This window comes from Macrosteles quadrilineatus, unplaced genomic scaffold, assembly GCF_028750875.1.
Source record: "Macrosteles quadrilineatus isolate MER2022 unplaced genomic scaffold, UCM_ALF_1.0 Scaffold_3__2_contigs__length_128488019, whole genome shotgun sequence".
Taxonomy (NCBI): Eukaryota; Metazoa; Arthropoda; class Insecta; order Hemiptera; family Cicadellidae; genus Macrosteles; species Macrosteles quadrilineatus.
Genome location: NW_026542596.1, coordinates 80,062,675 through 80,206,853, shown reverse-complemented (window position 1 = coordinate 80,206,853; position 144,179 = coordinate 80,062,675). Strand labels below are relative to the sequence as shown.

General features: G+C 32.3%; 1 protein-coding gene across 2 annotated transcripts; it reads left to right on the top strand.

Moving 5' to 3' along the window:
* The first annotated feature begins 51,180 nt into the window (after window positions 1–51,180).
* On the top strand, window positions 51,181–130,751 carry LOC128989747 (serine/threonine-protein phosphatase rdgC-like). Of its 2 annotated transcripts, XM_054411780.1 has the most exons (17): window positions 51,181–51,338; window positions 102,686–102,849; window positions 103,501–103,676; window positions 105,613–105,740; window positions 110,040–110,139; window positions 113,502–113,659; window positions 114,635–114,691; window positions 115,881–116,048; window positions 119,569–119,735; window positions 120,909–120,945; window positions 121,354–121,503; window positions 122,265–122,351; window positions 122,763–122,948; window positions 123,832–124,087; window positions 124,908–125,071; window positions 125,945–126,029; window positions 127,463–130,751. In XM_054411780.1, the coding sequence occupies exons 2-17, from the start codon at window positions 102,788–102,790 to the stop codon at window positions 127,684–127,686; spliced, it is 2,205 nt and encodes a 734-aa protein (XP_054267755.1). In that variant the 5' UTR covers window positions 51,181–51,338; window positions 102,686–102,787; the 3' UTR covers window positions 127,687–130,751. The 2 variants fall into 2 exon arrangements, with proteins under 2 accessions (XP_054267755.1, XP_054267756.1); XM_054411781.1 differs by lacking the exon at window positions 114,635–114,691.
* Window positions 130,752–144,179: the final 13,428 nt, after the last annotated feature.

Below are 144,179 nucleotides of genomic sequence, written 5' to 3'. Positions count from 1 at the left end.
AAATTGTTGAAATGAAGAATGGTTTGTTTAGAATTGCTACCAAGTGTTCAATATGTAAAACAAATTTTCATAAAGATTACTATGTGACGCAAAATTCTAGGGGGGGAATAAACTAGTATTCACCTAAGTCAGGCTAGGCCTACCCTAGAATCGGCCACACTCAAATTTCTTCCCCGGAGTGCTCAGAAGGAGCCGAGAAAAATCCAGGGGTCGATACGAAGTTGTCACGGCTTTGACTGATCAATTTATTTAAATTTAATCGAAGGCTCAGAGCTCTAGAAGCGCTCAGGAAATCCTGCAGACGCCCAGTTGGAGCTATATCATCCCAGCCTTCGTTAACGTGTTGTGGAGAATTTTGCCTAACTTTTGGAATGACTCTGTAGGGTCGACGAGTATTCAATCTTAGCCAATGTGATGTAAATACTCGTATTAAACTGCAACTAATTAGTTAAAGACGTTGATAATTGATATAATATCGAATAAAAGGTAAAACAATTCCTACAGAGTCGTCGGGGCCTAATGAATATAATTGGACGGATAATTTAACGTGAGTGGTTTAAAATAAATTTAATATTTAATTTACGTAGCTGATTGTTCAAATCAGCCTGCTCCCAAGACTTGATTCTTTCACCCGCCAAAGACGGGGTTTAGAACTTAGACGACAAGTCTCGGGGTATTAAAACGGTGAAAACGAGATATAATTTAGACGTGATAATTATTTGTTAAGCGAACGGAGAAATCGTATTTCGAAACTAATTAATTAAAATAAAATAAACGATCGCCACCGCTAGTCACTGGCAGGCAGGAACTGGCGGGTCAAGACTCGAGCTAAGATATTAAATTTAGATAATTCGAAATGGAATTTTAAGAAAACGAAAAGGTATAATAAGTAAAGTATGCGTAAGATAAAACAGAAATAACGTAAAACGTAAAAAGGGGCCTAACTAGTATGGTAGCTAACCTTCGTGATAATCGTAGTGTCGTTGTATTCGTAACCCGTGCGAGCTAGTCGGTGGTCAAACAGCGAATAATTCTTGTCCGGCTCAAATCCCGATTTCCTCGGCCGCGGCTCAAGCGCTGCGGTGGCGATTTCGGAAACTAGCCAACAGCTGATCGGGGATTCGCCTGTTGAGCCGGTCTAGTTGTCGTCTGTCGTTGGTCAACAAACAAACACCAGTTTGGGGTTATGTCGTTGGCGGCGTTAAATATCTGTAAAATCGGCCGGTTTAACTTTATTATGTGAAACGAAGTGCTATTATGAATAAATATGTAGTTGTGGATGTGTTTGTGTACTTCACTGTGAATAAAAATAGGCCTACGTTCTTTGGCCCATAGCCCAAGCTATGGCCAACACATAGGCCTCGGAGTAGGCTATTGTGGTTAAAAATCGGGTAAGTTCTGATGTTCATTTATTCGTAGTACGTTTTTACCCCCCTTAAAATTTGGTACCTTACACCCCTTACCAACTTCAGCAAAAAAAAAAGATCTAAAACGTAGGGTTTCGGACGGGGTCGGAATGGTCTCGAAGAAGGGGTGCCTGTAGAAGTCGTCGTTTAGTCGTAATCGTTCGTAACGTATCAACCAACGGGAGGGATATCACCAGCTCCGTCGGGGCGTGCGTCGGAGTTCGTTGCGTTGTTCGATCGGCTGTTCGGTTTTGAAGAATCTACGTCGTGTCGGGCGTCGTCCACGAGGCACGTCGGCCACCTCCGATGTGAGGTGACTCACCACGACATGGCCCGATTGGCCGTCGTTCGTCGCGGTAGCCTCGATGCGTCGTCTTTCCGGTCTCGGCGAATTCGTTCGTTGGGACGTTCACGAGGCACGTTGGCCACCTCCGATGTGAGGTGACTCACCGTGGCCAGGCCCGTTTGGCCCTCGTTTGCCACGGGTTGCCTCGGGAAAGCGTCCTTTGCGATAAATTGCGTTACAGGATTTCTGGGATACCTCTGTTTGACAGGGGTTGCAATTGCCCTGAGCCACTGCGTCTGCTCAGTCAACGCCGACTACCCCTAATCGTTGTCAAACAGCGGTATTTCGCGTTCCAGAAATTCTGCAAATTTCGTGTTTGTTTTTCGTGTAATTTTGAAAATTTTGATTTCGTGGTTGATGTTTTTGACCGGAAAGGGCGGGGAGACATCGTCGTTGTGGAGGTTTCGTACTACGGTGTGTACTCTGACTAGAGCGAGGTCAGCAGTACACCGAATGCCGAGTACCACCTCCACACTTAGGCCCGGGACGTGGATATCCCGCGAATAAGGTTGGCCAGCAATCGTCGTCTACTCGGTATCGATCCGAAACACACGCTGCGTTGTCCATTCGTTGGTTGACGTCAGTCTGGTCGGGTACGACGCCGCACGTCCGAAAGTGACGTACGATCTCCAATCAGACTGACTGACGAGCCGGTATCGACGAGGGCGCTGAACGTCTCACCTGAGATGACCACGTCGACGAAGGGTCGGTCATCTCTGGGGGGGCGCGTTCGCGGCTGACGGTTCCCGTTAATTGCGTTATGAAATGGAGCCAACGGCTCCACTCGGAGGTCGTACGGCGTCGGGTAAATCGTTACGTCTATCGAACGTTACGTGGTGATCGTGTTCCGTCGTTGGACCGAAAAACGTGATGCGCGATGGAATATCTTGCCAGGGCGACGGGATGTTGGCTGGCAGCTTTACCAACACTTTGAGGGTTCGTCGAACGGGTGAAGAACGTTCGGTGGGAGTCCGAGTATATCTCGCATGCTGGCCGTCTCCTGGTGCGTTGGAGGTTTCAGCAACTGCGGTCCAATTCGGATATCATGGGCCGCATAAGCGGTAGTCCACGATATCGTAGTCACCGTCGGGTTCATCGGCTGACCGATGCTTCCCAACGGGTTTCTCAAAGACTAGCAAAAGCGTTTGCGAAGCCCGGCGACGCTACTCCCAGTTCCCAGCTGATGCTTCGTCATCTCAGCTATTACCGTCCGCTCAAAGCGTGGATCCAACCGACGCGCGGATCGTCTATCGGCGTCCTCGCTAAGCTCTCCATCGTCGAAGGCATTATTTCGGAAATTTCGTCGTAGTTGTAGTCGTCAACGTTTGAATTTCCACCGTGTCTATCGTTACGTGGCTAATCGATAACGTTCGGGTCGAGTAATGGTCGTCGTAGTAGTCGAAGTCGTCGTAGATTTCGTTTCTCCAGTCATTTCGTCTAAATTTCAAAGTCCAAAACCGTGTTTTTCGAGTCCCTGTTCGGGCGCCAGAGATGTGACGCAAAATTCTACAAAACGACAGTACAAGGACGTGAGACCGAGGAAGCTCAGTCCCTGTTCGGGCGCCAGAGATGTGACGAAAAAAATCCAGGGGTCGATACGAAGTTGTCACGGCTTTGACTGATCAATTTATTTAAATTTAATCGAAGGCTCAGAGCTCTAGAAGCGCTCAGGAAATCCTGCAGACGCCCAGTTGGAGCTATATCATCCCAGCCTTCGTTAACGTGTTGTGGAGAATTTTGCCTAACTTTTGGAATGACTCTGTAGGGTCGACGAGTATTCAATCTTAGCCAATGTGATGTAAATACTCGTATTAAACTGCAACTAATTAGTTAAAGACGTTGATAATTGATATAATATCGAATAAAAGGTAAAACAATTCCTACAGAGTCGTCGGGGCCTAATGAATATAATTGGACGGATAATTTAACGTGAGTGGTTTAAAATAAATTTAATATTTAATTTACGTAGCTGATTGTTCAAATCAGCCTGCTCCCAAGACTTGATTCTTTCACCCGCCAAAGACGGGGTTTAGAACTTAGACGACAAGTCTCGGGGTATTAAAACGGTGAAAACGAGATATAATTTAGACGTGATAATTATTTGTTAAGCGAACGGAGAAATCGTATTTCGAAACTAATTAATTAAAATAAAATAAACGATCGCCACCGCTAGTCACTGGCAGGCAGGAACTGGCGGGTCAAGACTCGAGCTAAGATATTAAATTTAGATAATTCGAAATGGAATTTTAAGAAAACGAAAAGGTATAATAAGTAAAGTATGCGTAAGATAAAACAGAAATAACGTAAAACGTAAAAAGGGGCCTAACTAGTATGGTAGCTAACCTTCGTGATAATCGTAGTGTCGTTGTATTCGTAACCCGTGCGAGCTAGTCGGTGGTCAAACAGCGAATAATTCTTGTCCGGCTCAAATCCCGATTTCCTCGGCCGCGGCTCAAGCGCTGCGGTGGCGATTTCGGAAACTAGCCAACAGCTGATCGGGGATTCGCCTGTTGAGCCGGTCTAGTTGTCGTCTGTCGTTGGTCAACAAACAAACACCAGTTTGGGGTTATGTCGTTGGCGGCGTTAAATATCTGTAAAATCGGCCGGTTTAACTTTATTATGTGAAACGAAGTGCTATTATGAATAAATATGTAGTTGTGGATGTGTTTGTGTACTTCACTGTGAATAAAAATAGGCCTACGTTCTTTGGCCCATAGCCCAAGCTATGGCCAACACATAGGCCTCGGAGTAGGCTATTGTGGTTAAAAATCGGGTAAGTTCTGATGTTCATTTATTCGTAGTACGTTTTTACCCCCCTTAAAATTTGGTACCTTACACCCCTTACCAACTTCAGCAAAAAAAAAAAAGATCTAAAACGTAGGGTTTCGGACGGGGTCGGAATGGTCTCGAAGAAGGGGTGCCTGTAGAAGTCGTCGTTTAGTCGTAATCGTTCGTAACGTATCAACCAACGGGAGGGATATCACCAGCTCCGTCGGGGCGTGCGTCGGAGTTCGTTGCGTTGTTCGATCGGCTGTTCGGTTTTGAAGAATCTACGTCGTGTCGGGCGTCGTCCACGAGGCACGTCGGCCACCTCCGATGTGAGGTGACTCACCACGACATGGCCCGATTGGCCGTCGTTCGTCGCGGTAGCCTCGATGCGTCGTCTTTCCGGTCTCGGCGAATTCGTTCGTTGGGACGTTCACGAGGCACGTTGGCCACCTCCGATGTGAGGTGACTCACCGTGGCCAGGCCCGTTTGGCCCTCGTTTGCCACGGGTTGCCTCGGGAAAGCGTCCTTTGCGATAAATTGCGTTACAGGATTTCTGGGATACCTCTGTTTGACAGGGGTTGCAATTGCCCTGAGCCACTGCGTCTGCTCAGTCAACGCCGACTACCCCTAATCGTTGTCAAACAGCGGTATTTCGCGTTCCAGAAATTCTGCAAATTTCGTGTTTGTTTTTCGTGTAATTTTGAAAATTTTGATTTCGTGGTTGATGTTTTTGACCGGAAAGGGCGGGGAGACATCGTCGTTGTGGAGGTTTCGTACTACGGTGTGTACTCTGACTAGAGCGAGGTCAGCAGTACACCGAATGCCGAGTACCACCTCCACACTTAGGCCCGGGACGTGGATATCCCGCGAATAAGGTTGGCCAGCAATCGTCGTCTACTCGGTATCGATCCGAAACACACGCTGCGTTGTCCATTCGTTGGTTGACGTCAGTCTGGTCGGGTACGACGCCGCACGTCCGAAAGTGACGTACGATCTCCAATCAGACTGACTGACGAGCCGGTATCGACGAGGGCGCTGAACGTCTCACCTGAGATGACCACGTCGACGAAGGGTCGGTCATCTCTGGGGGGGCGCGTTCGCGGCTGACGGTTCCCGTTAATTGCGTTATGAAATGGAGCCAACGGCTCCACTCGGAGGTCGTACGGCGTCGGGTAAATCGTTACGTCTATCGAACGTTACGTGGTGATCGTGTTCCGTCGTTGGACCGAAAAACGTGATGCGCGATGGAATATCTTGCCAGGGCGACGGGATGTTGGCTGGCAGCTTTACCAACACTTTGAGGGTTCGTCGAACGGGTGAAGAACGTTCGGTGGGAGTCCGAGTATATCTCGCATGCTGGCCGTCTCCTGGTGCGTTGGAGGTTTCAGCAACTGCGGTCCAATTCGGATATCATGGGCCGCATAAGCGGTAGTCCACGATATCGTAGTCACCGTCGGGTTCATCGGCTGACCGATGCTTCCCAACGGGTTTCTCAAAGACTAGCAAAAGCGTTTGCGAAGCCCGGCGACGCTACTCCCAGTTCCCAGCTGATGCTTCGTCATCTCAGCTATTACCGTCCGCTCAAAGCGTGGATCCAACCGACGCGCGGATCGTCTATCGGCGTCCTCGCTAAGCTCTCCATCGTCGAAGGCATTATTTCGGAAATTTCGTCATAGTTGTAGTCGTCAACGTTTGAATTTCCACCGTGTCTATCGTTACGTGGCTAATCGATAACGTTCGGGTCGAGTAATGGTCGTCGTAGTAGTCGAAGTCGTCGTAGATTTCGTTTCTCCAGTCATTTCGTCTAAATTTCAAAGTCCAAAACCGTGTTTTTCGAGTCCCTGTTCGGGCGCCAGAGATGTGACGCAAAATTCTACAAAACGACAGTACAAGGACGTGAGACCGAGGAAGCTCAGTCCCTGTTCGGGCGCCAGAGATGTGACGAAAAAAATCCAGGGGTCGATACGAAGTTGTCACGGCTTTGACTGATCAATTTATTTAAATTTAATCGAAGGCTCAGAGCTCTAGAAGCGCTCAGGAAATCCTGCAGACGCCCAGTTGGAGCTATATCATCCCAGCCTTCGTTAACGTGTTGTGGAGAATTTTGCCTAACTTTTGGAATGACTCTGTAGGGTCGACGAGTATTCAATCTTAGCCAATGTGATGTAAATACTCGTATTAAACTGCAACTAATTAGTTAAAGACGTTGATAATTGATATAATATCGAATAAAAGGTAAAACAATTCCTACAGAGTCGTCGGGGCCTAATGAATATAATTGGACGGATAATTTAACGTGAGTGGTTTAAAATAAATTTAATATTTAATTTACGTAGCTGATTGTTCAAATCAGCCTGCTCCCAAGACTTGATTCTTTCACCCGCCAAAGACGGGGTTTAGAACTTAGACGACAAGTCTCGGGGTATTAAAACGGTGAAAACGAGATATAATTTAGACGTGATAATTATTTGTTAAGCGAACGGAGAAATCGTATTTCGAAACTAATTAATTAAAATAAAATAAACGATCGCCACCGCTAGTCACTGGCAGGCAGGAACTGGCGGGTCAAGACTCGAGCTAAGATATTAAATTTAGATAATTCGAAATGGAATTTTAAGAAAACGAAAAGGTATAATAAGTAAAGTATGCGTAAGATAAAACAGAAATAACGTAAAACGTAAAAAGGGGCCTAACTAGTATGGTAGCTAACCTTCGTGATAATCGTAGTGTCGTTGTATTCGTAACCCGTGCGAGCTAGTCGGTGGTCAAACAGCGAATAATTCTTGTCCGGCTCAAATCCCGATTTCCTCGGCCGCGGCTCAAGCGCTGCGGTGGCGATTTCGGAAACTAGCCAACAGCTGATCGGGGATTCGCCTGTTGAGCCGGTCTAGTTGTCGTCTGTCGTTGGTCAACAAACAAACACCAGTTTGGGGTTATGTCGTTGGCGGCGTTAAATATCTGTAAAATCGGCCGGTTTAACTTTATTATGTGAAACGAAGTGCTATTATGAATAAATATGTAGTTGTGGATGTGTTTGTGTACTTCACTGTGAATAAAAATAGGCCTACGTTCTTTGGCCCATAGCCCAAGCTATGGCCAACACATAGGCCTCGGAGTAGGCTATTGTGGTTAAAAATCGGGTAAGTTCTGATGTTCATTTATTCGTAGTACGTTTTTACCCCCCTTAAAATTTGGTACCTTACAACTATAGTAAAGATAAAAAGTTGGCAATTTGTATTGAATGTATTAGACATATGTTTTTAAAACCACAAATGTGTGAATGTGGAAGAAGTATTAAATGGGTCAATAACTATTCAAAACATTTAGAAACAAAAATTCATAAAGAAAATATAACAAATAAGATGAATTAATAAACTAGTTTATAAAAGTTTTATTGAAAACAAATACTCTAGAAAATATAAATTGACTAGTTGATTACTAATTTTATAAAAAAAATACTCTAGAAAAAATAAATTAATCATTAATTTGGGTATATTACTTATATTTTATAAAAACATATTTTCTAAGTAAAAATTATTTTTATTAAATAAAGGAATTTTTTCTCATCTAAATGGAAAGACGAAATGAAAATATATTATGTCCTTATTGTATTAAAAACATATATTCTAAAAACTATGCAAGACATTACAACTCAAAGAAACATTTAGAAAATAAAATAAAATATGAAAATGAAGTTAATAATTTAAAAATATGGTGTAAACAAAATTATATTAATGATTATAAAAACAAAAATCTAGATCAATTAAAAGAAATAAAAAAGTCATATGATCCAACAAACTATTCTTTATTTAAAGAAGAAAAATTAAAGGAAATTGCTAACAAACGATCTGTTAGAAACTATACAAATTTAGTAAGAAATGAACTGATTAAAAGACTAAATAAAATTAAACAAAATCCTAATAATTTAAAATATAGATCATTGAAATTTATTCAAGATTTAGCTGTTAAAAATAATATTAAAATTGTAAATAAAACTAGAAAGGAATTGACTGAATTATTGACTGATCATCTTAAAAATAAACCAATTCTAAAAGAAAATATAATAAATATTTAAGAAGCTTCTTCATTAAAAGGTTATTTTCAAGAATATATTCTAACAAATTCAAATGATGGTTTGGATATATCTGATTATTTAGAATCACAAAGAAGTGAAATTCAAAAATTAATTGAAAAACAAAAATTTAAAAATATAAAAGGACAATTAGCTTTAACATGTGAATATCAAAGAAAATTGGTTAGTGGTGAAAATCAAACCAGTACAATGTATTTTGCTCTTAGGAGTTCAGATATCTTAAATATTAATGAATTTATAAATGATCAGTTTAAAAAATTAATATTAAGAGAAAATTTGAATCAACCATCAAATGGTAGTGGTTGGTCATTAAGTAGATGTTTAGAATTAAATCTCAAATTGTATAAAGTTAATTCATTAAATGCTGGTTCATATATTGAACTACCAAATAAAATCAAAAACAAGAAGAGTTGTATAAATTTTAAAAATAAAGATGAATATTGCTTTATTTATGCAATTAGATGTGCGATTGATAAATATAAAAATAGAAAATTAGATCATCCAGATAGGGTTAAACAGTATCAGAGTTATATAAATGATGAAATTTTTAAAGGTTTTGATTATCCAATAACATTAAAAGACATAAAATTGTTTGAAAAAAGATCATTTGATCCTAAATATAACTATCCATCCATGTCAATTAATGTTTATAGAATTGATGAAGATGAAAAGATTGTTCCATTACAAATATCTGAAAATTATGATGCAAAATTAGACATTGATTTGTTGTATTATAAAGATGGTGACAACTCACATTACATATTAATAACTGATTTAAGTAAATTAGTTTCTAACCAAGTTTCAAAAGATGGTCATAAACTATATATTTGTAGACGATGTTTGACACATTTTTATAAAAATAGTGATTTGAATAATCATTTAATAATTTGTAAATCTCTTGAACCTTGTCGACCAATTATGCCATTTTCTGGTGAAACTGTTAAATTTGAAAATTATTATAAAAAACTTGAACATCCTTTTGTAATTTATATGGATTTTGAAAGCATTCTGAAAAAGATTAATACTTGTGAAAATAATCCAAATAACTCATATACAAATAAAATTCAGAAACATATACCTTATGGATTCACAATTTATTTAGTTTCTAGAGTGACTAATAAAATATATAAACCAATTTGTTATAGAGCAAAAACAGATGAAGAGTTGAAAAATGTACCAAATAAATTATTTTAATACTTAGATGAGATTTCAAAGTATATAGCTAAAAAATATAATTCGAAAAACAAAAAGCCTATGAGTTTAACTAAAAATGAAGAAATTGAATATCATAAAGCAAGTGTTTGTCATATTTGTGAAACTATTGGTTTTGATAATGACACAAGACGAAAGGTAAGAGATCACTGTCATTTAACAGGAAAATTTAGAGGTGCAGCACATTCAAGTTGTAATTTAAATCTAAAATTTCCACAAAATATACCTGTGTTTTGTCATAATAGTTCAAACTATGATACACATTTGTTTATTAAAGAATTAGCTAAAAAATATGGTAAAATTGATTTAATAGCAAATACTGATGAAAAATATATAAATTATTCAGTTAATTCAGGATATGGTTATGAATTTGAAGATGATAAACCTAGAAAATTTGTAAAATTCTCATTTGTAGATACGTTTAGATTTATGGCCTCATCAATTGATAAGTTAGCTAAAAATCTGAAAGAATTTAAACACTTGACTAAATTTATAAAAAACATTGATATAATTGAAAAAGATGATGAAACATTTGAAATATTATCTTCTAAAGGTATATTTCCTTATGAGTTTATAGATGATATTGAAAAATTAAATTACGATAAAATATTAGATAAAGCACAGTTTTATAGTTCTTTAACTGATGAAAATATTAGTGATGATGATTATAAATACTATCTAAAAGTTTGGAATAAATTAAAAGTTAAAACATTAGGAAATTATTCTGATTTGTACAATATTCAAGATGTGATGTTATTAGCTGATATATTTGAAAATTTTAGATCAGTTTGTTTAAAGAACTATCAATTAGATCCTGCACATTATTTAACATCACCATCATTAGCATGGGACTCTATGTTAAAATTAACAAAAATAGAATTAGAATTGATAAGCGATTATGATATGTATTTGATGATTGAAAAAGGTATAAGAGGTGGAATTTCTCAATGTGTTACAAGGTATTGTAAAGCAAATAACAAATATACCAAAAATTATGATCCTAATAAACCTGAAAATTACATGTTATATGTAGATGCAAACAATTTATATGGATGGGCCTTAAGTCAAAAACTACCATATAAAGATATTAAATGGATGAATCCAAATGTATATACAACTAATGAATGGAAAGAAACTATATTAGAATTAGATGAAAATGCTGATTATGGCTATATATTAGATGTTGATTTAGAATATCCAAAGGAATTACATGATAATCACAAGGATTTACCATTAGCTCCTGAACATTATAATAATAAGCTTTGTACTACATTATTTGATAAAAAAGACTATGTGGTTCATTCAAGAAACTTAAAATATTACCTAAAACAAGGTCTAGAATTAAAAAGAGTAAATCGAGTAATAGCATTTGATCAAGATAACTATATGGAAAAATATATAAAACTGAACACAAAATTAAGAGCTCAATCAAAATCAGACTTTGAAAAAGACTTCTTTAAGTTAATGAATAATTCTGTATTTGGTAAAACAATGGAAAATGTAAGGAATAGATGTAATATAAAATTAGGTGATGAAGAATATTCATTAAAACAAGCTAAAAAACCAAACTTTAAAACGTTTAGTATATTTGATAAAAATTGTATTGCTTCACATTTGATTAAAGAAAAAGTTAAATTTGATAAACCAATATATGTGGGATTTTCAGTTTTAGAATTATCAAAATTATTAATGTATGAATTTTACTACGATAAGCTAAAGAAATATGATCCAAATGTAAAATTATTATATATGGACACTGATAGTTATTTTGTGGAATTAAAGAAAGATCCTTATAAAATTATTAAAGAAAATATAAATGAGTTTGATACAAGTGATTATAAAAAAGATCATGAGTGTTCACACTGAAAAAAATAAAAAAGTAATTGGTAAATTTAAAGATGAGCTAAATGGTGAAATACTAGAAGAATATTGTGGATTAAGATCAAAATTATATAGTTATGAATTTAACAATAAAAATCCTGTAAAATGTAAAGGTATCAAGAAAAGTGTTGTAAATAAGACAATTAATATGAGTGATTTTAAGAAATGCTTGTTTGATGATATAGAACAATATAGAACAATGACATGTATTAGAAGTTATAAACATGAATTGTATACTATTAGAATAAACAAATTAGCTTTGAGTAATAAGGATGATAAAAGATTTGTATGTGAAAATAGAATTGATACATTACCTTGGGGACATAAAAATATAATTTAAACATAAATAAATGGAAATAATAATCATACCAAAAGAATTAATAGACAGTGAATATGATCAAAAATTGTTTTTGTTTAAAACTAAATTATCAAATAAATATTTAATTTATCTTTTTAAATATAAAGGATATTATGTTTATCACAATGCCTTTAATTTTAATATAAAACCATTCTTATATAAAGTAATACAATATGTTAAAGAAAGTTTTAAGGAAAATGATCAAAATGTAATTAATTTAAGATTTTAAAATTATTGAATATAAACCTGATTCATGAATTAATATATTTTAATTTTTAAATATAAAATTATTATTAAATAAATCAATAGTTGTCATTATTTATATAGAAAAAAATTTAAGTTAGAAATTTTGTTTTAATCTTAAATACACAATATTCTTAACATTTTTATTATTTATCAAATTTCCTTCATTATCTTGAATAGATATTACAATATTTTGAATTTTATTAATATTTTTAAAGGAACATAGTCTATTTGATTTGGTTTTTCACTTATTTTTGAACCATATTTAACATTTGGATAAAAAGTATATAGAATTTCTGATTCTTTATGTAAATGCGAGTGATCATTATGATTTTCAAAGCTAGGTTCAACCAAATTACAATGGATTTCTAAAACATCAAAAGATCTTAATTTAGGTAACTTAATTCCTTTAATTAAAGTGTCTGGTTCAATCATTTCATCCTTTAAACCTAATAAATCAGTTATAATAGCTGTTACTATAATTTTAACAGGTGATTTTATCACAATAAGAGAACCCTCATTTTCTAATAAAAACTCATTTTCATCAAAATTATCTGCTTTCTTTTTAAATTCTTTTAAGCTATTTTTAAAGTTTTCTTTTATAGTGTCTAATGTGTGATATCCTTTGTTTAAATTAAAATATTGATTTATTTCTTTTTCACCATTCTTAATAGTAAAACCATATACATTTTTATAATCATTTGGTACATTTAATACAAAATTATCTGAATAAAATCCACAAAGACCAATACTATAATTTCCATCCAAATGAATTGGATGTTCTAATCTTAGTTCAATCTTTGAAGAATTGCCTGTAATTTTAAATAATTTCATCTTATTTAAATGGAAAATTTTTTAAAGGAAAAAAAAAGATAAAATTTGATACATATGATGAAAAAATCAAGAATAATCAACCAATTAGATTGTTAATAATAGGATCAAGTGGTTCTGGTAAAACAACATTACTATTAAATTTCATCTATAAAAGATTGATACCATACACAAATTTATATGTTTTTAGTAAATCACTAGAGCAGCCTGCATATATAAAATTACAACATAGATTTAAAAATATTGAAATGAACATTAACAAAAAAGTTGCAAATTTCTTTGGTTCATGTGAAGATATAATTTCATTAAATGATTGTAAACCAAATTCATTAATTGTTTTTGATGATTGTATTTTAGAAAATCAAGATAAAATAAAAGAGTATTTTGTAATGGGTAGACATAAAAACATATCATGTATTTATCTTTCACAATGTTATTCAAAAGTTGACATTAAATTAATAAGGAATAATTTAAATATGTTATGTATTTTTAAGCAAAATAATCATTATGTAAAACAAATTTTTGATCATTTTGTAGGTTCTGATATATCATTTAATGAATTTAAGGATATTTGTAATGATTGTTGGAAAGAAAATTATGGATTTTTAACCATGAATTTGATATTAAAAACAAATGAAGGAAAATATATGAATAAGTTTTCTAATATAACATTTTCTTCTAAATAAATGTGGTGTATGCTTGATTTAATTGTTGATAAAATATTTGTTATAATAATATTTGCCTTATCTTTAGTGTTTATTTTTTTATTAAATTTACAGAAAATAAAAAATGATGTGTTTGTGTTTATTTTTAGATTTACTTATTATTTTTGTTTTATTTATATTAATCATTAGTGTAGTGTTGATTGTGCTTAATCGACATAGTTTATGTTTATGTTAACATGGTTTATGTTTATGTTAACATCATTTATGTTTATGTTAACATATTTTTTCTTTTAATAAATGGATAACATAACTGTCGACAAGGCTAAAAAGTTAGATGAAATTGAAAAAAAATTAATAAAAGAATTTAAAAATCAAAATAAAATTGATGAAAATTATGAGCAAATTAAACAAAAAGCATATGAACCAATAACATCTGCAATTGGTAAAGTAGAAAATAAAATTGGTGATGTTTTAAATGAAAATAAAAATTTAATGGATTTAGTACCTATTGTTAATCAATTTGCTAATATGTCAATACCACAATCTGAAGAAGAATTTATGTTACCTTCAAGTACTCCATTTAGACCAATAAGAGAACAAATTATTGAAGAAGAATCAACATTTATAGATCCAAATATTGTTTCACCTCAAATATTAAATAAAATCATTGGTCCAATTGCACAAAAATATTTACCTAGAGCAAAAGATGATAAATTTGGTTTGTATTGGGATAAACATAAAAAATCATTTATGATTGGTGATAAAATAACAGTAATTGATAATGATGATTTACTTGTTAATGGTAAAACATATACTGGCACTCAAGGTTTATGGAGATTATTGACATATAAAGACAAACCAGATGATAATTTATATAGTCAAGATGATTTAAATAATTACTCAAAAATTTTATGGGAAACAGATTCAATTTATAAAAATAATGATCCAAGTACTAGAAAACCAAAATCAAGTAAAGGTAATAAATATATGAATTTGATTAAATTTATTTGGGATTCTAAAGGAAATATTGAAGGATCTGGTATTAGAAAATATACAGAAAATAAAATTGAATACAGATATATTGATGATTTAAACAAATTGGAAAGTATAATCAATTATATATATGCTCAAGAAAAAGCTGGAAATAATAACTTTATCAATGAAAAAAGGGCTATTAAGGATTTTATTTCAAACAAATTAGATGAATTAATTGAAAAACCTGATGGTATAAAATATTTAAAAAGAATATTACCAACTATAACATCACCAATTATAGGTTCAGGATTATTAAATGATTTTATAAATAATTTACCATTTGAATTGCATGTACCTGGTTTTCAATATCTAGGACCTGGAACTAAGCTACAAAAAAGATTAAAAAGAGGTGATCCTGGAATAAATGATTTAGATAAAGCTGCTAAAGAACATGATATATTTTATAGAGATCATAAAGATACAGAATCTAGAAATGATATTGCTGATAAAATATTACAAGATAAAGCATGGGATATAGCAACATCTAGTGATCATGATATAGGTGAAAGATTAGTTGCTTTACCAACATCAGGTGCTATGTGGTTAAAAAGAAAATTTGGAATGGGATTAGAAATAGGATTAAAATTTTAACCTATATAAATGGAGAAAGTTAAGGTAAATTTAACTGATTATCAAAAATCTAAAATTAAATCTGCTTTTAAGAAAAATAAAAATTTGACTATACAATTTGAAATAGATCAATTTAAAAATGGTAATGATATATTATTATTAACTAAAAGACAATTGAATAAATTAGAAAACATAAAAAATTAAATACTGGATTAAGACTTGAATTTTCTTATAATCAACTTAAACAAATAAAAGATGGTGGTTTATTAAATGAAATATTAAATGTTGCTGATTATATTCCTGGCATAAATAGTTTAACACCAAAAGTTAGAAGAGGAGCTAAAGTAGTAAAAGACAATGTTATTCCAAAATTTAGAGAATTTATAAATTGGTTAGATCAAGAATTAGCTAATGTAAAAGGATCTGGATTAGATGAAAAAACATTAAAATATGTTAAGAAAAAAATTTCAACCCATTGACTTTAGCTGATTTAGAAAAATTATGTCAAAATATTAAGAATTTTAGAGGTGTTTTTATGAGAGATATGCTTCCAAAAACTGTTAATAAATTTGAATGTGGTGTAGTCAATTTAGATTCTTTTTCTGGTAATGGAACTCATTGGATATGTTATTATAAAAAAGATAAAATTAAATATTACTTTGATTCTTATGGAAAAATTGTTAATAAACCTTTTAAGGAAATTGTTAAATATTTAGGAAAAGACAATATATTTTTTAATGATTCACAAATTCAAAATTATAATGATCCACCTATATGTGGTCATTTGTGTGTTTTTGTATTAAATGAGTTGAATAAAAATATAAGATTTGATAACATAATCAATAAATTAATTCTTAATAAATATGGATTCATTAAATATATTTGATCTATTTGGTAGACAGAAAAAAGATTTAATTGAAGTAAAAAATGATTATATTAATTCAAAATTAAATTCCATTTTTAATGATATTAATAAGGATTTAAAAAACCATATTAAGAAAACTAATAATTTGGTTAATGCTATTAGTCTATCCAAAAATTATTTAAGTATTAATTCTAGAAGGATTGTTAATGTAAAACCAAGCATTAACGACTATGATGTTGTCATAAAATCTGAGTTAAATGAAGTTTTAAATTCTATTATTAAGGTTGGTAATGATCATTCAAAAACTAAACAGGATTTAAATGAATTGGTTAATTCATTATTTAATCTAAAAATGTATGTTGAAGATTTAGAAAAACAACTTGAAGATAAACTTGCTGAAAAAATAAGATTAGTAACTGCTGGATTAGCACAAATATTAGAAGATAAACTTAATACAGAAAACCAAGAAGATCAATAATTTTTACTATATAAATGGAGTTTATTTACTGTCTTAAATGTAAACAAAAAACCAATTCTAAAGACATTCAAACAATAAAATTAAAAAATAAAAATATGGTTAAAGCAAAATGTTGTATATGTAATTCAAAGAAAAGTTTATTTTGCAAAAAATTCTTCCTAATAAATGGCAAACTATAACTCATTTGATCTTTTTATTATCAGAAACCAATTTATGTTGACCAATGAAGATTGGAATATTATTTCAGAAAAATATGAATTGAATGAAGATATGATCAGATTGTTTCAAAATAAACTAAATTGGGAAAAAATTGCACAATATCAAACATTAAGTATACAATTTATTGATGAGTTTATTAATTATCAACCTAATGCTTATATTAATTTGGTTTGTAAGTATCAAAATTTAGATGAAGATTTTATTGATAAATATAAAAATGATTTGGATTGGGAAATAGTGTTACAATATCAAAATATATCAGCAAAATTCATCATAGATCATGCACTGAATATTGAACAGTTTAAAGAAAAAATGGATTATGACGAGATTGATTAAATTATTCCAAAAAGATTTATAAAACTATTCTTTATTACAAAAATCTTACTGGTTTTAAAAAAACCTTTTTCTTTCCATATTTTTTTCATAAATTTCTCCTTAATAAATGGCTAATACTTATGAAATTGAAAGAGCTGAATATAAAAATTTTTATCCTTTATCTAAACTACATTTGAATGAACCAAACAAAAAAACTGAATTTAATATTGATTTTGGAGATGGTTTTTGTACATCTAAATTTCAATTTTATATTTCAGGAACACTAAAAAAATCTGATGATAGAGACTATGGTGCTACAGATAATGTAAAGTTGATTAATAATTTTGTACCATTCTTATTTTCAAAAATTGAAATTAGAAAACATAATAAATTAATTGAGGAAATTGAATATCCTGGACAATTAAGTACAATAAAAGGTACTGTTACTTATTCAAAAACAGAAGCAGTATCCAACATTTGTAATGGATTTCAATCAGATTTCAAAAAAACATTTGAAGCTGTGGGTAATCTATCACATTTTGGATTAGGTTTCTTTGAAAATGTTAATGTTCCAATATACAAAGGAGGATTCAATATATGTTTTGTTAGATCTGAAGATAATGATGCCATTTTTAGATGGAAAACTAAAAAAGTTGATGGAACTTTTGATGATACTACATTACCAAGTGCTGGAAAAATAATTATTGATGACTTTTTTATTAGAGTTCCAATAATTGAGTATAAAACTACAAGTAAAATTCAATATATTAATGAAATAACTAAAAAAGAAAAAAATACTATTTCACTTTAATCATTGGCAATGTATTGAACAAAAGACAATAACTGGAAAAACAGTTAGTTTTGATATAACAAATATTTATCGAAACATCTATAATCCAAAATTTATAATAATTGGTTTTCAAAAAGGTAGAACTAATGATCAATTATATGACACTTCAAAATTTGATAGTATGTATATTAAAAATATTAGAGTAAAATTAAATGGTCACTATTATCCTGATGAATTAATGAATCTAGATATAAATAATGGAAAATTTAGAATTTTATATCAAATGTATCAAGATTATAAAAAGGTTTATTATAACAATAGTAAAATGTATTATGATCCAACAGAATTCATTGAAAATAGACCATTGTATGTGATTGATACTACAAAAACTACTGTAAATATTTCAGGATCAAAAAATGATATAATAATAAATATGGATTTTGATTATGATATAACTGTTGCTAGTAAAACTAATTGCTATGTAGTTGTTGTGTCTGAAAGATTATTAGAGTATAATGTAATTAAAAATGATATAACTGAAATCAAATAAAATTATTATAAAACCACCATTTATTTACTACTTTTTGACATATTTTTCAAAATATTATTATATTTTATGAATAATGAGACTACTATTGTTAATTTAAAATTTGTTTCATTAAAAAATATTAATAAATACAAATTTTTGATTTTCAAGGTCACAGGATGTGAATATTTTTGGTTTCATTATTTAATAAATTTGTACTTATCATATAGATATACCATACCAAATTTCATGTAAATATCTTAAAAAACAAAAAAGTTATTAAAGTTTTTAGTTTAAGGGTAGTTCACCCTAAATTTTAAAATTTTACTAAAAACATTGATAATTTTTTATAATTTTTTAGTTTCAGAGTTATTCAATCATTTTTAGAATTTTTATAAATAAAATAAAAAAATAGGGGATGAAACTACCCTTAACATAAGTCAAAAAATTATTTAATATTCAATATATCTGTATACCAAAATTGATCAAAATTGGTTGAAAAACACATGAAATATAACACTTATAAGTTTTAATACCATATTTTTACCATAGCAACATTTTAATTCAAAGAAATAATAGAGAAATCTCATTTTATGGTGTTGGCTAACTTGCTTGCGTTTGACACTAGCGAACCTAGCGGGATAACCTTGCGTAATGCGACGATCATAGTACCATTTATCTGATCTTTTATATTGCCATCTAACTTAGTAGACTTGACACTTTGTAGCTCAATCCATTTGTTTGTTTCATTCTATTTCTATTTAGACTTAGCATTGATTATATATTTTAAGCATATATTATAAAACATTTTTCAATTAGTTAAAATAAATCAAAACAATCATATAAATCCACACTGCATTTTACTAACATTCTATTAGTTATTATTTTATTCAATCACTTATTTTCATCAAAAGATCAACCAAACAAATTAGGCCATAGACTAATATTCCTTCAATAACATTATATTTACAACGCAACTTGTTTTTGTTGATTTTTACATTATCTTTAATCGTACAGAAATGTATATGAAATAGCATTAATTTTTAACAAGCTTTTTATTGGTGATATTTATTTTCAATTTAAATCAATACTTATCTTTTTATCTTAAGATTATCATTTTGTTAACATTTTTATGATTTCACAATTGAAATATATAAAAAGATATTTTTGATAATTAAACCTTAAATAAACCTTTATAAACTTATTTTTTTAATCAATTAAACTACATCATGATTTTTATGATATAAAAAACTTTAATAATTTTAATAAATTTCATGTTTTTTAATAGTTTATTTGATAATTAAACCTTTATAAACTCATTTTTATCATTTATTAACGCGTCGCGATTTTTGCGACGCGTTAAATATTTAATAAATTCCATAAATTTAATAATTTATTTAATAATTAAACCTTAAATAAACCTTTACAAACTTGTTTTTTCAATCAATTAATCTACTCTAAGATTTTTATGGTATAAAAAAACTTTAATAATTCTAATAAATTTCATGTTTTTTAATAGTTTATTTAATAATTAAACCTTTATAAACTCATTTTTAATCATTTATTAACGCGTAGCGATTTTTGCGACGCGTTAAATATTTAATAAATTCCATAAATTCAATAATTTATTTAATAATTAAACCTTAAATAAACCTTTACAAACTTGTTTTTTCAATCAATTAATCTACTCTAAGATTTTTATGGTATAAAAAAACTTTAATAATTCTAATAAATTTCGCGACGCGTTAATAAATGATTAAAAATGAGTTTATAAAGGTTTAATTATTAAATAAACTATTAAAAAACATGAAATTTATTAAAATTATTAAAGGTTTTTATACCATAAAAATCTTAGAGTAGATTAATTGATTGAAAAAACAAGTTTGTAAAGGTTTATTTAAGGTTTAATTATTAAATAAATTATTAAATTTATGGAATTTGTTAAATATTTAACGCGTCGCAAAAATCGCGACGCGTTAATAAATGATTAAAAATGAGTTTATAAAGGTTTAATTATTAAACAAACTATTAAAAAACATGAAATTTATTAGAATTATTAAAGTTTTTTTATACCATAAAAATCTTAGAGTAGATTAATTGATTGAAAAAACAAGTTTGTAAAGGTTTATTTAAGGTTTAATTATTAAATAAACTATTAGATTTTATAGAATTTATTATTTAAAATTCTTTTCATATATTTCAATTATTAACTGTTTAAAATTTTTATAATTATTTTTGTAATAAATGGATCTACTAGAAGAGATTAATAATATTGGAGAATTTAAATTCAAAGAATATAAACCAATAAAAAGTTTAGAATTGAATACAAAATATAAAATAGAAAAATTTGAAAAAGTTAAAGATAAATATGGACCAACAGTTATTGTTGAATTAGAAAAATGTAAAGTTCATTTGCCTCATAGATTTATTAATATATTTGATGAAAAAACAATTAAAGAATTAAATAAAAAAGATTTAAACTTAATTATTACTGAAATTAAAACATTCAAAGATAAAGAAACTGTTTTAGTTAAATTTGTATAAAAACTACTCATTAAATTTTAAAATTTTACTTGTTTTTAAAAACATTTTGTTTTGTAGTCAATTTTATGGAAAATATAGACATATTCATGAAAATTTCATCAAAATTATATACTTTTTCTAGAAAAATATGAAAATGTTAGAAATTGGCCTAAAAGAGGCAAAAATTTAACATATTAGTATTGAAAAACAACAAATTTCATTAAATTATTAAAGTCTTCCTTTTTTGGTCTAGGATTGGTACATTACTATCTACTGTGAGATATTTACTTAGGGTTTGCGTCATTATGTTTCTTTTGACAAGCCCTTCAAAATGAGGGGTCACTCAATAGGGGTTGCTATTTGAAAAAAATCCCCCTACCCTGTTAAAGGGGTGAAAAGTTTTGTTTGTAAAATATTGCGGAACCTTTGTTAAAAATCAATGCCACAAGCAGAATATTTCTATCTATTTCGGTTTAAAAAATACAGATTTGTTTCAATACTTAATTTACACACTGTATGGTTACAGTAGTAAGATTTATGGTTTTTGAGACGTGTTTGTATTTTTTTATATTGTTCAATTACAATAAAATTATGTACAACTTCAGTGTAAGACAATGTATTGTATTAACTTGAATTTAAAAGAAAAAAAATAATTTTTTAAAGGAAAAATGCATGAGATTTGTTTGATATTATGTCACTAACACTGAATATTCAATCGTATATATCGAATAGTAATAACATTATAGAATAACAATTAAGCCACTATTAAACATATTTTTTCAACGAAAGAACCTCACTTTTAATTATGAAATATAGTCGAGTCAATTTTTTAATCATATTACTGGCATCAAGAAACAAACATAGTTTGGTAACAAGCAAATAATTTGTTTCCAGATTATTAAAGGTTTTAACTACAAAAATATTTTATAAATCGTCTCATAGAATGTTTATTTTAACTTGGCCTAAATCAATATTTTAATCTTAATAATTCATCGATATGCAAATAGGTTGTTTTATTCTCTGTTTATTATTTAAATATACTGAAAGCTAACTAAGGATACGATAAGAGTAATGTTAACTGATTATAAGTAAAAAAATGCTTTTGTAGGGTTATCATAACATTTTTTAAAGGACTTGATAATGTTTAATGTACGAAAGATTATATTTCATACAAACCAGGTTTTAGACAGCGCACTTTCATTTTAGCATGCTTAAAACAATTCATCTTCATTTTTTCAGCATCATTACTTAAGACTAACGATCTCCATTCTCCGACAAAACATTATCCCTAAAAACCTCATGTATCTTACACGTAGGGGTGGTTTTTACTTTAAGGTATTTGCAATCATCACTCGTATACTTACTCATATACTAATAGTTATTCCATGTGAAAAAGACTTTCACGTTCACTCACACACTTTTGAAACTCGTCAAATTTTAACTCTTCAATGGCCTCCTTCATCAAATTAAGTTGTCAGATACAAGAAGCTTTTAATAGAACTTCAAGTTTACTCTCGAAAGTGCCACTACAGTGCACGTCCCCACCCACTGCCAAATAGTAAATATGAAGTTTAATTTCATTGATAATATTTAATTGGTTGGCTGCCCATTAGAGCTTGGTAAGTTTTTAATCGTTTATAAAACGTACATGGGCAATTTGCATGGATTAGTAATTTGGTCAATTTAGTTATCACGATGTTAAGCTTTCTGTTGTATTAAAAAAAAAATATATATATATATAAAATCAATTTTGAAAAATATCCTTCGTTTATAAAAAAAAATAACACGAAAGATATTTGATCGTGGTAAACCAATCAAATATGGGAAATTTATGGGGGTAATATCTCTAGAATTATACGCAATTTTTATACAGAACTCAACCCCAGGCCAATAGAAACGGATAATTAAATCTGAAGTAGTCACTATTGTAAAGCTAACTTGGTGCCAACGTAACTACTGGAGACTGAATACTCAACAGACTTGAATGAGTTTGAATACAATGAGACTTGACTACATTACAGGGTGGGAATGAGGTAGAGTTAGTTCATTGTTACAACTCTACAATAGCCTATTCTACATTTAAATAGAAGTAGTGTATACTATTTTTCCAAACTTTTAACACATAATAATGTTAAGACTTCAAATTACTCTAACGACTATTATCTACGACTGTTTTTTAAACTAGCCGTTTCAGTTCGGTTTTCAGAACTGAAAAGATTCACAAAACAGCGTTATTTACTTACTTAACAACACGGGTCACGGACCATTGAGGTTAAAGGATTGAGAGAGAAGAAGTAAAATTGTAATGCTTCCAACTTCAACTAATCAGCTATTCAGGCCAATTGTTGAGTGGTGCAATTAGTGGTTGGTACAACGAGTAGTTGCATCATTGTCAGTGGCAATTACAGGTTTTAAACGAAAAATAACCTCTCTTGGAAGTTATGAGTAGTGAATTTTAGAAATTAGAAAACTGTCGTAGGTAAAGTAGTGCACGCAACTCGCGTAAATAGTCTTAACCACACTTGTGACTTTTTTCGGGCTATATCTTTATTTGAGCGGCAAGTACCATAAAAGATCCCGCAATATGCCAATGGGGAATATCAGATAACAAGAGTAGCTCTGTGGTCAATTCCCAAATCCGGTCTATCATATGTCCCGGGGCAATTTCTATCTGGCGTCAGGGCAGCAGCTCCTTCAATTGATAACGCTCGACTGCCCTCCCCCCCCCCATATAGAATGTTATATTATACTTTAGAAAATATGTGCCCTTTTTCTAGTTTTTAAAACATATAATTGATAACTAATAAGCCTAGTTACGGAACCTAAAAATCGTAAGAGGAATAAAAAAGTTTAATAAATTATAAAGGAGAAGTGAGCTTCTAACAATTATGCACATATTTTAAGCTTCTTATAAAATGAATCTCCTAAACGTGATAGGAAAGAAAAATTACTATCTCAAGATTCTGTTTGTTCCCTCTAGTGTTTTCCAATATGAAATGCATTTGTAGAATTGCGAGTTTAGCCAACATAATCTCCCTGATGGCATCTTGAAACCGCACTTAAGACAACACGTTTTATTTAAGTGAGATGACTACCACTTTGCTCCCATCTAGTGTGATGCAGCCTTTACAGGAACCCATCTGCTTTTGTGAAGTTTCATCTTGTAACGTTAAGCTACTCGTTGATTATTTAACGAAAAACATATTAACAATTAAGTTTTTTTCATGGTACTATCCACGATCAAAATTTGACTATATACGTCTTTTCGTTCCAAAATATAATAGTTATCAAAGTTATTTTTTGGAATAATTTTGTATAACATAAAAATATATGTGCTTAGTTTTGACTTTGTTTACATTTGGTACAAAATATTATGTTACAAACATTATGTTACCGGACAAACGCGATTTTTAGGACAAACTAGTTTGGACTAGGATAATTTAGTTTTTCCTGATGGCCTTAGAATAAACTAGTTTGTCCTTATATATTACAGGCTAAACTGTTTTGGCCGGGTTGCATTAGGATAAACCAAATTTATATTGTGTTCAAATCTTTACTAGAGTATTATACAAGTTTAAGGGTAATGAATAGTTGTTAACATCTTGATATTCTGAGGGACAAAACTGAACGTATCTATTGTTTACTTATTGTTACATTACAATCTCGAATGACATTTAGAATTACACAGGTAATTTTTCTTTTTTCAAAGGCATCTATTTTTTTCGCAGCCTAGTTTTTCCCTAACCTAACTTAACTTAACCTAACCTAACCTTACTTAACCTAACTTAACCTAACATAACCTTACCTAACCCAACGTAACCTAACCCAACGTAACGTAACCTAACCTAACCTGACCTAACTAGTTTGACAAAAAAATTCAACAAGATAGTTGAACGCCCAGGTCCTAACGCTATTAGGCCTAAATAGACCTGTGAAAAGGAAGGCTAAACTAGTTTATACTAGGATGATAAGGAAAAACTAGATCATCCTAAACCAAACTAGTTTGTCCTAAAATCGGTGTTGTCCAGTAATATATGTATATGTGTATAGATACATATGTATAGATACATTTTATAATTGAATATTACAACGCAGCTTCAGATGATTTAAGGTTACCAAAGGGACATTGATATGATACAATGGTATTCGACTAACGAGTAGATAGGTGATACGAGTATCTTACTATGGTGTCACTTGAGTTAAATTATTAGCTATTTTATCTCAGTATTTTCATTAATATATTTGTGCTACGTATATTATAGCTTCGCAAAAATTGCTTACTCTGGACACTAATTAAGATGACTAACCTTTATATATTTTATGATCATTATCCATACCTTGAGTCCTCATTATTTTACTCATGGCCATCATTATACGTTCATCAATACTTCGACCACGCAAAAGTAATTATTTATTACATGTATGCAAATTATAATCAACGTGTTTTAAAAGGGACAAAATTGGTTTTATTATGTAGGGTATTCGAAGATTGCTAAACAGCTATGCAACAAAATCTTATCCAAACATTTTTGCCATTCGTGTTTCATTCATACTGTAAAAAAGCCGAAATTATTTATTGGATTATAAATGCATTCAATTAACAAAAAAGTTAGCTAGCATTCGTTTCTAATGGTGATATTATTTGTTTTTTTAATCATCAAATGAATGTATTGTTTTCTTTTTTAACACAACAATGTTTTTGGTGGAATGCTTGTTTGGAGAACAGTTAAAATAAAACATTCAGTTAAAATACAATAGAAATTTCATGTAATTTTGTTTGTAATTTTTTGTAAAACGTAAATTTTTTGATTCCCTTATTCGTACTAAACTCTTTTGAAAAACAATTTAAAGCGACAGAAATTAAGATAGTTGAACTTTTATGGACACACAACTATTCTTTTGACGTGAATTGTAATTACCAGTCCGAAAATTGGAGGTTGTCTTTATCCACCAACATGATTGAAGGTGAAGGGAGATTTGTAGTAATCCTAGTAAATTACTACTTGATTGGCTCGCGGTAGGATATCTCACGTAGTGTATTATCTCTCACCGGAATAAAATGTAATCTATACGTGTATTGCAGACAGACACTGATAAGACTACAGCTTTCTATATTTTCAATATTCCTATCAAGTACAACAATCTCCCTTACTATCAATGTCTCGAGGGGAAACATTAGGATCTCTAAGGCATTTGAACTGATTTATGTTTATACGTATATGTATATGGGAATGCCCCAAAAATGTATTTAGACACAGCATAACATTTATCTTGTCTCGATTCACCAAAACAATAATTTTAAAAATCCAGGTTTACGAGGAATAATAATTTAAGTAGTATTTTAAGTAGTATTTTATTTCTGTCTACTATGAGAATGAAACAGTTCCTACTATAGTTACATAAGGAGCAAGATATACTATACCCGCAGCACATGGCTGCATTAGAATCACCGCCAACGCCGTTGTAATTCCGTCTGAACCACATTGTAAATTTACTTCTAACATATTTCATACCAAATTAACACGCCAAGTTCAAGCTATTTTTTTAATAATTTTGTTGTGTCTATTTTTATCAGTGTTTCTGGGAGTATGTTTGTATGTGTGTCTGTCTGACTGTGGGGGTCTATATATATTTATCCGTTTGTAAAGGGGTTGGTTTTGAACTCTAAGATACGGAACCAATTAGGCCGTAATTAAAAAAATGCAGGTCAAGAACCCGGCCTACTCATGCCCTTAAAATCCTTGACAAAAGATGTGTGGGAAGCTTTTGGAGGTTGTCTTTTAAAATAACAATTTCAATTACCCTTAGCAACATATTTTACACTCCTCTATACTATGTGATCTTGGCTGTCTCTTCACATTGTCAGACATTCCTCTTTAATTCATTTTTCGCAGTATTTTAGCCTCCCAGAGGATTTTTTTTGTACTGTTACGTCTTTTCATACCTCTTACTATAATTATACACAAACAAACAATTACACATCAATCTAATGTCAAATCACACACGACGCGACGGACAAGTTGATTTCTGAGACATCCAATTTCCGCTTCGTTGCCAAGTTGATGTGAGCTGTTGTGACATGAGCACATTGTACAGGTAATTTAGATTGTAAAATACGTTTGGATGTAAAATATAATGTTATATTTAGTCAACAATGAAGCGTTAATTATATGGTAATTTAAAACATACTGGAAATAGACATAGGCACCGACTAGTTTGAACGTTTTTATCAGTAAAATATAAATATATCATTCATACGGAAATTTAAAATGAGAATAAGTAAAAACGTGTTTTCAACTAAACATTTACCATGCATCAGCGATTTTAAGTCTTAAAAGCTTTTAACAACGCAGTAACATGTTACTTCATAAGCAGTGTGACGCTTCCAAATATGTCAGGTGATTTAAAGAGGCAAATATTCTGAGTAGTGTGATGGTGGAGTACATGAGTCGAAGTTTGTGATCATTTATACCAAAGCTATAAAAGATTATTGATTTTTTAGCAGATAAAATATTATAATTATAATATTTTTCCGAATTAAACATATTACCAAGATTATTAAAAAGCACCCGTATGTTCAAAACCCATCACGATATTCAAACCGACACAAAACCAATTGAAACTTAATCTGATTTGTATCAGTTCCCTAATAAGTTAAGTATGGCACCTTTGTATAACAGGATTGCTCTAATTTGAAAGTGGTTATAGTGGTGGTAAAACAATCTTGATTTGGGACATTCAAAATTTGCAATAACCTTAAGGAATGTAAACGATTCGCAGAAATCAATTTCGCAGTGCTTAAATGAGGAATTCCAGATTGACTAAATAGGTTCAGTCTTTCGAGGGTAGAGTCTGAAACCATGGAACAATTAGTCAATGTTGGCTGTCTGTCAATCTTCCCTGGAGGGTTGAAAGACACAAATATGGAGGCAATTTTCAGCTCACCTCCTAGGGTTTAACTTTACCTAGTAACTTTCAACTACTCCCTCTTGGAGATAGTATACTGTACGGTTTGTATTAATTAAAAATACTATGTGGCTATCCATAAAAGCATGACTATTTCTTATATAAGTGTGCATGAGAAACTATTTTATAAGAATACTAATAAAATAGTATTCTCCTTACCAAGAGGTTAGGAGATCGGCAAATAACGACATGTTTAAGATTAGTAGAAAAGTACGGAAAAGAGTATCTTCGAATTAAGTGTTTACATGACTCTAAAGACACAGCGCTGTGGGAGTTGATAGTGGCTAAACAAGGAGATCTGTCATAGGTCTTTAACAATGTAAGGGCAAATTAGATTTTTTAGAAGAACCTTAAGACTTACATATTTCTCTACCACATTAGCATATCGACACGTTTGCTTAGTGCTAAAGATAGACGTTTTGAAACAACTCTTATTTATTGGCTAGAGCTTGAGGCTTAATTGTAGTTATAACTCTACAAAAAAACGCGGTTCTACTAAAAACGGTTCAGGGTAGTATAGTGATTAAGTTCAAGATACAACTATATTTTTAAACATGGACCATTACTGTTTTATAGAACTTACTCCTCGACAATCCATACGATATTACGTGCACAAGGATACAGCGACAATATAATCATGTATAATCTGACGTGTTGTATCAGAGATGGGCATTTTAGGCCAGGCAGGAAAGAAAGAGAAACGGTAACAAATGTTAGAAATTGTTCACATAACTCAAAACAAATAACACAGGGGGGTTGATTATAGCCAATATAGAGTCGTTACCGATGTGTCCCGGTTGGATACAAATGTTTGTAAGTTGTTTCAGTTGGTTGGTTACGTAAAACGTGATGGTTATCACAGAGGTTCGTAGCCAGTTTATTCCCTAGATTAGGACGAAATATTAACTTATAATAGAAGTTGTGTAATAAGATGGATTTTTAATGTTTTTAATTTTATATTTTTTGTGTATTTTGCCATTGGCATATTTTACATTTTGTAAGGGGACGGTCCAAACCCTGGTCTTGTTATTATCTACGTTGGCCTTTTTTGTTAGCATCATTAATTCATATCCCGATGACAAATGGCATCTGGGTCTGGACACGATCTCGTTGGGAATCGAACTAGCTACCATCAGATTAGAAGTAAGCGCTGTAACCACTCAACTACCCAGACATTTGTTATAATTGTTTTAACATCATATTATAGCTTAAACAGAATACAGGGTGACAAAAAAGTCTGGAAACGGCTTGATATCTTTTAAACTAAATTCGTTAGAAAATTCAAACCTTTTTACATCAACTTATATGAATGTAAACTACTTTTTGCAAGCATTACCATTTTTTTACCTTCACCAGGGGACGGCCCATGAGGAGTAGGTACCTAATCTTTAAAGTAAGCATAGGTTGATATGCACATCATTTTAAAGGTCTGGCCAAGTGGAGTTCATTGCCGGAAACTGCGTCAAAAAAGGTTCATCCGTTACAAAATGGCGGCAGTCCAAAGTTCTTGCGGGAAATACCTTCAAAGGCCTTAGTATTGGTAAATACTCTTATTAAACATTACCTTGAGAGATGAAACTGTATTTTAAAGTAAAATAGCTCACAGACTAAGTTTATTCAATCTTCAAAACAAATTTAACCGGTTTTCAGATTTCCCGGCTTATGTTTACTATGAGTATTTTACCTGTGCAGGTATATTCCGCAAGAACTTTGGACTGCCGCCATTTCGTAACGGATGAACCTTTTTTGACGCGGTTTCCGGCAATGAACTCCACTTAATCAGACCTTTAAAATGATGTGCATATCAACCTATGCTTACATTAAATATTATGTACTTCTCCTCATGGGCCGTCCCCTGTGAAGTTAAACAAATGGTAATGCTTGCAAAAAGTAGTTTTCATTCATATAAGTTGATGTAAAAAGGTTTGAATTTTCTAACGAATTTAGTTAAAAAGATATCAAGCCGTTTCCAGACTTTTTTGTCACCCTGTATAATTTGTAAATGTGGATAAAAGGAAATACAATTAATTAATGTTAAAATATGTTTCATACTCTCATTAGATACTTGATATATTGTCTCTGTATTTATTAATGACTCGTGTAGATGACCTGATTAAACCACATTTTAATTTTTATTTGCAATTCCTCAATATATACTATCGATATTAATTAAGGGCCTAATAACTTCCTTCTCTCAAAACAAAAAATGTATTCGATTGTGGTTTAATGATTGTGTGCTTTATACAACTACATCCTTTTACAATAAAATATTGTTGTAATTCATTATATTTTATTGCAAAATCATTCATTATAACCATTAAACTATACCTAATATTGGTAAAAAAAATGTAAGGGACTATATTTACTGCCCTCATAAGGATCCTAATGCAAAGGTGTTCACATTATCAAACAGCCCCGGGTTCAATGTTATTTCTCGCATTCTATGTGTACATACAACGCAATATCAGACACTTCATGCAGAACTTTGAACTTTCGAAAACTCTTACGAGAATGTAATACTTCAAAACCGATTCCACCAAGTTATACTGTAGATAGCATGTGTTTCTATTCCAAGTTTTATATTAATTTAATACTGATATGCAAACAGAAATATCACAGCGAGTAGGGGTTTAAATTTGACTAACCTTTTTCATAGTTATGTTTTGCATTTCAATTTTTTTTTGGTTTAGTCACAAGGAGTTTTAGGATTTGGTCTTTGTGTAAAAGTTTATTCGTGAAATTGTAAAACTTCCAAAAACTTATTAATTCATAGATTGACTACACACGAAAGCCTGGCAAAAGATATTCTACTCAACGTTTTTTTTACTAAGGATTCAAAAGTTAGTGTAAACAAAATGAAATGTTTGTTAAAGTATGATAAGTATTGGATAAAACTATGCCAAGTTAAAGAACTGGTCCTGCAGAATTGGAAATTGTGTAAAATAGCTTGCCCGAATACAGAAGAAGTACCAGGGTAGTAAACCTTGTTATCGTAAGTTATAATCTTAGATTTACTTGCGTCATTTGAAACTTTCAGTAATAGAATTCTTTCCATACCTGATATAGAGACATAATAGAATCTCTAGAAAGCTTTGAAGGGTGTTCTCAGCTTTCGCTTTAAAGAACATAGCTTTAAGTTATTTCCAATTGATAAAATCTTACAAATTGGTAATGTACTTTTACAATGCTCCGCTATCCTATGAAGTGCTAAATAAGTGGCTTTGTATCGCAATTGGTTGTATGTTTTTTTCGATTAAGATAATTAAAATTGAAAGACCTTGCATAATAGCTCTCAAAGTATTATACTTTTTTGTACACAATTACTTTTAACTGAAATAATTTAAGGCGTTGAATAACACATACAACTCCCCTAAAAAGTAGACGACTTAAATCAATCGACTTCAAATCTTATTAAGGTGAACTACGAAATAGAATAGCTTGACGCCACAACCAATATCAAGCAGTGCTAACGTGGACTAGATAGGCACATTTCCTATGTAAAAACAGGAACACAATTTATGAACATAGTTTTAAGGTTTCTTATTACATTTTAGGGAATTGGTACATATCACTTTGTCAGGTATATTTTAAATTGAATGTTGTTGTTAATTCGTATCATAAACTTAAAAGAAATGTTGGACACGTATTGATTTCAAACATAAATAATTTCGGAGCTTTGTAAACACAGTTTCACACACAAGCCTTATTAATTCCTCACCAATCAAGTTGTAAGAGTACAGTTATTAACTGCAGCAACATAAGTTTCTATGCTAATAAAGTGAAACTCTAAAACTCTTAGCACGTCACAGAGTCATTTGTTATGGTTGGTTGGCAACACTTGGAAACTTGTGACATCTGAGTGTCCTGTTAGTAAACAGAAGACACTTTAGTTAATGTTGAAACTAACAACTCAATACTCGTTAAACGTTGAAAGCCAAATAAAAACAAGTTCTGACTGTTTATTTTGTTTTACTGTTTCAGGTATTGATTGAGGCAGTCCATTTGAAAAATATATTTTTCAATGAAGCAGTTTTTTGATGGTTCTAAACATGAGCAGGTAATCTATGTCCTGGCAACGGAGCCAATAATATGTTATGTGTCTAATGACATATTGGCTATCTTATGTGTCTAATGTTGGGGGGAAATAATTCTATGATAGCAAGGACCCAGATGTTTATGTCCACTATACTTTTCAAATTTGTATAGTCAAAGAAACATCTGGGCTATGAGAATTGCAACGGTAGTCAGGATATATATATATCACCGTGCATTAACATCCAACATAAATAACACCTAATGATGCTTCACTGAGTTATTAAAGTGATATATTTAAATTATCTAATGTTATACACTCCGAAGTATTAAGAGCAAACAAACCAAACTAATGGAGTTTTAGTTTAGCTACAAAAAGTATATGCAAAATACGTTACACTATCTTTTTAAAATAATTTGTTACATGTGTTCAACTTATCTGGCACTATATGTTCCGTCGATTACTAGGTATTAGGTTTTCTTTTTTGTCACAAACTAGTTAGGATAATTTGACCGATAACTTTAAATCGAGTTTTAAACAAAACCTCCGCTTTACACCTAACAAGTACACAATCACGCCACTTATTCACGTGTGACGTGGTCACGAAGTTCACACGTGGTCACGTTAATGTGTTACTGGTTTGATTATTGTCGACAATAAAGTTCAAGGTCACCTTATCTTCTTATAAGCTGACATAGCTTAGCTGCCAATGGTGGTCTGCTTTGCAGTTATAAACGAATGCCAACTTCTAAGGTTTTTGCGGATAGAGAAAGAAGAAAATAGAAAAGTGGGAGGAAATGCATAAGAAAAGCTTAAGATATATTAAAGGTAGCAATGGTTAAGTATCTTAAGTCAAGTTTATTTTAAGGTATCGCATTCAGTAGAACATCAACTTAAGTGACCTATTGATTTTCTGAAATAAAATTTTGGGACAAAAATATTGATTTACAACCATTTGAAAAATTATAAAACTTACATAACAATTGAGGTAACCTTGGTTATACATATTTCTACTCATAACTTCAGTACAGTTATACTAATAATTAGTGATGTTCTGTATGTAAAATATGTTCTCTTAACTTTGGTTCGAATAACATTATAATAACAGTAAATGCATATAAAAATAAATTTCACATTCGTAATAGCTGTTATATTAATGATCACAAAAACATAGTATTAGTTTTATTTAATTATAATCTTTAATTGAACGTCGATAAAATGTGATTTGCAAATATATTTTTTGTGTAGGTAAAGTTCTGTGATTTCCCTAGCTTAATCTTGCCTCTCGATGAAGTCTCAAGTCAGGGTGGTCATCAAGGAAGTGTTATACTTGTACCGCCACTGTCTATTTTATTTTATTAGACCTTCATTATTGGAAATCAAAATTTCTTAGCCTGTAAATTTGTCTTTTAAAAGCATAATGATTTCAAGAGCTCACTCGTAGTGAAGTGACGTTAGGTATCACCAACACAAGTAAGTAAGGGAGCATGTTTTATCAATGGTATTACCTAAAAGAAATAGATAATTTAGTGTATAATCACGTTACATAGAATAGACTTTTTCCCAAAAAATGCTACGGGTAATTACGGTTTTGAATTTACAACAAAAAATATAACCAATACAAAGAGTGTAACTAACATTATAACATAATCATCCTCAAAATGATGAGGATGAAGGACTTTGGTGAGTCGATGGCTCAGTTGGTGTCGTCGCGGACTTCGGGCCCAAGGCAGTAGTGTCGTGGGTTCGGATCCTAGTCACTGCCACTAACTTTTATCAGTACAGTTCACCTTTGTACTGTACCGGCTCACCCCTTGCTTTGCTGGATACGTTCCACGCACAGATCTGTAGTCTATGTGGACGGGCAAATGCAAGGTTAAAAGAGGCCGCCAACCTCTTAAAAAAAAAAATATATATATAAGACCTCTGAAGGAAAGCCTTTATAGAGGTTCCATCATTTAAAATTAACATCGTTATGAAGAGTCAGAGCAAAAGTACTAACATATTAATAAACATGAAACACAGTACCAATAAAAATATTTATAAATGGAATGCCACGGCACAATAACACAAATTCAATGTTTATTTCAATAACACAATTTCTGTCCATATTATAGCTATATTGAAAAACTAAAATATTATGCTTGGATTTTTATAAGAAAATCTACCTAGATTTTCATTGAACAAAAGCCATATTTTCAATAGTTTGATACCAAAAACTTAAACTTATACGTTTTGTTTATGCTTCAGGAATAAAATTATACATTTTTGAACCTAAAAAATTGTAAACACAATTTCTGTCCATATTATAGCTATATTGAAAAACTAAAATATTATGCTTGGATTTTTATAAGAAAATCTACCTAGATTTTCATTGAACAAAAGCCATATTTTCAATCGTTTGATACCAAAAACTTAAACTTATACGTTTTGTTTATGCTTCAGGAATAAAATTATACATTTTTGAACTTAAAAAATTTTAACAATTTGTAAAAATACTGTATTAGGTTTGGGTACTAATACTTTTGCTTACTTTTTAATTTTTCCTTGTACAATTTATGTATTATATGTTCAGTTCAACTTATAACATAGAAAATTCTTTAAAATAGTCACCTGTATGGCGGGGTAAATAAGTTTAACAACTGATAATAATGAAACAGGTTCCATAAAAAAACTTGATTTTACAGAGGATCCACTTAGTTATACGTTATTATGATACACGACAACTCACGCAGCACGATGTAGCCTTATATCTTGCCACAGTTGGCTGCACTGCGTCACCAGCTGTTTGACTAAAACTTTTAATATTTTCTATATTATTTACCTGCATCAATATTTTGACAACCAAATAGGATTCACGTGTTTAGGCCCATAAATGTTATAAAGCTACGAATGCAATGTTTGGTTTATTTTCATAAAAACCTTTGATATTTTGTCTTTGAGTAGTTTGTATTTTAATAATGACCAGCTTTCGTGGTCTACGAAATTTTCACATTTCATTGCACTATTAAGTGCATTGAATTAAAAAAAAAGTTAATTATGTTTACGGTAAATAACTTAAGAAGTTATCTAAGTTAAGATTTACAATTGATTCAGTGAACCGCTATAATGCAATAAATACTTAACACCCCCCAATGTCATGGTCAAGCATTACTTATGTATGTAGAAAGATGTACCTTTACAAAATTTGAGGACTTTTAAACTTAAAAAAAAAAAACCAGGAAACTTACAATTAGAAATATAAATCTTCCTGAGCCGTTGTTTTAAATGTAAGGTCCTACATTTTGATTTCATACATTTAAAAGCTTTTAAACAATTCATAAGCCTTGCGATTGCGAACAATTCAAAAATTTATGTTTTAATATTAATGTTATTAGTTTCACGTGCACTGGTATGTGTCAAGCAATCATAATAGCTAGAAACAATAAAAGCGAATTTTAAATATTCAAGGTATCGTGACAACGGAAAAATCCATCATTAATTTCCCCTGAGTATGATCACGCAATGTGGGAATTCGATCTGATAATTAACTGAATCCATAGGAGATTTTTATTTGATTCTAACTTTACAAGTAGTTTTGGAATAATTCAGTAAAGATAGTTTAGATAATAGTGTCTCACACTACTTTAGACTATTACTTTAGAAATGCGTCGAAGAAATTATGAAACTCAGTTAGAAGAATTGTCTCCGTTTTTTAAAACTCCCTCACATAAAAGTGTTTTCAATGTTTTAATTCAATAGACATAGTCCAGTCAAGGAATGAGGTGTAGAGTGCGTGAGCAGGTAACTAAGCGATTCCTTCAGAAACTTGTTCAGGGGGCTTAGGGTGTTAACATACCAAAAGTCCTGCCTCCTAGGTGGTGAGCCAGGGGGTGGAGAGGGGAAAAAGGGGGGGGAGAAAGGTACGCATTTTGGGTTTTTTGATTATATCTCGAAAACTATCAACTTTTTGTATACTATAGTAAATTATAAAATTGAAGAAGATTAAATTTTCTACAAGAAAAGTATATAATGTGTTTATTTTGGTTCAACAGATTACGAGTTATAACTTATTTAATTGATATCTTATTAAAATCTTCTTCCATAAGAAATACAAGTAAATTAGTATGCGAAATTGGGCGAATCCTATCCGCCCAAAGGAAATATAAATGATATTCTGGAAATCTTGACAAAATTTCCAGTAATTTGACACTTTAATCATTAAAATTGATCCAAAATTAAGGCGAGGGCGAGGTAACAAAATTTCGAGTTTTGGTGGTTTTTTATTGGAAATATAAAAAAAAACCTTAAATCATCCCATTTTTAAACGCTCACCCTCGCTTTAATTTTTGACAAAATGTAATGATTAAAGTGTCAAATTACTGGAAATTTTGTCAATATTTCCAGAATATCAGTTATATTTCCTTTGGGCGAATAGGATTCGCCCCATTTCGCATACTAATTTACATGTATTTCTTATGGAAGGAGTATTTTAATAAGATATCAATTAAATAAGTTATAACTCGTAATCTGTTGAACCAAAATAAACACATTATATACTTTTCTTGTAGAAAATTTAATCTTCTTCAATTTTATAATTTACTATAGTATACAAAAAGTTGATAGTTTTCGAGATATAATCAAAAAACCCAAAATGCGTACCTTTTTCCCCCCCTTTTCCCCCCCTCCACCCCTTGGCTCACCACCTAGGAGTCAGGACTTTTGGTATGTTAACACCCTAAGCCCCCTGAACAAGTTTCTGAAGGAATCGCTTAGTTGCCTGCTCACGCACTCTACACCTACTTTTGGATCATTCATTGACTGGACTAACAACCAAACAAGATAACGAAAAACATATAAAAAATTATCACTAATTGAGTATTTGATTATCTATATTAACATACAACTGATAAATCTAACAAGTAATACACAAGAATATGTATTGTTTGAACATGTATCATTTCCGTTTCACTGTTGTGTGGGTTTAGCATAATGGTTTCAGCTAATAATAGAGTGAACCATTTGGTCTCATTAGTGCTTTATCGAGACGAACATTACATTTGCCTCAATGATTGAAACTCATCATACAAAATTGATCTATAACCTTTAATAGGGTAATAAACTTCACTCTTTATTGTGCCGTTTCTGCAAAAATTATCTATACAATGGTAAAACTCTTAGCTTACAAGTGCCCTTGAGATTTAAAACTAATTGATTGCAGGTGTAGTTGGTTTATTGGTAAAAAATGCGGAAAATAAGTAGTACAGGTCTCAGTTGTAATCCTGTCAAACACGAAAACTAAATAAGCTACACAGATTTTGCACATTATCAGGGCTTTATTTGGATTTTTCGCCCTGCGGCTTGATTTTTACAAAGATTTGTTCATTTTAAGAAAGTATTTAAATGTATCAACTAGAAGTAATTTTAAAAATTGTTAGCTCCAAAAATATCGATAGTATTCAATACACTGCTTTTCATACTCTAAAAAGCAAAGTTGCGTTTTAGAGGAGAAAAAATTATACAGTACAAATTATTTATGTAGAGTTTACAATAAATTAATTGACTATAACCATAAATAAAACATACTCTTTCCATCCTTGTGGATCAGCTTAAAACAATTTTATTGTTAGTTCTGTCCGGTACACTGTAGAGGTCGTGTTTTATATACAATTTTTTTGTTAATTCAGTAATTTAAGACCTCGTTTAACCAAATTAAACGATCTAATCATAAACAATAACTCGTCTCCTAGTTATATAACCAAACAGTAAAACACAAATCATGAAGTTAACCCTAAAATAATGGAAACAACACTAGCAATCAGTGTCACCAACATAAAATATACACGAAAAGCGAGCTTTAAAATTTATAATGGGATGAGAGATCTATTTGTGTTGGTTATTCTATGCTATAACTATTTTCACTATTAACATTATAAAATGAAGTAACCAAATAACTAGCCATTGAGTCATCAATTGCAAAGTCAATAATAATACACAGTTTTTCTATTTTAGATTGTAGTATGACTCTCCATTCGAAAACAAGCAGAAAATTATAACTAATATGCATATTACCATTAATTAAGATCTGAAAAGTACTAAATAGAGACACTTAGCAATATATAATTACCAATGGGCAACATATGTATAATTTATTACCTCCATTACAGCAACATGCTACATTACAGTACAATATTGAGATCTAGGTTATCAGAAGATGAAGCTAATAACCTAAATTCTTTCAAAATTAATCTAACAAACCTTTACTAATTAGGTAATTTATGGAATGTCTAATATTTAGAAGTTACAGACTATACATACACAGTTCACTACAAGAGCGCATAAAAGTAATGTAAAGTAAGTAGTGGCTTCATCAGGCTTATAAATATGTATGTTGGTGTGCCCTAACGAACTCATACCTCGAATAAAATTTGTTTTAACCCATTTATTACTCTTTTGCTTGATTACTTTGTATATTATTATTGATGAAACATTTAGTGTATCGTATTCTTTTTAAGTTTTAACGTTACTGTGTGTTGATGTTTTACAATACTTATCAGTTCGTATATAAATTAAATGTTAAGTATCAAGTTTATTTTTAATTGCTAAACTATTTACATGAGACTAAACATTTTAGTATGACAATTGAATTGTTGATAATTATACTTCTGCCTGAAGTTTGTTCAAAACACCTAAAATATTATCATAAGTTGCTTTCTGTTTTAACAGCAGAAAAACTGTGTCGATCATCTACTTTAGCTATTGAACCAACCTATAGATATAGAACTATTTGATAAACAAGCAAATGATCATCACAGGCCAATATCCAGCTCTCTATTGTTTGAGGATATGACCAGTGTTTGCAATCTCCAGCACACAGGGACATCAATAACTGCTTGTTATGTGGATGGCCTAGATAACTGCAGAATAGTTGATGCTTCAGTAATGTGACGTCATTTGTGAAATCGCCACCGGAATTTTCTATCGCGATTATGAAACATTTTTGTCTACCTCGTCTTTGATACTCTTCTCATTTTAGAAGTTATACAAGTTTTTTTGTTTGTGAAATGGGGTAGAATAAGGCAGAAGCAGGTCAGGTTTGCCCCATTTCACAACTAAAAATCATAATATTTCAGCTATTTCTTTTTCGATCTTTTTGAACTTGATATCGTTCGATAGGAAATTAAAAATAGTAATTAACAGTGTTCATGGCGTTTTTTTTTCGTAAAATCAGCCGTTTTTGAGTAATTTAAGTTTAAAAAAGGGGGGATGTTGAATATTGCAACCCAACTCATCTAGTCTGGATTAGTGGTGGACCATCATGTGTTTTTACATTTTACATATGCTGTTGTTTACTAAATATATTTTCTGTGTTGTGTTTGTAAGAAAATAAAAGAGTTTATAACAATTTATTCTTTCATTAACTTTAATTTCACCAACAGAATCAATTAAGATGATTTTTTTCTAACATGGGTCTCTTCTACCTTAACATACATACCAAGTTTTATAAAGATCGGTTGAAAAAGTTTAAAGATAAAAAAATTTATGTTAAGATTTTGTAGTGGTTGTAAAATGGGGTAAACCTGACTAGCTTCTGCCTTATTCAACCCCATTTTACAACTAAAAATCGTAATATTTCAGCATTTTATTATTTGATCTTTTTGAACATGGTATCGTTTGATAGATAATTAACAATGCTAAGTAAAAGTGTACGTGAAATTCTTTTCATAAACCCAACTATTTTCGAGTAATTTAGGTTTAAAGACTTTTAATGGCCGTAATTTTAAAATTTTAGTTTGAATCGAGATGAACTTTTTTTCTAACACGGGTCTCTCCTTCCTTAACATACATACCTAGTTTCATAAAGATCGGTTGAAAATATTAAAAGATATAAAAATGTTTATTTAATAAATACAAAATGATGGATATCTGGTTAACAAAGTGATTTTGGAAATAACGTTATTCCTGATTTTATCTTTATTTTGACCCAAGGAATTACTAGGTAAAATATGTCCCCACATTTTTTGAACACCCTGTATTGTCTTATCGATTAAAAATAGTTGCGTCATTTAGTATTAAATTTCATCACTAGGGCGAAAAGACACCTGTGACCTATGCCCATGTGATGATCTATATTTTTCGTCATATTGTACACTTATTAGGGCAAACGAAGTTAAAAATACGAAAATACTTTTCATATAAAGAAAACCTCTCAAACCGACTTCCTTGTTTTAAATTTTGATAATGCAAACAAGCAGCTGTTTTGTAAGTGATTCAATCATTTCGAATATTTCGATTGTGTTGGTGTACTTTATACTATCGATATGTCGAACTATTAAAAAGAATGCAACAATTATAATAGCTTTAAATTAACCGATACATGCAATTGAATTGACTAGTAAACACGTTGCTCGAAATCGAGCAATTGCAAAGAAGTAAAGGAGTTATTTAAAAACAAATAAAAGTCATCACAATTTCCGATGAGTTTAAAAGACTTTGAAATGAAAAATAACAGCAATTAAAATATACAGCTGATCAAAATGTAAACAATCATGTTCTTCATAAGGATAACATGGGAACTTTAACAGCCACTGGGGCAGAGCCCAAGGGACTTTTTCAAAAATGTAAGGTCAGTTTGCAAATCTACGTGACACGCTCTTTCCAATGAGACATCAATGGATAAAATCGGTTAAGAAATGGCGGAGGAGTTCAACGGACAAAGTTTCATGTAGCGTATTAATTATATAGATTACAATCGAAGCTTACAACTTGAGTTTACACAAGGCTACACTAAAAAAACTTTTTTTAGTGTGGCCTTGGTTTACAAAAGCTGACTTTTACTCCCTAGGGACTAAAAAGGGGGTTTACTCCCTAGGGAGTAGAGGAGCCACTTAAGACCCACCCGCAAAGCATGTATTGAAATGGCTGTTATTGCTGCAGTATGACGAAAAATTATTTTATGTTTTAAGTGTCGTGTTGTATGTTTCTATACATCGACTTTGACGTAAATAATTTTGGTAGATGATTTATAAAGGTAAAAATGTAGCCTGTGTTATTATCATTTTGTTTATTAGCTTAGACAACGGTGCATTATGATGTTACAATTCTTTTTACACGGGCCAGAAGTGACTCTTCGACTCTTGCTCATTTTCCAGCGTCGGATTTTATTCGTGAAGAAATAGTGTTCTCTTTCGTGTCTTGAAATTGGTCAGTATTGTGAATGAAAGTTGTAGGGTTAATATTACATCAGGTCTATGTGATGATATCTGACAAGGTCAACATAAGATCCATGATTGTCGAATTTCAGAATCACCGTTGACTGGAAATAATATAACACTTCACAACTTTGCCCAATGTCATAAAATATTACTCAAATATTTTCGCGTGCTATGGGTTAACATGACGTGTGGTTTTCATGTAATTTATTATTAATAGAACGTGACGTTTACACACAAGTCGAAATTACAGTTAATTTATAATGTGTTACCAATGAACTTCAACCGTTCTAATCGCACATTTGCATGACTCTAGGTAGTCTCTATGATCAGATAAAGCTCTTAGAGAAACACATTTTTTTTGGTTAACTCTGCACTATGGCGATAGTATGTTGCAATGGAATACAATTATTATTTAAATGTCTCAATAATAAATTCAAGCCAGAATACTTCCAAAGCTCATAGTAAAATCTGAAAAAAAAATCGCAACACTACATATGTTTATTACCTGCGAAAGTTCATCATAACATTGTTTTCTTACACAAAAATGAATGTTCAATATGCAAAATCAGTGTTCACTATCTTTTGGATCTTTCCGACATTAACAAAAAATATTTGTTATTGTCAAATTAATTTTCTTTTCAACAAAAACTTTTCAATCAATGTAAATTTGGGCTTAAAATAGATGGTCTCACATAAAAAAGCTTAAGTTTTGAAATATTCCTAAATGAAATCTAGGAAAGAAATATTCCAATATCTATTTTTAACAAGGACATAAAATTAGTCTTTGTAGTGAAGCTAAAGGTAACGTTCAAAACATGAGTGAAAAGGGGTGATTACATAATATACTCGACCATTTGTAAAATTCTTGATGCCTCGGACATGTAATGCCCACATTCTCCTCTTGTCATGAAATAGTTCTGTTCTTAGGTAAAAAACTTTCAAAATAGAATCATTCAACATTAAGTTCACAACTTTGTTATTTTTACTTCCCTGTATTCTTGATCTTTTTATCTTTATGAAGCTTAACAGTAATAGTTAAAAATGTTAACATTTTTGCTATGTAGCAAATTTTGTGGATAACTCTTACATTCATTTTTTCTTTTATGTTAGCGAATTTCCCATATAGGGAATAAGCTATTTAGTTATGTTTTAGAAAGACAGTAGTGATAATTAAAAGTGAATTGGATTACAATTTAACTTTAATGACCTAAACTGTGTATCTTGACCTTTAAGTAGTCAACAAGATTTAACTTACAAATATCGTAAGAAATAGTTAAAGAATCTAAAGAGCCTGCTTAGATATACTCTGATCCTGATACATGATCAACAGTAAGGTGAACCAATGAATCTTCCATGAGAGAAAATCGGGACTGTTTTGAATTTCCACTACCTTGGAACTAAGTAGCTCGAAAGTTCCTATTCACTTAGAACTATAAAATAAACATTGCAGTATAGACAATTCAACTTTGAGTTCCTTTGAGTAATCCTAAAGAAGGCTTGTTTACAAATAAAGTGGACTGTATAAGAAGGGATGATTAATTAAATTTCGGTTACAAAAAAATTATGTTTTGGACTTTTGATTTCAATTTATATACAGTTAAGTAGTTAAGTTACCACACATGATGTTCTGGAAGGCCTGGTAGAGGATGTACGACTATGTTTCTTCTGGAGAAATGACATATTCTTCAAATAAAAATTTTAGAGTTTAGATTTTATCACATACACAACTTAAATTCAAAATAAAGTGGTTAATTTGTTAAACAAAGAAAAGTGAATTGAATGAAACAATATAAGAGGAGAAAATAATAAAATAGCTACACAAAAAGGTATGAAGAAGGTAAAAAGCACAGTTTTTAAAGAAGGGGATGTTTACATTATTTTTAAATTTGTATTATTGTATTGTTGCGGCCATGAGGGGATTTTGCAATATGCTCTATATCTCTCTCACAATGATCAGCTGGCCTGCTAATGAATATTGAACAGTTATAGTCAACAGAACTTAAGTTATTTTATTAACCTATTCTTGTTTTGTGTTATTTATCTTTCCATCTTATAAAACCTAGATTTATTTTGAGAAGAAGGTAAAAAACACTTGTTCAAGACCCATGCTTTTAGCAAAGTTAATTATTGTTAAAACACACACATTAAAAATTATTTCGTAAAATATGTTTTATAGTATGGTTTATGCATAGGCATTTTTAAATGTTTTGCAATAAAAACAATAAAAAAACCAGTTGCAAAAGAGTAAGGTGCCTTGTTTTTGTACAAAGATTGAAATTGTTATTTCATAATCACCTTAATTCGGAATCTTAATTTACGAGGCCATACAAATATATTTTATTTTCATTGACTTAAAAAGTTTTACCAAAATGAGGGGAATGTGAGATATACATGCTCCTTGGTTTTGACATATACCTAATATATCTTACTACATTACAAATATTTAATCGCACTTTTCTTCACCATTAAAACTTAACTAATAATCAATGAGAAAATATATTTTAGATTGTGTGCATGGTATTGAATTACTTATCACATTGGAGTTATCTGTACTTGAATAAGTGCAAATTTAAGAGTGGTATGTAACATAGTAGGTCTTTACGCTATTGTAAAGTGGATTTTATTCTTTGATAACCCCATTTCATAACATAAAAATATTTCATAAACTGTGAAGTGTATAATGAAACGTAATTAATTATAGAAAATCGAGTATTAACTGGTACGATACACGATATTTTACCATGTTTAATAAATCTGCACGATGTTTTAAATATTCAGGATAAGAATTATTTATCAAATTCAAAGAGAGAAGAGACGAGTGCATTCAGAAGGAAAATTAAATTTGTCGAGGCAGCCTTAGGCAAGAATGTGATTGGTCGGCGAGATTTTTGTACGAGAGGGTTCTCTTAGCGGCGTTCTCCCCCCTCTGTAGGATTTCACAACTTTAATCATTTTAACGAATTTAAAATTATCTATTCATTCATAGCTATATTGATTTTGCGTAAAATTAACACAGGGTTCAATCATTTCAAATACACTGTTGATTCATATTGTTGAAGTAAATTTACTTCAGAGATATTAAAAAGGGGAAAAAATTAGTTACCAATAATTTAAGAAATATATACAGTGGTAAAAGTAATGTTAAGTGGTACATAGTGCACAAGAGAGACGTTTTGGTCAATGAATTTTGTATGAAACAAGAAATAATAAACAAATATTTGGTAGGTATCAAGCTTCCGCTTAGGTTCATAGATTGCGCCTAAGTTTGTTAAGTTTTCAATCCCAAAAATAAAATATCCACAAAAAGTTGTTCTTGGTTGCTTCTGAATTTGGAAATATGTTACTAATAACTAAATTTGTTTTATGTTTATGTGTAAATGCGATTTTTATTGTTGTTTATGTTGTAATTGTGTTTATTTTTTGTTATTTTTAATAAGGACCTTTGGTAATTCTTGAATTATGGAAATACCAACAATTTTTAATAAATACCTGTTCGTCTAGAAGCGGCTGGTACGTCTAACGCCCAAGTTAGATATGGAGCACATATGTCTAATAATATATAATTTGGAGTTAGCTGCTTTGTATTGTTCCAGGTTAGTCTATTTTGTCAGAAGCGTCTATCGCGGACCACTGCTCCTATTTTTGGGTAAATAATACAGTTTTCAAAATCATAGATGTGTTCTTGAACACATAACAGATTAGAATTTGGACTGAAAGGTTAGTGAATAGCTTCTATCAGCATCGCACATCTTATTATTAATAAATAAATACATTTTAATACACTTTACTTTCACATGATATCACTTGCAGGGTAAATTTACTTGAAGATAAAAGATTACCGCAGAAAATATATTTATAGGACTTTTATTAGTTCTTCAGCAAAGTCCATTAAGTCAGTCGTTTTCCTTCACCGAAGCTGCCTCGCCTAAGGCTGTGTTTGCTGAGACGGATTTACTTTTACTACTGACAAACTTACTTTCGCTTATCTTATTCTGAACATTTGAACGCTGAACATTCTGAACGTTGAATTTTATATCTTTTGGAAATAAACGTTATCGTTATAGAGTACAGGCATACTTTGTGTGTAACTACAAGTTAATAGTAGGTATATGTGTACAATGTATTGAGTCACTTTTTTACAGAAGAATTGTAAAGTTAATTTAGAAATTTTATCATGGAAAGTGGTATATAAATATCTTATTTTGTTAATACCAATGGGGGAGCGAGCTGGCGTAGGGGTTAGAGCGCGGGACTTCAGTCCCTGAGGTCCCGGGTTCGATTCCCGCCAAGTCACCAATTGATTTTATATAAGTGATAATGCCGCAACCCCTAGGTCTAGCTTAATGTGAAAAACAATCCCAGGCTCCTGCCTAGCGTCCTAGGAAAAAAAATACCAATGAACATTTTAGGAGGAAACATGAAGCAAGGTTAGCTCTTTGGCTACGATAGCTATTTCACGATTTATTGGTCTATTTATTTAATACTGTATAATAGAACATCTTTTTCATAATTGATTTCAACCTACAAGTATAATAAAAAATATTGAAATTGTATTATATGACTTGAATGACAAAATTTACACTCGTAATTAAGTTATAGCTAGAATCTATATATTAATAGGCAAGCATGCCCCTTCAAAACCTTTTTTCTCAGCTCGTCTGCATTGCAGGGAAAATCTATGCATACTGTTTGAAAGATATTTTCCTGTGGATGTACAGAATCCCTTTATAAATTAAAATAGGCTCAAAATAACACAACAGTTTAATTCGAAAATTAAAAAAATATACATGGATCTTATGGGTTGCTATCCTGGTGACAAAATAACAACAAAATATAAACAGAAAATTAAAACAAATGGAAGAAATTACAATCACATGTTTTATTTACAGCGAAATCATAGAAGCCTGTACATAACATATTATTTTTGTTGAGTTTTCAGTCGAATGTTAAATACATGTAACACTACAAAGTATAAATACAATAATCAAAGAATAACAAGAAGCATACCGGTAATAGAATAAGTTACTTACAACTGCATGTAGTATCAAACCAATAATTGCAAATACAAATTAATGTGAATGATAATAAACGGTCAAATATTAAAATAACAATTTTATAAGCGTATTGTGAAAATGTAAATTAACAAAAGTAAAGAATTATTAACAGTAATGTTTTAAAAAATAAAACACCAGAGAACAATTAATTAAATTTATGGTAAGATATAAGACGTCCAAAAAATATATCTGAAACTACAAGATTGTTAAGACTAATAACTGTTGATATACTACTAGGCCAGTCAATAACAGCATTCAACATCGCAAACGCGCATGTATCTACGATTTTTTTATATGTTGTTAGGTCCCCTAAGAGTAGTTTATACCCAAGTTTGCAACCCTGAAAACCCTGTGCTACTCCCATGATACTTGAAAAACTGTAAAATTCTGGATCTTTTTTGTTTTATTGAAAAAAACTAAGCAAATGAAGCGTTTATCAGGTATATGTGTCCTATACTTTTTTAAAGTTAACTAAATTTGCAACAATTGGAACCCATTTTGAGCCCTTTAAGCCCATTTCTTTCGGATATACAGTTAGTAAAAAATAGGAATATTTTTTCAAACATTGAAAGATTATCAGTAGGCTCATATACAGAGATGCGTACCGGCTGAAGTAATGGTCATAGAGAAAAGTCTTTAAGCAAGATTTTGTAGAAAATTTAATACGCTTTAATTTAATTCCAAAGTGGTGTGTCTAGGCCTTACAGTTTCACAAAAATTTTAAAATATAAAAATACCATATTTTTCGTATATGTTGTATTTTGGGTTGTATTTCTTAAAAAGATTTGGACTCTACCTTCAATACATGCTTGGCCTAAAAAGCACATGAAGTCAGACGAGTATCGCACATTCAGGGGGATCCTTCACTATACGTCGGTCTGATAAGTTCTGGTCTGGTTTGTGGACAGATTTGACCACGGAACAGTTGCGAGAGACACTGCAGACACCAAAAAATAAAGATCTGGTTCAAAACCCACCCTCCATTCCCAGTCAGTGATCGCCTCTTTTTCATCCACAGTGGTATCGTCAGAAGTCCTGATATCAACTGCCACTTAGCTTAAGAACTGGGAGTAGGAGGAGTGAAACAAAATGTTGGTAACAACTTTGGTAAAGTGACTTTTAAACGAAAGGACAAGGTGAAGACCTTGACGTCAGGCACCACGTCTGTAAATGTATTCATCAAGAGAGTTGATGTTGATCTCCTTACCATGTCCCAGAGGGTCTGCGTCACAAAACAATCAGATGAACAATTGAAGCAGCATTTAGCGTATGAGCTAACACCGAATCCACTGTCCTTATTCACTGGAGAAGGAATGCGCAAGTGCACAAAATCTTCCTTCTATTCAGCATTTACACCGCTCACTGAAAACATCATCCCAGAAAACGAAGCGTTCATAGTAACCACTTTAAACCACTTTGGTAAAAACGTTGCTGTGGTATTTGATGGATACCTTCAAGATGCAGCTATGAAGAGCACTTAATCAGCTGAACGCCTGTGACGCTCTACTTCTCTCTCATGCGGTGATATTTTGTTTGATGCAACACCCATCAAAGTGTCCCAAAAAGCAAAAATGCTCTCAAATGAATCTGACAAACACCGACTGATCACCATGTAGTGTACTGAATTTGAGATGAATGGTATTTAAATACATCAATCTCAAGAGGATGCCGATGCTGATATATTGAGGACTGCCCTCTCCAAGAGTTCTTCGTGCGATCAGGTTTTTATCATTGGGGGGGATGTCGTCTTGTCTTACTGGTGCCCCTCAACGGATTAAGCTCTGGACAGACGAACGTGTACTTCAGAAATTGGGAGAGGTGGATCAAAGTGTAAATTCTTTCACATGTGGAGAAATGCATGTTCCACGGGAGATGGTTTTGTTCCTGCATGCTATTTGTAGGTGTGACACCACATCTGCCCTTTTCTGGCAAAGCAAGATGAAGGGGTGTAACGTCCTAAAAAACCCCCCGAATGGATAGACCTTGACAGCATTTTCTTTGGCCAAAACACCAACCAGGAAGAAGTAGAAAATGCTGGGAAGAAGATTTTAACGAACCTCTATGGAGAGTACAAGGGAACGCTGAACACTCGATATACAGCATTTGTAAAATCGGCAGCAACGGCAAAAGTCAACCTTGCCCACCTCACCCCCCCCCCCCCCCCACACAGAGGCTGCAAGATATCATTCTTTGAGGACCTACCATCAGGTGAAAAAATGGTTATGGGTTGATAAAAAACCGCGTGACTGGGAATGGGCCACCACCATTGAGCAAGGTTTAATGCCCGTCACAATGTGCGTAGAGCCCGTTCCTCACATCCTGCTTTGAAATGGTAGCTAGCAAATGCAAAAAAGGCTGCGTAGGGTCGTGCACTTGCAGAAAGGCTGGGCTCAAGTGTTCTATTATATGCCTCTTTTGCCAAGGACAAAATTGCAACAACATCACTCCTATCGTACTAGATGAGGATGTAGACCACCCAACACCATTTGACAACCCAACCTCAAACTGTGTTAAATCTTTAAAATGTCAATTTCACATTCTTGCACTCTTTAAAAAAATAAATAACAACAGTAGTCAGTACCTACATTGATGACATCATTAAAGCAAAGTCTATTTTAATATTTATTAATTTTTTTAGGAAGCTATAGGGCCTAGACACACCAATTTGGAATTAAATTAAAGCTTATTAAATTCTCTACAAAATCTTGCCTAAAGACTTTTCTCTATGACCATTACTTCAGCCGGTACGCATCTTGGTAAATTAGCCTACCGATAATCTTTCAATGTTTAAAAAAATATTCCTATTGTTTACTAACTATATATCCGCAAGAAATGGACTTAAAGGGCTCAAACTGGGTTCCAATTGTTGCAAATTTAGTTAACTTTAAAAAAGTATAGGGCACATATACCTGATAAACTCTTCCTTCACTTAGTTTTTATCAATAAAACAAAAAAAGAGCCGGAATTTTACAGTTTTTCAAGTATCATGGGAGTAGCACAGGGTTTTCAGGGTTGCAAACTTGGGTATAAACTACTCTTAGGGGACCTAACAACATATACAAAAATCGTAGATACATGCGCGTTTGCGATGTTTGCCTTTTTTCATGTAGATATTGACTGGCCTATACAACAAAACAGTAAAAATAGTCACTTACGAAAATTACTCGTACAAGCAATGAATACCTGCTTATTATTGAAATAATACCTGAACTATAGCAGTACACTCAACTTAGTTTTAGTAGAATATAATTTAACGTGATACATATTTAAAACAGTTAAAATAATTCTTTATCACGAAATGATTTAGTTTATTATTATATAATATTGCACATTGGATACATAGAATATCACCTTATATCACGTAATATATAGGAGATCACGTTTTTTACGTAAATAAATCTTAACTTTGATACATCGTCCAAAGATAAATCGATGGTTTAAACCCCAACTGAAGATAAAAGACCAACTATAAAAAAAAAATAAAACTATTCTCAAATTGAAGGAAATCGTCTTTTGTAACAAAGGATATTGTCTACACTTAATCATACAATACCTAGAGGGGAAAATAATAAACCCACTACACTACACTGTTTACATCATTACGATATTTTTTCATGAGCTCTCAAAATAAAATTGGTGTTGGATCTTGGGAAACAAATATTGGAGTTTATAGTGTTACTCAGTTTCATGAAGTAAAAATCATTTAGCAACCTTTTTACTTTCTCCCCCTCCACAATAATTATGGAAAAAGTATTGTTTTCGTCAATATTTTCGAGTTTGAGTTCTGGGTCACCATTAACAAAAAACATTGTTTTCGAAGAGATTTCTGTCTGTGTGTATGTGTGTCTGTCTGTTTTTGTGGATGTGCAGAGAGCTACAGACCCCACATGGGGTCCGATTTTGATTTTGAGGTCACTAATCCATAGCATCTCCAGGAGTTTTTTTTAACTTTTTTATTTGATTTTTATTATGGTTTTCTAAAAATCCGCAAAATAACAAAGAATCAAATGTTTTTAAAAATTGTTCTGAACGATTTTGATTAGATCTTTTATATACTACTTTTGACCATAACAAGTTGGTATAACCCCAATAGCTCCAAAAATTACTGCTAAAAGTTTATTGCAACTTTTGTCATTATCCCCATAAAAATCTATTCATTTTCAAAATAACCAGTTGACCAATTATTCAAATTTTGTGTATGTTATAGCCCTTTTAAATCCAAAAGGGTTGATACAACCTTTATTGCGGGGCTTACAAGTTCTTAAAACTTTTCTCAATTAAAGATTTTCTCAATAAATTATCAAAGTTTCTCTCACTGATTACCCATGTGCCATGATGGGTTTGACAAGCTTACGGGAGAAAGTATGTTTCAGATAGCTGATACCATTTATTATAATCTTTTGTTGCCATATTGTTCTTAATATTGTATGTTTTAGTCACCGACGCGCATTTCACCTCATTAAGGCATCTTAAATTCATACATACTCTGCCTCATTATAGACACTCTTAAAATACCTCAATGAGACAAAATACGCATCAGTGACCAAAACAAAATCAAGGCCCACATCAAAAGGTATCTTAAATATTGGTGCAAATTAACGCAAAAATCTCTTTATGTGACGCATCTACGTGCAACGCTCGTTCAACAGTATTTAATGATTCGGTCAAACGTCCAGTTTATTTGTTTCATAAATTGTGTCCTCAATAATGTCTCAACAGTAGCAAATCCTCTACACAAGTGCTGTGGACATGCGCATGGCGGGGGCGGCCAGTCGTAGGCGTCGCGGCGACAGTATCGCGTCGTCTGTACGACCGACCGGACGTGACATAACGTGTACGTGCCGTGTACACGACGTACTGTACATGTGCGACTGTGACGTGCAACTACGTGGTTCAACCTGCGCTGACAAGTTTGTGATCAACTGAATTTACATTTTGGACTTCCCTCATTAAAGAAGGCTACAAGGTAATGTTGTTTACATTTTATGTGGTATATTCTATAAAACACTATATTTGGTCGTTAGACTCTTTGAGCTCTCTTTTCACTCATATATACGCTTAAAGTATGAAAAATAATTATAAGTAGCATTGACTACTGTATACCGTTTCGTAGCAAGGAGCTGTGCTTCAATTTAGAAGAAAATGTTCTTTAAGAGGCTATTTAATATTTGAACGATGGTTATTATTTATTTTGGCGATTTCACTCGTGCTTTTTATAATGTGGCTATCTACGCAATTGCCGTAGCCATGATCTTGTTACCATCAAACATCAATCTGTTGTTACAAAGCATCATTAAAATTTCAGTAAAAAAATGTTAATCTGGGAAAACAAACTTCAAAATAGCTGGATTAAAAAAAAACTTGATATTTGCCAAATTTATTATCTGTGGACCAGTCATTAGTAATGAGGGTGGAATTCATGGATCTATTTTTAATCCACTATATCTACCATGGATTCTATCGTATACAGAATCATGAGTTTATAATATGTTAAAAATTTATGAAACTATCAACAATCATTGAACAAAACTGTACATTAAAACAGTTGACACATTTTAGAATACAAATAATCAGTTTTGTTTACAACAAGTTTTTTCAACCAATAGTTGTTATTTTGATGAATTAGTATGCGCATTACCGTCGCGGATTAAACAAAATCCCGACCCATCCCAACATGAAGCCGTTGAGACCCTATCTATCCGTGGTGAGATGTTTTATGCTCCAGTGACAGATTGGTTTCTTTGTCAATCTAGCTTTATGCCTCTCTCCACTCACAAAAACAGCCTCCACTTTCATGAATGTTTGAATATTTGATCACAACATGTTGATGAGATATTAAGGCAGTTTCAGTTTATTCAAGAGAAAAATTTCTACGTTACTTTAAATCATCACCTAACAATTGAGCAATAAAATTAATCCAATTTAAACTACCCTTGGTAAAGGAGTCTGTGTTAACAGTCTATCTTCCCTATCTGTTTTTTATGCCCTTCACGTTCTAGGACGCTAGGCTCTTGGCCTGAAATATTTTACACAATAGGTTACTTTAGGCTAGTAATAAGGTAGTGTCATTATCACATATATAAAATCCACCTCTGATTGACGGAATTTTAACCTGGGACAAAATGCCCGCCCTCTACCACTATATCAGTGCGGATTATCTTTAGAATATATTTCGTTGTGATACTTCAAAGCCAAATCTAGCTTCCAATTTCAAGGATTTAGACTGAAGCTAACACAAATGATAATACTTGTATACAAGATTGTTCACTATGTGACTCATACCAGAGTTCCAGCCCTCAGTAGCTTTACAGCTTCATTCACCTATCCTTACAAAAATGTTCAATAGATGTCATTAACGCTTGGGAAAGTGAGAGGTAGGAAATTTAATCCTAGGGGAAAACAACCCCTCCATAAAATAGTGTACGCTTAAAAATAATCTGTGACAGCAAACTGACACATACTTTCTCCCACTAGTCTGACGGAAAAACTGAACTCACTACTACTTTTATAAAGAAAATCAATTACAAAGTAGAAGCGGTGGGAGTAACTACTTGTATGAGGTTTTTATGGGAAAATCACAAAACATTCTATAACTTACAGAGCGTTGGGGGGTACCCATTTTGTTTCAAGTACGATAGACTCTAACATACCAAGTTTAATCAAAATCGGTCCTAAGCTGGAGTCTGTAGCTCTCAACACACACACAACATCACTTTGAAAATCCCCTTTTTTATCAGGGGGTCCTAAACGACAATTTCCATTTAAAACCGAAAGTCGTAATTGTTAACGAAAATAATACCGTATTAAAATAGTGATTTGTATTTATTATACTGACAACTATAGTAATTAGTAAGGTAAATGGCTACTCTGATTGTAAAACATATGATTCCTCAAAAAGTATAAATACAGAAAATTTGTCTAAGTAAGCACATCTGCCAAGTGCAAATCTAACATCAAACCCACACTGAGAGTATATCATGTTGACATTGGGGATTGGTTTATACATCTGTCACATAACATCTAGATATACATCATTGTTAGTGTAGCATTGTTGGTCTAAACTATTCTGGTCGTGCTAAGGATTTACACCTTTAGACAAGGAGGGGGTTTTATAAGTATATTTGGCTGGTTATGTTAAGTATTATAACGATCTAAATTAGGTAAAAACATTAATCAAGGAAATTGCTCCAAAACTTCTCAGTGAAAATTCTACAACTGGTTAGGTTTTATACATTAGCATTTATATTAAAAGGTAGAAAATGGAAAACTTATAAAAATCAAAAATATAGTAACATGGACAAGAAAACGTATAGTTAAAGTTTTACGGGGCAACAATGCAAAAAATTTGATTATAAGAGATGTTGTGTATACGATATTGGATACAATACTACTAAAAAAATACTATTATTTAAATATGAATTATTCCTTCAATACAAGAAAAGCATCATTAAAATTTTAGTAAAAAAATGTTAATCTGGGAAAACAAACTTCAAAATAGCTGGATTAAACAAACTTGATATTTGCCAAATTTATTATCTCTGGAACAGTCATGATACAGTTATGAACAGTTATGGTCTGGTCGCGGTTGTCAATGATAGGATTTAATATTATGCTGTATCATGTATAAGCTTGGTCATGTATTAAATTAAATTTGTTTATTACTCCAGGAGATAATGGATTAAATAATTAATTTAACTTTGGGTTTAAATTAATTATATTTTTCCCCAACAAGGGATGACATATAATTAATTTAGGGAACAATAGGGATTAATATAATTATAATTAATTTAGGGATAATTAATCAAGGGGGAACAAAGCCTATCTTATGAGTAGGGCCTACACATAATCTTGGATTTCTCACTTATATTTAATTTTTTTGTTTTAAAATAGCATAGACAAATGACAGCATAACCTGGATTAATAATATTTTCCTTCTTCACAGAACAAAGCTAATCGTTTATGACCATGTACATTTCAAAGCACTTAGCTTAATCAGATCTGAGTACAAATCTTCATCCGTTTTGTAGCATGACCTTTAAGGATAAATTTAAATGCTTGCATATTTTCATAGTCATAAGCGATTACATGTTTATATGTGTAGACGGACGAGTTTAGTAAAGAGGATTCTGCCAATAACACTTCAGGAAGCAATAAGGAAAAAAATAAGTTAATATCATCAACCATACATTGATTAGTTAAATATGTATTCAGTAAATAACAGAATTGAATCATAAAACATATTAATATTGTAAAAATTGAAGAGACATAGTAATATGTTTGTAAATATACGAACATATTGGTTTCTTGCGTGTTTTATAGCTTCTACCATTGATCTCGTAGGACCATTAAATATTACAGGAGGCCACACCTACCATATATATCTGCGACCTATTTACTCGGTGATGTTATTAGTAATAAATTAGAACGAATTATCCGCTGTGGTGAAAAAGCCCTTACTGCATTGACGAGACTCATCTAGCTTTTGGAATATCATTTCATTTTACATATTTATTTATTTTAATAATACTACAATTACGATCATAGACAACAACTAAACTATTTAAACCGCCATCCTCTTGCTTTATGTAAATTTTAGTAACTTTTATGTGCAGTACAAAATATCTGGTATCGATACATTAATTGATGTAACTGGTTGCCGATTCGGGTAGAAAAATACTGATGATAAAAATTACCAAAGCCATGTGCTTAGTTTAGTTATTTATATTTTTTATATAAAACATTTTCTTAACAATAAAGAAGTATAATATTTCAAAGCCAACTTGAAGAGTTAGTGTAATCAATGTGTTAAATGAAAAGATTACTTGGAACAAGTAATTACACCCGTTTTTTCAAAAGGTATGTTACAGAGTGAGATTTTTGTTTGTGGAAAGGTAAATCTAATTAAGTTTGTCCATTATATGGGATAATTATTCTTCCTCTAACAGTGGTGACAGTGTGAATAAATGAACAGTGTCGTTAGTGGTTGTCACTTCCCGTGATTAAGACTTGTTTTAGCTTAATTGGTAGTTTCTGTAGTCAATGTATTATTGCACCTTGCAATTCTAATTTCTTGTTTGATTATATAAACATGCAGAGTTCATAATATAAGGGGGTTTTCGTAATTATTATTATCACCTATCAAGATTATTAAGCCACCAAAGTGCACATTTTACCCCAAATATGAGTGAAGGAAGAGTGTAGAATGGCGTGATGCCTTGTGTTGCTTTGTTACTCACTAAGAACATGTTTCATTAGCCAGGACCGTTATAAAAAGTCCAATTATCAAGGAGAGCTAAATCTAGTTTCGTACAATCAAAAAGCTACACTTGCTATTCTTATTTTTTGCTTCATTTATTGTAGTTTCACTGGAGTAAAAATATTTGAACCAAATTCCAATCCATACAAGCTCTTGTTTACCTTCTCTTATTATTAGAAGTATTATTTATTATTAGAAGTTTGTGTACCTTCTCTTATTGTTGTCAAAGAATAAAGCACATATTGTAATATCAACTGTAAAATAATTGATAAAACACTTGAGTCAACATTAGTTCACCAACAATGAAATGTAAAGCAAACATCAAAACAGGCTTTAGATTTCACAGTAGGATGAGAAGCATGTTTGCAGCATCCAACCAATGTCACTCATTTTTAATAATATAACATATATGATATGTATGATATATGATATGATATATAAGATAACAGTTTTGAACAACAAATACAACCATTAGTTTCTTATTCTGTTTAATATTAAGAATACAATACACAGGCTTAGAATAGTTCAAACAATTGAACCATGTGCTGTATTGGGTACAAGCTAACTCGGCAGCCACATCTGTAATGAGAATAAAATGAATAATTATTTGTGTTGTGGCACAAATTCATACAATACAAATGTTCTAATAATAATTAATTTAAGAAATTTCTAACCGAAATTGCAATAAAAGGATGCAGTAATATGTGGATGTGATCTGTGATATGGGAGTGTTTTAAAATATGTGAATAGAACTTCTCCCTGAAGATGCCCCACGCCGTGGCGAAATATATTAGAGGAAACTACAATAATCATGCATAAACAAAGGCTAGCAAATAAGGTAACGAATAATTCAATTAAAATTCTTCAATAGTTTTGTCGTTCACAACTACAACAGCTTACACATACGCCACTCAATTAAGCGATAAAGCCACCTTTATTATAGTTAAATTTGCAAACGATAATGCTCATAATTTACATAAAAAAATAGATAAAGGCTATTTTTTATATCCTCTACCCATTATGCAAACCCATTATGGTATGACAAAAAGTGTATGGAGGGATCTACAGGCCATTATTTACCCATCAGTCCTGATGACAGAGGTGTATTTTGGCGGGAGAAAGCTCTTCCCCACCTGGATGTTCTGGATGTTTGTTGTTTTATGTGTATCGATCCTTGGTATACATCGGCCACATCATCAATCTCGCCTGTCGTGTAGGATGGACAGCACTCTATCATATTGAAGGCCTGTTTGTTACTTAAGCCTGAGGTGTCAGTAACCACCGCTTGTCATCATTTATGTTTAGAAAACAATCCCTAGATGAACACAGTTGAAAGGGATGCTGTGTTTACAATGGATGTGACAATACATCTGTATTTATTTATGAGTCTTATGTTAATCTCAATTTTAGTGATATAAAAACGCGTAAATGATGTTTGTGTGATGGTTCCTAAAACTAGAAAAATTGTAAAAAACTTAGAAAAAATTGGTCCAAAAATTTTGTCCGATATTTAATTTGTGGTACTCATAACCTAACTCTGAAACATAAGCTTAAACGTTTTGATAAACACTTTAAGTTAAACATTTCAGTTTAAATATTTGAATCGATTTTTAATTGTAAAATAAGTAAACTAGAAACAACTATTCAGATTTCCTGAACTGAAACTGGGCTGTCCAACTTTTCCAATCTGAGGAAGTGAATTGCAAGACTCAAGTTGTGTGTCGTGGTGAGGCCTGAGTAAATATAGGTCTAATCTTGTTAGGCTAGCGGCAGCTGCAAGGCTTCGTAGGCTTGCAGACCACAGTTTGGACTTAGCAGATACAGCATATAGCAGCGATATGTTGTCTAAGGGTATTCTTACAAAAGTCTTCCCTACTTACATAAATGTTGGGTTTTAACAATAAATACCTATACAGATAATCAAACAGGAGGTGATTTACTTGCAATGAAAATATTGTAACACATTTTGTGATCATAACTAATGGGTAATTACTCTTTTTTTGGGGGAGCAAAATCTTTGACAAAAAGTTAGTGTGTCCCGGCTAGTTTCGAACTGGAGACCTCCTAACACTAGTCAGACTCGCTATTAACTATGTCACGAACGGCGCAGTTTAGTGGTATTGTTAAAATATACCACGCAATCAGATCGTCTCGTACGGCCGGTACCTAATCGTGTTGCCTCAAGAGAAGACATTTGTCCCTAGAGATATTACATCACTACACCTTTAGCCATCGTCCCTCCCGTATGCCCATCCGCACTAATTGCAACACTAATTAACAATTATATTGGTCTTAACAGCTGATTAGTAAAGTATGAAGCGATACAATTTTCTTTTCTCTCAATCCTTGAACCTTATTGGTCCGTTGCTCGTGTTGTTAAGTAAAAAAAAAACAATGCTGTTAAGTGAATCTTAATCCTATGAACTAAACTGAACGACTAGAAAAAAAGGTAAACAAGTTAATCTAACTGTTTTAGTATCTAACAGCAGTGTACAGAATGTCTCATTGAATGGTATGAGTCATAACTTCAAACAAACACTTACTTTTTGGAATTTCCAGAACCATACTACTAAATAACAAACATTTAAGTGTCGTATTGAGCCAAAAATATTACTATTATACGCGTAGCTAAACTCCATTTATTTTTTATTTTAATGGGTAAACTTGGTAAAAGTTTAACTATTGATCCATAATTGCAAGTTTAAATATGAGGTTATATTATTTCTGTCTATCTAAGAGTGTATTACAAACTTACTTGAACGATTAAGAAAGAAAATTTAAGTAATTAAGGCAAATATTTTCACTCAAAAAACATCTTTTCCTACTAAGAGAAAACAATCAATATATTTTAAAACATATGAATTTTGAAAATCTGTTAATGTAATGACGTTGGCGATTGGATTACCAAAAGCTCGTTGCGTAACATGTAAAACTCTACTTCTCGTTTTACCAGGATTTGCTTTTATGACGTAATATGTTGAAAATACATCGCTATCTGACTTCGGAAAGCAGTTTTCCCCATGGAAAAACTAGTATTGGTACAGTTATTGAATTATTTTGAAATTTTTAGTAACAAAGTAATAATTTTTGGGAATATACATCTTTACAACCGTCTTGTTTTAGTACACCTTAAACTTTACAAGACCATACTATAATATTACCAAGGATGGTAAAAATTAAACAAACTTAATTATTAACAGTTACTTAAAGGGATCAACCCTTAGCTGATTGAATAACGCTATAATAAGCTGTGCTGAATAGCTGTTGTTAAACTGTATTTAGGCCTTGACCGGACCAAACTTAATGCGTAATAGCCTTCCGCGAACCAAACAATTTCATGCTCTGGTAACTCTTAATTGAACCCACTTGATCCGCCTAAAATAATTGTATTAAAAATATCAATTTTTGGCTCCAAAAAGTGAACAATAGAGAGAAATTACGATTGAATTTGAGCTGTTGATACTAATTGAAGTTATATTTTACAACCTTAATGTAAAATAGTACATGTTTATTTATTCTCGAATATTATATTTGATGTACAATAATTTCTTATAGTTATTTTGTTATAGCTAAATTCGTATTTAGATATAGAATTTAATACGCAAGTTGTTCGTTAAACTACATTATTTTATGTAATCAACAAAGTGTTAAAAATATGTACATCCAACTAGTACATCTACAGTTATATTAATAAAAAAAATAGATTATGAACTAATTTTTCAAAGGTCAACAGAGAATTCTGTACGTTGTAGGGGGTGTTTAACAATTATTTGACATTTCAATCCTATATTTCTAATAAATGTAAAAGATTGGATGTCTGTGTGACATGATGAATCACGTTAGCCTACTGAACCGAATGATCTGAATGTTTCCAGGCATACAGGCAATATACCACAAATTGTCATAAGTCTATTTATATTTTGAAACTCTGTTATGGCTCTGCCACCCTGGCCTCCAAAGTTTCAAAGTTATTCCTATGAATATGCCTAATTAATATTAGAGTTAGCATATTGGTCTAAACCAGCTGTTCGTAAATATTTTTTTTTATGTATATTTTTGTTGTGTAAATTTGTGTGATATTTCCTAAAAGGACTATGTTTCAAAGCAATATAGTAAATTTGTGTATACTTTTGCTTATGGGTTTCATTGAATCTTTTTTATGAGGTACAAGCAAAGAGACTTGACTTTTGTCGAAGAATCAGAGTAAAACATGTTTCGCTTATGTTGTTAGATACTTTAGGATCTATATTTTAAAAGTAGGAAGGGTTTTAATAACAAGTAAGACCAAAATTTATTGATTTCTTTAATAATACACAGCATGGTTGAGTAGATTCCACAAAACTCACAACTCGACTATACCTTGATTATTTTAGTAGTCTTTTCGTTAAATCTTGATTGTTAAAAAGATGGACGAAAGAAACTAATAAAAACAACAAGGGACCTTACTTACAATGTTATGTTATGAAATAAGAAATATTTCACTGGTAACTCATGGTACGTTACAGAGTAGACTATGCAGACATATATATTCAAAGTTTTTTCGTAGGTACCACAAGATATTCTCTTTTTACTTCAAGCAAATGAAACTTAATTTTAATTTACCACCTACCTACCACAGTCAAAGCTAAACGACACTAAACAACAATTTAACCCCTCCAGGATTCTTCTGCATCCAAAAACATTAATTGTTTTTTTTTTAATTTTCAACTTAAATATGATAAATAATTTACCTGATAGAAATGTCAGGAGTGATTTCCCTCAACTATTAGTGAGCTCTAGATTACAAATTTAATTATAAATGTCAGGGACGTGAGCCTCGCGTGATTTACCCCCCCCCCCTGAAATAACCCCCCTGTAACCCCCTGGGCCAACAGTAGTGCGACCGCGATAGATATTGCCCCTTGATTGATATTGCAGACTGAAATATAATCAGGAGGTAGAGTTGAATAATTTTAAAATGTCTGACATACTTTCAGCGAATTTCCCATATAGGTATTAGGCTATTACCATATGTCTCATGGTAAGACCTGGGCCCGGGACCGATGTACTTTTTCGTTTTGATGTCCCCAGAGGCCAAAAACACCACCCTTTCAAATTCATATATATATAAATGGGGGTATTTATATGTGCCTGTTAAGACGATAGCTTAAGCAAAAATAATCCGATTTCGATTAAATTTGGCACGAACGTGTAAACCTGCGTTTATTCAAACGAGATGGCGTAACCAACATGACCATGGGAACGGGGTTTAATGAATTTAGACATTTTTGGGGTCAAACTTTTTTTCTAATTTTTGACCTTCAAAAAATATAATATTTCACAATTTCTCTCCTACTATTTTTTAGTTAGTTACTCTCTAACTATTTTTAACAGTAAAAAAAATTTGTATATTGAAGTGTTTTGGTGCGGTTTTTGGCTATGAACTACGAAAAATAAATTTAAATTCCCATGTTATTTTTATGGAGAAGTGGTAAACTGTTGCAGTTTGCTTGTTTATGGATATATTTTGATCAAATTTATTTATTTTATACTAAGCTATTAGCCTAATATTTTATTGAAAAACACACTTTATAACCCTCCCTGTAGCATAACACCTAGGTACTCGATATTGAAAAATTTGAAAAAATTGAAGATTTATTTAAAAATCAAATTAGGTAAATGGAAATTAGCTTAGTCTTCAGGTTTGCTGCGGTAATTTAATTTATTTCAGGTGTTATAGATGAGTTTGACATCATCAGCTGGAAGATAGAATGAAAACAAATGAGAATGATTTTGCACAAAAAGATCATGACTTTCTAGAGAATAAAATGTTCAGTTGGAAATAATGTAGATCAGAATTAAGTCGTGCTATTGATCAAACATTCAGATAAAATACCCTGATTATATATTCACCCAAACTAACATAATTTTTTTTCGTTCTAAAACCACATTATCTCCTTGGAATCATCATAAATATAAATCCTAATGGGAATTGGTGTTAAACAAGTTAAAGCCCTTATTTCTCTTGACACACATTTTCATGAGTGACATAATCTTTCAATCTACTAATGGTAGAGAAATTGGCAGACAGCAATCAGGAAGTGCGCTCTTTGCGCATGTCAGGTCACCAGTAGTCTGTGTACTAGATATGGAGGGAATTATATTACTCCTCTAAAGTGATTGGTGTGAAATTGCATACTACATACAGTACATTACTTCAGGACGTAACCTAGCATTAGGGGTGCGTCTGAGTTATTTGCACTTTTTACAATACTCAGAAGAACTTTGTAATAAAATCAAATAATATCCAATTTTCTAAATGGAATCGTTACATCGATAAAGTGTACTGAATTGTGTTAGATTCCCTAGCATATTTTGTTGACGAGTCACAGGTAGGATATGTTATGTTCAAAAGTCTACTCCCCCGCTTAGATTTTGTTACTAGGGTAGATAATGAAGTTATTAAGTTAGTTGGGTAGTTAATAAAGTGTACTTAAAATGATTGCTAGTTCTTTCGAAAGGATCGAAGTCAGTTCTGTATCAGTGTAATTTATCTTGGCTCAAATAAACTACATCACTTTTATTTTAAACCTGGCTGTATCTTTAACATGGGAATGGAATGGATAGTTCCATCCAAGCTAAAAGATTTGGTCTGGAAAAATCTTAAAGAGATTTCGAATGAACGCGAGTGAAATCCATTGATTGTAAAGAATGTGGCTGTTTACTAGGAGCGGAATGTCGTCACCAGATCGACACAGATTCTGTTGTCTGTTTGCCAAACTTCCCAAACTGGGCTGTGGAGTTTAATTTATCTTAGAGTAGCCAAGGTTATGAATACTTTTCGGAATATTTACTTGTGAATGTCTCTATTGGTGTAGCAAAACATACTTTAATTTCAAAATAAATGAATATTAACTGTTTTAATTACATTTATTTAATCCTCTGGTAACTTTATTTCTGAATGTAAATTTAATTTAGGTTTACCTATATTAAAAGGACAAACCTATCTATGTTTTTTGGAATATTATCTGGAAAAATATTTCTTTGATTATTCGTGTAGTGACAAATTATTTCCATTTTAAATCACGAAGGTTACATTAGTTTAACGAATCGTAACGGAATTTTAAACGTAAGTAAAATTTGTTTCAAATGGAGTATTTAAGATCTAAGGTGTTGTATACTTTTGGAATACTCTCTTGAGAATATCTCTAAGATTAAAGTACATTTTATTTATATAGACAAGAAGAAATGTTTTTCCTTAGATTATGACGTATTTCATTGCCTAGTAACTTAGAATTACGGAACGTAAATTTTATTTTAATCTAAATTCTAGTAACTATGGTTTCGTATACTTCTTGGAATTTTCACTTGAGAATATCACATGAATTAAAGTTATTTTGACAAGAATTCTTTTTATTTCAAAGTTGACATAGATTAACTTATTCGTTGTAAGATATAATTACATTAATCTTACTGCATATAACCTAGAAATCTATACATATAATATATATTAATATTTGTTTACATTAAAGAAACCATGGTTCTGTATACTTCTTGATATTTTCACTCGGAAATATACCGTGGATTTACGTCCTCGGAACTAGAAATGTTTTTATATAAAAGTGGAAGTAGATTAATTTTTTTGTGATATTGTTATCACATTACTTTATTGCATAGTAAAGTAATTTTGGAACGCAAATTAATTTTCTGCTTACTTTGGGTTAACTGAAGTTGTTTGTACTTTTTGGAATATTCGTTAAAAATATCATTGGATACCGGTCGTGTAACGCGGCAAATGTTTTCATTTCGTTGTTGTATTACTTATTATGTTACTATTTCATTCATGTTTTTGTCAAGTAATATAAAATTGGAATCAAATTAATTTCTGTTCATGTTCGAGTAACCAAGATTGTATTACTGCTTGCAATATGCACTTCAAATAACGTAAGGGATTAACTTTCGTGTAAGGATAATTGTTTTTGCTTGAAAGTGGGTGAAGAGTAACTTTTCATGCTAAAGTATAATTGTTGCATCAGTTTGATTACCGTATAACGTATTTTTGGAATACTATCTTTGTTTGTATTATTAATTATTCTAAACGAGATGGTACTTAGGATTTTTCTCAAAGATTTACTCATAATTTGTATAACGTAAAATGATACTGCAATTTAGAATAAATGATCCTTTAAAACGTAGAATTGCTATGACACCTATATTAATCTTAAACGTCGATTTAGCTTGGAAATACCAAGGTAATTTTGTTATAGTACGTTTTTTTTCTTTTAATCAACTAGCTAAATACAATAAAAGCTGGTATATTCCCATATTCCTAAGGAACCTTAAGCATGGACAAGTTCTGCGAAAATAGATACGAGTTATTTATCAATGTAGAGGGTTATTTTACTTGTAATACAAACTATAGTGACATTATAAATCTTTTATTTTGTACAATGTCTATCGTATATTGTAACTTTAAAAAGTTTAATATATTGTTTTAATTATGATACGCTATGGCAAAACACGTAAATAACACCTCTAGCATTAACATCCACACCAATTTAATGTGAAATAAAATTTCAAATCAATTGACTTTGGACCTACTCATATATTTTAAAAGCTACAGAATATTTTTTCACAACGAAAGGACTGAAGGAACGAAAGGATTTACAAAGGGGAAATAAAAACTGTTATTAGATCAGAAATCATAGAAATGTGACAGCGAATCAAATTGGTATTGCAGCGAGAAAATCACATATGCCTTTGTTATATTGTAAATTTATACATCTCTAGCCTGGTACCCACTAATTTGTACAACATTTGAAAAATATAAATGTTTCACTGTACTACCATGTCAAGAGGCATTAAGTGAAAACATTGCCAACTATAACTTATATCGTAAAATTAAAATGCAAACTACACAAAAATTAACACATTTGAGTCGAAAGGAATTTACCCAGCATAATATCTATTTCAACTATCACAATTAGTCCGTGTAACATACAGGTATTGTGAATATATGGGTATTAAAGAAGCGAAATATCCGTATTAGGCTACAGGAATGTCCATTTCAACACGTGTGGATATGTGCTGGCCACGGTCCAGTGGATATTATAGATTTGTTATGTAGATGTCAGCTTGTCCTGTTGGAGGTATTAAAAATATTTATGAAGGCGGGCGATGTAAAATATTGAATACTGCAGGAAAGTCAATCACAATTTGATGTATGGGGGTGTTGGTTGCAGTAAATCAAATAACCTGTGGGTGTTATATTGTCCTGTGAGAGTTATTTCTATCAAAACACCCGGGTGGGGATGAAAAATATCAATTACTGCAGGGAAGTCAATTTAAAAACCGTGGACATGTGTTGACTGCAGCTCAGTAAATGTTGTTGACATGCTGTGTGTGGCTGTGACATCGTCCTGTGAGTTATTGTACAGGTTTCTTACGCAAACATGTGGAAATGTAAATTACTATTTATAAACAAAACTACAAACTAAATATGATAAAAACGAGTGTTGACATATGAACATATTTTGGTTGCACTTAATTTTTTTTATAATATGCAGATATAAGAATTCCGTGATCTATTTTCTGTCAGAGTCATTAGAGATTCTAAGAAAGATGTTGATATAAAATATAAAATACTGTAAAAATAGTCAAGTTCAAAAATCGAAAGTCCAATCGAAACAAAAACCGTGGACATATGTGTCGGTTGCAGATGAAAGGATGTTCTTGACATATGTGGCTATCATATTGCTCAGTAGAGTATTTTTTTAAAGTTTCTAACAAAACAGTTGATGATATAAATAATTTAATAGCTTCTTAAAAATCTAAATTAATATGTCTATTAACACTTGAAAATTATGAAACATCAAATACGGTAAGGGGTAATCAATTTTAACTGGATATTCAGATCATCAGACCCAAGAAAAAATTTACATATATGGTTAAAATTATTTAATCAGAAGTATTTTTACTTTCCGCAAAACACCGATCGCCAAAGTCAATCACAACCACGTGGACTTGTGTTGGTAACAGATGGGTGATGGGTGGATGTTGTTGACATGTGTGGTCATATCGTTCTGTGAGAGTCATTGAAAAGGTTTCTATCAAAACATTTGGTCATGTAAAAATTTGTTGATTTTCATTTGGTTGGTAATTATAATTGGTATATTAATTTTGCTAAATTCGTTTGTGTGGATTTTGTAAAACAATTAATAGCAGTGTTATAAAACTTGTGTTTTTTCAATAAGTTATACGTCCAACTTTGTATGGTCACCATTTCAATGAAAAGTATTAAAGTACAACAGTTAATGGGAGCCCATTCGTTTAAGGAAAGAAGAATGTAACTATAACATATTTGACACAAGTAAAACTAATGAATGTAAGAATATTGATTGTGGCAAGAGTATTGTAATGAAATTTGTGTCCACATTTTGAAAATACCCTTTACGGTAAAAAAAATAATGAATCTAAAACAATTTTCAAACGGTAATTAGAGTATTTTACGGCTGATTGCTATTTCATTTATAAATTATCACTGCAGGAAAACTTCAAGATTACAAACAATGTTGCCACTATGATAAAGATTATATACTCAGCTTAGCATAAAAAGGGTAAGCACACTGAGCGGAAATAATCGTACTCTGCTTTCAATTGCCACATTTCGTATTCTGATCTGCAGATATCTTATATAGGCTGCATCTGCATTCAACCTGTACTTGTATGTCAATAAGCTGGTGGGAGAGATTACGTTAGAGTCCAGCAAACTATTAAGAAATACTGCAGAAGAAAGTAAAAGATAAATTAAATTTTGGTTTCCAAGTGGTTACATTTCTTAGAACTTTTGGTTTTCTCATATTCCCCAGGTATTGGTATAACAGTTAAATTTGTTTAGAAATAACTTAAGCAATAGATTAAAGTGAAAAAAATAATCCTGTCCTTAATTAAATATGTTAAAAGCGTTTTTTACGTGATAATCATTATATGAACTGTTATACTTCTTTTTTCACTTAAAATGACGTTGGGCATTACTAAAAAGATTGTAAAAGATGAACCCAATTTCGTGTGGAAAGGATCTTTTACTTTACAAGTTCACCCTAACTCAAGGTAGAACAATCATACAGTCATTCACGGTGAAAATAAAAAGAAAAAGTCACAAGTATTTATTGCCTATTAATTATTGCCTGTTTGTTTATTTTGTGTTATTTCTTTATTCTATAGGATGCTTTGCTTACATTACTTTAGCCAAGTACCATGTTGCATTTATTGCATTAAGTTAGTGTTATTTTATAGTAAATTAGGCCATATTGGATTGCATGATTATATTTGATATCCTTTATAATGGTGTACACCGTATGAAATAAATAAGTAAATTGTGAGATCTAAGCTCGTGCCTATACAGGGTGTCCCGGAACTCTCTACCAATATTTTAGGGCATTGTTCCTGGGTAATTAACATACCTAAATATCATATTTAAATTGTCCAGATGTCTTTAGTTACTCACACAACCCCCATTTTGTTTTTTCAGTTGTTATTTTTTTCTAAAGAATGGTTAAAAATACGAAATTGAAACTTTGCACAAACATTTATGACAACTAGACAAAGCTACCAAAAAATTATGACGATATTTCAAATTCATTGAACAAAATTGCGGTCATTTTACATTTTGTTTCTTAAATAACTCCAAAACCGTTGATTTAACCAAAAGTTTACACGAATAACTTTAGCTAAGGCAATTTATTACAAATCGATTGACACCTTAATTTTTAAGATTGGACGAGTATTAACTGAGATATGGTAGTTTTAGTGATACGTGACCACTGGAGGTTAGTTGCAGCGCATGCTGAGAGCGGACACGTATCACTAAAACTACCATATCTCAGTTAATACTCGTCCAATCTTAAATAAGGTGAAATAGCAGTAAATCTGTAACTAACAGACGAGCAGTGTCAAAGAAAATAAAGGATTATCATTTATGTTTGACAGGAAAGTAGTTTCGTTTAAATGAAAAACGTCTTGCAGGTTTCTATAACAGCTTGTCAAAACATATGGCTTATTGATGTGTTGTTGAAGGGAAGGGACTTAAAAAATGACTCACCTAAAGACCATCTATACTGAATAAAAGAAAGGATACGCAGGCTATGAGAATATTTTCTGTAACTGAGTACTCTTTCCTCAAAAACCAATGGTTTTTTCAAATAATTCGTGCTAAAGACAGGCTAAACCTCAGTCAAGATAGAATGAGGTGATGTTGCTGAGCTCCACAATTAAAGTATGTTTATACTGGCGAAGTTTGAGTGAAGTGATTGTGACGCCAAAGTTAAATATAGCCTTGTGAACAACAGAGACTAGAGGTGTGCGACCATAAAACTCGGACACCGAATATCAATCTGAAAAAAAAAACACGTTTGATGGTAAGAGACGTTATGTTCAAATCACAGTGACTATTTTTAACAACATGTCAAGATCAGCGGTTTCGTCAATTCAATGTGACGATATCTAGGTGCAATCTAGAGTAGAATAATACATCTTGATTGTTATGTTTTACTGTAGTTAGATGATTATGCACACGAGAAACGTTCTCTCACTTTTGTTGATGACTTTAAATCATAATTAGGTCGTAGTGTATTTTCAAAATAACAAATGTCAAAATAAGGTTTTTTTTCTCTAAACAGTGAATCTCTGTAGGACTTGTAATTTGAGTTGCGTTAAAATTACCCTGTAGCCTATATTATATTTTGAGATGAATATTATCAGGAATCTAAACAATATTCATAGTTATTATACATTTAGCTCAAACAAAGAGAAAACGGATGAAACTTTGTCCAATATTTAAATGCTTTGGTAATTTGTACTATGGACTCATCTAAGGCTCATAAATTATTGTATATTCAAAGCTATCACAGGAGAATTGCGAGAATATCACTCTAAATTGCGCCACCCATTAACAATTAAATTGGTCTAAACAGCTGATTAGTTGACGTTCAAAGCATTACCACTTTACTTCTTCTATGCCAATCCTGAAACCCCGTTAGTCCATTAAAATAACAATACTGTTAAGTGATTTTTTTCAATTCTAAGAACTGAAATAAAACGGCTACGTTAAAAAGCATTCGTAGGTAAAAGTACATTTTCGTAAATCTATCAACGTTTTATAAAGTATGACTTATTTTATTTCCAAGGTATCTTAAATATTTTCGCATCCCGTCTTTGATAATGTAATATTTATTTAACCGTTGCCGTTTGTTTTAATTGTAAAAGCAATGATTTAGTTTAGTGTACCAGTACGACTACGCACTCAACGGTGGAGTAATCTTGAAAGAGCCTGCCAAATGTAATACATTAGTAATAAATACTAATTTTACCTCTGGAGTGCAAAGTAGGAAGGAAAAAAATATATGTGTGAGTTATGCACGTTTATGTAAACCTAAGTACTAATCAAAACCTAACATAATTTAAACCGGAAAATCTAACATGATTAAGGAAAACCCTTATTTGAACTCCATTGAGACAATGGAATACACTTAATTTGCAAGTCTACTGCGGTAGGGGTTTTTATTATGCTCGACAAAACAAATAAATGACTAAAAATATTATTATTGATTAAAAATAAAAAGTATCTTGTGGTGTGGCTTCATGAATTAAATTGTTCAACAAAAAAATTCTAATCGACCATGTGACAGTGTGGTATTGGATTCTTTTTGACCAGAGACACACCAGTTTTGTCCGGTGTGGGAAGCAATTTTCAGTCCGAGTATTGATGTTGTTTCTCTCTCCCAATATCATCGAAGGTGAAGGGAGATGTGTAGTAATCCTAGTAAATTACTACGTGATTGGCTCGCGGTAGGATATCTCACGTAGTGTATTACCTGTATTGAATGAAAAGTAGTATTACCCATACCTTAAATAATGTAGATAAAACCCAATCATTTGCATTTCATAATATTGAATAAAAAAAAAGAATCTTTATTTATATAATTACAGAGATTTTGTATGTGAAGCATGATTAGTTTGATGAAATATTTTTGAGTTCGAAGCTAGAGCTTTTTGTTCGAGTTTTGTCCTTTCCGTAGGAAGATAATTAGACTACATGTAAACTAACAACTTCACCTATATTTTCGAAGTTTTTTATTTCAAGAGGCCTTTCGCCAGCTATGCTGGCACCAGACACATCACAAGACTTATATTAGTTTATCAGCAGTTTTAATAGTAGTTGTGAAGTGGGCCTTGTTATTATTACAAGGTGTGGATGTGTTTTGAGGTTCATTGTTAAATAATTCAGTACAAAACATGCATTTTAAAATCCACTTTGAAAGATTTATTTGTGGTTTAAAACACATAGCCTACATTCAACACACAACATAAACTACATAGTAAAAAGTCAAGTATTTTCAAAGATAGTTTAATGTTCAATTTCGTTCTTACATGTTGAAGACTATACGTTTTGATGTATACTTATTTTTGTATATTTCACCAAATTTAACCAAAATAAAACTTATATCGTATCAAAGATAAAAGATAGAAGTTTTGCAGACATCAATGTTTTACCATAAACCAACATTAAAAACGCCAAACAGGCATAATATATTACACCAGAGTGAAAATTCTATGATCATAGCCAACATTCAATGATTAAAAAAAGAGATTTGTATTAATATAGTAGGACGGCAAACAGTAGATCAGTAAGTTATTGGTTAGGCTATACCACGATTACTAGAAAAATACCGGTATGGATCATAAACGTAAACAAATGACGTTTTTGGCCCGAAAATAAACATTATTTAACATTGCTTAAATGGAACTGCCAAAACATATGTTCAATGATATTAGTATATAGGATTCGGGCCAACAACGTCATTTGTTTATGTTTATGATCCATGCCGGTATTTTTCTAGTAATCGTGGGTTATACTAACGAGAAAATATGTGCGAACGTTTAAATCTGTAAATTATTCACAACAAACACTCAACGTCATAAGGTTGTGGCAATAATCGTTTCAGCTGTTTACTACAAACACGTATGAAAGTTTTGTATATTTTCACTCAAAGCGAATTATCGCAGCAAGCCAATCAGCTGAGCGTTTGTCGTACATAAATAAACAAGTCGAGAGTTTGGCGGAGTTGAACCAGATTTCTTGGCATCGTCGATGTTCTAAAAATGATCGGCCATCATAGTGGAGTTGTGCAGTGTGTGGCAAATCTAGCTTAGTGGGTCCATAGACAAACGTGCTTTGTATAGCATTCAAAAGGCACATCAGGTAGCTTTAGAATATATGTTTCCCGATCATATTGCTATTAGGTCATTATTATGCTTTTGTGATGACAATATCACTAAAAATTCACTAATGTATTCTAAATTTCATAAAAAATTTTATTTTTTAGCATCAATAGTAAGATTTACCCTGATTATTGAGCTTATAATAAACTAGCTGTTGTACCCGTGCTTTGCAACGGGACGAGAACACGATATAGAAACATTTTGATCTTTACATATGTTGATAAAATAGTTACACATAAGCCTTTTAAAAACAAAATTTTACCTTTATGGCCTTAATTGGATAGCTGTTGTCATAAATGTAAAAAAATAATAGTACAGCACCCTGTTGGTAAACCTTGTAACTTTTTAATGCTATTCAATATCATAGAACCAACTTGTGTAGTTGAAACAGCTGACAAAACTCTTTTATTCCTTTTAAAAACGACGAGCTGTTTGGCCCGTCCTACGTACGGGAATCGAGTAGTCCATTTAAACTGTATATATGATTTAGAACAGCTAGTTTACAACTTTGTGGGTGATTCACACACACTGGCTTTGAGTACAGTAGCTACATACCACCTCCCACTGCATAGGCCTACTATCACTTACCGTACCTTATTTTACCACCTTGGCCACTGAAACCTCTAAAATGATCCTGGCCTCCCGTTCTCTTCTATCCCCTGCCATTTCTTAGGAAGATACCAGTCTGTAGATGGCTTTCATTACTTGGTCTTTCAAGTGTGGTCATCTACCTTGTAGTACTCCTTAGAATACACTTTTAAAAGTTGGAGTATCTTCTCTCCGCCATGCAAAGCCTGCCCAGCCCATCCGAGATCCGAGCCTTTTGGAATTTGGAATGTACCCCTTTATCAAGTTTCTGAATCATAAAGTACCACTGGGATAGTTATGATACGGTATGAATCGATTTTTTATCTACTGACACCCTGCAGCTTACTGGTCAGTTTTCTGGAGACCTACTACACCGATTGGCATTTTCATGTGTACTGTATGCAGTCATACTTATATCCAAACATCTAGAAAAAGATGTATCAACACGTAAACCACGTATATCTTAAAGGATTAAGCACTTATACTTAGATGGATTGCATTTATGACAAAACTTGATTATAAGTTTAAAATGTTTAGTTCAAAATTACACAATCTCCTGATAACATAGATCTTTTACGGTAGGTAATAAACTGCATTTTTAAGTGAAATAGTGTGTAGACAAACTTTGAATCAATATTTTTGTATACAAACAACTTGTAACATAATCATTTCAATGACAGTTAGAAACCAACTGTTAGTTAAACCACCACTAAAACGACTTTAACTCGTCCGTCGGCTGCTAGACTTTTAAAACTTAATTTCTAAAAAAACTGGGACCCTAAACTAAAATTATGGCTTTGACATTCCCTAGTTCTCAAAATGATCTCTCTTTCAACACAAAAATCATAAAAATCCATCAAGTGATTGATTCAGAATCGTGAAATAAAAAAACCCTGTTTCGTTTTAATATTATAGATTACTCATAAGGTTAACATGGGAAACTCCAGAGCCACTGGGGCGGAGCCCGAAAGGACTTTTAAGATAAGAATGCGTCTATATGTTAATCGGGAATGTGAGCTATCATCATACCAAATTTCAGCCCAATCCGAGCAGTATTTTTCGCGTTTACTTGTCACAAACATACATCCATCCATCCATACATCCAAACTTTCTCATTTATAATATTAGTAGGATAGCACTGGCTAAAAGCCGAATGATATTAGTATAACAAAGCAATAATATAATTATAACTCATTTTTGCCTTGAAAATACACACTAATCAAGATACAAATACGGATGCATCCGAAAAAATCTTATTTTAATATCCGTTATGGATAAATATTTAAAATATAAGAGTAGTTTTTTAAAAATCCAACCCATCAACTAGGGTAGAGCAATGTGAATATTTTCTTAATCCTAAAGTACCTCTAAATTATACAGTACTAGCAGCTATACCCTTGCCTTGCAACGGGGTCAGTATGCAAAAGAGACATTGTCTCTGTTCTTTGAAAATGGCTTAAAAACTGTTTCACTTAGTAAACATTTTCTATTTAATTTAGAAACGAATTTGAAATGAATTACTGTACGTTTCTCAGACTGTAAACACTTAGTTTAGGCTACATAAGATACAAAAATCAATGACAGATTTAAAGGTATATAATCAAATAACATGTTGAATGGTTTGAACTATAAACGAAAAGCTATCACAATCGTTCCAAACCTGTCAATAGTGTATTTTTCTAACTATTTTTTAAAAATTATAATCAGGCAAATGGAAAATTTACTTAGTTTCTGCAGGTTTGCTGCGGCAGGGGGTATCTTATTACTATTTACACAAAAATGCATATAGAAAATAATTATACAAAAGGTCTTCAATGTTCATAAATTTTCTCAAAACATAGAACACATTTAAAACACACATCATAGACCTTCTTTCATTGTGTGTTTTAAATGTGTTCTATGTTTTGTAAATATTTATGAACTTCGAAGACCTTCAGAAGAAGCAATAATATCCTTGGGAAAACCTGAAGAAGGATCCTTAGTGAGCAGAAAATACAGTCTAACCTTGATATAACGAACCTCGATACAACGAATTCCTTGATATAACGAATTTTTCATTACTCTACACACGAAAGTACACTTTCTAAACGTAAAATGAGATAAGAAAATAGGTAATTCCCGCTACTGCACGGAAAAGTTACATAACGTTAACTTTCCGTGCGTATGTACTGCACGGAAAGTAACCGCTATGGGATTTTGCGGTGCAGTCAGATCAGCTGATTGTATTGTTGTTGAAAACACATTCCTCGCTTATATATTGACATTGTCAGTTAGGTTATGTTTGTTGAGATAGATTCTTTGAACTATGTGTACTAATATGGATAATATTCCTGAAACTTTGATGAACAGAGCGGTAAGTGTAACAAACGAATTATTGCCTGATGTGTCGCGTTTAAGATACGAAAATGAATACGATAAGCTTTGTACTTGGTGTCAAAAAGAAAACATTAAACCTAGCCAGGTTAATGATGACATACTTCTAGTCTATATGTCAGAACTGTCGAAAACTATGAAACCTAGCACCTTGTGGAGCAAGTATTCAATGGTTAAAAATGTCTTAAAAGTAAAAGAAAATCTTGGAAATTTAAAATTTCCAAAAACAGTTGCATTTTTAAAGAAAAAGTCTGTTGGTTTCAAACCTAAAAAAGCGAATGTTTTTACATCTGATCAAATTTCTCAGTTCATGATCAACGCTCCCGACAAAGAATGGTTGTTAAGTAAAGTAATTTTGACGTTTGGCATTTTTGGAGCCCTTAGGCGAGATGATCTATTACGCCTTAGCATAAATGACGTAAAAGATTGTGGCAGTTTCATTAAGGTTACATTGAGAGATGGTAAAACACATGATAGCAGAAGTTTCATCATTACAGACGATGAATGTACGTATCAACCCTGCCAGCTAGTACGTAAATATTTGTCTTTACGCCCATCAAAAATGACGAGCCCTAGACTTTTTGTTGGCTTCAGGCAAGGCAAGTGCGTAGCACAACATGTCGGGAGTCATACGATTTCGGATGTTCCCAAAAAGGTCGCCCAGTACCTTAAGCTAGAACAGCCTGAATCCTACACAGGTCATGCTATTCGACGCACATCCGCGTCAATGCTGGTGGAAGGGGGAGCGGATTTACTCACACTCAAGAGGCACGGAGGCTGGAAAAGTGCAACCGTTGCTGAAGGTTACATTGAGGAGTCCATAAATAGAAAAATTGATGTGTCTAAAAAACTTTTTTCAAAACCAAGTACTTCAATCTCAAATCAAAACAATTCCTCTTTGAATTTACTTCCAATCAGAGACATTACTAATTCAATTTCAAATTACAACAATTCCTCTTTGGATTCACTGCCACTCAATAACATTTCTAACAATGATGAAGAGGTGAATCTGGTTTCAAAACAATATTTTACAATCGACGATGTAATTTCATCAGAAGAAGATACTGTGCAAAATCGCAATTTCATTCAAGAAAATAATAAAGTTGATGGAACACACTCGGAAGTCAATGTTGCAGAAATGAGAAAAAACCTAAAGCTACCACAAAAAATGTTAAACATAAGTGAAAATCAAAACTGCGACTTTAACATACATTTTCATTTTCATTAATAAAGATTTATCAGCGTGTTGATCCTATGTAATCATCAAAGGTCTCTTTCTTTATTTGTTTATTCATCAGCTTGTTCTGTAGTTAATTTAATAAAGATACTTTTTTTTACCCAAAATAGTCTGTTTTTCCTCAAACTATTGGCCATGCAATTATTAATAAGTGCACGGAAAAAACTCATAACGTTAAGTTTCCGTGCTTATGTCGAGGTACATACACACGGAAAGTTAGCGTTATGAGTTTTTTCCGTGCACTTATTAATAATTCAGAGTTGAGTTTTTTTCATTAGTTCGGTTTTTTCTCTTAATACTAAGTTAAATAAACGAAAATTTTCATGTTTTTATAAGTTTTCGGTATCGTAATGAAAAATAATGTTCAATACTCGCCTCGAAAGTGTCATTGCGGGGCACGATGGCGTTTCCAGCGCTCGGCTTCGCCTCGCGCGAAAATGCCATCTCTCCCCGCAATGAGTCACTTTCCAGTCTAGTAATGAAAACTACTATTTTTTAAATCCCCTAGAACTCTCCATAAGACACAATGTATATTTTACCTCTACATAACGAACAAACCATAACAACGACCTTGATTTAACGAATTTTTCGTGATTTCGGCTAAAATAAGACACCTCAATATAGCGAATTTATCATTGTCAGAACCTCTACATTGCGAATTTAACCTCTGCATAACGAATTGTCTACGTCTTTCCCTCGATATAACAAATCCCCCACCCCATTATTATTTTTGAAAAATCTGTTTCTTTATCAAATGAAATGAAAGGTGACGTCATCGCTTGCGCTAACATATGTCTGCTCCGTTTTACACATCTCTCTGTCTGCTGTCGCTGCGCGCGATATGTTGCAACTTGCAACTGAGAACTGATTTCATTCACTGAGGACTGATGACGACGTAATGTTTAGTAAGCTGTGATTGGGCGATAAGTAACTATGGTGAATTGTACAATTTTAGGATAAAGAGAAACCTAAGAAAGAATATAAAAACAAAACCAAAGAGAAAGAATAGCAACATCGTTATTTTAACATTCCTTTTCGAGTGTTTTTATTATCTTTAAGTTGGCTATGATTATACACTTTTATAATGACTTATCTAATAATTTATTGTTTTCAATACGATTTGTTTCAACTAGCAATACCAATGCTATATTTAATGATTATTATTGACATTCCTCTGTTGTGATAAATCAGTACTGTACTGTAAGTAGCCTACCGGCCTATCACGAGCAGTAGCTTACAAAACTTTCCACTACTGTTTTGTTTTGTTCTTTACATGGTTTATGACTACGCAATACAGTGTTTGGCTAGGTTTTAGGAGGGTTATAACAAGCTGTGATTTTTAAACTTACAGTTTTTAACCTGTACCAAGGTCAATGCCATTATCATGATTGCGCAATATTCAAGATCCCTCCCCTTTTTTATGCCGGATAATTTAGGTTCTACTGTACAATGTAAACACTGTACTGTAAAGAATTGTAGCCTATGCTACTTTAATTGTGTTTTGTCTAATCCTGACCTATATTGACCGACGCTGGTTCTGAACCTCGACTTAGCGAAATTCCTGCAAACATAACCTCTATATAACGAACCTCGTTTTACGAAATCCTTGATATAACGAATATTCAGTTCGGTCCCTTCAGATTCGTTATACTGAGGTTGGACTGTAGTTGTAACACAACCATTTGGATTATCAACATTACAGGTATTCAAACCACTTTTATTGTATCTTGATAATCCGGAGGATACCCGTTCTGAAAATAAAATAGTTATCAGTTATCATATCAAGCAAAGTTTATTTATAAATATTTTAATTCATTGTGTTTGGTTAGTATGTCTTTAGCGCATCGTTAATTACAGTTACATGATAATTTAGTTTACAATTGATGACTGTAACAATTTTTGAAAACTATTCCATCCATAAAATGTATTCTTTTTGTAAGAAATCATCCTAAGAAATGTCACACACATTTGTGGTCTCAGCGTATTGGTAAAATCAGCCAAAGCCACGAGCTTCTCAGTAAATTGTATCAGTGTATTCCTGGAAATCTTCACGGTTAGTATTGGAATCCCATGTTCAAACCACTATATGAAGAAAGTCACGTCTTGGAAAATAATAAACCAACGATATACTAAAAATACCCCCGCTGCAGCAAACCTGCAAACTAAGCGAATTTCCATTTGACTGATTGGATTTACACTGAAATGTCTACTTAAAAATATAACATTTATTCTTGATTTAAATAGAATTAGTTTAACAAGTACTTAGGTTTGCTGCATCAGGGAGGGTAAAACTGTTTTTTTTTAGTAAGAAATAAAAACATTTTCCAAATTTGATCAAAATATGTTCACAAACAAGCAAACTACAACAGTTTACTTATTCTCCATAAGAATAACATGGGAATTTTAAATGTACAATTTTTTGGTATTTTCTCCGTAACCATTAGGCGCATAATAACGCTTCAATATACTAAATTATTTGTTTTTTTAAGCTCTACAAAATGGTTTGGAAAGAAATTGCTAAATTTTATGTTTTTTGGGTCAAAAATGGGAAAAACCTATTTTAACCCCATAAAACCCCCCGTAAACCCCCGTTCCCATGGTCCGATCATGCTGGATCGCGAACTCGTTCCAATAAACGTACGTTTACACGTTTGTACCAAATTTCATCAAAATCGGATCATTTTTGCTCGAGTTATCGTGCTGACGGACACACATATATATATATATATATATATATATATATATATATGAATTTGAACGGATGGTGTTTTTGGCCTCTAGGGACCTCAAAACGAAAAAAAAAATCGGTCCCGCGTCCAGGTCTTACCATGAGTACTACGGTAATAGCTTATTCCCTATATGGGAAATTCGCTAAAAGTAATGTGGAAAGCACATTTTTATATTAACTTAAGAATATACTTGATTCTCACACGATTCTAGATTTTCAGGTTTGATTCTGTTAATACCCTTTGGTAATTGTTAAGTGGATGTGAAATTTTTTTTCTTCTAGGATCCTGCTTACTTAAACCTGCGTTTAACAAAAAGACACATGTTTTTTGCCGAATTTATCTGCTTAATTTATATTGATCGAATAATTTATTACACCACATTTTTAATCATTTTTGGTTAGAAATATGACAAAAATTCATCTCCAAACACCGATGTATACAAACAAAACGGGGTTTACACTTCCATTCCAATATTGTTTGCAAGCATTTCAGCTTAATCCTTGTAAAAAAGCCACATTTTATGCTATCCAAAATACATAGTAAATAACATATCCTTTGATTGTGAAATATGTGTAAGCAATATTATACCAAAGCAATACCATACGTTGGAACTTTTTAAATATTTGTAAATTTTATAGCAATTAAGTTGATACAATAGTATGGTTAACAATCCCGTTTTAAAGCAGTGTTCTCACGGAAAGGATTGGTTTGCTCGTTTTAAGAATAAAACACGCATGTTAGCTATAAACATGTATCCAATACATAGTTATAGAATATCATAATTATTTTATTAATAGACACAGTTTGATAATGAGTGGTTAAAATATCAATGAACCACTACTGTATACCTTATTATGTTGTGTTCGTGGTGCATTAAAATGTCAACTAACTCAGGTATGGTCGACATTATTAGTTCCTAAAGTTGAAGATTTTAATAGTGTTCAAGTGTTGAATTTTCTAAAAAAAAATTAGAAATCTGCAGTTTCATATTACAAAATCTGAGAGTTTGCATAGCTTCTTGTGAATTCTCTCCAATACATATAAGGTTCCCTTCACTTGGGAGACCATATTTTAATTTTTCTCTCGTACAGCATCATGTGCGTTCCACGCAACTGAACTATTTCATTATTAGGTATCAAAACCTATTTGTCATTGGTGGGATTTAAACCCAGGTGCAAACAGAAAATATATAATAAAGAATGACTAAAATAGCACCTAAATCTCAGTAAATCTGTGAAACTAACGTGACTTATTTAAAGGTGAAATTGAAATGTTTAAACATATTGTTGAAATGTAAGCCAATAAAATAACTTTTTTTTTTAAAGCAAAACATTGAACTTTCAAAGACAAGATTGTATTACACGAGGGTTAATGTAATGACTGCATCTTACTTGGAGAATGGTGTGTCAGTCTTCTAGTTTAATTAAACCGTGTTGTCTGAAGTTACCTCAGGGAGATTAGTGTTGACAAAACTCACTATCAGACAAATGCATTTCGATTTGTAAAAGTAGAGGGAAAAAACCAAATCTTGAGATATAAATTTTTCGCTAAGCTTGAATGAGTATCAAACTAACGATAAATATTATTTACCTACAGTTACCTGACAAAGCTGGCTTCCTTATACTGTTTATAGCACACAAAGTAGCTAATTACTGCATTTACTTATTTTCCCGCACTCATTTTACTTTTACCGCACTCTAGTATTTCAACCAAACAACAGCAGTGTGGTTTTAATAGGCACGTAATGCACGTACGTTTTAAAATAAGTTGACAACACTACGACAGATACTACGACTACGATCAGCTGTTGCAGTGTTACCCATTTCGTTCAACGCTTGCATTTAACCCTAACCTAAAAGCGTGTGGCTTAGTGTTTGATAGACTAATTATTTCTATGCTTTGTAATAACTGTAGGAAAAATATAATGAGCAACACCAGCGGAAAGTGCCACTTCACACACTAGTTACGCAAATAACTATTGTAAATGATATAGTCAAATATAAAACTGATTCTCGCACGGAGAGACCTTAAAGATTGGGAATCTACAAGGGTGTGTACAAAACCAAGTGTAGGGAGTGAGGGTGTATAAAGTGCAAAGAACGCATTAAGCGTCACAACAAAGGCACTTCATTATTGACAAGGTTCCTTCCTCTCAAAGGAAACTCGTTAGGAAAAATTATACTTTTTAAAAAATCGTTTGTAAATTTTACTTTGAATTTTACTACCTTACTACTTTCGAATAAATTGGTTGTCACCGATGAACTATTTGTCTATGCTAGTCATGGTACAATCACGTTAGGAAGTCAGAGGTGATATCAGTGATAAGCTAGCAAAGGTGAACCGGCGATTTCTGTGTTATCAGTTTAAGACTCTCAACCAAGCCATCAAGGCATAATTATTAGTATAATTTTAAACAAAATTAAGCAACTCTTTTGTAATATTTAAGAACCGCAAAATGAAAAATCTTACAGTAGAAACTTGTACAGTTATTTTATTTTACATATATAAGAAAATGGTGGGTTGGCATTCATATGCCTATATATATATAGTGTTTGGTAGTCAGTACCTATAAAAAATGTTACGCACACGAATTGAAATAAATTTAAGTAATATTTGTAAAGTGAAATATCACTCCTGTTTAAAAAAAAATGATTATAGATAATTTTAAAATGTCAAGACATTTCCAAGAGATTAAAAGTAATTTTTCTTTTATCTAACATAGTGATAATATTTCCATTTTTTCTTTTTACTTTGCATTAAATATTATTTCAAAAAAGTACTGTTTGTTATTGTTTCACCCATATAAAGCCTTGTACAAGTTTGTACAAAATGTACAAATGTTGAACATGCATAAAAAAGGGTGTCATTACTGCAAGGCATTACATTTTATTCCTAACTAACTTAAGAGGGTATGTTTTTGTTTTTGGATTTTATATAGTTAGATACTTCCACACATTAAAATAAAGATGACATGAAAAGTTTATTTTACATTTTTAATTGTAGCACATGATGCCAAGTTTTGATTAGGAACATTGAAATTGTTTTTATAGCATGTCTACGAGTAGGACTATGGGCAGCGTATTCGATCAATTCACAACAGTTATAATATCCTGTTAATATTATAATTTCACTAAATATAATTATAACATTTTCAATACGGCATTTTATAGGAATTTTCGTCATTTTTAAACATTTTTTGCAGGAAGACCGTTTCGTGTTAGAACAAGTTATTTAAAAAATTTCAAAATCTGAAACTCATTGCTCCCTGTAAATTGATGTTATAAAGAAATCGTGCCATTTTCTTTGTTATTAACTATCATAGTACATTCTAAATGGCATGCCAAACTAAATGGGCAACGAATTTTAAACTATACACCGTTTTTGTACATACTTTCCAAGTTCACACCAAATAAACTGGACCAGTTTCAGAAACTGATAAACCAAATAAACTGTAAGCAGCTCTCTCAACGCGTTTATACATACTTATAAATAATACTATAAAACACGGACTTAACCGGTTTAAACGAACTGAGAAACTATTCATTTTTTAATATATCTCCGTACTCAGTACACACTCCTATGCTATACTCTTATATGAGCAAGTATGTATGTTTTGCTTGCACAAAGATATCGAAAACGGGTTCGACGATTTCCTTCATATGTTGTAAATAATTTACATCTGGCCTAAAAACGTGTTTACTGCAGTTAAAACTGACAAAAAATCTAACTACGTAATAAATGAAATAAGGCAACATTTTTTTTACATTTTCCTTACGGGTTGCCAAGTACCATGTTGGTCGTACAAAGTATCAAGGAAAAAGTGTTTATAATAAGCCGTACACAGTATACTATCAAATTACTAAATACAGTACAAAGGGGAAAACATCAGTAATTGTTATTGAGTAAAGATTACACTGAAGATTATACTCAATATAGGGGTACAATGGAAATAAAATATACAAATCTACCGAATGTTTCCTGCCAAAGACTCGGTCTCAGGTACTATATCATAATATACATACATTTTTATATGAAACGATTAAATATAATTCGTTCATAAAATCCAAAATATATGAGTTACATATTACATAGACTACTCTTGGTCAAATGTACAATAGGCTACTGTAGAAGTGTAACAATGAGCTGACTCTACCTCATCTCACTGTGTAATGTAGTCAAGTCTCATTGTATTCAAACTCATTCAAGTCTGTTGTGTATTCAGTGTCTAGTAAAAGTTGGCACCAAGTTAACTCCACAATAGTCACTGCTTCAGATTTAATTATCCGTTACCATTGTTCATAGACAAACGTTTTTTAAGCTTGAATAAAAATCTTGAGAAATTACCACAATGAAATAATTGATATCTAGAATTACTTCCTGTCATTAAAATATTTTGAGCTGATGGAAGTAAAAACTAACTTAAGCCATTTATTGGCTTACTTACTTAATTCGTGTAATTTCTTAATAGTATAATTTTTATATTTTAAAATAGAATTAAGTTATCAACGTTATTTGAGTTAATAGCCAATTATATAATAGCATCTGTTAGATCGAGGGAATACCAAATTGTAGTATTATGATCTTAGTTTATGTGGTTTTCAGTAAAGATGTTTTGCTAAAGAAGGATGGTCGTTAGTTGTGTAATGATGTAGAAATAATGAAGAAGAATTGTTTTAGCGCTAAAATAAATGTTGGTGCTACATGCACCTTAGTCATAGGAACATATTCTTTTGGCACTGGGAAAACTCTGTTGGGTAAACCAAGCGGATGTTTTGTGCCAATCAAGAAATCAACTCATAAAAACATGGGAAATCGATGGATTTAAAATTGATTTGAAGAGCAATACAATGTAAATATAGATAAATAATGGTACTCCTGTATACATAAAAGCTTAAATATAAAAAAAAAATAGGATTACTGTTACTTTGAAAATTGTTAAAAGCTTTATATTAATAAGCGTAAAGTAGCTACGTATTCGTAACAGTGGCATCCAAAAATCTTATCAACATGAAGTGATTGTCACAAAAAAGGGAAAATATTGCTTTGGGAGAAGGAACTTTAAATCAAATCCCCCTTACTTACAACTGCACAAAGTAGAATCACCGGATATAAAGTTCAAAGGTCTCCAAAGTAATTGGCCCATTGTTGAAAACTTTGAATTATAGGGAAATAAAACTTATTTGAATGAACATTTTACCTTATTGTACTTACCGGGACTAGTCGTCAGGGGATTGGAAAACCCTGCAAACATTCTTAGATATTTTTGTGTTTTATATTCACTCTAATAATTCGTTGTTAAGGTAAGCTTTGTCTTAAAATATAGCACACGTTAATTAAACAATAAGAAACTCCTGTGCTGTTTAAGAATGGAAGTAAAATGTATACTAATATGTCATATGCAGATATCACATCCATATCTTTATTTTTACACTACTTATTCAGTGACTTGTATAAAGAAGCAACCCATTAGGAGTAAAATTTACAGTAAACCTGATAGTTCTACTAAAATTAAGGAAAACGTAATCCATGTACACACGTAGTAAACAATTTTATACACATAAGTTTTACTATTTAAGATCCTTCTAAGAACAGATAACATATGGTTGCATACTGTTCAATTTCATGCATATTTTAAAGTTAAAGAATTATATGTTCTTTGATAAATAGAAGCAATAACGTTATCATGTTGATATTCTTACATTACTTTCAATACGTAGTAATTCATTGGTAGTAAATGGCTCAAGGCGTGATTAACATTAGTAAATTACGGTTACATTTTTTATTTAAATATTAACGACGATTTTTAACTTCTTAATGCATGAATAATTTTCGAAAACAAATACTTTTGGTTAAACCACTTTCCTAAAAGTAGAAGATTAAAATTTATATGAAAACAATTTTAATAAAAAAAATCATTTGCCTAGTTTTGTAATATTTTCTTCCTTTTTAGCGAATTTCCCTATAGGGAAGTAGCTATTACCGTAGGTCTCATGGTAAGACTTAGGCCCGGGACCGATTTACTTTTTCATTTTAATGTCCCCAGAGGCCAAAAACACCATTCGTTCAAATTTTTATATATGTATATATATATATATATATATATAGGTATATATATAGAGTTGAAGAGGATTCGAGGGTAGAAGTAATTACGTCAAAGGAGCAGATTGAAGAACTACGCAGAGTACGCATCGCCAGCGTCAGCAACATCCCGTCAGCAACAGCGTCCCCGACTGGACCACGCAACCCAGACACTCCTCCACCACATGACCACGACACGACAAGTACGTCACCATCCGCACCACAGCTGGCACCACAGGACACGACAAGTACTTTGCCACCATCCACACAACACGACATGACAAGTACCACGGACACCACGACTTCCGCAGATGGTGCTGAGTAGATGTGCTCTAGTCATCCCGATGATTAAGGTATCGAACCTCTAAAAATGGTTGTCTCTGTAAATAGAATTAGATTTGTAAATTTTTATGTTAGCTTATTTTTTAAATTGTCTTTATTTAACTAATTATGTCGGTTCTTGAAGATGACAGTTTTACTACTTGTAGTGCCGGTCTCATTATAGTCCAACAAAACATAAGGAGTGTAAGAAAAAATTTCGATTTATTTTGTGTTAAATTCCAGAATTTAACAAAAAAACCTGACATTATCGTATTGACTGAAGTATGGATTGAAGACCACGAAATATCTAAATATAGTTTATCCAGTTATGTAACGTACGCAAATTGTAATAATAACTATAGAGCTGGTGGCGTGATCATTTACTTATCAGACCGCATTTCTGGTCATTGTATTGATTCAGTTGGAATGCGGACAGCGGATGTCCTATGTTTAAAAATCGATATAAGCACAGATAAACCAGTATTCCTATCCATCGTTGGCATTTATAGATTACATGAGTACAATGTAGATATTTTTATCGATGAATTCGATAGATTATTAAATGCCATTGATAGTCCCAATCTTTTGATTATTGGTGATATCAACATTGACTTGATAAAAAAATCCCCACATGTAGACAATTATTTAATGAAAATGTCAAGGCATGGGTTATTTTCACTAATTGAAAAACCTACACGTGTAACAAAAGATACAAACACTTGTATAGATCACATATTATTTAGACGTAGCGCTAACCATAAGATAGATCATAAAAGCTGGGTAATAGATAGTGAAATTACTGACCATAGAATGACTGCTGTAAATCTTGTTTTAATATGTAACACAAAATCCATTCCTAAAAAATCAATCTTTTCCAAAATAGATTTTGTTAAACTAAAAACGAATATAAAAAGCGTTGACATGTCCCAAATATATTTAACAAACGATACATGCTTAGGTTTTGAAATGCTCGTCGGCATCCTAAATAATGCTGTAGCAGAATCAAAAATCCGTAAAATTAAAAGCTCTACACAAAAACTTAAACCTTGGATGAACAACACTTTAGCGAGTATGGTTAAAGAGAAAAATAAGCTATTTAAAAAATCAGCTAAACAGCCTAACAATCAAATACTTCAACAATCTTATAAAGAGTTCAAAAACAGGTTAATAAATAAAATTAGAACTACTAAGGAAGTGTATTACAGACAAAAATTCGAGTTAAATAAAAATAATACGAAAAAACAGTGGAATGCAATAAACGAGTTAATCGGTTGTGAAAAGAATTTGAATCAGAAAATAATACTTACCCATGAAAATGACGTTTTGGTTCAAGATCAAACCGAAGTTGCAAATATGTTCAATGATTTCTTCCTTACAATTGCAGATAAGCTTAGAGATGACATAGTCTCAGATATTGAGGGAATTAAAACTTCAAATAGTGCGTTCGACATCACGTTTCCAACACGAACCTATTCAAACAAATCCATATTTTTCTTTCCTACAAATACAGCCGAAATTAAAAGTATAGTTAGTGCATTAGAAGATAGAAAAGCCCCAGGTTTTGATGAGTTAACACCTGTTATCATTAAAAACATCATAGACAGCATAGATAATGTATTGGTCCATTTAATAAATCTTAGTATGTCTACGGGTGTATTTCCCAATATTCTAAAAAGAGCTGTTTTAAAGCCATTGTACAAAAAAGGCGATAAAACTAATCCCACTAACTACCGTCCTATAGCCTTACTCTCTATCTTATCAAAAATAATAGAAAAGATTGTAAAGGAGCGTTTGATTAACTTCCTGAATAAAATTAATTTCTTTAGTAAAAACCAGTACGGGTTTAGAAGTAAAATGAACACAAGTAATGCTTTGTTAGATTTTATGTCTCAGGTTTACAATGGAATAAATCAAGGTAAATGCTGTGCAGGTATATTCGTCGATGTAATGAAGGCATTCGACACAGTAGATCACTCTATTTTACTGTCTCGAATGTATGAAGCAGGTATTAGAGGGATCCCTCTCAAGTGGTTCAGTTCATATTTATCAGAAAGAAGCCACGTAACTAGAGTAGGTGAATCTGTTAGTGAAATAGGTATTATTAAGCACGGAATTCCACAGGGTTCGGTATTATCTGGACCATTATTTCTTATTTATGTAAATAATCTTTGTGAAGGTGTATTCAATGGCAGACTAGTTGCGTTTGCTGACGATACTGCACTGTTTTACAGCAGTTCAAATCTAGAACAGCTTAGACTAGAAATGCAAGCTGATATAAAGATGCTAAGAGTGTGGTTCACAAAACACTTTATGGTCATGAGTCCTAAAACAAAGTACATAATATTCAATTTGTCTCGTAACCTTAGCTTTGCTGAGCCATTAAAATATCATTCGTTAAATTGTAAAATGGATATACAGTGCCAATGTGCGGACATTGAACAGGTAAACTCAATTAAATATCTAGGCTTAAATGTTGACTCGAAGATATCTTGGAAAATACATATTGAGGCAGTTAGACAAAAATTATTGAAATACATCCGGATATTTTATATGTTGAGGCCAATCTGTAGGAAAAATGTTTTGAAATCTATATATTATGCTCTGATAAGTTCGAAAATCGAGTATGGGATTGAGGTGTGGGGAGGAGCATATTACTCAAACCTTAAACCAATAATAACCATACAGAAGTATTTTGTCCGCATAATATCAAACAAAACAAAATTCGAACACTCTGAACAATTGTTTAAAGATTTACAAATTCTCACATTTAAAAATTTGTATATCTTTAAAGTTTTAAAAGCTTTCTTTGATAAAAGTGGGGAAGACCGGCACAATATAGGTTCTCGGGCGTTGACCCTTCGAAGATGTTTCAATGTGTCAGTCCCTAAACCAAATTCAACAGCTTTTAAAAACTTTTATCTTTATCTTGCTCCAACTTTCTTTAATTACTTGCCAATTGATATAAAAACGTGTTTCAACAAAAGACGATTTTGTTATCTCACAAAAATATTTCTATCCTCCAACGATTCTAATGCATATTATCGAAATTGTTGCCAAGTTTATCTATGACGTGTATCCATTTCCCAATTTATCATATTATTTTATTTCTATATCTTAATGATCAAGATATTACTTCTAAACCACATAGTTTTTATATCCTAAATGCATCTAGTTACTCTCCCTTGTTATTTGTACAGTTTTTTTCATATTTATCAGGTCTAAGGTATTTAGTCCTATTTTAACAATGAAGCTTAGTAATGTTATTTTTTTAGAGTTGCTTTAGAGTGTAACATTTATTGATGTCGGTGATCCCATCTTTTGAGCTGTTTTTATATGTGTTTTTTTGTAATAGAACATCCCAAACAGGTCTTTGACCTAGGGATGAATTGTTTCATAGTTATAAATAAGTGTGTGAGTTAGTTAATCTAAGTTATTCTTAAGTACTCTGTGTAAAAGCTTGTAAAAAAAAAATATGAAACAATAAAGATTTTCTGATTCTGATTCTGATTCTGATATGTGTCCGTGAACACGATAACTTGAGTAATTTTTATCCGATTTTGATGAAATTTGGTTTGAAGGTGTAAGGCGGGATAAACTTGAATGAGTTCGCGATCCAGCATGATCGGACCATGGGAACAGGGTTTTATGGGGGGGTTTTTTGGGGTAAAAATGGGTTTTTCTCACTTTTTACCCTCAAAACACAAAATTTCCCAATTTTTCTCTAAACCTTCTTAAAGAGCTTAAAAAAACAAACAATTCAGTATATCAAAGTGTTTTTGTACGGTTATTGGTTACGGAGAAAACTAAAAAAATGGTAAATTTAAAATTCCCATGTTATTCTTATGGAGAATATTGTAAAATGTTGTAGTTTGCTTGTTTATGGATATATTTTGATCAAAGTTGGCAAATTTATTTATTTTATAGTAAGCTATCAATATTTTACTAAAAACACACTACTTTATTAGTTTCCTTGTAGCAGCAAACCTAGGTACTCGTTAAACCTAATAATGTTATTTAAATAGATCAATTGAAAATCAATTCGGACAAATGGAAATTCGCTTAGACGGCAGGTTTGCTGCGGCGGGGGTATTATATATTCAAGGTAATGATATAGATTTATATTAATGAAAGCTTAGAATCATCCAGAATAAAGAAGAAATCATTTTAAATTTCATCCAACCATTGATACTTTATTGTTTGGCAACCAATTGAGCCCCAATAGCCATTACTGAAGGCTTATAACTGTATCATGTGCCAAAGCAGTTTGGCTGGTATCGAGTGTCATACGAACAAGCAGATACCGTATCATACTCCTACAGACTTGTCCAGACGGTACATTCCATTTAAAACCAGTTGAAACCAGTATAACTGGAACTTTACTGTGTATCTAAATGTACGTGGATGATAAATAGATAAATACACAAGTTAAAATGAGCGAATTTCCATTTGCCTGATTTGATTTTCAATTAATTCTATTTAAATAACATTAGGTTAACACCTGGGTTTGCTGCTACAGGGAGGCTAATAAAGTGTGTTCTTAGTAGAATATTAATAGCTTGGAATAAAATAAATAAATTTACTAAGTTTGAAACTTGATTAAACACGTATCCGTTAAACCAGCTGATTCATCCAATGGATCAGCTTGTTGCTGATTAGCTGGGAATCGTCTATATGTAAATCCTCATCAGTGTTAAGACTCGTTCACCATTGCATAAACTCGATCAAAATTGAGTTCAAATACTGATCCAATCAACCTATCAGACACAGGCAGCTGAACAGTGAGTTATCTGTTTGTTAACATTGATTGATCATTGGTATTTATCAAAACGGACACCTAATCACACATTGAATACATCGATACAACACACAACCCTGGGATGTATTCAGGTAATATACTACTCTATTTTGGACTCATTTTATATTAATTTACTTTTTTAGTTTTACAATAAAAATGACAGTTATGAAATTGATCATCAAACATGACATGTTTACCAATAAAGATGTTTCTTATCTTAACCCTAATAATTCCTCACAGTAGTGCATTGTTGTTAAAAATGTTGTAATAACAATGGCAGATTTAGCCTTTAAATGATGAAGAGACTAAATCCAGAAGGGTTTTCAGACTAGTAATATAGGGATTTAATAAGTATGTGTTCTGATTGTTAAGTATCCATTTTTATGATTATAATTGAAGGAGCTACAAATTGGGAAAAAAATGGCCTCCGTTATATTACAGCTTACAAGTGTTCAAAAAAGGTTGGGGACATAATTTATGTAGTGATTTCTTGGGTAAAATAAAGAGAAAATCAATAATATTTTTTCCAAAATCGCTTCGTTAACCAGATATCCACCATTTTCCTTTTTTACATAAACATTTTTATCTTTGAAATCTTTCAATCAATCTTTATGAAACATTGTATGTATGTTAAGGTAAAAGAGACCCATTGTTTGTTGAAAAACAATTCATCTTGATTCAACTCTAAATTAAATAATGGCAGTCATTTTGAGTTTTGTAACACTATAATTGCTAACAAAATTTCTGATTTTGCGAGAAAATGTTAACGCTCTTTTATTTAGCAATTTTAATTTCCTATCAAACAATACCAAGTTCGAAAAAATCTAATAAGAAATAGCTGAAATATTACGACTAAAATGATATTTTAGTTATAACATGTGGCAAACCTGACTAAGTTAAACTTATTCGACCCTATTTTACAACAAAAAATCGTAAGTTTCTGCTATTTCTTATTCGGTTTTTTTTATTTAGTATCGTTTAATAGGGAAGTAGAACTGCTAAATAAAAGTGTTTTTGAAATTTTTTCATAAAATCAGCAATTTTTAGTAAATTAAGTTTAAAAAATTAAAATGGCCGCCAATTTTTTCCTTTTCTAAGATGGGTCTCTTCTAAATACATACCAAGTTTCATAAAGATTTAAATAGCAACCCAGCAGACGCACAGGCAGCACTTGCCTACCTATGTCTGCTGTATTTCATATAGTCAATTTAATTTAGTTTATACAGAAATGTTCTTTTTTATTCTTAGTCTTAGTTTTATTTTGTAAGTATTTTGTATTAAAAGTATATTTTTGTTTTCTGTATATATTATGTGGAAATAAACATATTTCATTCATTCATTCAAAAGATCAGTTGAACAATTTCAAAGAGAAAAACATTTGTGTAAAAATAGAAAATAGCAAATATCTGGTTAACGAAGCGGTTTTGGAAAATATGTTATTCTTGATATCTCTTTATTTTGATCCAAGGAGTCACTACGTAAATTATGTCCCCTCCTTTTTTAACACCCTGTATAGCTTCAGGGTAACATATAAAATATCATCTCTAGAAAAAACCTTTCTCTAATATTTTTCCACCGTTTTTCCATCCTCTGGCTGTCAGACTTTTGTATCTTGGGTCTTTTAAAGTAAAAAGAATTGTGAAACATAATTACAGGAAATTCATACTTGACAAAAAAAAAACATTTGCTTATGGGTTCCAGGGCTCCAGCACTCGAGTATATGTTTTATTTTTGCAAAAGGCTCTTGTCTGTGCAGCACATGGTTTTGTAATAGTCGAAGCTGTCAATCGTCATGTTTTGATTGAAGTATTTAATACTATCAATTCCTTTGGTATTTTATGTAAAATTCTTTCTATATTTTTTAAGATATGGGTTTGTAAAATAAAATATTTTTTTTGTTACTTACATCCATATCTACATGGTGCGTTGTTGTGTAACATAAGCAATCTGATTTTCCTGTTCAGTGATTGTGTATCTTATCCATTCCATCCCAACAATTCCTTGTATCCGTGTTTGTTCTAGTTCCTTATTCGCACATTTCCTTGGTTGCAAATATGAAATATACATGATGTTTACATTCTTTATAGTCATATAAATAAATTGTATTCACGAAGATTATACTATACTTACTGAAGGAAATTTAAAATAGGTATAGTTGAATTGTTTATTTATTTATACTCTATTTATACTATTTATACTCATCATCTTCCTATATAAACTAAATAGAGCTTTTTAGGGTTGACATATTCTTATGTACATTTAACATGAAATTTATAGAATATGTTATGAGATAATGAATTAAATGCATGCGTTGGAGCGTCGGACGTCTATACTCTACATAGTATTTGTTTTTAACAAAACTGATCTAATCAAAAGCATGAGCATTTTTATGAATAATATATAAACCATAAACCTTAGAATGTTTAATTGATAAAAATTATCTGGAGAGGCGTGGGTACAAATATTCTCATAACAAGTGTTATACTTTAAAATGTCCTAAACAATTACATAATGATCTTATTCAAAGTCTCCTTCAAAGTTTTAATTTATAAAATGATGTTGTACAATTAATTTGTAATTTAATATGTATAAAATTTTGAACTATATTTAAAATTTACAAAATTTAGAATATATCTTTTTAGTTTTGGACCAATCTTACGGATTTTAATTATTATCTGGAAATAAAGATAAAAAAAATTTAAAAGTTAACAAGATATATGTTTTTCTCATCTTGAGAAACGGAAATTATTTTCGGCTAAAACTATTGTAACATTTCATACTTCTGAAAATACCTCAAATCATCCATTGGTCTCTTCAATGTTTTGACAATGTTTTAACAGGTTAAACGACATGCATTATAGTTTAGATTATACTTTAATTATTTACTGTATAATATATCAATTCATATCCTTATTTATTCCTTAACATGTGTTCAAAACAATAAATCAACCATTTTCTCTCATCTTGTGGGGTAGAGATAAAAGTAAAACACTCCCAGCAATAGACAGTCACTGAGGTGCGAATCCAAGAAGTCTGTATCAAGTAACAGTAGCTCTTTGTTCAATAGAAAATGGAGTCCTTTTGTTTTAACTAGTCTTTTTCTTCTCTTGTTTGAAGCCAGTCGTCCTTGTTTTAAAAAAGACAAAATTACATCATAAAAATTCGGTATTCATTTTCTCTTTTTTAAGTCAAGTTAGTACAAATATTACTAACTTCCAATTATCTCCAATTATTTCTGAGTAAGGCTTAAACATAGGTCAATTTGTCTTTTGACGGAAAACTTATTGTGGTTAAATATGATCTCATCCAACAATGGATATAATTAAGAACTAACTATTCTTACTACAACACCTAAAAAAAACTAACAACAAAAATGATATTCCCTTGCACTGTATATCCCTGACTGGGACGGTGGCGTCGTTCTGTAATCAAGCTACTAGGAGGTCCCGAATTGTGGATATTATAGACATGCACTGTGGATACGATACTCCTTATTGTGGATTAACGCCGCTCTATTGAGTACTACGACTATCCACGGTACTATCCTGATAATTAGACAAATTCTTTAATTACAATGAAAAAATGTGGTTCGGATTCCACTATAAACTGTAGGTACCTTAGTTGCCATTGGCTGTATTGGCTATTAATTAACATTTGTGTCTTAGGAATACGTCAACCTTAGTCAATAACAAGACTACAAGATCGCGCCACTCATCCTCTCCTCGTCTCAATTCATACTTGGCTTAAAATACCCACATTCGTATGGTCGCCATAGTTAAGTATTAACGTATTGAAGATTTATGGAAGAAGTAAAGTTTCATTTCAAAAATTCAGTATCCCCAACAAATTATTTCTGAGTAAAGGTTAAACATAGGTCAAATTGTCTTCTGACGGAAAACGTATTGTGGTTAATTTCATCTCATACTACCTTAAATTAAATTATGACGTATTGAATTAAATTATTAATGCTACAATTCCTAAAAAACTAAGAACAAAAATATTCTTCCCTTACACCACTGTATCTCATATAAATATATAAAGTCGTTTGTTTCGAATTCTAATTAAAATCCACATTAGCTTAAAGATTTTGCAAATTAGTTTTTATCCTACACTATTGGTTGTTGAAACGTATAAACCCGTTTGGAACATAACAGTGTACAAAGTACTGTACACAACACATGTAATAAATGTCAATCTGTAAGCACTACTTGTAAAATATATTATCTAAGGTAGGAAAAAATTTCAATATATAAGAAAACAATGTCAAAACATCACGTTCACTTGGAGGGTAACCAATAGCATCCTATCCGCCCTCGCCATGTTAGCTGAAGAAGACACACACCGGGATATTACAGCCGTTTGTTATTATATATGTGACGTTTACGAGTGAGGCGGGAGCCCTCTCTAACACCCCCCCCCCACCCACCAACCCCCCACTAATATTTTTTATGTTTGTCTTGGGGATGTGAAAGAGAGTCAATTATGTCCGATATTCTAAATTTATAACTTCAACAAGTTTGGTATTAACGATTAAATATCGAGTTTAAATATAGCTTTTAAAACCCCTCTTACTTCTTTCTGTATATGTAAATTCTCTATATAATTTTAAGAGGATATGATATATTAATAAATATTCAATTTCCATTAAATAGACACAATAAAAACACATTAAATAGACACTAAGTATTGCATTCATGTAAAAGACCAGACGACATGTTGGTTAATGAAATATATAAGTTTATACTGGTATTGATTTATATTATCGTAGTGTTAACGAGATGGAACTTTTTCGTTAAAACTGAGATAAAAATTAAATTTACTGTATTTCTCATAGACCTAAGCTAAAGGTAAACAACCATTAGATTATTACATATTTATTGTTGTTACTAGTAGTTGAAGTTATTTTTCATGATGCTCTGTGTGATATTTTATATTCTATAAACTGTCAGTACATCTTTTTAACCTATATTGTGACTGTGGTCATTAATTCAGTGGATTCCATATTAAAAGTAACTGAATAAAATATTTGATTATTTTCTCAGTTTAAACAGAGAAAATAATTACTACTACTTACACCAGAAAAAAAATAAACTACTACTAAAATCTAGTTTTTTTAGAGTACTGTATTTTAAATATTCAACTAATTCAGTTCAAGGTAATTAAAAAAATACAACTGTGTTGAAAGATAAATAGCATGCTAGGCTACCTGTTAGTTATTCTGTCCACATAAGACCAAAGTGAGCAACAACTTGTTTCAAGTGGTAGTTTCATTTTATATCGTAGCAATTGAAAGACTCAGCAAACCGTTGCATGACACGCAGAGTTTTGGAGGGTGTGGCTGACTGTTGTTTCTTAGATTTTTAGCCAAGCCTACCTTTTACCTCTAGAAAAACTTGAAACATAAGAAACCATGCAAGTTTTGAAGTAACCTAACAGTTGTTTTATCGCTATGTACGTTATAAAAAGGGGGCAAGCTGGTCTAGAGCGTGGGGCTTCAGTGTCCGAGGTCTCGAGTTCAAATCCCGCCAACCACCAATGGAAGATAATGCCACAACTCTCTAGCACTAGCCTGTAGCAATGTGAAAAATTTTCCGAGCTAAAACTAGCGTCCTAGGATGTGAAGGTTGGGCATAAAATAGGCTTACCGGGCGAGTAGCGTATGATACTTAACATCATACTACACCGAAAGATTAGTACAATTCAAACTCATAAACCAATTTATTTAAGACATAACATAAATTATAATATCTTATATTTCAGGAAATAAAGTAGGCCGTTGCGATTAGCAGTTTATTTCATCAGCTGACTAAGTGCACGGTAAAAGAAAATACGTTACTTTACCTTGTGTAGGCACGGCAACTTTCCAGCCTATCAATACGGATGGAAAAATACACGTTTCTGTGTAGTGATGTAAAAAAATTACCAAGTCAACAATGTCCAAACGGTAAATAGAAGATAGTTTGTCAACACAGTTTTTACTTTCGTGAACATACTTTTTACAGGAGTCACGAGGATTAGGGTCAAAGTTCTTTCCATTGGTCCTCTGAGACGTCAATCTTGAACTATAGACCATCCCTGGGGATCAGTTATTGAACAGTGATCTCACTAGCATCCCCGGTGTCAACGGACTGGAGGAACTCGAGTCAACAAAGTAAAAACAAAATTAAACAAACAAAATATTTGCACACTTTTATATAATTCATTTTATATTATATTTTGATTTGGTAACCATATCAACATTTCAAGTAAAAATACGCAAACATCTTTTTACATAAAATTGGGACAGGTCCCATAGCTTCGATGTACACTTTAACTTTAATAACTCTAAAGAAATTCCATTCCTAAAAGTCCGGTGACTAAATTGACATAATAACATAGATTTGACTATAGAACTACTTAAACAGACCCGACTAAGTTTTCTCTATTCATGCCATATGCCTAAACCAAACTGCCCCAATTGCATAGTACCTCTTTAAAAATTACTTTAATCTCTGACACTATTAGCTCCTTGTACATATTCAACGACCGATGTCTTCATTATCAATTATGACAATATTTTCACTTTAATATAGGTGAATATATACTTTATTCATATACTGACCAGTTCAAAATTACATCAACTTATCAGTAACAATCAGTAAAATAATAAACATCAGAGTAAATAAATTATAAAATTTATGAGTAACAGGATAGCAAATGGAAAATTTGTTCCCATACCCTAGTTTTCATTATAACCTATTTCGTGATACTATCACAATTATTTACCAGACTTTTTTTAAAAGTTCATAGTTAAAGAGTAGCTTTAAAAATTCACTGTAATGGTTATACAATATAATGTGAAAGATAATTCTGCCTGCATATACAGTGTGTCCCGTAACTCTCTGGACACATGAATATAGCGTTATTGCTATATTATTATTGTCAAGACAAACACATTTCACCATAGGAACATGGGTCTGCGGTGCCTAGTTTACCGACTGTCGGTATTTATGTGTTTTTTTACAAAAACATTAATAACTCCTAAACAGTTTGGAATACAGTGTTCAGATTTTGGAAAACTGTTTATCTTACTAAGACTTATCTCTGTTTAAAATTATACTAAAAAATCATTAACCGTTTCACTTTAAAATATTTGATGCCGAATTTCACGAAAACCGTCAACTTAACAAAAAACAAAATGCAAGGGACATAGGATTTTGTAAATTTTATTAAATTTTTAATGATACCTTATTTGTGAAGAACGGATAAATAATAACAGAGAAATGCCTTTTTTTCCAAATGCATGACCACTTTTCTCTACTTAAACAATGCTAATTTAGTATTCCAAACCGTTTAGGAGTTATTAATGTTTTTGTAAAAAAACACATAAATACCGACAGTCGGCAAACTAGGCACCGCAGACCCATGTTCCTATGGTGAAATGTGTTTGTCTTGACCTAAGCAATAACGCTATATGTGTCTAGGGAGTTAGGGATACTCTGTATATTTAATAAGGTACAAAATAATATATTCTTTACAGCAGTTGACAACTAAATTACAAACTCACTAACGCAAAACTAAGAATACCTTGAAACTTAGTTTTGGGTATTGCAGGGTAAGATACCAACAATAACCTACATGGGGTAATTAATCAGTAATAGATTAACCCCATGTATATCATATTAAGTCAGGTAGTTGCATGAAGTGTAATATTACATGTATATTACTAAAAGGGTCAGGTAGGCTAGTAATTTATATAGGTTCTACAGTATTATAGAATAGCTTGATAAACTTCAAGTTAGCAAAGTCAGCTTATAGTAGTGAATAAGTTTACTTTGGTTACGAGCATATTGAATAACCGTCAGAGGGGCAAACTTTAGCCTTCTGTAATTACATTGTAACGAGATTATTATATACGAACTAAGAAGTGAACAAGATCTGAAACCTCGTTGCAATTTTATTACGACGGAAATCTGGTTATAATTAAAAATATACAGTTGAGTAATCCATGAACAAATTCCATAGCTCGTTATGCAAGGCAATAAAAGTTTACATTCAATTATCTGTAAGAAACCAATTAATTTATCCTACATACAAACTTAAGAGTTATTTTTTCCTCATACAAATTACAAACATATATTATATTGATAAAGCAGTTAATTAGTAAAAAAACCTATGATGTAATACTATGTTCTGTTCATTCCAGTAAGGGCTGACAGTTTGGGTTGAAAAAAACTTTCATTGAAGATGAAGAAAGACTTCTTAATTTTTGTATGTAGTCTTTTTTACATAAGGCACAACAATTATGTGGTCCATGCATTTGTCACACAAAGCATTTTAAAAGTAGCTTACAAATAATTGGTAAATATGTCTAATAAATTAAGCTTATAATTTTAGGCAATTCAATAAGCTGTATAGCTTGTTTCATTCAGTATGGAATAGCATCACTAAAGCTGCAATATCTTTTGAAGCAGGGTTGGGTTTGTGTTGATGAACTAACAGAAAGTTTCACCACAAGAGAAGCCCTTTAAACATGACCATGAAAGGATTCCCTGTAACTCGACTATCTGCCTTTCAACTGGCTTTCAACTAATACATAAATTTGTGAAACTATAAATTCAAGTTTTAAACTTTCATCAAGATTACGCCTATTAAATAAATATTTGTAAAAAAAGTCTTTTGTTGTAGGGTAGTTGACTGTAGGGATGGTTAGCGAGTGTTTAAAAATTAAAAACTATTTAAAATTCCAAAAGATTAGGGATGTCTAAAACATTTAAATTATTCGTAGATATGGTTATTTTTAACGGACTTTCTCAAAAAATAATCCAATAGTTCAATAGCTATTAGATAAGATTAAGACTCAAAGTTTTTTCATAATCCTAATAGTTTTGCTAATTTCTAATGTTAAATTGAACTCTACGTGAATTTTTTTACCAAAGTCAACAATGTCTAAACTTATTGGTCGATAAAGTTATGAAGTTACAATTTCAACTATAATCTGATAACAGCTGATGAATATAGGTCGAATACGTGACAAAACGTCCAAGTAGCTTTGTATCGTTTAGTATTCAGCATGATGATGTAAATTTATACCCTTAATACTGAGTGAATATAAATGCTCACCGATCGTTTAGATAAAATCGGGAATTAAAAAGTTTATTTTTTATTACAATGAAATTGTTTTCTAATGGTATAGTTGATTGTCAACTTGTCGGTGATAATGTGAAAACTGTAAGAAAAGAAATTACTATTCGCTTTGGAAACAATGGAGGGAAATCAATAACCAATGCGGCATATTTACTACCTAAACTAAATTATTGAATACGTGTAAACATGCCTAAATCATGTACGGTAGCATAAATTATTATCCATACTGCAATATTGTTACGTATAAAAATTTGGATTTTTAACTTCATGTTTTGAACATCGAAAATTAAGCAATAATATTCAAATTTTACGAGGCCGAATTAAAAAGTTCACGTGTATGTGATTCTTTTACTCCAAATTTCAGGAAGCTGGTGGTTTCCAGTGGAACGGGCGCAAGGTTCAATTCTTGACATTTGCCAATGGCTCTAAGCTATGACATAGTTTCATATCGCATCATAAGTTCTGAATCTGTCTACAAAGGGTAAAAAAGCTAAAAAAATTGCTTTCATGTTTATTTTACCAACACATGAAATCGTTTAACACAAAACATTTAAGAATTTAATGTAAAAACTATTTTTATTCATATAAATACAACATATGATCTGTAGGTCAAACCAGTTCAATTAAAGAATATAAACAATCTTGTGTTGCACTTTTTACAGTATTAACAGAGTAAAGTCACAAGTCTTAGCTCAAGGCTTACTGGCTTAGAACAAGCTAATCAAGTTTCTTTAGGGATTCACTTCCTCCAATAAAATTAGGCTCTGAATAAACAACAAGTTAATGGAAACTCCTAATACAATCAAGATGTTTTACTCTTTCTTACGTGAACCGTAACAATCTAGTGTAAAAAAGTAGTTTGTCAATTTGCTGTCTGAAAAAAAATATCTACCACTTTTTATCTCTGAAAAATGTTTTAAGTAATTCCAACTACAGGAAGTCACCACCCACAATTTTAACGTTTAAACCCCTTTTACAAGAAGAAACTGTTATCATATACACATTGCTTCAAAATGCGTCAATATAATAACGAATTCAAAAACAAAACTGAGAGCGGAGTTAAAACTATAAGAAAATCGAAAAAATATTCTATTACCCAACAATCTAGCCTATATATTTTATTTTCAATATTTTTTAAATGGCAGTATAATTACCACGAACTAGTTGTATATTTAAACTTCATTAGAATCCCTTAGGCGTACGAAGGCCCACATCAGTATTGTGTTGAGAAGTATTTTTCAGTGTATAGAATGGCCAAGACGTTGAGAGCTAGGCTAATAGAATCACTTGCCTTTACAGCTGTGGAGACCATCCACAAAAAGTAAAATATACGCATGTTAACTTCGTAACATACGTATTCTTGCATATTTGAACCTTTGAGCTCTTAAAGTAGCTGAATTGATCAGGTTAAATATACAGGGTGTCCAACGAAGATTTATACAGGTTCGATTTTAAATTACTTGGGCATTTAAGCACCGAAAATTTTGAAAGATTTCACAATTTATAAAGTAGGAAATAAAAAATATTCTGGGTTAACTTCAGCACCGTAACCCTTGTAGGAACAAAATGGTGGCATATTGGAAATTCTACTTTAATAACATAAGAAATCGTGTTTTTGGTTTTTTAAACTATTTTTATTGTCACATTCTAGGGAAATAAGGCTTTTAAATCAGGTAACTACAAAACCGTCACTAACAGGACCGGGTGCGTGACGGTGACGGTTAAGCAAATAGACGTATAACAGAAGTCCAGCTATAAACCTGTACAGTTACAGTCACTTGGTCTAAAAGTTGTCGGTAGAAATGAAATCCTTTACAAGTGAATAATACAAGTTTATATTTGAATTACTTACAAACAAGAGTAATATAGAGATGTTATTTTTGCATGTTGTTCACGTATCCCATGGTTGAGCACGTATCCCACAAAACTAGCTCTATTTATCCAACTATCTCCAATGAATGGTTCTATTGGTCTCACGTATTGTTATCATATAGTTTATTATTGTTAAATTGTTAAATATTGAGAAAACCCCCCATATTGATGTAAATTATCCACATCTGTTGTTGATGTTGCTTTCAAAATAGTATTCCATCATTTGTCTGAAATCCGAATATTAAATATTTTTATGTTAGGAATTCAATACGGTTTTTGTTATTATCTGTACTTGTTACGTTGATGTCTTGTTTATTATTTTTTGTTGCAGTCCTGTTTTTTTATGCTTATGTATTTTCTTTTGTTATTTGCAATGCAATTGTTTCCATTTCATTCTGATCTTGTGCTTTAAATATATTTTTGTAAATGGTGTACCTGTTGATATTAATAAATACTAAATGAAAAATATGAGTGGGCTGATAAATACTATCGAAGCCGACAGAAATCAACTTGTTGAGTGAGCTGTCAATAACTTGTCGGATTGCAAAACATGTAGATCCTGACGCCGGCTTCAATGTAAAACAAACGTTGTCATTGTATGTTGTCAGGATGCATCAATGACGTTGATAGAAACTTATCTTCTGTGATGTAAAATACTTATGTTTGTGGCTTGAATATATCAAATATAGTTATATGGCTTTCTGTCAGTACCTTATCCAACTTCATTGAGTTATCTTTAGTTGTCGTCAAAAGTGTTTCCAATCGTCTCCTTTCATGTTAGTTGTAAAGTAAAATAAATATTTTATCAAATATAACGAAAGTCAATAATTTGTTGAACATTATTAAAGTAGCAAACAGTAATTGGTTCACTGGATTGTTTAAAAAATTCTATAAAAATTGGAACTTAAAAACAGAAACACAAAGCACATATTTAACTAATTATCAAACAATAGACCGTTTGTAAAAAAATAATAAAAGCAATAGAATATGGCCTTCAGATGGCAGCTGAAAATAGGTATTCTCATTTAACTGACAATTTGTGATGAAATAAAACATGATTATATAATGAAAAATAAAAATTTGCAAGATTGTCTTGGGACTCTTGGACAATATTTATGAACATTAAAAATCTTACTGGTTCACTACATATTAGATTTAGGGCTTGTCATTATTTTGAACTAGAGGTTTTGTGTATGTAAATAGGTTTATGTTTCACTTTTTTGTTGACTAAATTTATCGTTAATAACTTTAATAAATAAAACTCGATAGTAAAAGGTATCACGTTTTTTTCACAACGGTAATACGAATTAAACTTTACATTTTATAAAGTTCTATCATATTTTTTTGGGTTTCAAGGTAATTTAAAATCAACTCTATTTCAAGACGTGTGCCACTAATGTTGTCAAAACATGCTGTTAAGTTAGTGACAAGCTTTTAAAGTAATTTAAACATAGAAAATAAGTCCTTTGACGAGTTTCCTTTTAGTTTACTTTCATTTATTAACTCAAGATTTATGACAAGCACACCTTCACGTTTAGGAATTTTCAATCACTCTTGAATGATCTTAAAACATAACAGGCCTGTCATTGACGTTCCACGAAACTGTTATAGTATGTTATTTTCTCTAGACAGTTGGTTTTCCAAGAAATTAAAACGTAATCTCTGAATTCTAAGTGAAGTTTCCATATTTTAAATGCATAAAAAGAACTTAATAACTTTACTGGAAAATTTTGAGACTTTAATTTTGCCAGAAATCTATTTAAAGGAACTAGCCTACATTCATAACAATATTGATCTATAAACATGTTGTCGCAATACTGATTGTATCCTCACATTTATTTGGATATTTAATGATTTAGAATTGTTTAAAATGTGCTAAACCTGTTAAATCATGAAATTTTTAATTTTTTTATATTAAAAGTGTATATTGTCTAGTACTTACGTTACATGGTCTAAATTACATTCCTTGCTTACACAGTTGATATAAGGAGTCTCGTTTGGAGTAGCCTACATTTGTACTTCAAGTACACTGATGGATCTAATTAGATATTAGACAAAATGTTATATCATTTTGGAGAACAAAACTGTATATCACTCAAAAAATTAATGGTAAAAAAATATTACTTCTTTTGTTTCTAATTTGTGAAAAATGGATTCACATTTCCCATCAATATTTGAGAGTCTCAAAGATGATCAATTTAAGAAAATCGTTCGGATCAACGATCGTTTAGATTTTTGGAAGAATCTTATTGCTACATTATGTTGGCAATATCTAAGTGATAAAGTTGTTGAACTGGCCCAGTTTCCATTATATTGCCACCCCAATAGCATAATGCTAAATACGATATTGTTCCACACATAGATTTCTACTTAAAACTTCGAAACTTATACACCTAATAATATTAAGACAGTCCAACAGTATGTATTTCTATACAGAGCCATCTTAATACCCTTAACACTACTATGTCTCCCTATGCTGTAGACTGCCCCAATGCCATACCCACGTCGCCATGATGCCCGGTACCTCACTCCACAAGTGTAATAATATTTCTTTCCACACAGAGGTTGATGCTCCTGGCACTACTGTGCCCCTGCTGCTGTTGACTGCCCCTGCTATGCCTCCGTCGCCGTGAGCCCGTTAACACACTCCACAGGTCTAATATTATTTCTTTCCCCACAGAGCCATGTTGATGCCCCCGACACTGCTGTGTCCCCCGCTGCTGTAGATTGCCCCACTGCCATGCCCCCGTTGCCGTGATGCCCGGTGCCCCGCTGCACCGACATGCTTGGCTGTGGAACTCTGCCAAGCTGCGGGTGCCACAACACGACTTCCTCAGACCTCAGGTAAATTTCGTTCACCTTTCATTGAAAATACTAGGTTTATTCGACGCTGACGCATCAGAGTTTATCACGATGCATCAAAATGCATCAGAATTAGTGAAATATCGGTTTTGAATGAATTAGTTACTAGCTTTGTAACTGTCTATCATATTCAGTTTCTGTAGCCATGATCATTTCTTAATAGCGTAATAATCAGATGGCTCCATTCCTATGAACCATCAAAAAGCTTAAATCCTTTTAATGGTCAATTTACACACATCAATCCAGTCATAGTTCAGTCTCAGTTGCATCCTCAATTCCTCAGTTAACTGTCTGTCAATTGGTTTCAGTCAGTCCTCCGTCACTGTATGTTACATTCAAGAATGTTTAATTAAAAGACAATAAACTCTGATTCTAAATCTGAAGATTTTCTAAAAAGCCAGTTTATAAAAGTTTAAGACGAAGAATAGTTATTAATAGATGTTGAGCCTGTGAGAATATTGGTAATTTATGAAGGTCAAGAGACTCTAAAGAAAATTGCAAAACTAGGCTATACATTTCATAGCACCATATAATAATTTTTATTCCGGTTGATATTTTTGCGAAATCTGTGGAATTAATGGAATGTGAAATTTCAAAATAATACAAATGTTATTTTGGTATGTAATTTCTCAGCTACTCGTCTGAGAGTTCGTCGTCGGACGCAGACATGCGGCGAAACCAGGGAAGCTCCTGCCAGGAGGTGGTGAAACACAACGGCGTCGGCGCCTTCCTGGCAGCGCTGTCCCCCAGGAACCTGTTCCGGGGCTTCAAGAAGAACAGCGAGTTCAGCATGCCTAAGGCAGAACGAAGTAAGTTGAAATACATACAATTGCTGTAATATTGAAAGAAAACATTTAGATGTATTTTGTTTTCGGACGGATGAGGTCAAAAGTAGTAACACCTCTTTAAAGTTTCATACAGTAAAATTGATTAGTTATTGCTCCAGAAAAACGTTTGCAAATAAAATATACAAAATACTTGTTTAGTAACATATACTGAAACTGTTTTACTTTTCATAGTGGATTGAAGACCGTTCATACAACAAGAAAATAATTACGACTTGTAAATGTCATAACAGATTTGTAGGGAATTTTTAAGGAGGAAAGTTTATCTTCACTTACTCACAGATATGCTAGTACTTTAAAATTTAGTGTTACTAAATCTAGCATATACACCAATTATCTGAAAAGCTTAAGATTTAAAAAAAAAATCTAAATAATTTATTAACTCATATATTCAACGTAACGTGATTAAAGACAACTTTAAAACACTTAATTAAAAAACTTTAGTTCGTTTTTAATCTCGTTGTTTTTAATTAGAGAAAAAGGCAGGTGACACAAGTTTGTTTAGCTCAATTTGTTTGCCACCCCTTTCTAATTACTAAAACAAATACCCCCATCAAACTGCTAATTACGTTTCGAGACTGACGTTCTTGGAACTGCACTTTCATTGAATTTCACTTGGTTCACTCGTGCCACGAAAAATTCCATTTTCCTGTTTACGTTGTTGTCTTTGATAAGCTTGTTTTGGCCAAAAATACTAGAACACTTCAATACGTAAAGTTAGGCCGGTTTGTTGATATTCAAATTTAGTGATAACTAATGTTCAGAATGAAAATCAATGCATTTAACGAGAAGTTGACACCATCAATCGTCAAAAGGGACAGAACATTAATTTAAATATGAAATACATGTTTGACTCAATGAAAATCGATTTAGAAAGGGAATTGAATGGGACGTGGGCATTGTTGGTCCTATTATTAACCCCATTGAACTCTCTGACAATAGAACATGGAAGTCAATATTGTAAACCTCAGTTGCCACTAGAACAGACACGGGTATGGAGGCTTCACCGGCTTGTGGTAAAACAATATAATTCATCAAGTTAAGCTGTAGATTTAATGTAAACAACGAGGCACTGGTTTGAGCACGTTTGTTAGTTGTGCACCTGTCATTCCATTAGTAAACCAACTGCCATATAATTGTTGCAGCAGTTCGGCATTTTAATATCTGGTTGTCATTGTTAGACTGTGTTTAAAGGTCAAATTGGAATAAACTAATTAAAGATAAGAGGTAGTATGTAGACTGCACCTAATTATACGTTCAACGATGTGAGAAACAGTCTCGACCTAGTTGTATAAAATATTGTTTGTTTTAATATTTCTAATTGCTTATAAAACCACCATTTCATATGAGCACTTCTATGATTTTACAATTAAAATAATAAATTGAATAAGTTTTTCATCCTTAGTTATCATATTTTAAATAAGTTCCTAAAAGAGCCTAGATCATTTAATGCATCATTTATATTTATTTATTTATTTATATCATTTATTTATCATTTATTGAACCGAGGTTCTTTTGCAGGCTAGAATAGAAGAAATAAAATTAAACACTACATAAAATGAGGACTTTGTATCTTTCGTTCTTTTAGTACAACTTGCCTTAAATTAATAAATTGTAGACAGTTTAGTCGTTACCCTCTTCTAGTCAACAATTTTCTCGATGAATAATGTCATTGCAAGATTCCTGGAAACCAAAAATATCTGCTTAATGTTTACAAGTTTAGTGTACTGTGCAAAATCAAAGCACAGATATTCATTTTAACTATGCAGCATTAAAATCACTTTAAAATAATGTATGGTAATTTTTTATGTGGTAACGTACAAATTGCATTAACAAGCATGTATAAAGGAATGTCATTAAGTTATTGATTATTTTACTAATAACGATATTTTCCGGACAGCCATGAAGGCGGCCATCTTGATTCAACAATGGTACCGCAGATACCTCGCCAGAATGGAGGTACGTCGTCGATACACATGGACAATCTTCCAGAGCATAGAGTATCAAGGCGAGCAGGACCAAGTCAAGGTCTGTACTATATGAAAAACGTTAAGCCTTTAGTGTTTAGAGGATAAAATCACTATCTAATTTGCATATTTTCAGCATTTTCAGTTTCACAAATTCTATAACCAGTTAATCATTTAATCTGAGACCATGTGGAAGTAGTGATAAGTAAATTTTAAAGGTGAATTAATTTTTTTGTTAGAGCACAGGCTCTCTTTCTAGGACTTTCTTGCATCAGATAGATTTATCACCAAAGGGTTTTTTACATGCGATAACATTATCATGAGAACCTTCCTGAACATACCGTCATCACTTATACTACAATTATACTATTATAGTACAATTCATATGACAACAGACTGAATAATTAAATAAGTTATTCAACAACAATATTTGTATATATTGTTTATACATTTTCAGGAAAATTTTATCTTCTTCCTAACAATTTAATATAAAATCGACATCTATTATTAAAATCGTATAAAAAGTTCTTACATTTACTGTATTGTAGTAAACCCTTAGCAAAATGGTCCTCGATGCGATAATGTATAATAAGATAAACAAATAGGTACATAAAACTAAATTCATAATCAATCTTTTATAGAATATCTTATAAAAGCACAAACGTAGTAAATATTAGCATTGATCCAATAAAAACTCGTATTAAACGAGTGAAAATGTGAGTACCTATTAATTTATTTTGAATAACGGAACGAAGTTGTTCCCTTTCAGTTTACATTGTTAACTGCCCTGTGAAACTAAGTTTTCAAGTGGTTTTAACAATGTTTTGTCGTAATCAATTAAACTCAGAGCTATTCTGACAGTACGCTATTGTTCAAGTTTTATTGTTGTTCTTGTTTTATTATATTTTATAATTTAGTTATACAAGCTATGTTTTATACTTACATTGCTTTGTTTTGATTTAGTGAAACTATTTAAGGGAATATCCCTACTTTGAAATAGTATTTCACATATAAGTGATGAAGTACCTGGGGACCGAGCTTTGCTCGGGGAAAATCATTAGTACACTCTGAAAGCAGTCTTAGTATTGGAGATACATAAATCCTTTCCCAAACTCCAAACGGTTCGCCTTTACTACGACCTACACCATTTCCTACGTTATGGACCTGTTTCCCTGCATTCCCATAGCACTTTAGGATTGTAGATACCTTAATCTAATCGTTATTAACAGATCCCACACTCCGGACAGCTCGTCTTGACTACTTCCTTCGCCACTTCCAACGTAGCGGACCTGTTTTCCTCCCTTCCCATAGCATTTCAGAATTGCAGACACCTTAATCTAATCGTCATAAACAGATCCCACGCTCCGTACTACTTGCCTTTACTACTTCCTTCACCACTTCCTACGTCGCAAACCTGTTTCCCTCCCTTCCCATTGCATTTAAAGATTGCAGATACCTTAATCTAATCGTTATTAACAGTTCCCACGCTCCGGACTACTCGCCTTGACTACTTCCTTCACAACTTCCTACGTCGCGGACCTGTTTCCCTCCCTTCCCATATCATTTTAGGATTGCAAATACCTTAATCTAATCGTCATAAACAGTTCCCACACTCCGAACAGCTCGCCTTGACTACTTCCTTCACCACTTCCTACGTCGTGGACCTGTTTTCCTCCCTTCCCATAGCATTTTAGGATTGCAAATACCTTAATTTAATCATCATAAACAGTTCCCACGCTCCAGACAGCTCGCCTTAACTACTTCCTTCACCACTTCCTATGTCACTGACCTGTTTCCCTCTCTTCCCATAGCATTTCAGGATTGCCCATACCCTTATCTAATCGTCATAAACAGTTCCCACACTCCGGACAGCTCGCCTTGTCTACTTCCTTCACCACTTCCTACGTCGCAGACCTGTTTCCCTCCCTTCCCATAGCATTTTAGGATTGCCCATACCCTTTTCTAATCGTCATAAACAGTTCCCACACTCCGGACAGCTCGCCTTGACTACTTCCTTCACCACTTCCTACGTCGTGGACCTGTTTTCCTCCCTTCCCATAGCATTTTAGGATTGCAAATACCTTAATCTAATCATCATAAACAGTACCCACGCTCCAGACAGCTCGCCTTAACTACTTCCTTCACCACTTCCTACGTCACTGACCTGTTTCCCTCCCTTCCCATAGCATTTCAGGATTGCCCATACCCTTATCTAATCGTCATAAACAGTTCCCACACTCCGGGCAGCTCGCTTTGACTACTTCCTTCACCACTTCCTACGTTGCGGGCCTGTTTTCCTTCCCATAGCATTTCAGGATTGCTCATACCCTTATTTAATCGTCATTAACAGTTCCCACACTCCGGGCAGCTCGCTTTGACTACTTCCTTCACCACTTCTTACGTCGCGGACCTGTTTTCCTTCCTTCCCATAGCATTTTAGGATTGCAGATACCTTAATCTAATCAACATAAACAGTTCCCACACTCCGGACAGCTCGCTTTGACTACTTCCTTCACCACTTCTTACGTCGCGGACCTGTTTTCCTTCCTTCCCATAGCATTTTAGGATTGCAGATACCTTAATCTAATCAACATAAACAGTTCCCACACTCCGGACTACTCGCCTTGACTACTTCCTTCACCACTTCCTACGTCGCGGACCTGTTTCCCTCCCTTCCCATAGCATTTTAGGATTGCAGATACGCTAATCTTATCGTCATAAACAGTCCCCACACTCCGGACTGCTCGCCTTTACTACTTCCTTCATCACTTCCTACGTCACGGACCTGTTTCCCTCCATTCCCATATTATTTTATGATTTCCTTTACTACTTCCTTCACCACTTCCTACGTCGCGGACCTGTTTCCTTCCCTTCCCATAGCATTTTAGGATTGCAGATACCTTAATCTATTCTTCATAAACAGATTCCAGCCTTCGCACTGCTACCCTTGACTACAATAATGTATCGAGTAATCTTCAGTATAATCTTTGCTAAATATTAACAAGTGATGTTTTTCCTTTCCTCCTGTGGGTAGTTGGCTTATTATGAGCACATGCTACAACTTCAAGTCTTTTGTTTACTTTTTCCTTGTTATTTAATTCAGCCAACATGGTTACCTAGCAACCCATAAGACTAATGTTAAAAAATGTGATTTTTAGTTTCATTTTTCTACGTAATTAGATTTTTGTTGGCAGTTCTAACTGCAGTAAACTCGTTTTTAGGTCAGAAATAAACTATTTACAACATTTGAAGAAAATCGTCGGAGCCGTTTTCGAGATCTTGTTTGCAAGCATACATACAAGCAAACATTGCTCGTATTAGAGTATAGGATAGGATAGTAGATGGGTTTGTGTGCCCAATAAAAATAGGGGCTATTCCTCAAAGACCATAATAATGATGGGTTCAAAAAGTCTGTTTGAAATTTATATTTTGGTTTAACAACTTGAAATTAATGTTGCAAACTATCCGTCAATTTGTCTATAAACTTAACTAACTAATATTGTTTATGATAATAAAAAATATTTACATCATATTTATAATATTGATGCTGATTATTTATTTATTTATAGTATTGTATGATATTATTAACTATAAACAATTTTAACTTAATAATTACATTATCATTTATATTATAATTATTATTATTATTTACATTATTTATTATTTACATTATAATTACATGTCATCACTTACGGAGAAATACTTCATAAGATACACATTACGCTTAAGTTAGGACACCACATGTTTAGGTGCCTTGGACCCTTCGACCTTTATTGTTACTAGGTTCCTAAGGTATGATTTTTGATTTTTCTCAATGATTGCTTTTGCAATGTTTGAGCTTGACCCATCATTTTAAAATGGTTTGTGCTACACCCAACTGAATGTTTGTACTGAAGTAAACCATCTACATAGAGAGATTTAGCAACTTTTTATTTTAAATTGAACATCATTGAATGAGTCCCTCGCATAAGGTTTTAATGTCATTATGTTAGTTTTTCTTTTGGTTTAGGTACTCGATAACTGATATGAAACAAATATGCTTAAGTTTACGTTAACTTAATTTCTTTCTATGACTTGCTCCATATGTCAATGTATCCTTCAACAATCATCAATTATAATTGGCTTACTTTGTCGATGGGTTCCGATACGTCCATTTTCATTTCACAAGCTTAATAAGATAATATTTCTCTTTATACTCAAATCTGATGGATGGTAACTAGATTTATTATTGCTTACCTACACTTATTGACATACAACATAGATTGTAGGGAAAACATGAAAGATGCATTTATCCATTTGACTTTAAATGATTAAAATGTTAAAGTTATAACTCGTATTATTTTAAAACTGCATTTTTCAGCTGTACAATTTCTTCAACGCGCTGCTGACGCACATCCCCACGACGCCGTCGTCACACAAACCTATAACTAGTGATACCACGTCAAAGTCGTCCTCTACAGGTGAGTTCAGTTTATGACGAGAAAATGTTATCATCATTTTCTAAGTATACGTTGTAATTGTTTTTAACTATTGGAAAATATTAAGTTAGATTGTCAACATTGATGTGCTTATATACTGCTGTAAGTGAAGAATACTATGAACACTATTTTGAGGTAGTAGCTTAAAGCTACACAAATACTCGTTGCAGGAGTAAAACATCCAAATTAATAACTTTCCTTATTTGGTTTCAATAAATCTCGAGGTTGGAGCAATAAAATTAATGTTCTTTTATACATTTCAAAAGTAACATGAAAAGCGTAATACTCAATAGTCAGACTTTAAATAAATATAGAAATGTAGCCTATGTTTGCTTGAACCATAATTGCTTTTTATGTAAGTTTGCATGTATAATTTGAACATTTATATGCTGTCAAACACTTGTCTACGACACACCTAGTGAAAATTAAATCCAACGTAAACATTATTATGTTACCTATACAATATACATTTTACATCTTATCTAGGCACTGTTAACAGATAAGGTCAGCCACTATAACACTGAGATGAGAACAATAGTGATGTAATCTATTCAAGGGTGAGATGTAACGTTGGATATGAGAGGGTTGTAGGCGTCGCTCATAAGTAGTAGGCCTGGTGTCACACTCATGAATTTCACTTTATACAAAGTGTATAAAAAGCTGGTTTTGTATCACAAGCTAGATTGTTTAGACTTTCACATAGGTCAAGGTAGTTTGTTTCGAATAAATGTATGTTTTTATAAAAATTTTATGTTTTAGAGAGATTTGGCCCAGTATCAAGAGAACGAATAAAACGTTTATAGGATTGAAACAGCCACTTTTAGTTTACTAACGTCATGAAAATTAATATTGGTCATACTTATTACCTTAATCTCAACAACATACAAGTACAGATTCTTTGCCAAGTCGTGATCCAACTATAGCTTTAATAACAGCAGAGAAAAATGAACAAACTTTTGGCGTTTGTCGATTGCTGACCAGATTCAGAAATTAAAATAACCGTACTATTTCTTCCAGGAAAAATCGATTGGGTTACACAATGAAAATGCCTTCTTTAATTTTTGCATTTGTAAAATATACCTAAATGTTTGTTTAAATTATTTTCGGAAATGATTGATTTCCAAAAACCGTTTTTTTACATTCCAATCAAGAATTGAAACTAAGGGGAATAGAATACGAAAAACATTGTGGTTTTCAACATTGGCGACACAAATATCTAAATATTAATATCCTCCATTACACACAAAGTATTTGATTTCATTATGTTTATAAAACCTTCACACATCCGACCTTTTAGGTCAGTGTACTTATTCTTTATTCAGGATAAATAAATAATGGGTAACACTGCCCCAGCCTTTGAATATAGAGACACGACAAAGAACTTCAAGAGTAGGGGAATGTTAAAGGGATTGGTATCTAAGTATCTCTGAAAGATGGGGGCTGTCTTAGTGGGGGGGGGGGGGGGTGCAAAGGGAGGTTTTGACGTCGCTATATTTTACAAAGGCTTAGCATCTGTCGTGGGCTAAAATGTTGATCATTAACACCCGTTTCTTCGTCTAAATGGCAGAAAAATGGCTTTAAAGGTTAAACTCTGCATCTTCTTTGCAGTTATCCTAAAGTTTATAATCTAATGTTTACAAAAGTATGAAAATTAGCGGTTTTATTATAAGTGTTCAGTACGTTTAACCTAGTTTGTAAGATTAAATGAGATAGAGATCTGTCCAATCAATGTTTAATTTATCATATGCCAGGTAGACAATGTGCTTAATCAATCTGCAATTAGCTATTTCGTTGCGATAATTAAACATTGTGTTTTTGATTTAAATTAATTATTAATTGATTGTATTTAAATTTATGGATTTATGGAGCAAAATTAACGAATAAAATGCAAATCTAAATACTTTTTTACGTTTATCTGCATATCTTTTTCTTGATCCATGCAATAAACGTAACTTCTAACATTCAACTGTGAAAAAATGTAACAGAAAAATTCATTTATCTGCAAACTAAGTTTTACATAATTTACCACGAAAACGGTGACGAACAATTTTATTGTTTGTCAAGAACAAAACTTAAAACGAAACATGAAAGAGAACTTCGTGTTTGAGTCGGTGGAGTCATTAATTCTACCTCTCCCCAACACTAGTACCAGCAGACTTTGTTAATTTACATCATTTTTACCTTATGCTTTTAAGGTTACGCAATTCTTAAAGCAAAGTATAATGTTTTGTAAAATTGAATGCTTTGTTTGTACATGAATAGTTTTACAAGAGAGGGTAAAAGTGTTACCGTCTTAGAAATATTTTTAAATTTAATTGTATTGTGCCTCAATATATATGATACTGAAATATTAGGTTAATGAGGTAAGTACTAAAGTTTTTTTTTATACTTCAAACCTAAGCATTGCACGATATTTATCATTTAAGGAATGTAAAACTCTACATTAAATTACGTTTAATGTATATTTGAAAATGAATAAATTTTACTGTAAATAAACTCAATATGCGTGCAATTTGCCATCTTGTATCTTCATTATATTAAAGCCGCAAGGCCTTTACTCAGCTACCAAACCAATAACACATAAGGCTGGATTGCTTAGTAAAGTAAACTTAAACAGACTATAATGCCAACTGTTCACAGACACAACAGTAGAGACCAAGTTTGAGGACGAATCTCCTAGTGACGGTGGCAGTTCTCCTAACCAGTTCATGGAGTCTACACACATAGCTGAATTGCATAGCAAAGTAAACATAAACAGCTATAATGCCAACTGTTCACAGACACAACAGTAGAGACCAAGTTTGAGGACGACTCTCCTAGTGACGGTGGCAGTTCTCCTAACCAGTTCATGGAGTCTACACACATAGCTGAATTGCATAGCAAAGTACACATAAACAGCTATAATGCCAACTGTTCACAGACACAACAGTAGAGACCAAGTTTGAGGACGAATCTCCTAGTGACGGTGGCAGTTCTCCTAACCAGTTCATGGAGTCTAACTACACTCATAGCTGGATTGCATAGCAAAGTAAACATAAACAGCTATAATGCCAACTGTTCACAGACACAACAGTAGAGACCAAGTTTGAGGACGAATCTCCTAGTGACGGTGGCAGTTCTCCTAACCAGTTCATGGAGTCTACACACATAGCTGAATTGCATAGCAAAGTAAACATAAACAGCTATAATGCCAACTGTTCACAGACACAACAGTAGAGACCAAGTTTGAGGACGAATCTCCTAGTGACGGTGGCAGTTCTCCTAACCAGTTCATGGAGTCTACACACATAGCTGAATTGCATAGCAAAGTAAACATAAACAGCTATAATGCCAACTGTTCACAGACACAACAGTAGAGACCAAGTTTGAGGACGAATCTCCAAGTGACGGTGGCAGTTCTCCTAACCAGTTCGTCGAGTCCAACTACAAAGGGATCCATCTAGGAAACCCTCTGAGTCGACAGGACCTTGACAACCTTATAGAGTCCTTCCGCAAGAAAAAGGTAATTTCATTTATTTTGAGTACATTACACTTTCAGGTTTTGTTTTTTTTGTAAATGTACTTAGTCAGCTCTTTAGTACTGTTTAAAAATTCAGTGTATTTACTGAGTGCAGAGTACACCGTTTCATATCCGTAAATTTCTCTGATTTTGTACACTTTTAACTATGTAACCTATTTAGCAGAGATAACTCATATTATGTTTGATCTAATCATGTTAAAATAGTAACAATGAATAGGCAACCCCAAAAACTATACTATATCTACTATATCTAACTATACTATACTATATATACTATATCAACCCATATCTATACTACACTTCTATACTTCAGTAGTAACAACGTTTGATTGAAGTGTGGTATCAAAACAGCGGATTGTATCTAAATTTTAAATCCATATCTCCTAACGTCAATGAAACGTTTACGTCCAAGTTTATTACATTGTAAAACATCAGATTTGCTAACCCTTGTCAATTCTATCAGTGAAGCTTCAGTGAAGCGGAAAACAGTTTGTATGTGAAACAAATGTATTATTTTCACTATAATACTTTTTGATAGGTGATTTTCTAGGTCCAGCTTGGTTAAATTATTGGTAATCAATCCACATACTGTATTACGAATTACAATCAGTCAAGCTTGGCTTACTAACTTCAAATAATACTAGATTATTTATCTGATTGTTTATAAATGTTGGTGGTGTGCGTCAACGAAAAAGACTTTTTCCTCTGATGTGTAAGATAAAATATCCTTTTGTTTACTTCTTTGGCAGTACAGTTTCATCTTCTATAATGCTTATAAAAATATTGGATTTTTATTTACAAAAGTCACACACACACATTGTATCCACAACTTACCTAATCCATTCCTCACTCATAATCAATTCAGATATTATAGATGCCAAGCTGAACCCCTTGTTTCTTACCTGTTATAACATAACCTGTCATTTTTAACATGTTCAAATCATTCATAACCCCCAGGACCCCCTGTGGAAACGGTGCTGCTGTATGTGTTCTCCTCAAATACATCCGGAGTTTGTAAGTTAGATATTTTCCAAACGAGTGACTTGTTCCCCACGTTATGTCACGTTGTGTCATATTGCTGCTTGGGTGAGAAAGAATCTTTCCAGCTGCGTTCATAACATTTCGTACTTCTTCATACCTTGCACTTTCATATTATATTACACTTTTATTACATAACAATATTCACTTTAAAAAGTTTTTCACGACAACCTCAATAATAATATTTTGTTTGTAATTATTTCAGTCTCTCTAGAATTCACGTTACTTGACTTTTCCTCATTTTTATTGTACTTTTTCATGTTAGAGTTACTATTCTTAACATATTTGGATGTGTTTTTATATTTAATTGCATTTATTCTTAGTATGTGAGAAAGGTAAGTAAGGTTCTTGAAGCGTACAACAGTATTAGGAAACAAGTTATTAGTTAATATATTACTTAACCATTTTCATAAGAACAGTTTAGATACATAAAAATCAAGAATCGTTTCAAATAATTTACAAAAAAAGTTTGATTTTTCATTCGTCTATTACAAACATTTGGTTTAAAAACGTCTAAACCAATAAGGTGGGCGCTGTATCATTTTGTCATACATCCCTTAAAAATAAACAATAGTTACACCAAATTTTGTATTTAATACAACTCAAACCAAATCTTAAAGAAGCATTCGTCTAAATATATTTTATGTTCCTTTATATGTACGTTTTGTCAAAATTAAACATAATTAAGTCTCAGCCTCGACGTAGCTCAAATGACCTCACACAAAATAATTTTGGCATGTATGCCTTAAGGGCAATTTATGAAATAATGGATAGTTTTGCGCAAGGTTTCTCGTCATGACGAACATTTGAAGAATGTGATTTATGGGGGTGTGACTTAAAGTTTTTAAACGTTAATGGGTACTTTGGGATTTGGATTGTATGCCAACCAACAGACGGCCAAAAGACCATTGTAAATGCTAGGCCAACTTGAAATTTCGTAACTGTATAGTTAGGTTCTTTATTTTATATAGTATGCTGGAAATCGTTTATTTTGTTAAACAAAGCACAATTCATTAATTTAATTTCAAATAATAGCATTTGTACAAAATAAGAAAGTGTGGCCACAACGTCATATTCTTCGCTAATGTTATTTACAATTCTTATAACTTACAACTTCTAAATGTTATTGCGCACTTCCACTACGGATTAAGTTCTAATGTTTCAGACTCACAGACTGCACGCCAAATACGTAGCGACAATACTGAAACAAGCAACAGCAGCTCTCAAGAAACTGCCCAACCTGAATGTAGCCTCTACCGCCATCTCCAAACAAATAACTGTGTGTGGAGACCTGCACGGCAAGTTGGAGGACCTGCTTATAATCTTCCATAAGGTAAATTATAAATAATATTTTTCCAAGTGATTATCAACTAACAAATACACTCATAATAATATCTTAAGCGGAAATAACAAAACTGTAAAAAAATGAATAGGTCTAACAATAGCAATTATTTTCTATAATTATTATCTGACCAGATAAAGAGGAAAACAAAACAATCACTGGAAAATCTTGGTATTTGCTGATAAAAAAGGTTTATAGTTGAGATATAAATTTAATATCAAAAGGATGTGAAAAGTTGTACAAGTTAGGAAACACGAATACTTGCTATTTGGCAAGGGTGGATATATTTCAATATCTTAACCATTGCGATAAGTCTGATAAGAAGAGAGCTCTGCCGATTTTTAATCTGTAAAGGGTGTACTTCCCTTTGTAAAACATGAATTCTTGTAATGTACTGTGATAAAGATCCGGCTTCGATTCAAAGCTTCGATCTCTTTGCTATTTAGTGTTAAAGCAAGATGATTTTAGCCGATGTATTGTGAACCTTATTTGCAGAACCATAAAGTTTGATTAAAACTTGACTGATAAATGAAAATTCTCTTTATTTTTTTACAAAAAATGACGATGTTTCATAAAACTGGTCATGATTTGTCATTTGTTAATTATGTTGCTTTACATTCTTTGACCTTAATTAATCTCTCTATTGCGGTATCAGCTTGCGTCACTTCACAAATCTGTGGCCAAACAATTGTATGTAATATATTTTCTGGTTTGTTTTTTCATGGCATGTAAAATGTCATGGACATTTTTTCAGTTTCCCATTTTCACTTTAATATGAGTAAATACTCAAGCCTGAGTACTATAAGACAAGAAATTCTTTTACAACAAAAACACTCTTACGTCTTACACTTAGGAATGATGGAACGCCAAGATTCAAAGCGAGGTCGAGTATGAAGATGAAGTATCAGTTTTTGTATGCTTCACTTGATGATCAATCTTCTTTGAACAATCATTTATTTGGAATGTCAACCTATATCTTGCGTTACAGTAAATGTGCATTATGAGTAGGCCTACATTTCAATATGCCTCACTGGCTTGTCTTAATGTTACATATGCAATGCTTAAAATAATACACGCAAAAATATTAAAAGAATCCTCAACTAATTGGCAACTAATTTATTAGGTACCAAATTTATTATTGAAAGTATCCACAGTAGATTGGTTTTCCTTTTACTTTATCAACAATCAGGTTTTTGTGACCATCAGTCTTAACTCCACGAGTGTGTAGAAAGAAATTGTGATGAACGCGATACTTTTGTTGCCAGCTAATGCTGCCAATTACTTTCTGTTACTGTCTTGCGAAAATCCCTTTTCAACATTACTGCACCTTGTTCACAAATATTAAAGAAACCTTTCTTTAAATTATGTGTGGGAATTAATTTACCAAATGGCTAGTCGTAACGTGTATTCATAGTTTTTTCAACTTTGTTAAATATTCTACAAATGAATACAAGCTGCTACATTACAAATGAAAAGGTTAAATTGCCTGTTGTCACCATGTCGTCCAAGTTTAGTCATTAACGGATTATATGCATTTCGTTGTGTAAGAACTTATCTTTCCTCGAACTTATCTTATCTTGAACTTTTGATACACCTCTGAAGGCAAGATAAGTTCTTATGTGATGATCTGGTGATGGCTTGGTAGCTAAAATGCATATCAAAGCGGAACTTGTACCGCAAGGTATTTTAACCTATTTATTTGTCAAATAATTGGTCAGGAAACACCACAAAAACAAGATAAAGTTGCTGCATTAATTATATTTCACAAACTACATTATCAATTTAGAGCACATTTGAGTTGTTTATTTCGCTACATCTCTAGAATTCCAATCACATATTAGATTCCACATAATTTTGAACAAAAGGTTAAAGACAATCTTAGGAAATTTTAAACCACTATACTACATTTGAACCTAAATTGGATTAATACTATTGTGTATCATAGCCAAGAACACAAACTTCGAAGAACTTATAGAACCCAGTAAAACATTTGACCTTTGAAATTGCCCAAGTAAGATAATGTAACTTAAAGTAGCTGAGGGATTTAGAGACAAAATTGGAAGTAAATCCTAGTAGTGCAATGGAGAGCCGCAACGATATTCATCTAGAAACACCCCAGGGCACCCCTGAATATGGTTCAATCCTCTGGGGAAAGTAGCAAATAAAACCGACCCTGTATGAACATTTAGCGTCAGTGCACTTTTCTAATTGCTAACCATTATTTAACCTTTAACTCAGAGTAATCGATTTCTTGATATCTGTATGGCATATTTTATTACAGATTGTTATAATACCTAATTAAGTCTAAATTATAATTAATTCTTAAACTAGAATTTAAACCATAATTTTACAAAGCTCTTCGTGTTATGAACCTTTAATCATTTTATCAATACAGATCCTCTAAGATGTTAGAGATAACAAACGGAAAAAATATTCAATTGCTCAAAAATAAGCTGAACTACATTTCCAATCGTTTTTCAACTAAAAAGTTTACACAAAAGAAAAATTTACCCCATCACTACAACCTACGCAAATTTAACCTTTAACTTCCTATAGGGTACCTGGAATTCTTGATTATGTACAACCAGATTGGGTGGCAGCCTTGATAATTATGTTATTGATAAAATGACCCTGGCTCATTCATTCAATACCTACGAGAGCACGCCCCGTGGTCGAAAAATCGACCAAAAGTATGTTTTGTACAACCTTCTCTATTTTCACCCCACACTGTAAATAAAACATGTGATTGGAATGTCTTCCATTTGTTTTGATTTTCTGTTTATATTGTGTTGTTATTTCGTCATCACCATAGCAACCCATAATACCCATGTTAATTTTTTTAAATTTCAAATTCATTTTTTGTGCTTATTTTTGAGCCTATTTTAATTTATAAAGGGATTCTGCACACCTACAGGAAAATAGCTTTCTAACGGTATGCGTAGATTTTTCCTACGATACACGCGAGCTGAGAAAAAAGGTTTTAAAGAAACATGCTTGCCTATTAATATATAGATAGATTCTTCTCCCGAATGCCCTTTTTAATACACTCCTGAGTGTGTCGGCGTTGGATGAAACTGATCTAGTTTAGACAAATACTGAAACCCTATGTCAAAAGACAAGGGCTATCCCTGCTTGTTTCACATACACCCGGCATACCATTAACCAGATTTCTAGCCGGCACCTGCACGGGTCTATTACTAACTCCTCTTATAGCCAGATGAGGTGTAGTAACTGAAATAAGGAACGCGGTGATGGTATCATATTTGTCCTAACCTGCAATGGGAATTCAAAGAAACCTCGATTTAAGGACAATCCTCTTTAATATGTTCATCCTGGTTATTTTTACTTTAAAATTGGTATGTTATGGTTCTTATAGTTCTAAACAAAATAGTACAACCCTCCATTCCTGAAAAATTACGGTTCAAAAGTTGTTGCAACTTTTGTGATTTCCCCTGGTACCGTTTATTCCACTCTAAAATCTTTTAACTAACAAAATAAATCTTTGCCACAGAACGGACTGCCATCAGCGGAGAACCCGTATGTGTTCAACGGTGACTTCGTCGACCGTGGCAAGAAGGGGCTAGAGGTTCTTCTGCTGTTGTTGGCTGTCCTGCTGGTGTTTCCTGATGGAGTGTTTCTCAACAGAGGAAACCACGAGGATCACGTCATGAACACCAGGTGTGTAAACATGTTAAGAACCACAATAGGCTAGCAAATACTACAATTCCTTGTGCGCTTTACTATGGCTTTTAAAATTAAATGAGCTTAGAATCCATAGTTGTCTGTATTACCGTCTTCATTTGAAGATTGTTCCCAGACGCTTCGGTCTTACTTTTTACTGGTATCTTCAAAGGTTAGACTGAAATTAGGTTATCTTTTCACTATGTTCTCGAAGTATTCTTAAATAAATCTTGGTTAGGTGTATTTTTCATTTTAATTTTCCAACTTTATAACTAAATCAATACTTGACACATCGAAGATACTATTATTTTCGACGCTTTAGATTACTTAGACCTACGTTTTCCACCAAAATGTAAACGGTTAGACATCAAATTTTGTTACCGAATGAAATAACACCAATTGTAATTGTATTAAGATTTGAGACCATAAAGTCTTCACCTGGATCAAGCTGGCCTTGAATATTACAGTTTAAATTTATGTATATAGACAAAGAAACAGCCAATATTACTCGGCAACAAAGCATTACCTAATTAATTGCATTTTCATATAAAACACTGAATTATGTGTCAGTGTCCTTTAAATGTAATCTACTCTAGTCAATCAAAATCTAAAACGGAAATATTTTATTTGCAATAAATAAATCCTTTATTCCTCCCCCTTTGAGTATAATACTAAAAGCATGCATTACAAACAAATTGTATTGTTGTTGTGATGTAAACACATTTTACTCATTTTCTCTCACAAATGATACCAAACATATTTCGCATGTGAAATAACATCGATGATTAATATTATTACATCAGCAGAATTTTAAAATAAACAGTTTTATTTTCAAAATCTTAAAAGTAGTATGTTACAATACATCTACAAGCTGGACAGTAATGTTTAACTTTCTTTGGAAATTACCATAAAATGCATAACAAAAAAAGTGTTATTCGATAAAAATATGTTAGATAATTTTGTAAATGCAGAATAAACCTTCGAGATATACATTAAATTATAAATGAACAAAATGCTGATAATGAATTACATTGTTCTTTTCCTATTGTAAAAAGTGTGCCCTGGAAAGTTTCCCTTGTGATTCGAATTTATTATTACTTTTAGCGACACTAAGGGTTCTTGGTTTCTTGAAACGTTAACTTTATATTCAAACTTTTGTATTTATTTCAGATACGGATTTATCAGGGAAGTTAAGCTGAAGTACAAGGTAAGTTAGTTGTTCGGTATATATCAAGTGTAAGTATAAAAGTATTTGAGAGAAAAAGTAAATTGGGTTAGTGATTATCATTTCAGTTGATAACTGGGTTACGTTAAGCCTAGTGATAGTGATAATTATATCATAGTGTGTAATATGTAATATTATCATATTATCACTTATACTCATTATTTATTATCACGATGAAATATTATCATAGTGTGATAGTTCAATATATTTTCCACCCTTTATTTTTAGATTCAAAATAAGAAAAAAACTTATGTACATAAAAAATGTTTATTTGTGAATTTACAGACTACTATTTAAAATGACAACTAAGTGTTCAGTGGAGTTAAAATACTAATAATACCATTTTGATCTAAACTCTGTTCATCATGGTGAAATGTTGGTTGTTTTCAGCACAACGCTGAGCGGCTGCTGAAGCTGATCGAAGGGGTGTACAGGTGGCTCCCCCTAGGCACAGTGGTCAACAACAAGGTACTCATCGTTCACGGAGGCATCTCCGATATCACGGACTTGGACTGGGTTAGGAGTCTTGACAGACAGAAGGTGAGATCTCTCTCTAAACCAAGTGTAGATCTGTGTTCTCCAGAAGAAATATCCCAAATTTTCTCTCCATTTACACCCTAAAAGTTAATTTTTTACTCCCATCTCGTGGTGGTAGTCCACCCTTGGGTGTGAATTGCGTGAAGGATAATGAGGTTTAGAGGGTCATAGAGGTTATTCATAGCTTTTTATAGTTTTTTATAGTCTTTTGCCTTATGGTCCGCAGTGAATATATTCTTTTCGGTAGTTGAACTTGTTATATTTTAACATGTTCTATCACCCTTAAACGCCCAAACTTATTTTAATTATGACAACAGACTTCCTGTACAACATTGATCGTACAAAATTTTACAAAACGAGTTTAAATGTGTATGAAAATGGGAAAAAGGAGCATCCCAACGCTACAGTGTCTTGGTGGTAAAGTGCCCAGTTAGGATGATAATAACCAAGAATATTGTTCAAGAAAACGGTTTGCTAAATAATTACCAACTTAAACCAGGGGTAAAAATAAACCAAGAGACCAAGGGTTAAAAATAATTCCAGGGGTAGAGAGGGACCACAAGCTTTGGTAGACACTTCTTCTATACTTACAACTCAACTCTTTCTTTGCGTGCGTTCTCCAAATCTCAAGCTGAACCATCCCACGAGAAATTTGTTTGGGTACTTTTTAAACACTTTGGTATTAACTTATCTTTCACACTAATAAGTGCCTAATATAATATGTTTACAAATGTTTGTGATTATTGAATGTTTATTTTCTCCAGTATGTGTCACTGCTGAGGCCACCAGTTGTCCCAGAGACCAACAACGCCGTCGCTACAGAGGCCATTGATAAGATGGAGTGGAAACAGGTGTGTCAATAAAAATAAAAATAGTAAATTTATTTGTACAATCTTTTATACATCTAATTCTATGAATCACCGATTTAAAATTCGTAATGTTACTTGTGTCAACGCCTTAAAATATTATATGAAATTGTACTTCACCAATTGAAGTGTCTGTTGTGAGTTAAGTTTAAGAGTTGGTGTCTATCTTGCGTTATATGTAAAAGTTTGGTTTATCTTAAATTATGATAATTACTTCTGATAGAATCTGTGTTTAAAAAAACCAGGCCGATGGAAAACAAGATACCTCTAGCCCACGTAAGGCTTTGTTTTCATGATTTTGACTGCCCATTTAGGAAGTATTATCTTTAAATTAAAGATTTGTACGCCATGTACAGCTAGAAAGCTTTGATTTCATTTTTGTACCACTGACCACAGGTGTTCGACATCCTCTGGAGCGACCCACAAGGCACGGAAGGCTGCATACCTAACTCCTTACGAGGGGCAGGCACCTACTTCGGCCCTGACGTCACTGAGCAGTTCCTAGCCAAACACAACCTTATGTTCATCATCAGATCGCACGAGTGTAAGATCGATGGATACGAACTCACTCATAACGATAAGGTGGGTCTGAGATGTCGAACTCATGTAAAGTGCAATACAAAGTTTAAAATGTGTATATTAAATAAAATGTTTTACGACAATAAATTATTAAAAGCCTTCTATAAATTCGAAAAATTTGTAAAAATAAATTTGGTAAGGTCTGGTTAAGTTTACAATACAAACTAATACAAAAACTATTAAAATCTGCCTCACACTAAAAAAAACAAATATATTATATTTGTTTTTATTAGTGTGAGGCAGTTTTTAAAGAATATAAAACAATTCAGAATATCGTTCTTTATGTCCCTCCTTCATATCCAAGGACGTTGGTTCTAGCTCGGGACCCTTTAATTCACGTTAGATCCAGCGGGTTGTGGAATTATCTTTCCAATAAAATCTATTGTTGATTGACGGGAACCAGGATTTAAAAGACCTACTGTTACCAATATACCAGCTCGCTCCCCAACTAGATGTACTGCACTGGGTTAGGTATACAGTTGACACTACAACGATCCAAAAATTTTGGACCGTCTCCATTCTCATATTAGGATAGTGGTCCTCACTACCCAAAAATAAGAAAGTAAACAAATACTATGATTACATTTTACGTCATTTTTACCCACGTATGTACTCTCTCAGTTACCTTTTGAGAGTTACCTATAAACACACTTTTTCGCGTCCAAATCTTACTAAACCTGGTTAACACTAACGATTCATTAGGTGTGAAAAAATCTACTTAGACAAGTTTCATAACCAAGTATGCTGGGTAAGCGAATCTTTTCTTGTTTAGGACATTTCATCTAAAGATTTGCTGCTTACAATATCACTACCATTTCACTTAACGATTCTTGTAATAGAATGTATATTAAGATATTGAAACTCAAATTCAACACTTTTTACATAGGTGGTGACGATATTCTCTGCGTCCAACTACTACGAGACAGGGTCCAACAAAGGTGCCTACATGAAGCTGGTAGGTCCCCAGCTGGTGCCGCACTTTGTACAGTTCAACACAGCCAGATCCGTGGCCAAGGCACTCACGTTCAGACAGAAGGTGGGGCTGGTGGAATCGTCTGCCATACGAGAGTTGAGTACCAAGGTCCAAGCTCACCGGGAGAAACTTATAGTAGCCTTCAGGAGATCAGACAACCACGACACCGGTAGGTCCAGAGTAGATGTATAGTCTTAGAGGGATGGTCGTGTCAAACATGTAAAGTTTAAATACGGTAGTAAATGATACTAGTTAAATAAAAAATATACTAAAAGGTTGGTGGCCTCTTTTAACTTGCATTTGCCCGTCCACATAGGCTATGGGCCTGATGGAACGTATGTGGCAAAGCAAATGGTGAGCCGGTACAGTAAAATGGTAAACTGTACTGATTAAAAGTAGTGGCAGTGAACAGGGTCCGAACCCACGACATCCGATTATATTCTGTTCTATCCCTGAAGTTCGTGACGCTACCGACTGAGCCAACGACTCAGCCATATCTAGTCTATAAATGACTTGATGGAATGGCCTCTAGATCGTCTGAATAAACTTATATTGTTTAAATTACCTGTTTTCTGTCAAAACGTCATCATTCTACCAATCCGAACGTTTTGACAGAAAACAGGTATTTAAAACCTACATTAGTATAATTTACTGTTCTGGGTGACTCTAATCTAGAATTGCCTTTTATTCGCATTCAAATCAGAATACTTATTTTCAATAGCAGGATATTTTCATCAGAATACTTTAACTGTCAATCATGTTTTTAGAAAATTTGTTGTCCCTTAGGTATTTGTTAAAATTGTATTTCCTGTTGCTGCAATTTAATTAGTTTTGCAAATATGGGCGTGTTTAGAAATATAAATCTCTCAAACTTCTGAGCTGGTTTAGAAATAGTAAAGTGGTAATGAAAACAAACATACAAATCTCCTTAAGTAATCGCAGCTTGCTTCAATGTTATCTTCTGCTTGCTCATCTTCTTTACCTTCCAGGACTGGTGACGGTGTCGGAGTGGTGCTCCGCCATGGAGGAGACCACTGGTCTCAGCCTTCCCTGGAGGATGCTCAAGGAGAAGCTGGTCTTGATGGACCCCGCTGGCTCGGGGAAAGTCCGCTACATGACCACCTTCCAGGACATCGAGCCTGCCAGGCGAGGGGTGAGTCAGGGGTTGGCAGAAGGGAGTTTCATGGCGATCAATTGTCGAAAGATTTGATGATTGAACAAATCGTTTCCAATCCCTTTAAAACGTTCTATATCTGTAGTTGGAAATACAGTAGAAAACTAAATTCAATAACAACCTTTCTTAAGTTTCTTTCCATACCTAAAGCCAAAACTATTTTAATACAAATTTGTACAACCATATTGTTGTTCGTGTTTTTTTTTATACATTTATTATATATATATATATAACTGCATAATGTTTCTTTCACCATTGTAAACCATAATTAATGTTAATTTTTCTTTGTTCAAACCGTTTCAAAAATAACTAAAAGTTTAAATATGATTTCTTAATCATTCTATATGATTTAGTATTTCCTCGTTGGGACGAGGACAGCTGAGTGTATCTGTGTGTGTGAGCGTGTGAACTTGTATGTGTGTATGGGAAGTATATAGGTTAACTTTTGGGGGAGGGTGATTGGGCGTTGGGTGGGAGGGGGAAGGTCTATTAATTGTCTAATATAGCATCACATTCACTTACCATTAAGTCCTCCAGCGTATCTATTTTTCTAAAATCTTTTTTTCTTCCAAAATCATTTTTTCCCTTCATCTCTTAGTTACAAAAATATACATGTATAAAATACGACTCTCTTCCACACAGAGAGGTATTCCTTCTTTGTGGAAGATATTTCGCTAATTTAAAAAGCTTTTTTATATTTTTGTGTTTATATTAAATTTTTATTTTATTAAAAAACCAAACAATATTGTAAATATTTTTGTATCAGACTAATATGATGTAAAATGTACATATTTTTGCGGAATAAATGCTATTTTGATTTGATTTGATTTTAAAATAATTTAAATGTTTCAGCACGGGGCCACCGTAGTTGAGACGCTCTACAGGAATAAGTCGAGTTTGGAAGCCATATTTAGGATAATAGACAAGGATAATTCAGGTAAACCATACAGAGAAGATTAGTCCTTTATTACATTCCTAAAACAACTTTTTCTCCGTACACACAATTGCATATTTATATTTAAAGTACTAAGAATTACCTTGGCACTTTATATAAAATCTTTACTTTATGCACGAGTAGTTTGACAATCCATAGTTCCACGTCAATGCAAAATATAAAATAGTTTTTATGAACTACGATAGCAAAGTAGCAATCTTGTAAATGAACGCGAACCTATTGCAATATCCAATTTAGCATGAATTGTAATATTACCACGCCTTTGAGGGATTTCCTTTAAAGGCAAGAATCTTAATTCAATGTCCTGATTGCTCAAGTCTATTGAAGTTATACGTTGATTTTCTTTAATAAAAAGTGTTGAATCAATTGAACGAGTAATTTTATTGATAATTACGAGTATAGTGCTATATTCATCTGGGTTTCTACAATAAAATGTAATATAATGTACGTATATTTTTACTTCAAATTAACATTTTTTTTTTCACAAATACACATTGGTTACACAGGAGCCAGTTTTTCGTAGGGAATAAAAGCACATTGGTGTAATCCTGGTGTAACATACTGTGTATCCATGTACTTGCGTAGGGTCTTAGGGGGCAAAAAAATGGGGGAAGGTTAAACATTGTTACTTAACAAATTAACAGTACATAATTCAGGAGTTACTACATTCTAGATTCACATAAACATAGAATTTCCCCACTAGAATTTTGGAATGTATTTTACGAGGTTCAGTGGTGCAAGACATTTTTACTTCTTCAAAAAATTCAGGTCGAATTTATTGGAAAAGATCAAGAATAACCTACAACTCTACTCCATTGACCACTTGAGCCTCGCAATACGCCACCAATCTGCTAAAACATCCTTACCTAGCCACACTACACGAACACTGACCAAACTATTAACCCATAACCACATCTGCAACAAGCCGCTAAATGACAATCTCACACCTCAACAACAACAATTCACAACCACAACCAACAACTACACACGACCAACAACAACAACAACAACAACAACAACACACAATGACACGACCTCGAATGTTGGGTTACCTACCTGGTTCGCAACGCTCACAACTCCTATTAAATATCCTATAATACTAAAGAAGAGTCTTAGTACAGCCCCAGCGAACTAATTGTCTCCTGGATCATCATGACCACGTCACTTTATGAGGTAAAGAACGGGTAAAATATATATTAATTATTACAAAAAACTTATCACTGGACGAAAGTAAAGAAAAAATGAATTGATAACGTGTTCCTTTATGAAATTAACATTGTATGCTTGAACTAAAATTCAAGTTCAAATGCAAATATAGATCAACTACTCACTAAAATTCATTTAGTATTATTTTAGACAAAAAACAGATAAACCTCTTTTCTGCACTTATTTACCTCCACTGTTTTCTCTTTCAGGTTACATATCTTTGGAGGAATTCAAGGACGCGTGTGAGTTGCTGGGAGAGCACCTTCAGCATCCCCAGGACGAGGCCCTGGACATCTGCAAGAGTATGGACATCAACAAGGATGGTCTGGTGGACCTCAACGAGTTCCTGGAGACCTTCAGGCTTGTAGACATGGAGGTCGGGAGAGGAGACTCCGTGGATGTTGACTCTGACGACGAAGGTGACCGGGACTGAACGGAAGAAACTGCAGATGGGGATTGATGATACCATCATGTCATAGAGTAACATGAAAATGATTATGGGAAGATTTACTGACTTATCACATATTTGAGTCGTTTTCATGGATTTCGTGTAATATGATAAGTATGTTTACAAGTACCTTAGTATATCACGTAATCCTGCGTCGATTCAAGTTTCAAGATTCAGGATTTCATCAAGCCTTTAGGTCATTGGCAATTGGCCAAGTCACTAACAAAACAGAGAATCATGTCCTCCTGACTCACTAAGTTAATCCTGATCGTGTAGCTCACTTTGTACAGATGAGGTGATTACAAGAGCATCTATTAAGATCAACGCAGGATCTAGGCAACATAAGGAATTTTAGCCTTTTATGAGTTGTTTTATGAGTTGTTTGACGTTGATTTTACAACAGCAATGGGTTAAACAATGGAAATGGCGGAATTGTTAATTATGTTAACAGTCATATTAATTCAAGTGGGGCCATTCGCCAAACCTGTCTTTGTCAAGCTAACATTTCGTATGTTCGCAGTCAAGTGATCTAACAGGAGTTGCCATTATTCAAATAATTATCAAATAATTCTTTAAGAAATCAATGTACACGTGATAAAGTTAACCAAAACATATTTAATTGTAAAGCGTCAGCCCATCTATGTACAACCAAGCAACGCTTTATAATTTTCTCCCTACGAATTTCCAAATGCCTTAATGTTTGGTGGTCTATGTAGGCGTTGATAAAAAATAAAAAAGGTCGTGTTAGAAATGAAGATTGTGTTGTTAAGGCTGCGGGTATAAAATTATGTATTGATGAACACTTCTTATTAACTTTAAAATGTTTGAGTTACTCTTGATGTTGTTTCTTCATGAAAATTTCCCTTATTACATGTGCAACATTAAACTAAGATTGTTAAAAAATGGTAAATCTTGTTTGAAAATGATGCTTTCAAGAATTAATTGTTTAAGACAACAAATATAATATCATCCAAAGTGAGTGAATTCAGTTCCAATTTTTGAGTTTAGAGTAGAGTTAAACAGTTGAGAATATTACAAATATGTTTTATAAATTTACAACGAATACTCTTTGTAAGCATCTGGTAAGCATGCTGTTTTCTTGTTACATGTAATATGGAAGCCAAACAAAAAAGACAAGTTCATATTAAAATTGCAACTTCAAAGTAAAATGTCGTGTATTCGGTGCTCAACTTCTAGTCGATATATTTTAGTGATGTGCCAAAAGACAGATAGATACCTTTAGGGAAGTTGGATCTGTAAATAGTTTTGAGAAATCTAAGTTGTAAATAATATTAGTTATTATGAAGGAATTGTCCATCTGTGTAGATTGTATATTTCAACCACTGGCTGTGTATATTGTTGAAGTGACGTAATCATATACTGTATAGAGAATGACATACTTATATGATATAAATGTAGTTTTTTCTTAACAATATAGTTAAACGTTCGATGTTCTTCAATTATTCTCATGTAAACACCAATTCTATTGTAACCATTAGCTCTGTGTATTCGAGGTATTACTCTAATATCTTCTTACAAACAAAAGATGCGTCTCTACTTTTTGCCGTCTGCTCTTGAGTATTAAGATAATGATAACTGTAAGTAATATCACTAGATATATTCAAATTTTGTAAAGTGCGTTAAAAGTGAAACTTCAATCTCGTAAAATCTATGATTTATTAAGTTTTTAAATGACTCTTTTAGTAATAAACAACTTCAATTATGTCGTAACAAAGTGCTAATTTAATATGTCCTAATATGTAAAATATAATTAACACCACAATAGTAATAAACTTTTTTAGTATTGTACGAACTCAATAGTTAAAGGTTAAACCTATTCAATTTTTTCACTGTATATTCTGGTTACTGTGTCTTATTTTAGAGATATTTAAAAACAAACTTACTTCTTAGTTGTTCCTACTCAGTTAAAAAGTCAGCTTTATTACGTTTTTTGAACCCTGTGTGTATTTGATGAACAGGTTCCATTTTTTATGTAATAGGATTTATAATCAAGCCCTTCTATCTATGTAATTCTAGCAGAATGAATTAAATTTTATGAAATTTTTTCCCAAGTCACCTATCCCCATTTTTTACTGATAATAAGTGAATGGCTGGATAATTATATGTAAGAAATAATCGTATAAATTGGTTGTGGGCCGTACTCAGTTAATATGTTTTTTTGTCAGTGTTATCAAGGGAAACTCAAGCCAAATTAAACTGTTTTCTCAAAATAACGAGCTATTGATTGGAATTAAATACAAAGGAGCTTACTACTACTGGTCCGTCCACATATAATGATCAAAAACCTAATATAATTTATTGAAATAAATTATATTTTTTGTAAATACATTTATTTAATTTATTCATGATTCCCCTACGTTTTCGAAACGGGATTGATCTAAATGGTTTTTCTAATCAAATGTGTAACTGTATTAATGTAGAGAAATAAATATTAATGTTTGATTAAAATCGTGATATTTTAAAATTAAAAAAAAACTGTTGAAAATGTAATCTGTTGTATTACCTAACTAGGGTAATAATTGACACGGCTAGCTGGGTGGAAAGTTACCATTGATAGGGACCATAACAATATTAACTATTATTTAGATTATAGTGTAAATATTTGATGTAAATTATTTTTACGTAAAATTTATTAGGAGGTTACTATACATATTGGTGGGAATATTAATAAGTTTTTAAACTTAATAAGAGAATAGCATGTCAATGTTTTGTTTTAGTTAAGAACTTTTGTACTTTATTTCACGTTAAAATAAAGCTTTGTTCTCTGTAATGTCAATTGTAATTTAAAACAGTATTTTAGTTGTGTTTATAATGTTCATTGTCCAGAGTTTGTGAGTGTTTAGATTTTAGATTGGAATGTTACCTCGTTTTATAGTTCCACATTTAGTTCTGAATCTTGGTAGGAACTTTAAGGACAAAACGGGTGCTTCATGTGGTTTTAGCGAATTTCCCTATAGGGAAGTAGCTATTACCGTAGGTCTCATGGTAAGACTTAGGTCCGGGACCGATTTACTTTTTCATTTTGATGTCCCCAGAGGCCAAAAACACCATTCGTTAAAATTGTTATATATATATATATATATATATATATATATATATATATATATATATATATATATATAGATTTATATACATATATGTGTCCGTGAACACGATAACTTGAGTAATTTTTATCCGATTTTGATGAAATTTGGTTTGAAGGTGTAAGGCGGGATAAACTTGAATGAGTTCGCGATCCAGCATGATCGGACCATGGGAACAGGATTTTATGGGGGGTTTTATGGGGTAAAAATTGGTTTTTCTCACTTTTGACCCTCAAAACACAAAATTTACAAATTTTCTCTAAACCTTCTTAAAGAGCTTAAAAAAACAAACAATTCAGTATATCAAAGTGTTTTTGTACGGTTATTGGTTACGGAGAAAACTAAAAAAATTTTAAATTAAAAATTCCCATGTTATTCTTAAGGAGAATATTGTAAAATGTTGTAGTTTGCTTGTTTATGGATATCTTTTGATCAAACTTGGCATATATATTCATTTTATACTAAGCAATAATTATTTTACTTAAAACACACACTTTATTAGTTTCCTTGTAGCAGCAAACCTAGGTACTCGTTAAACCTAATGTTATTTAAATAGATCAATTGAAAATCAATTCAGCCAAATGGAAATTCGCTTAGTCGGCAGGTTTGCTGCGGCGGGGGTATTTGTATAATAGTTGTATTGATGTTTGTTTTGTCATTGACGTAATTTTATTTATTCAATTTAAACATGATATAAACAACAGCTCCAAAATATAATTTACTTTTTAAATGATGCATGATGGTTAACCTATAAAAGCACCTAAATATGATTAATATGAAAGAGTTTGACGACTATTAAAAAAATCACACACACTTTGTAATAGTATCCATATAAGTAAACATATTCCAAATAATTTAGGAGTTGATTAAAATATATGGAAATAGGTTATAACAAATCAATGAATATCTTTAAAGTCACCCTATAAAGATATAATTTTGGTCAAAGTGTATTTGTTTTTAAAAACGTAAGTTAATTTGATGTAACAGAAAAGTTTATTGTTTAACTGGTCTAAATAAAAAATCTGTTTAATTGTATCTTTCAAAATATCTCATTAAATACATTCTGTATAAAACATGCCTATGATATATTTACCCTTATTTTTCAAGAGCAAGATGTATTCTTATTAATGTTTCATCATGTGTTATGAACGGCAAATGCTTCGAAGAAAAGTGAACTGACCATTAAGACCAAACTAATGTAAAAGTCAATAAAAGGCTACAGATAAAAGTAGTTGACGTCCTAAAAGGATTGGAAGTACTAATTCCTTTTTTATCATCAAACAATTATAAAATAGTTCGCAATGCAATTTGGACGTTAAAGAAAATAGAAATAGAAGATTATTTCTCAAGAAAAAATGTATTAACATCTTGTTCTTACTATGAAAGCATATGTGCATTCTACTTATTGCATATACTTAAACAAACTTATACTACATACATACTTACTTAATTACGTACATACGTACTTACTTATTGCATTTTACTTTGTGCATTTACTTATTGTTTAAATTATAAGAATAAAAAGACTTTACTATTCCTGTAATGTTATTTTATCTCCGTCAAAACATTTGTTTGCCGCTCGTTATTTTTAAAATATCAAAAACTTGGAGGTTGGAGACACAGAGAATCAAAGGAAAACTTTGGGATTGGCTTTTTGCCGCTCAACATATATCTTGGTCTAGAGACAGTTTGAAGACGTTCTTTTAGGAAAGTTTGATTTTCTTTTACAACTTTTGGAAATAAACTAAAGCAGTTTCATAACGGACAAACGCTATACAACATTTCCTTAACAGTTGTCAAGCTATACTTCACAAAACGTGAAACGTTCTTTCACTGCCACAAAATCATATTACTTTGAAATAATTCCATAAATGACGTTTTCTTGGGGTAAATATTAGGTTTTTAACAACTTGAACAACACCTCCTAAACTTTTTAAAATTTATAATAGTATACTTACTAAGTCCAATTGTTTGTTTTGCTTTTTAGAGATTCAATATGAACTATATTGGGACTCGGGAATTAGTTATATTTGCTTAACACTCAAATATTTATAGTATGCAACATTATTAAAAGCAACATAACATTCCAAAGGCACTAAAGATGCATTTAGGAAATTAAAAAAATATGACAAAAAAGAAAATTGATTGATAAAAAAATTGATATGATAAATAAATAAATAATAAATAAAAATGCCTTTTATTAGCAAGCGCTCCTCAGTACAAACTGTTTTACAGGATGACTCTTGTCAAGTAACTAATCCTAACTTAAAACTAAAGACAAAACAAAAATACTGATCCCCCTATTAACAAGATTTTAGCTATTTACAAAAATACATTTTCTTTAGCCTAGATCTAATAGCTGGGACACCCAGCATCTTCAGGTCACAGGGGAGGTCATTGTACATTTTAGGCCCAAAGAACGAAAAACCTCTCTTTCCTACTTCCAACCTCACCTTCGGGAAATGAAGCTTTTTGTCTTGTCGGGTATTGCGCTGAGACACCTGATCGCGGGTGACCAGTCTTTCAATGGGGTACGCTGGTTCCTCTTCGGCCAGTACCCTGTGTACCAGAGTGCAGGTTTGCCTCCTGCACACAGCAGTTGAGGACAAGAGGCCAGCAGTTCTTTCAAATTGAGAAATATGGTCTCGTTTCCGAAGACCATATACAAATCTCACTGCGGTGTTCTGATGAGGACTTACCTTAGCAATCATAAATGTTGTCGATCCAACGAAATCTATTTCAAACCCGAAGTTCATAATCAGTCGACCGAATTTCAAAAGATTTATCAACCCGAAGGGTTTCGTAGAAGAAAAAACACTGAATAATGTACAAGAAACACGAATTTAGCATATCAATTAGGGTCAAAATCCATGGTTTTAAAATATGTGTTAACCTCACTTTTACTTGGAAACACTGTACTTGAACTGTTTTAAATACTCATTATATTTTCCTATTAGATCAACTTAAGAACATGTTATGTTTATTCACATGGAATAACTAATATTTTATCTACTTAATTGAGGTTTTTTAATTATCATGATCAAATACAACTACAGAGGTCCAATCAACTCATTGGCCGTGTTTTTCATAATAAAAAAGATTAATGTACCTGCTATATAATCTATAAGAGGGAAACACATTGTATACATCAGCAAACTGAAGTATAACCGTACACGCGAATAGACTTGACTGCTATACAGTGCATATTTTTGACTGCTATCTGCTGTAGTGTATTCCAACTTAGGTTGGGTGTTTGTGTATTGTTAGTTGTAATGTGTTAGTTAAGTTTTTTCACCTGAGGACGGGATCAGATTCCAGATACCGAAACGTTGTGTACTGTTTTTACAATCGTGATGGAAAATGTCCGCAATAAACCTTTGAACAACGCAAATTGAATTCATATATGTTTTTATATTATAAGTCTTTATGTATCTAAAGTCAATGGTTTTTGGTATTTAATAAATTTGTATAGTCACATAACTACAAAGGGAATAGCAAGAAAACCATTTTGACAGTAAGCAAATGTTACATCGCAATAACAATAAGATTTCGATATTACATTCCTCTGCATCGTTATGAAGATATTCTTCAAACCATTCCTCATGTATTCTGACACAAAGGTAATCATATTGTTTTGATATTCCAGGTATCCTTAAATCAAGATATAATGAAATTGGTCTTTGCCATTTCTCAGTTTCCCCCTCGAGAAATACGACTAATCTTAGGTGAATAAGTTTAGGAAGATGTGTTTTCTAGGTTATGCATAGATGAAGATATACTACTGATATACAGGGAGCGGCAAAATGATCTGACGGTTTTCTTTGCCGCCCTGTCGAGCGAATGAGTGGCGTAGGGTGGTGGGAATAGGGGCGTTACAAAGCCAACGTTTGGACATTTATAGTAGCCATGGAGCCGTGGGATAGCTGAGAAACATGTATTTGTAGTAGAAGTGTTTTTAAAAGTGGAAATTCCTATGTAGCGGTTCAGTACACGTTTCAATGTGGGTCCAAGGGGAAAAGTCCCAACTCAAAAAAACCATTTTGCTGTGAGTAGGTAACTTCAGAGCTACTAATTCAGCATTGAAAAAAAGCCAACAAGCTGTCCAAGTCCACGGTCAGCCCGGACGCCAGAGAACGCTGAGAGAGTAAGAGAAGCTGTGGAAGTTAGTCCTCAGTAGCCTAAACGTTAAGCTGCAGCTCTGTACTTGTCTGGCCACTCAGTAGAAGAGTATTTCAATACGACCTGCATTTCCATTTATACAAAATGGCAATTGTGCAACAGTTGAAACCCAGGGGTTATGCAAAGTGCATCTCTTTTTCAGAACAAGTAGTGATTGATTTTCATGCGTGTAACAACATTTTCATTATGAGGGACGAATCACACTTTCAACCACAACATACAGTCTTTCTCACTCTCTTTAGTTTCACACCACGTAGTCAGATTTTAGTTTCAATGCTGAACTAGTAGTTCTAAAGTTACCCACCCACAGCAAAATGGTGTTTCGAGTTGGGACTTTACTTCTTTGACCCACATTGAAACGTGTACTGAACAGCTACACAGGAATTTCCACTTTTAAAAAGACTTCTACTACAAAAACATGTTGCTCAGCTGTCCCACGGCTCCGTGGCTACTAAAAATGTCCACAAGTTGGCTTTGTAACGCCCCTATTCCCACCACCCTACGCCACTCATTCGCTCGACAGGGCGGCAAAGAAAACCGTCAGATCATTTTGCCGCTCCCTGTACATACAGATACCTAAATAATAGTAAACTCTATGAATTATATTTAATTCAGACCAAAAACACCGAGAACACAGGTTATGGATTCCTGCAAAACTGAGTAGTTTTATTATTTTGTAGACTAAAGGTAAATATCAATGATGAATATAAGAATACCAAAGAATAAACCTTGTGACCTGAAATTTAATAGTATTTTCAATCCTGCAAGACTATATATCCACATGTTTCGTAAATTTATTAAGTTTGTTTTGAGTTTATGTTAGATACACTTATAAATAAAAATCTTAAAAACTGCTGCTTTAAATTAGGACATTTTGCAGCTACTAAAAGGCCGCAATTGCACAAATGTGTGTGTGTTTTTTATGTAATAATGTTCGAATGTTTCTTTGCAAAATACAGGAGATATAAATTGAAGCGAACTGAAGGTTCTATGTAACAAAGAAACATACAATGCTGACATGAAGAATGTTACCAACATTTCAAACGATAATATCCCTTCTGGGAAATGTTTCATAAACAAAAGGTTTCACATCCATTTACCATGACACGTCATGCTTTACATAAGTTCTCAAACAATTTCCTATGTTGTGACAAACAACAAGAACGTTTTGAATTTAATTTATTTGGTGTGTGTTTCTCATCATTTGAAATTATACTAATCATACACATCAATTTATACTTATAATGTTACTTAACTAGTTTATGTCAATAATGGTACAATTACTGTGTTATTTTATCATGACACTGTTGATATATGTATATAAATCCCTGCATGAATTTATGTATTATATTTTTTGCTTTAATAAAAAAATTAAATAGCCTACGTTCTGCAAATGTTTTAAGAGAAAAGTCAACTTAATAATAAATAATATGTAGCGTAATAATACGCTAAAGAATTCACTATCACAAGAGGCTAACACGATCAATCAGATAACCTTTCAATCCCTGCGTTTTAGAAAAATCTACCTTGGGCGAATTCTATACACATTCACTTAAGAGATGTAGCCTATACGTGCCCTTAATCTACGTAAAGGTTTGTATCTAAAAAATGTAAAATTTAATTATATTAAAACTTAACTACATTAAATTACATGTAATTGCATTTCAATAATTCCTGCAACCAATTAAAATAATATAGGGCATATGTTTGTGTTAAAATAAAAGCAGATAGTATTCGTTTCTTTTTCCTTAGCCCAATTCGGTTGTACACACAGATTCTTGAATAATTTATAAATCGTCCATACTCCCCACCGCCCAGGTTTTACATGATAAGTTGATTTTGAAATTAATTTACCGAACCTTATAATAATTTTTTGGTGCCATTCGAAGCAAACCAATGAATTTCATGTGAAAATAACTGTAAAAATTAAAAATATTCAAATATATAGCTGGTTGTCAATTTTTTGTATAGAGTGAATCCCAGTAAGACAAAATCCTGCTAAAAATGGTCAGGCAGTACGATGGTCAGATTCTTTCAATAAATCTTAACCGGTCTAAAGGTATAAAAATTATTTTATGTTTTCGGCAGATGTAATTTGGGATCAATTGACAGGCTTTGGGCGTGATTAGCTGACATTGGTTGCACTCAATGGAATTTGGAAGCCCTTTTTTAACGTGTACTTTTTTAAATATGTTTGTATAAATGTTTTATTTTATGACTGTCCTACTAAAATAGAAGAAATCACAACTATTAAACACGTAATAATTACCTGTACATGAACATTTTATTTTTTCACACTCTAAATTCAGCAGGATTTTTGCTAGTCTTGCAATAACGGATGTTTTTAGAAAACATTCAGTAATCCATAATTTTATAGGCCTATATTCCAGTCTCACCTAAGGCAACGTGCCGGACTAGCTTATGGTAAACTATTTCATTTCATAAGCGTTTAGTTCATTTTCTTCTGCCAATTGATTTTAACCATCTTACATGTAGTTTTACTATATTAAAGCGTGGAGCTTCGGTCTCCAAGGTCCTAGGTTCGAATCCCATCAATCCAAAATTGTATTAAACAATGCTGCCCTCTAAGGCTAGCCTGAAGTAACGACTAAAATTGTTCCTGAATGGAGCCTTGCGTACTATAATTTGAAGTAGGGCATAGAAGAAAACCATCAGTAAGGAGGTACCTATGATTGCCCTGCAAGTAGACCTTTTATGTGGAATAAGGTTTGTAATTTCTTAAAGACGGAACTGTCAGATCAGACTCAGGATATATAGACGGACAGCGCCCCGCCCTAGTCTGGCACGCCACGTTGTGCGTGATAAGTCTGTGTGAAGCAATAACTTAGTCATTAATTAGTATAAACACCACTTCAAATAGAGCAGTTTTACATCACATTTTAAGCTACTAGGTGTACAATACAGTCGTCTGCTTGCAATATTGATCGGAGCTAGCATATACATCCAATACTTTTCTAAAGCCAATGCTACATCTGTGTCTCGTAAATGAGATTAAATACTTTTTAAGGCAGTTTCCAATGTCAATGGAGAGTGAGATGGTCTAGTGGTTAGAGCACGGGACTTCGGTCCCTGGGGTCCCGGGTTCAAATCCTGCCAAATCATCAATGGATTTTATCTAAGTGACAATGCTGCAACCCCTAGGTCTAGCCTGAAGTAATGTGATAAACAATCCCAGGGTCGTGCGTAGCATCCTAGGACAGCAAAAAACAAAAAAGCTAAATAAACTTTAGAGGTCGATTTTTTTTTTTACAATTTGTTATTTCAATCATTTCAAAACCTCATATAACCAAATAAAATTATATAATCGTAAAAAAATACTCGTCCACTAGGTATATAACCCAATAGTAAAGCACAAATCATTAAATGAACCCTAAATTGATACAAACAAATTTCGTCGACACTAGCCATCAGTGTCACCAACATGAACTAGACATGAAAAACGATCTTCAAAATTTACAATGGGATGAGAAGTCCACTTATTGTGTTGGTTAGTCTATGATAATAGTTCCCATTGGACACTGCAAGAATCGTGAAATTGTAATCTTTCAAACACGAAAGTCTCAGCTACGTGTTTAATTTTGTTCATAGGAAGCTCATTTGCCTATATTCTCATTCTCTTCTCATATAAAAAAATTTAATAACTAAATGTATTTAGAGCATGGAATTGTTGGCAAGTATCCTTCCATATTATGAAATGTTTTTTTTTTTAAATATGTTTAAAAACAGATTGAAGATTGTTGCGTCATTAACAAAACTGTTTCATCTTAAGAGGGCCATCAATGTGATGACCTATGTAAGAACCTATGTGAAAACGCTCTAAACAAGAATATACAAACTATATTTATTCACAAATTCTATTATATTTTTAATGAGTGAGTAAAGAAAGAAGTAGTTATTAGCTGAGATTTAACGCTTGCTGATGTAATAGGGTTAATTTACGCGGAAGTTGGATAAAGATCAACACTTTCCGGGTTTAAACTGAAACTCTCATTTTCTTGGTGTAATTGTGTTAAGAAAAGATGACATTTTCGTTACAGTTATCTAATTAAAGCGTTAGCTAAATACATTTTGTATTTAAATGTACTAAATTCTAATTTATACGATACTTAACATAATTGAGCGTACGATATAAATAACAACCTACCGGTTATTATGAGAACGCAATATATAATCTTATATACTAAAAAACTTTTGAAAAATTTATGACAACAAGCCTAGCTATACTACTGGACCGAATAACACGTGGTTGGTACCAAATGAAAGATATTTTCCTGTAGATGTGCAGAATCGCTTTATAAATTAAAATAAGCACAAAAATAGTCACAAAAATAATTTAAAAAAAAAATAATAAAAGAGGCCTTATTAGTTTCCATGTTGGTGAAGAAACAAAATTAAACCGAAAATCAATACAAATAGAAGAAATTCCAATCACAAGTTTTATTTACAACGTTAGGTGAAAATAGAGAAGTTTGTACTAAACATACTTTTGGTCGAGTGTGTTGAGAATAAGTTCCATATTTGGCACGGGGTGCATTTTATCATTGACTATATAACACTACTGTAGTGTTATATAGTCAATGATTTTATGTTTTTAAGCATCCAATCTTTTCACACATTTGAAGTACTGAGTCTTTAACTCAAAATCAAGCTTTCAGTCTAAAACATTCCAATTTATTAATACAGCTCCTTACAATATATCTCATATCAAAAATATTATCCTACTCAAATTGTTTAAATTATTGTTTACCTCTAATCGTATAACTGAGGTAGAAATTGATTGCACTCAAAATATTGTGAATTGAATCCAATCCACTGCATCTGACATAATTTGGTAGTGACGCATATGAATGTTGCAAAATAAATTTTCCCGCAATCCGTAGGTAATCATAACAAAACTTTTACAGTTTTATGTCAGGCATTGAGTAGAAATATGTAAACCGTCACAATACCGTATGTTAAATAACTAATCTTTGATTCGATTACATGTACTTAATTATTATAACAGATATACTAGTACTTGACTTTCAGCTCCTATTGTATAATCACCCCTGGGTGAAAGTCAGTCAGAACTCCAAGTTAAATTGACTCTGACTCATTTCCATAACGGTTTATGCAAAATAATAATTCCTACTCGCTCCGCTGTTGTTCCGTTTGACAGTTTATATCAAGCTCTGGGTTTGATTGAGTTTCGGTTTCACTTAGATGTATTTTGCAAACAATTAACTACACTTTCAATTAATTAAGTTTCAAAATTAATCATACTAACTCACTGTTTTTACGACATAGTACAAAGCACTAAAATATCATGTTTCCCTTCTAATGGCTGACATAAATATTATATTAATGTGTTTATTGTTATTTTAACTTTTTAAGTACTTACAAATGTTGCTGTTATAATTTGAACGGATTTAATAAAAAAAAAACTTTATTTCCTAGGATATAATTATTAATTTTGTAGTCAAATATTTTCAGATATTTTAATGTCAAACAAGTCTTTCCAAACAAATGTATATTCAATATTAATGACAGTTATTTACTCATTAAGGCAGCCAGAAAGTTTTAAATACAAAAACTCGATGCAATCTGGTTGGTGTTGGATTATGCAAAAAGTTTTCATGACTATTTAATTTGTCATTAGAGTTGCGCAAAGACAGAACTTTTCTCATTTAATTTTATTTATTCTCTTTATTGTCTATATCTGCAATTGTAGCCAAAGTCAAACTTATAATTATAGGTTGCTCATTTCTAAACTAAAAGTGTCCAGAATATGTAACCACACAACTAGTTTATTATTGAATATTTCTCCATTATGTTTTATGGTTGAATAAACCTCAGAAAAACTTGGGAAGGAGTGACTATAAACTTGGTTATTTACAGTTCATTTTAGCTCAGATTTAACGTCTGAACTGATTCCGAGAGTGGTAATTCATGTTATAACTGATGTAATTTAATTAGCCTTTGCTGCGTGGGTAATTAATCCTTAATGTTTTAGAATTTCACCGAAGCCACGAACTATTTAGGTCATCTTAAATAACTATTCAATTGATCTAAAGACTTTCTTCTTCCACGTTAATTATAATTTTAGTGTTTACCACCTTAGACTTTAATATTAAACTTAGTATAGTGAAGCTTCAATAAGAAGGCTTTCGATTAGATGATTAACTTCCCTGTAATATACTATAGTTAAAATCATCAAAACTTTCATCCCATATCTTCATAGTGTATATTCGACATAGTAATTTATGATAGAACGAACTTGCATTAGTAGTAATTTTAAATCAAGTACTTTATTAGGATACATTTAGCAACGGGTTTCCACACTCGTGACTATTTATTTTTCACCAAACTATGATGTTTTTAGCTGTTTTACATTCGTTAATAGGTGGCTGAAAGTTACGTTTTGCTGGCCATGCAAGCTCATTTGGAGACTAAACAGGTTTTTACATCCCTAGGGCCGCAAAATCAGCTGCCCACTTAAAACATGAATGCATATTAAATACACAATCAGTATCCATAGCATTGCAATAGAATTGTTTGTAGTGTCAACTATTTATTATTATTTTTGCTGATTCCTCAAATTATTTCTTCACATAACCTTTAAGTTGTAGTTGTGTTGACTATCAGTGTGCATTATTATTGCTGTGAATAGTGGTAATAGGGTATAGTGGGGTGAAAAATAGCGTCCGTACCACGGACCGGAATTATTTTGCAGCTCTCGATCGTTTTAAGTTCTCGACTTCGCCTCGAATTTAAAAACTATCTCGAACCGGCAAAACCTTATTTTCGGCCCTAGGTACGAAATATACAATTTATTATTATTTTTTATGTAGGTTACTTATTTGATGTAGGCTACTTAGAAATCTTAACGCACCCTATCAAAATATACTGTTCATGATGAGTTTAGAGGGAAGTACGTAACTCCAATGTTAGTTTTACTTTTGACTTAAATAAATGCTGTTTTGTCATGTTGGTATTTATATACTATCTGTAATCCATATACATTCAGTGTAAAGTTAGGACAGAGTGAAGTCAATCTGTAACTAGTGACGACTGATTCAAGACACTGACAGCGCTAGCCGCAAGTTGTTTTGGCAGGTTACCTAATTACCATTATATTGTTTAAATCTTCTCATAGCAATTCCATCTATCAAAGTCTTGGAGACCATTTGTATTTTTCGTAGGTTTTCGATATTTTTCACCAAATACAGTTAAATAATACACTTTTAGTTCAAGCATAATTACATCGGTATTACTTCAAATGCTCTATTTGCGAAAATATTATTTTATTCACTGACGGTTCCCATATTCTTACGTTTTCGTTGCATAAAGTAACCTTGAATTGGCCGTTGGATTTGGTTGTGGTAATTGGTTGAATTGGGAGGGTGACAGAGTTTAGTTTCCAGCTTCCCACATTTTTGACAATTGCCACCATTTTCCAATATGGTGGTCAGCTTACTTTCTCTTATAAAATACCCTGTATTCTATGGTGTTTACAAATGGTAAATGAAACTTTAAAACTCTTTTATTCTTGAGTCAATTTTGATATACTCAACCATTTACGAGCTATAGAGGGATAAAGTTTTAATTTAGTCTCTCTTACCAGCTGTTATTATTAAAGAGAAAATCCATCTTTTTTGTATATTTACCGTCTTGTGAGCAACAGTATAAGCGTAAATACATGTTTTAAGTGTTATAAGACGTTTCTTTTATTTACTTTCCGTAAATTTAATAACACGTACAATGCTGATCAAGAAGTTATTTAAAAAGAAAACAATTAAACTATACAACTTAAAACCCACAAGAAATTATAAATAAATGACATGGTGAACGACAAATATTCTCAGACTGCAAGTTACACAGGTTAGTACGTGTACTTAATGATTATTGTTTATTATTACAACAATGCTAGTAAACAGCTGGCAATGGAAATGGTCAATAGATTTAATAACAGCTGTTAAGAGCGACTAAATTAAAACTTTATCTCTCTGTAGCTCGTAAATGGTTGAGTATATCAAAATTGACTCAAGAATAAAAAGTCTTAAATTTTCATTTACTATCCGAAAACACCATAAAATACAGGGTATGCTACAAGAAAAAACTAAGTTGACCACCATACTGGAAAATAGTTGCAATTTACAAAAATTGTATTTACTTATTTTTAAACCTCTTTAAAAAGAAGGGAATGTTCCCCATTTAAAGTTAACTGTGAGATGTATCGTTTACAAGATCCTAATAGTGGCACAGTAAAAAAAAACACCCTGTTCATCTATATTATAAGCTATACTGTACATTTAACATTTGAATTAATTTGAAATCATTTTATTCCAAATAACTTGGTGTGAACATAAAAGTTGATTAGAGCACTTTTAAAACCTCTTTAACTTGCATCTCTTGGTAAATTTGGTTTAAACAAAACTACAAATCAGCTAGTTAAGAACATATAATAATATTTCAAGATTGATAAAAATCCAACAAATTAAATTTAGAAAGATTTTATCTAGACAAGTTTGGGCACTAAACAAGTTAAGCAAAGCTAATCAAGTTGCTTCAGAGGATTCACTTCTTACAAGATTAGCTTTGGCAAACAACTGCTAATGAGAGCTTAACACGTACAAACCTTGCTGGTGATGTTTTAAGACATTTAATTATGCGCCTAAACTACAAAAACCATTATTCTCCTGTCGTCGAGTATCAAAAAGTGATTTATCGTTTTTTTAAGAAGAATATCAACCAGGATATCACGAACCGTTTATAAGAAATATACATGGTACTTTGGTATCACATCGACCACACCTAAATTGGGTTAGGTTACCACACCTAGGTTAGGTTAGGTAAGGTTAGGATGAGATAACTGGAAGATAACCAAACGTAACCTAACCTAACCCAACTTAAGGGTAACCAATTTAGGTGTGGTCGGTATAATACCAAAGTAATCATGTACCATATACCTTATTCACATTGCAGTATTCATCTTACAAAAAAGAAAATGATTCGCAGAGTCCGGAGTTGATGAATTAACTGAATATACCAAACTTGATATTATGATGTCTAATTGGGTATTATTTCAACTCAAGTAAATGTTAATTAACTAACAAAGTTGTGTCGCTTCTGAAAGCTAATTACGTAAATTAAAACTAAGTGCTTTCTTTATGATATTCTAAAGACAGGTTGGGA

Excerpts from the sequence above, each read along its gene's own strand:
- LOC128989747 (XM_054411780.1), top strand. The coding sequence starts at position 102,788 with ATGCTTGGCTGTGGAACTCTGCCAAGCTGCGGGTGCCACAACACGACT. Across the intron at positions 105,741-110,039 it reads GCGAGCAGGACCAAGTCAAG|CTGTACAATTTCTTCAACGC; the intron begins GTCTGTACTATA and ends TGCATTTTTCAG. Across the intron at positions 122,949-123,831 it reads AACTCACTCATAACGATAAG|GTGGTGACGATATTCTCTGC; the intron begins GTGGGTCTGAGA and ends CTTTTTACATAG.